The sequence below is a fragment of the Carex rostrata genome, chromosome 6 (genome assembly GCF_964058835.1).
Source record: "Carex rostrata chromosome 6, lpCarRost1.2, whole genome shotgun sequence".
NCBI classification, from domain to species: domain Eukaryota; kingdom Viridiplantae; phylum Streptophyta; class Magnoliopsida; order Poales; family Cyperaceae; genus Carex; species Carex rostrata.
This window is the reverse complement of record NC_135923.1, coordinates 7,126,510-7,270,688: the sequence shown is the minus strand read 5'-3', so window position 1 is coordinate 7,270,688 and position 144,179 is coordinate 7,126,510. Positions and strand designations below refer to the sequence as shown.

General features: G+C 33.5%; 11 protein-coding genes and 1 long non-coding RNA gene across 19 annotated transcripts; 8 read left to right on the top strand and 4 right to left on the bottom strand.

Annotated features, from left to right (window-relative positions):
* The first annotated feature begins 25,771 nt into the window (after window positions 1–25,771).
* Window positions 25,772–27,919, top strand: LOC144555715 (WUSCHEL-related homeobox 11-like). The gene is made up of 3 exons (XM_078304119.1): window positions 25,772–26,525; window positions 27,381–27,556; window positions 27,655–27,919. The coding sequence occupies exons 1-3, from the start codon at window positions 25,919–25,921 to the stop codon at window positions 27,670–27,672; spliced, it is 801 nt and encodes a 266-aa protein (XP_078160245.1). The 5' UTR covers window positions 25,772–25,918; the 3' UTR covers window positions 27,673–27,919.
* A 1,898-nt stretch (window positions 27,920–29,817) lies between these two features.
* On the top strand, window positions 29,818–31,196 carry LOC144556111 (uncharacterized). The gene is made up of 2 exons (XM_078304602.1): window positions 29,818–30,656; window positions 30,947–31,196. The coding sequence occupies exons 1-2, from the start codon at window positions 29,846–29,848 to the stop codon at window positions 30,985–30,987; spliced, it is 852 nt and encodes a 283-aa protein (XP_078160728.1). The 5' UTR covers window positions 29,818–29,845; the 3' UTR covers window positions 30,988–31,196.
* Window positions 31,197–50,678: 19,482 nt separating this feature from the next.
* Window positions 50,679–53,386, bottom strand: LOC144555544 (cyclic dof factor 1-like). Its single transcript, XM_078303923.1, has 2 exons — window positions 53,156–53,386; window positions 50,679–52,362 (listed from the first exon to the last, which is right to left on the bottom strand). The coding sequence occupies exons 1-2, from the start codon at window positions 53,276–53,278 to the stop codon at window positions 51,151–51,153; spliced, it is 1,335 nt and encodes a 444-aa protein (XP_078160049.1). The 5' UTR covers window positions 53,279–53,386; the 3' UTR covers window positions 50,679–51,150.
* A 12,136-nt stretch (window positions 53,387–65,522) lies between these two features.
* Window positions 65,523–67,973, top strand: LOC144556002 (RNA-binding (RRM/RBD/RNP motifs) family protein). 3 transcript variants are annotated; one of them, XM_078304469.1, is made up of 9 exons: window positions 65,523–65,664; window positions 65,808–65,925; window positions 66,180–66,303; window positions 66,384–66,439; window positions 66,547–66,594; window positions 66,709–66,806; window positions 66,904–66,973; window positions 67,223–67,333; window positions 67,811–67,973. In XM_078304469.1, the coding sequence occupies exons 2-9, from the start codon at window positions 65,824–65,826 to the stop codon at window positions 67,865–67,867; spliced, it is 666 nt and encodes a 221-aa protein (XP_078160595.1). In that variant the 5' UTR covers window positions 65,523–65,664; window positions 65,808–65,823; the 3' UTR covers window positions 67,868–67,973. The 3 variants fall into 3 exon arrangements, with proteins under 3 accessions (XP_078160595.1, XP_078160597.1, XP_078160596.1); XM_078304471.1 differs by having other exon boundaries at window positions 65,569–65,673; window positions 65,816–65,925; XM_078304470.1 differs by having other exon boundaries at window positions 65,570–65,673.
* A 2,497-nt stretch (window positions 67,974–70,470) lies between these two features.
* On the top strand, window positions 70,471–72,915 carry LOC144556001 (myb-related protein 2-like). 3 transcript variants are annotated; one of them, XM_078304467.1, is made up of 8 exons: window positions 70,545–70,628; window positions 70,663–70,731; window positions 71,000–71,162; window positions 71,248–71,324; window positions 71,415–71,472; window positions 71,567–71,654; window positions 71,740–71,809; window positions 72,177–72,915. In XM_078304467.1, exons 2-8 carry the CDS (start codon window positions 70,729–70,731, stop codon window positions 72,714–72,716), a joined length of 999 nt encoding a protein of 332 aa, XP_078160593.1. In that variant the 5' UTR covers window positions 70,545–70,628; window positions 70,663–70,728; the 3' UTR covers window positions 72,717–72,915. The 3 variants fall into 3 exon arrangements, with proteins under 3 accessions (XP_078160592.1, XP_078160594.1, XP_078160593.1); XM_078304466.1 differs by having other exon boundaries at window positions 70,471–70,731; XM_078304468.1 differs by lacking the exon at window positions 71,000–71,162 and having other exon boundaries at window positions 70,538–70,731.
* A 15,169-nt stretch (window positions 72,916–88,084) lies between these two features.
* Window positions 88,085–91,098, top strand: LOC144556000 (pyruvate kinase, cytosolic isozyme-like). Its single transcript, XM_078304464.1, has 3 exons — window positions 88,085–88,464; window positions 89,041–89,502; window positions 90,052–91,098. The coding sequence occupies exons 1-3, from the start codon at window positions 88,219–88,221 to the stop codon at window positions 90,862–90,864; spliced, it is 1,521 nt and encodes a 506-aa protein (XP_078160590.1). The 5' UTR covers window positions 88,085–88,218; the 3' UTR covers window positions 90,865–91,098.
* A 1,130-nt stretch (window positions 91,099–92,228) lies between these two features.
* LOC144555772 (E3 ubiquitin-protein ligase SIRP1-like) lies at window positions 92,229–94,262 on the bottom strand. 2 transcript variants are annotated; one of them, XM_078304200.1, is made up of 2 exons: window positions 94,203–94,262; window positions 92,229–93,390 (listed from the first exon to the last, which is right to left on the bottom strand). In XM_078304200.1, exon 2 carries the CDS (start codon window positions 93,370–93,372, stop codon window positions 92,440–92,442), a length of 933 nt encoding a protein of 310 aa, XP_078160326.1. In that variant the 5' UTR covers window positions 93,373–93,390; window positions 94,203–94,262; the 3' UTR covers window positions 92,229–92,439. The 2 variants fall into 2 exon arrangements, with proteins under 2 accessions (XP_078160326.1, XP_078160327.1); XM_078304201.1 differs by lacking the exon at window positions 94,203–94,262 and adding an exon at window positions 93,836–94,138.
* A 1,806-nt stretch (window positions 94,263–96,068) lies between these two features.
* Window positions 96,069–98,888, top strand: LOC144555911 (chromosome-associated kinesin). The gene is made up of 8 exons (XM_078304349.1): window positions 96,069–96,250; window positions 96,761–96,827; window positions 96,930–97,007; window positions 97,118–97,170; window positions 97,297–97,433; window positions 97,538–97,602; window positions 97,696–97,754; window positions 98,556–98,888. Exons 1-8 carry the CDS (start codon window positions 96,194–96,196, stop codon window positions 98,643–98,645), a joined length of 606 nt encoding a protein of 201 aa, XP_078160475.1. The 5' UTR covers window positions 96,069–96,193; the 3' UTR covers window positions 98,646–98,888.
* A 1,238-nt stretch (window positions 98,889–100,126) lies between these two features.
* Window positions 100,127–102,722, bottom strand: LOC144555999 (putative folate-biopterin transporter 7). 2 transcript variants are annotated; one of them, XM_078304462.1, is made up of 2 exons: window positions 102,381–102,722; window positions 100,127–101,418 (listed from the first exon to the last, which is right to left on the bottom strand). In XM_078304462.1, exons 1-2 carry the CDS (start codon window positions 102,613–102,615, stop codon window positions 100,352–100,354), a joined length of 1,302 nt encoding a protein of 433 aa, XP_078160588.1. In that variant the 5' UTR covers window positions 102,616–102,722; the 3' UTR covers window positions 100,127–100,351. The 2 variants fall into 2 exon arrangements, with proteins under 2 accessions (XP_078160588.1, XP_078160589.1); XM_078304463.1 differs by having other exon boundaries at window positions 100,127–101,407.
* A 1,594-nt stretch (window positions 102,723–104,316) lies between these two features.
* On the bottom strand, window positions 104,317–117,702 carry LNO1 (Nuclear pore complex protein). 2 transcript variants are annotated; one of them, XM_078303415.1, is made up of 18 exons: window positions 117,344–117,702; window positions 116,909–117,117; window positions 115,994–116,159; window positions 115,651–115,785; window positions 115,149–115,273; window positions 114,886–114,998; window positions 114,651–114,790; window positions 114,400–114,562; window positions 114,190–114,320; window positions 112,504–113,579; window positions 111,326–111,463; window positions 111,177–111,234; window positions 109,989–110,122; window positions 109,758–109,882; window positions 108,793–109,144; window positions 107,816–108,050; window positions 105,491–107,392; window positions 104,317–104,726 (listed from the first exon to the last, which is right to left on the bottom strand). In XM_078303415.1, the coding sequence occupies exons 1-18, from the start codon at window positions 117,546–117,548 to the stop codon at window positions 104,620–104,622; spliced, it is 5,514 nt and encodes a 1,837-aa protein (XP_078159541.1). In that variant the 5' UTR covers window positions 117,549–117,702; the 3' UTR covers window positions 104,317–104,619. The 2 variants fall into 2 exon arrangements, with proteins under 2 accessions (XP_078159541.1, XP_078159540.1); XM_078303414.1 differs by having other exon boundaries at window positions 104,387–104,729.
* Window positions 117,703–119,986: 2,284 nt separating this feature from the next.
* Window positions 119,987–121,347, top strand: LOC144556188 (uncharacterized). The gene is made up of 3 exons (XR_013512222.1): window positions 119,987–120,114; window positions 120,200–120,262; window positions 120,522–121,347. It is a non-coding gene; the product is annotated as an uncharacterized LOC144556188 (long non-coding RNA).
* Window positions 121,348–129,745: 8,398 nt separating this feature from the next.
* Window positions 129,746–132,503, top strand: LOC144556049 (alpha/beta-Hydrolases superfamily protein). The gene is made up of 4 exons (XM_078304532.1): window positions 129,746–130,193; window positions 130,811–131,148; window positions 131,443–131,639; window positions 132,088–132,503. The coding sequence occupies exons 1-4, from the start codon at window positions 129,797–129,799 to the stop codon at window positions 132,413–132,415; spliced, it is 1,260 nt and encodes a 419-aa protein (XP_078160658.1). The 5' UTR covers window positions 129,746–129,796; the 3' UTR covers window positions 132,416–132,503.
* Window positions 132,504–144,179: the final 11,676 nt, after the last annotated feature.

Below are 144,179 nucleotides of genomic sequence, written 5' to 3'. Positions count from 1 at the left end.
TATTAATTATGGTTTATCAAAAAAATTCTTGGAACTTGGGTTGGAGACAGCCCCAAAGAGCAGTGCTGCCTCACAAGGGAACTAGGGTTTGTACGGGCAGCATTACCTGGTCTGGTGTGGACCCAACCTACCAGGTGGTCGATTCCAAAAACTTCTTGTAGGGACAATTTCTTTGTTCTTGGTTAGTTAACATGTACAACTTGTTGTAATATCGCCAGCTTGCTCCGGGACTGATATGAAATGGTCTCGTTTGATGATTGACACGAGCAATATATCCCCTACAACCATGTAGCCTATAAATAATTGAGGTGAAATTTTTGCATGATGCTTTGGATAGCGGATTTGAGAGACATGGTAAAAAATAAACAGTGATTATGTTTTTTGCTGTGAAGAAAAAGTTGAGAATGAACAGTTGTCTGTTCAAAATATATAATGGCACAAATATTATAAGTATTGCAAATTTGCTGTCTACAAAATTGTCATGCAAAAGATTGCACAAGCATCTCTATCGTTTGGAAAAATGTTATGTCAATTCATGATATTCAGCATTGTTGAGAGTTTGTAATATGCTTGCATGACAAATGCAATTTTCAGATTTTAAAATTTGTGGATACTAATGTAGAAATTTAATTTCAGTTTTCACATTCTAATTTTATTAATTATGATATGATCTCACTAATGTTTTAATGGTGGACAAGTCGAAAACATGCACTTTACGATTGCATTATGTAAAATTTTCATACTATACATCAGAATTCATGTCATTTGATTGAGTATGGCTAATATAACATCAGTGTCATTTCAGTCAATATAACACCAACTCCAAAACTTATCAAATCGAGTTCAAATGGTGAATCCAAAGCGTTCAAACCGATCTACTTCATTAGTTGTGCGTTTACATGTAAAATTTACAAGTTTTTGAGTTTATTTGATATAAAGTCAAGCGGTCAAATGTGTGAGTTTTTAAGTTAATTTTAATACATTCATTTTTCAATTTTTTTGCCGCTTGATTTGATACTAAAATAACTCGGAAATATAAAAAGTTTGCATGTAAACGCATCACTCATAAAGTAAATTAGTTTGAATGGTTTGGATTCACCATTTGAACTCGATTTGATAGGTTTTGGAGTTTGTGTTATATAAACTGAAATGACACTGATATTATATTAGCCATACTCCATTTGATTATATCAATATATATAACCACAGTTTATATATTTAAGCAAGATAAATATAACACAAACTATGTTGATCTTACATTGATATGATTGATGGACATAATTGATTTAGAACATTTCAATAATGACAAAATGTTGACCACACAGCAGTTATATGCACAAAAAATAATTATAGGAATTCACAAATGATTCAAGCCGGAAATTATTGGATCATCATCCAACATCTGACTTATTGTAAAATAATTATGTATTTCATACTATAAATTTTATATTAAATTAGAAGTAATCAATAAGATTTAGAATATTTTGGACATTAATGTGTGACGTGGATCTTTGATGTGTAGAATTTATTGTGTAGTTTTCATACTATTGATGGTTAAAATAAAGGAATATTAAAGAGTAAATAGTCCAAAAGAGAAGCTTGGTCATCAAAATACAATGATTTTTAGATTTATCCTTGCTATATCATATTAGACAAGTGTGGCAGAGACTTTTTAGAGGAGCTTTGTTATTTTATATAGGAGAAATCAATTAGATCAAAGTCTATTTCTTTTATTGGAGGAAAAAAAAATATAAGTCGTTTTTTTTTTAATATAAAGTAAGAAGCACAATTTCAAAGAAGAAACAAAGAATCAGAACAAAGCTCAAGAATTTTGAGCAATGAACAAAACAACAAAAAAAAATCAATATAATGAATAACAGATGAAAGTACCAAAAAAATTCAATGAAATATCTTCATACATATTTAACTTTTGAAGTAGAAGTAAGAATAGTCAAGATTTCCATAATTTCTTTAAGATATTTTGGATCAGAAATTGTTACTTTATATAATATTAAAAAATAATTGTCGTCATACTTTCGTGATACTTTTGTTTTACCTTGCTTTGATGTATGATACATTCCCTTTTAAACCTTAATTCCGATTCTATATATCTTTTTTCAGGAAATTAATTTCGTTATAACCAAGGTTCTAAATAGCATTTATCGCGTCATAGCGGGGAGCCTCTAAAAAAAGCTATAGCGAATAGCGACGCTATAGCGAAAGCTATGCCACATAGTATTTTTTTTATTTTTATAAAAATTGTATTATATATTTGTACTAAATATCAACATTATTTAGTCTCATAGAACAATAAATAATACCAAATTGATTAAAAAATTATAATATTCATATTGAACCAATACAAAGTCCAAATTGCGACTCAAAATATCCATAGTAATACTAATATCATAAACTATCGATCTTTTTCTATTCAAAATATCTTCAACATCATAACATAATTTATCTTTTTTCTATTTAAATTTCAAAATAACCTAGAAATTGAAAAGAAAAAAATTTTCATACTTCTAGTAAAATAAACATATGATCCTTGAAGAAATTCTTGTTAGCCCCTAAAATTTCCATAATTTAGCAATTATTTATTTGATTTATCATCAGTTAAAAAAAAAACCAAGAGCAAAATGAAAAAATTATTATAGCGGACCTGAATTTGATATAATGTAATATTCATCAAAATTAAACAATATCTTCACCATTTATTTATTTTAAAGCTCATATAAATTGAAAAAAAAGAAGCTCATGTTGCATAACGCGCGCTATTTGCGCTATACGCTATGCGTTATAGCAGACCGCTATTACCGCTATAGAGTCCGTAGCTCAAATAGCGTGTGTTAATGCTATAGCTTAGCGTTTAGAGTCCAAAAACGCTATAGCGCTATTTAGAACACTGGTTATAATTGATCAAGTCCGGGTTCGTTATTAATTACTCATGTTTTGCTTGATATTTGATTCTAAATCACTTTAATTTTTTTGACAATTTCTAGTTTTTTTAAAAACATAATAGAGAGAGGTGAGAGGAAAGCATTGTAGAGATTGGTGCTAATCAATTTAGACGCGAAGTAGACGATTTTCGCACAAAATATTTTAAGGTCAAGTGTTCTCAAGTTGTAAAATAGTAAAATTAATTCAATACATTATAGTGTATCTGTTGTTGTATAACTCTGTCTAATAAAAATGTCGAAGATTTTGTTATACAAAGTATTGTGGAAGTTTTGAGACACAAGCGGAGTTAAATTTTCAAACTATGGAGATCAAGTTATATAAAAATTTGTAGAGTTAGTAAGGAATGTTGTGTTATGAACAATATAGTTAGTTAGAAACAAACTTTGTTTTTAATGGGTTAGAACTGCACCAAGAAGTGTTGAGCTTCAAATTCTATGTTTGACAAATTTTGGGTTAATTCTAGAAATTATGGCTCTAAACTTAAACCTTCTTTAATATTATCTAGTGATGTTTCAACTTTTTCAATTACCTTTGATGGATTAATGATACAGGAGAGTTTGGAGGTGGCTATTCAGAAGGAAGAGGTCGTGTCTCTTTTAAGTGGAAGAGGTCAAGAGAAGATATAGATCAAGAGTGACACATATCCTAAAAGATGAATGACTTTTATGTTTTTTTGTTAAGTTTCTCTTCTTCCTAGTAGTTGGATTGTGCTATGCTGTTTGTTTTGCATTTTATAGTTGTATTTTGTTGTTAGTTGGCATTGCTTTAGGGAATACTTATATGATGTAATATCATAGATCGATTTTACACTAACTATAATATTTTAATCTACCCTAAATATAGAATATTGTATGAATAATATTTTTTTTGTAAATAAGGGTCAATTAACTCTTATTCTTTAGTTTGAGACATGTGAATGTAAATTGTGTTGTAAAATCAATCAAATATATAATCAACGATAAGTGAGGCTATGATACTATGTATAGCCTATATTGTTATGTACTATGGATTTATATTTTTATTTTCAAAATTCAAGTAGTCGATATGTATCGTTTAATATGGTTTCTATATGAAAATGTTGTACTTGCAAAGTAAATTTTACATTTTTTTATTTCTTTTTACTATTTGTTAGATTGGTAGACAATAATTATATTTGAATGGTCTAGAATCTTTAGATCAATTGATTTTCTATTATTTAAAAATATAGTAAATATATTCTATGACTGGGGGGCTATTCATAGGTCGAAAATTCAAATCTCTTTTACGATTTTGTTATCTCTACGAAGATTTTAAAATATAAAAACATAAATATAGTAAAAAAAAATATAAAAAATATAAAATTTGATCTAGAAGTACATTTTCATACGGATGTTATGTTGAATAGTTTAAATCAATTATTTAAATTTTAAAAATAAAGATATTGATTCTTAATAATAGCCAATATATGATCCAATAGTCGAAATTCAGAAGAATTTTCGTTCCATCAGATGCCTAACTATGATAGACAGAATTTAAACCGTTCGTTACGGATAGCATTACAAATTAATGACATGTATTAAAATAATTACATAAGGGACCAACGATGTAAACATGCGCCGCAGCACCTAGAAATGACATTTGCCAAACACCGTAGAAAAAAGTATTAAAATAAATAAAGTGCTATTTTAAGGAATATGAAAAGGAATATTTATAGATTGTGGAAAAACGCCGACCGACCCACCAACCCTTGCTTTTTGTTTGTCTTTTTCATCACATTCATTGTGTAGAAAACCTTTTTTTAAATATATTTAATTATTTGTGTTTTTCATTGTCAGAAATTTTGGCACTTCACAATTGGCATACATAGCGGCGCCTCAGTGCCAACAGTTCATGGTATCTTTGCGTTCATTTTTTTTAATGCTTGCCAGAGGTGAGAAAATAATATTTTTTTTGTGTTTTTTAAGAAAAAAAATTACCACGCTTTACTTTAAGATGCAAAACATGTATTTATGCAAACTTTTTTAGAAAATCACTTGATCTGAAAATTCTGGACCATCCAAAAACAGTGATTTTCAATAAATCTAAAAAAATAGTAAACAAATTTAAAAAAATGTAAAATTTGGTCTCCAAACACATATTAATATGGAGAACAAGATGAACGGTTCGGATCGACCATTAGAATTTTGAAAACTCGAATATTGAGCCGTAGCACAGACCAACCCATGATATGCATAGTACCATAGACTCACTCATGAGATTTCCTCTAAAATTTGAACCATCTAATAAAGATGCCTTCAATGGGCTGAAGTTAATTTATGTAGGCGTCGGTACTGATACCACTTGGATCAAGTAATGACCTTGTTAAAAAAAAATTAGTATCAATATATTTTTTAGTGGAAAATTTCCACTAACCCTAAAAAAAATGGGCTGAAGTTAGTTTTGCATCTAATAAAGTTTAAACTATGAGGTGAAACTACTGAGATGCAAAACATTTAATTTTGTTAGATGACTCAAAAACTCTACAGGGCTGAAATAACGCTGTTATTATCCTCTCTACTTTCTTCAATGGTGAGAGTATTATAATTTTATATTAGTGTATTCTAATATTGTCAATTTAATTATGGAATGTTTTGGTCACCATTTTTTTTTCAAAATATGATTTTATAAAGGAGTCAAAATAATTGATATTTCACTTTGTTGTGTTCATAATTATATTAAGTTTGATTGCCTAATTACATGGGCTGTACGGTTTTAAATTAACTTATTATTAATTTAATTTTTAATACTAAGGGAATTTTTTTTTATCTAACACAATCCTTTATATTTTGTCTTTCAATAGCTTCTACAGGGTTAATGCTAAATAAGCGTTCCCAACCTTTGTTATTGGATTATTAATAATAATTTATTCATAGAATAATTAAATAATTAGGGGAACATTAAATTTGAGGATATATACTGGGGACAACTTACAAGTGCAAACCTTCATATTATGTTTCAAAGCAACTCATGATACGAAAGTGTGTTCATCTCTTAAATTTGAGGTAAAAATGGAGAGGTTAAGATCAGTTTTTATTTATTTATTTCAGAAATAAAATATTTAATTTGTTAAAATAAGAAGGATTGTTTTTTCCCGATAAATGAATGAGACCGAACTAATAGTGGAAAAAAGACTAATGAGACTAAACCAATTATTCGGTTTCACTAATTTTCACAATTTACAATACCAACAACCAAGCAATGTCAGAAATCAATGAAACCAAAACTCTATCCAATAGAGGTCCAGGTGGAGGAGAAAATAAAAGAGAGAAGAGGGTCCACAGATTTTACAGTCACTACTGGAATCAAATTAAGAGGTTTAGAGGTTCAATCTCATTAGCTTTCGGATTTTCTAAACCGAAGACACTGCAATTTAAGGAAACTACTTAGATCGAACCATTAATTCAATTGGAGTATTTCGAGTAAATACTCTAGTGAAAATAAATTATTGGCTCAATTCCATCTATGAAATGGAAATGATTCGGTTCTCTCTATAGCATAAAAATAAAAGTAATCCAACTTGTTTCCACAATTTTATATTTTATTTATAAATGGGATATGATTACTGAACTACTTTAATTATACATAATGATATTTTCAGGACCTCATTTGACCTGAATACCTGATACAGCTCATATGGGGAGAAAAAGGCTCCTAAAAGAGATACCTGGTATATGAGGTTAATTAAAATATTACTTCTGTACTTGTTGCTATTACCTTGTATTATTAGCATTGAAGATCTTAGTCATCACCCAACCTTTTTGATTAATTGAATGTCATGCATCTAGGAAACATGCATTTGTGAATGATTAATTTAATAAGAACTAATAACATGCCACGTGTCACCATGATACTAATTTTTAAAAATAGTGATTATACTTTGTTAAACCACATGGGGAAAGCTTGAGGCTAGCTTTAAGCATTCCGGAAAGCTACAAATTAAACATATGTTAATTAAAAATTGGATTTAAAAATCCACACCTACTGTGTACTTTTTAAGTTAGGTTCTTGATTTTATTTCACACCGTTGATGTCCGATGGAACTATTATACTTTATTCATTCAAGATCCTCATATATATATATTTTTGTAATTTTCGAAACTAATTGATCATGAAAAAATTTCAATCACAAACTAATAAAAGAAAAAATTTAGCATGAAAATTAGAAAACAATTTGTTTGACTTGTAAATTGTAAATGTCTCATGTTTTTCATGCTTCGGCCACATATCTTATATCTTATATAATTGTAAATTAAATTTTATATTATTTTGAAAAAAGTTTATTATTTTTTTAAATAGATACACAATAACTGTTTTTGGATGGTCCAGAAACAATGATTTTGTATTTGTCTTTAAAAATAATAATTATATGAGACTCCACACTCTCATCCTCCATCATCCCCCCATCTCTTAAACAGATTTTAACTTTCATAAACTAACTTAACTAATTAGTTTAATTAAATTTATTCAAAACACTGTGGTCTTCCAAGTTTAATTAAATTCATAGATATAAATACTTGAAAGATAATAAATTAATACTTGCAAACTAAGATATTAATACTTGCATGTCTAACTTGATATGACTATATAGGAGACTGCTCAAACTACACAGGGAGAAGAAATTCGTACACGTTTTTAGAGGTATTTTTTTTTTCAATGTCGTCCACATTTCTCACGATTTATGAGAAATTTTGCGAATCTAAAACTACGAACGTGTTCTACATGGTTTTATCTTTCAAATGAGATCCATAATGACATACTTTTGGGCTCATTATCACACAAGTATTTATACCTCATCGTGCAAGTATTTATCCCCAATCATGGACCCCGCATCTCCGCAGCAACCTTCCACAATCGTCCCTACACCAACCTGTCTCTAACAAAAATAGTTGACCACATAGGTATAAATTAGGGGTGTAAACGGTCGGATACGGATCGGATAGTGGTCTTACCGTATCCGTATCTGTTATAATTTTTCGGATACGGATACGGATCAGATATTAAATGTAACAGATACGGATCGGATATCGGATGGATACGGATATTTTTCATAATTAACTTGTAAGTTATGAAACATCTATTATATTATTAAAATATTAGTCACTAATTATGTCATAGTGTTATATTGTTCATCAAAATATATATCTATATGCAATTTAATAAATTATTTGTCCAATATGCAATTTAAAAAATCAATTTAAGAACATATATCATATTTGTTGTAGTTTAAAAGTGTAAACGGTCGGATACGGATAGTTAAAGGTCTTACCGTATCCATTATAATTTTTCGAATACGGATACAGATACGGATCGGATAATTTTAGTACTTTTTCGGATTCGGATTCGGATGAAATCGGATATTATCCGATCCGTTTACACCCCTAGTATAAATACTTCAGTGCATAGGTATAAATACTTGTAATACTGGATATTAATACTTTTAAATGTCAACAGTGTCATATGTGAAAAATACTAGGTATAAATACTTAAATGAAGAGGTATAAATACTTGTGTGACGACGAACTCGAAAGTATGTCATCATGGATCTCATTTGAAAGATAAAATTACGTAGGAGACGTTCGTGGTTTTAAATTTGCAAAATTTCTTATAGATCGTAAGAAATGTGGACGGAATTGAACAAATAAAATTTGGGGATAATGGAGGGATGAGAATGGGGGGACAATTATCAGGCCCCTTTAAAAATAGTAAAAAAAATTCAAAAATTTAAAATGGTCTTCAAACATATTTTAATATAGATATCATGTTGAGTGATTTGAATCCACAATTTAAAGTTTAAAATAAAAATATTAGAATATGAAGTATAATGAGACATGAAGTATTGGAATCCTGCTCTCTCTCTCCTGTTGATTCATATAATGTTTCACTGATTGTGTATGTTTTGCGTAATTTAAAGTTGAAATTAATATTTGACAAAATGCCTGAATTGTAAAGTATAGACAAATAAAAAACTGCAATGGCCACACACACAAGAAAAAAATACTGATATTTGTGATGTCTAAAGGCACAGAATTGTGATTAACAACACTCAAATTTATTAAAACTGAAAAAGTCCAAATTATAGATATATTGCTAAAGATGATGGTTTAAATACCCTATTTTTAATTTTATTAACTAAAAATTTAAAATTAAGAGTCAAAATAAAACCATTAGATGATCTACATCATTTTATCTATGCACGTGAAAATTTTTTATGACATTTCAACTTTGTTTTGATTGTCAACAAGAGCCTGTAAAAACATACTAATTCGGATAATTTCTAGACATTAATTTATTAATTTATTGATTCATATAAAACAAAACTGAAATATGATAATTTTATATGAGCACGTACAGAAAATAACATAGATCACATAATGGTTTAATTTTGACATTTATGATTAAAATTTTGAGTTATTAACGTTTTAAAAATAGAGACATAGAGAAGATACAAAAAATAAAGGCATTTGAAAAATCAATTGTTTTGACGGTTTTATTTGAAAAATTAATTGTTTTGACTGTTTTAATTGAAAAAATGTGATAATTTTTAATAAAGACATAGAAAAATAACATAAATCACATCTACCGATTTTATTTTAACATTTATAGACTTGATATCAATCTTGCTTTATGTAATTAAAAAATCAATTGTTTATTGATAATGCCAATTTAGATAGTAAAAATCACTACTTTTAAGTACGGAAAATGACAAAAAAGCGTATGCAAAGTAGTTATTTTTCTGAATTATTTACCACAAACATGTTTTTAAGGTATTTTAGGCCAAAAACGGAGCAAAAATGTCATATTTAGGTTACTTCTGAAGGCAGCGTCAAAATAGGCCATCACGTGGAATATGCAACACCTCACACAAAGTGCACAACATGCAACATAGTGAAAAACACAGAAAAATCGGCTAAGTCAGGTGCCAAGCGGACTGGAGCATACCTCATGGCGTCTAGGCCGCAGAGCACACGGATTCAATTCGTGGACTATTTTGGTTGGATTACATCTTAGTCATTGGTGTGAATTTTGAGCAACAGCCTTCTAGAAGAACGAGCTTACTTCAATGACAAGTTTTGCTAAGATTGAAAGTTTATTCATGGCGGATTATTTATGGCATGAAAGGCTAAAAATAGCCATGAAAAGCTAAAAATAGCCTCCATAGCTACACCCTTTAGGAATACTATATAAACCCCACTTGTAATAGAATTTAGTGTGCATGTTTTTGTTGTGTAAGTTCTGAAATTATAGTGGAATAAAAATTAGTTTAGGAATATCAACAAATAAATTTCTAGATTATTTGGTGAAAGTTAACCATAAAATAAAATAATATATATGTTATTCGACTTGTTTGTAATAAAAATAAATTTAAGAATACTGACGAATAAAGTTCCAGAGTATTCCGTGAAAATTATTCATAAAATAAAATAATATAATTTATATTAAAATCAATTCGTTCGTATCCTTGAGATTCATATCAGTTCATAAAATAATGTATTGTATATGTCAATCAAGTCATATCAATTCGTACTCTGAGATTCTCCGAAACTTTCAAATAAATAAAAAAAAATGGGGCTGCATCTAAATGCCCTACTCAAGGAATCCGTATCCTCTCAGGTATTGCACAGATATTGCAGAGGATTACTTACTTTACGGTTTGAGATTAAATCTCAACCGGCTTGGGATTCGGGTCATTGTAGGGGGCTGTATTTTTGGGCTTTGAGATTCTTTCCAAGTTAAAAAGTACGGTTCAGATCTAGTAATTGTAAAAGATTCCCTTATCAAGTATTGGAGATGATGTGAATTCCTACTTCAAGGGGGTGCGTATCCTCTGAGATATCTCAACTTTTGCGTGACCGACGTGTCCGGAGCCTATTTAGGGGTGGTGTGGGGATCAATATTATGTTTTGCTTTGAGATTCGTGCAGAATGTATTTAAACGGTTGAGATTTTCCATAAAGCACGCAAAGTTTGAGATATCTCAGAGGATACGAATTCCTACTCAAGGGCCTCATTCCTTAGATGCGGTCCTCATTAATTGAGTCCACATTCTATAGATGCGACCTTTGTGGATTTATAATTATACATAAACTGTGATTTATTTTTTTATTTTTTTAGAGAAATAGTAACTTTAAAAATTTCGGAACATTTTAATATATAAATAATGCAGACCGGTTCAAACTAATTTGAAAGTAAAAACTAAAAAGTAAATTAACTGATACACACAAAAAAATCATAGACTTATAAATTTTGGTACACAATAACATATTTTACACAAAGATACATGACAATAAAAGCCGAAATTTTTATTTATACCATATTCTAAAACAAAAAAAACAAAATAAAATATGCTTTGAGGAGTCACAGATTGGCTTGGTGGCTTCCCAAAAATCCAAATAATGATTATAATATTAAATATATTTAGGTTTTTGAGAGGCCTCCAAGCTAATCCGCGCCCCTCCATTCTTGGGGCCGTGGATTGATTTAGAGGCCTGGTATTTTTCAAATTATCCATAATTTGAGGTATTTTGGAAAAAAAAATTTAGAGTATAAATAAAAATTTCGGCATTAAAAGTACCAATTTTAGCTCACTATAATTTTTTTTTTGTTAATAAAGATTGGAAATCAAGTCATCCAACTATTTACTATCCACAAAAAGTTATCTTTTTAGATTTCCAATCTACTTGTAAAATCTACTTTTCATGGGATTAATTAGCAAAAAGGAATATTTAATTAAGCTTGTAGTTTAAAGTTCGTCAATTCTAGTAGTTCTATGATAGCTAGTTGTTAGTTATATATAATAACACTAATTCTACACTAATGAAAATTGATAGTGACCATATATAAGATGGGGTTTAAAATTCAGCTGAACCATTTCTCGTGAATATTTAAAATTTAAGAAAATTAATTTTATCTGACTGATTTTTAATATGTGCCTCTTATATAGTAAAGAGGTCAAATCCATCAACCATAATCAAGGTTCTAAATAGCGTTTATCGCGTCATAGCGGGGAGCCTCCAAAAAAAGCTATAGCGAATAGCGACGCTATAGCGAAAGCTATTCCAAATAGCGTTTTTAATTTTTATAAAAATTATATTATATATTTGTACTAAATATCAACATTATTTAGTCTCATAGAACAATAAATAATATCAAATTGATTAAAAAATTATAATATTCATATAGAACCAATACAAAGTCCAAATTGCGACTCAAAATATCTATAGTAATACTAATATCATAAACTATCGATTTTTTTCTATTTAAAATATCTTCAACATCATAACATAATTTATCTTTTTTTTCTATTTAAATTTCAAAATAACCTAGAAATTGAAAAGAAAAAAAAATCATACTTCTAGTAAAATAAACAGATGATCATTGAAGAAATTATTGTTAGTCCCTAAAATTTCCATAATTTAGCAATTATTTATTTGATTTATCATCAATTAAAAAAAAACCAAGAGAAAAATGAAAAAATTATTATAGCGGACTTGAATTTGATATAATGTAATATTCATCAAAATTAAACAATATCTTCACCATTTATTTATTTTAAAGCTCATATAAATTGAAAAAAAAAAACAACAAATGTTGCATAGCGCGTGCTATTTGCGCTACACGCTATACGCTATAGCGGACCGCTATTACCGCTATAGCGCGCTATTTAGAACACTGACCATAATTAATTTGAAAAAAGAAAAATGGTTTTAAAAAATTTGTGATTTAAAGTTCGTCACTTCTACCATAGCTAGTTGTTAATTACTTTTAATTAAACTAATTCAACACTAATGAAAGTTGTGAAAATGATTTTCTTTTTTCGTACCTGCATCATGCCTGTATTTTATTTTAATCCGCATAACAAAATTGATTCTAATATTCAAGTACAAAACAAAACCAATAATCTGATCTATATTAATTTCTTAACACACACAAAAAATGGCTTTACATTTTATTTTCATAAGAATCAAGAACTACAAATATAAGCATCCGGAATTAGAAAATGTTTACAAGTCCTTATGCTAATGCCAAAATATCGTCCATTTTTAATGTATAATATAATAATAAAAAATAATATAAATCACATATGACGATACTATTTTATATATTTTAATTTTAGATTTAAGTTATAGTTTTAATGTAATAATGAAGAGAGTTGATACTTGTGAATTTTTTTTTTTTGGTTCTTGTAAATTTTCTTTTGTGTCAACTAAGTACAAGCATATTATAAACCAAAGTCCGACATGCAGCCAAAAGCTTGTGTACTTAATTTGTCACGCATTAATTCTCTCATATGTGATGTGACGAACTTTATCCCCTTTCATGTCAAAATTTACCTTCGGTATTATTATATGGATGAAAAAGTTTGCATTACCTTTGCTAAAGTTAAAGCTAGAAGAGGAAAATCATTATTAATTCTTGCTAAAGATAACTCTTCTCCGCAAGATGACTCAAAAGATCCTTAAATGGCGAATAAATAAATTAAGGTACAATGCTTCTAATCCAATCTTTTGTAGAAACATGAAAAGTAAGTGAAAAGAGAATAGTTTTTTTTTTTTTTTTTTTTTGCTGGATTGGTTTCCACTTTCCACCACTGAAAAGCAAATAAGGACCCATTTCTGAAATTGTACAAACTCTTTGGATGCATTCTAATTTTGAGTGCTGAATGAAGAGTTGTAGATGTAGACATAAAGTGGTGCACAAAGTTGTATATTTGTTTAATTTTGGTCCTTAAAAAAGCTTAGGCCTCTAAGAGCCTGCTTCAGTTGGGACTTGGGAGTACGCGGAGAAATTCACTATGCGGAATGGAGATTCTCATCAGACCGTATCTGAACAGACGGTTCACCTGCTTCAAAAGAGGTGAAATTAGAGAGGGTCAGAGGGAGCGGAGAGAGAGTAAGGCTATCATGCATTGCTCTGTGTAGCAGTATAAAATTAAAAATAATTGAACGAGAAGTACCAGAATGAGATGGGAGGGGAGAGCTATGCTCTGTGTAGTAGTATAAAACCAGGCCTAAAGAAAAAAAGATGCCGCAAATGAGCAAGCTACCAAAGAGGTAGACTTGTTTTTTTATTGGATTCCAAAAGAAGGTTCTCGCTGGGATTAAAGAATTGAAGCAATTCTTCCTGAATAGATTTCATTTTTCCATCAAAAATTTCTTGAAAAGTTCATCCAAAACTCTTTCGAGTTAATATAATAAAGCATTAAAGCTTATAAAATAAGCAGCTACTATAAATTTTCCCGATCCATCCTATGGATTGATAAAAATAATTCGATTCAAAGGTTTTTTTTTAATCTTGTTGTTTTGGATCCTTCATGATCAGACAAACTTTGGGCCTTAAAATAAATTAACTTTAAAACTCCTTGTCTTGATTGCCACATAAAATCTCAAACAGTTTTATTAAAAAAAAAATACTTCAGATAGCTAAGGGAAAAAGGTGAAAACGGAGCGGGTAGTTGTAAAATTATATTCATATTATTTTTAATTTTTCGAATACGGATACGAATACGGATTAGATCGGATATTTATTAAAAAATATTAAAAAAATACTAAAATTCATAATATTTATCTAATTATAATGGTGAATAACATATTTTTTTTTTAATATATATTAAAATATATAGTATATATCTACTATTCGGATACAGATAATTGAAACGTAAAATCATATCAGTATCCATATTCACACTGATATTCAGATATCAGGTATTCACATTTAATTTTGAAATATGAATCGAATACGGATAGTAATGGATCGATTCGAACTTTAGATTTATAAAAATTTTACCGATTCAAACTTGATTTTGTAGAATTTTTACTGATTTTTATCGATCCTTCTATTACATCAAAACAAAAGTACTTTTTATTTTTCTCTTTGTTATTTTATAATTTTTTCTATGAATAAAATAGTTTTTACAGGATAGCCCAATAAAATAGGCATTACATCACTAACTGCACATCATACCAGATTTGAAAAGTTAGCAATTTTCGGCAAATTGTGCTTCGTTTTTAGCACAGGCAAGTTTAAATGTACCATTTTATTCGGTGGGAGCAGAGATCCAGACTTTCCACAAACTTCTCGAGGTGCAAATTTCTAGGCTTTGAACGAACTAAATAATTGTTCAACCTGAGAAACTCATAATTTATATTTTTCAATTTCTTTATTCCACAAACTTGCCGGTTCTCTTAGGAGCAGAAGTCGGTAGCTCTTTATCAGCCTGACACGTAGTACTGGACATTTGATGATTTTGATCTAGTAGTAGAAATGATACCAGGCACCAACTCTAGGTACACCCAACTTTGGCCGAAATTTTTAGTTAAACCATATTCTCAAAAAAAAAAAAAAATTTTTTTGAGAGATTTCAAAAAACATCCAAGCTGCGAAGCTAATATGTGGCCCAAAAACAAAAGACCGTCAAATAGTCCTGCGGACCCTGACAAACTCCAAAAAATAAACTGAATTTATTTTTCAGAAATAGAATTATTTATAATAAATTTGGTGTTTACAAACTAAATGGCCCTGCGGACCCTGCCAAATGACCCTACTTTGTTAAATAGACACCAAATTTATTTTGATTCGACTAAAAGTATTTTACCTTCATTTTTACCAAATTATGGTCATTTTCATTTTTCATTACACTATATCACAGGATCTAAAATCTTAGGCTGCAGTTTTAGAATTTTAGTTTACATCTCAAAAATTGAATTACATCACACTTTATGAAAATTTACATTTTTTTTTAATAAAGATTGGAGGTCAAGCCACCTAACTATTTAATATCCTTGTTATTATAACAAAGAATTTCTCCCATCTAAATTTCAAACCCATAATCTCTCACATAGAGACAGTGTACCTTTGCCACTAGACCAAAGAAAATTTACATTTTAAAAACCATCCTTACAAATATAGGACATGAATCCACCCTAAAAAATTTCATCGCAGCAAAGGAAACGCACTTTCATAAAAATTACTTTATGTCAAAATTGCGCAGATGTATAACATCAAAACAATACTACACGTAGACATGTAGTTCGTAAGTTGCATGAAACCAAAATTACTTTGTTAAAATCTTTGTCCTAAATAATTATAGTGTTTAGTTATCGTTAACAACAATATAACCAATACAACTAATAATTTCAGAAATTATTGTACGAGTAAGGCTCGGGTGCTATGAATAACATAAAGCTTTCCGTACTACTAAAACGTATTATATGAACTTCAAATTTCGATCTAAGTAACTCAATAAATTAATTATATAATGGACTTGTAGAAAATCAATTTTTTTACTATTTGTTATGATTTATAAAAGATGGCAAAAAATTACTTTAAAATAAAAGAAAATTACCAATGTTTTAAATCATCTTTCATAAATCATAAAAACTAGTAAAAATTGATATTTTACAAGTTTAATATATAACCAATTTATTAAGCTACTTAGATCGAAGTTTTAAATTTATACAATACGTTTTTGAAACAGTAGCACGGAAGACTTTATGCTATCTATAGCACCTAAACCTTACGTACTCATTGTATAGCACTATATATGCATCATGCACATCGGTATATAATATGAATTCATATTTCTATTTACAAAATCTAAACCGTCGATTTAAATCACTGATAAGCCTTAATTATACACATTTTGGATAGAGTTTTGCATGTAAAACTGAACCAATTTCCTTGATTTTCGAGTAATTTAGGTTAAATTTGTACCCAAATTCAATATTGTCGTGGCTTAGGTTTAATTGCAGGAATACAGGAAATTGGAAGCAAATTGAACACAAGCGAAAACAAGACATTGCGGATCACAATCTTCTCAGATTTCAATTTTTTTTAAGGTAACAAATTACAAGAAAACAATAATTCTCTGTGGACCACAAAAACGTGAAGAAAATAAGAGATTGGTGTACTATTTTCTTTACTTTATTCTTTGTTTTAACTGTCTTTCTTTACATTTTTCATTGATTATTGTGCACTCATGAGAGAGACTAATTTCCTCTCTAGGAGCCATGGCTGTGTATAACTTGCTTAAGTTAATTTTAATTGGATTGTTTCTTTTTGGTATATCTGAGTTGAAATTTTATTTCTTGTGCATGATTTTATTTGTGTAATTGCTTGGTATAAATCAAAGTTCTAAATAACGTTTATCGCGTTATAGCAGGAAGCCTAAAAAAAGTTATAGCGAATAGCGTCGCTATAGCGAAAGTTATATATGCTACATAGTGTTTTCTTATTTTTATAAAAATTATATCATATATTTGTACTAAATATCAACATTATCTAAGTCTCATAGAACAATAAATAATATCAAATTGATTAAAAAATTATAATATTCATATTGAACCAATACAAAGTCCAAATTGCGATTCAAAATATCCATAGTAATACTAATATCATAAACTATCAATCTTTTTCTATTCAAAATATATTCAGCATCATGACATAATCTATCTTTTTTCTATTTAAATTTCAAAATAACCTAGACATCATAGCATAATTAACTATCTTAATATATTCAAAATATTTAAACTACTATATAGTAAGTATCATTTTGTTACTTCAAGAAATATCTTAATGTATTCAATCTAAGCCTTTATTTAAAACCCATATAAATTGAAAAAAAAAAAAAAAAAGCTCATGTTGCATAGCGCGTTGTAGCTTCCTTATTTTGATTTCGTTTGATGGATCTCTCATTAAATATTTAATAGTTTAATATAAAGCTTAGTACGTCAATTGCAAAAAAAAAATTTACGGTTAAAATCCAATCTGAGCCTTTATTTAAAGCTCATATAAATTGAAAAAAAATAGCAAATGTTGCATAGCGGGCGCTATTACCGCTATAGCGTCCGTAGCTCAAATAATGCGTTATTATGTCATAGTTTAGCGTTTAGGGTCCAAAAACGCTATAGCGCGGTATTTAGAACACTGGTATAAATTGCTTGATAAATTGGTTGGTATCCTGTTTAGGTTACGATACTTGAGTAAATTGGTCCTAAAGTAGATAGTCACAAACCACTAAATTTTTTAAATATATCTTCAAAAAAAAGACCATTGTTTCTGTAAAATTCAAAATTTATTCGGATCATAATGAACAAACGTCGGTCTTCCAAAACTAGAGCCGCCATTTGTAGTTGCGGCCCCGCAAAAACTAAAAAAAAACCCAACAAAATTCATCTGATTCCATTGAGTTTATAATATTTGTTTAATAATTTTCAAATATAAAAAAATAATTAATAATTTAAATATGTTATAAATAATATCAAACAAAAGGATAAAACATCTTATAATTTAGATGTACTAGAAGGACTCCGAAATATTTTTAGGCATGATTTTTTCCGACTGTAAAAAAAAATTATACTATTTCTTGTTGTGTTACTGGGAAAAAAAACTTTGGATCTAAATTATTGATCTTGGTTCAAAAGTCAATTCTAGTAAATGAAAAAATTATCGTGGTACTTCTACTACATACAAATTGCAAGATACTCCATTTATTTTTTAAAAATAAATTTGAATGCACTAGAACTACCACAATAATTTTCTTTATTTACTAGAAGTGACTTTTAAACCGGGATCAATAATTTAGATTCAAAATATTTTTATTTTTTTCTAGTAACACTAAGAAATAGCTTAATTTTTTTTACAACCGGAAAAAATCATGCCTGAAAAATAGTTTGGAGTTCTTCTAGTGTATCTAAATTATAAGTTATTTTATTTATTTTATTTGATATTTTTCTAATATATTGAAATTATTAATTGTTCTTTTTTTAATTATTAAAAAATATTTTAAACTCAACAGATCAGATGATTTTTTTTTGCGGGGCTGCAACAACAAATGGTGGCCCCCAGAAATTAGGCCGCCATTTGTCGTTGTGATCCAGATAAATTTTGAATTCTTCAAAATTTGTTGTTTTTTTTGTTTTTTTTTTTAAGGGAGGTTATTAATAAAAAGTTAGGCCCAAACCACGCTTGTATGAACTGTTGGCAATCTAGGTTAAAATTAAATGGTATAGCATGAATTCGGAATTACAAGAAATACTAAGATTTTAGACCAAGTATCACGGTTAGGATTTTTTTTTTAAAGAATGTGAAACCTAGGATTTAAGTGGAAATCAAAACTGACTTAGATATTTGTTGAAATACCGATTGGAGAAACACTTATACTTGGGTAATTTAGGTTGACTAGCTAGCTAGAACTTGGTGGTCTAGACTTGTAAGCCATGAGGTGTACTTTTTCTCAATTGATTATTAGAAACCTCTCACATTTAAGAAATGTCTAAACAAACGGTCTAGATGATTTAACTTATTAAGGAAAACAAAAGCCCTTGTAATTCATTTAATTATCTGATTTGAACTCTAATCAACTATTATCTTATTTGTTTAATTTAGCTTTAATCAGCAAACCATCAAATATTGCTCGTCTAGCTTATTGAAATTGTGAGAACCGGTACTTAAACCTTTATATACTCCAATTTTTACATTAATAGATTGTGCGCATATAGCAATTTTTCTATTAAGCGTTGTTCCTAACATCACTTAGAGAGTGTGAATATGGGGTTTTTTGAAATTTTAACCCTATCCAGTTTGAGTAAATCATGTGTGTACGTGTGTGTACATATGTAGTTTTTGGTGGAATCAAGAACTTGTAAAATAAAGTGTAATAAAGTAAATAGATAGAGTTGAGAAAGTTGACATAGGAGATGTTAACGGAGTTCGACAGCTAAATGCCTACGTCTTCGCGACACCACGACTGGCGAACCTTTCTATTACCCAACAAAAAAGGATTACAAGTTGGAACCAAAGAGACAACACTCCAACGGTCCAAAGAAAAAGGAGCACAAACGGCTCAAACAAAGAGGGAGCACAATAGCTCAAGATCGAGCACAACAACTTGAAGTAGACAAGCACAATACAGCTCTAAGTCCAACAAACACTCTCTAACTTTCACTCTAATCTCAACACTGATCAATTTAGGTAAAGTGGATTTGAGGTTGTTGCAAGGATATAGATGGTTACGCATAAGCAATAATGGACTGGCTAAACCTCTCAAAGGATTTCAAAAATGAGGGCTCAAAGGCTGCAAGGTTTCTATTTTTAGTCAGTTTGAGGGAAATGACCAAACCCTCTATTTATAATGAGATTATTAAATCTCATGAAATGAAAACAAATATAGGGTTGATCCACACTTGTAGTGATAATCAAATGACCATCACAATGGCTAGGGCAGATCTCAAGATCCGTAAAATTAAGGTTTGCTAGTTTTGCTTGTGCTTTGTTTTCAGTTTTGACCTGCCTGGTTAATTTGAATTTTGAATTTGGTTTTCTGCCTTGCAACGGTTAGACTAAGACAGTCACAACTTAGATCGTATTTTTCATACTTTGGGATATAAATTAAATTTGTAAAAATTAAAATGGTAAAGTTTTCATAATCTTCATGATCTTCATGATCTAGTATCCAATCAATATCCGACCATTCCATATAGCTCGTGTCAATCATGTATCCGATCATCAAGTATCCAATCATTTCATATAGCTCATGTATCCAATCTTTAACTTTCTTTGACCTTAGAATATAGCAATTAAACATGTACACATTTCAAACAAAGAAACTATGTACAATTCAATATTTATATGTTTTGCAAATTAGTTAAACAACATAAAAAATTGCTTACAACAACATTAATTATTTAGGATAATTATGAATATTGAAAACATAAAAGTATACCAAATTAAGCATCAAATTTATATACCCAAAATTCACATCAATAGTAGTGATTTTTTTATATGTACTTGGATGCCAAATTTATATGATTTTCATATATGTACTCAGCATGATTTTCATATAAAAATTTATATGTACTTAGATGTCAAATTTTACCTTTTTTTTTTAAAAGAAATTACTATTGTTTAGATCGAAAAAACATCAGTTAATCTATTGTAGTGATTTTTTTTTACATATCTAAACATAAATAAAAGATTTAAAAAATATAAAATTTTGTGTTCAAGTATACTTTAATATGACAATCATGCTTAGTTGTTCAGATCCACTACTTGGAATTTAAAAATAGAGAAATATATTCACAGGACGAGCGATCTACGTTATGGATAGTAGCGTAGCCTCACTCCATTTAATTTAATAAATTATTGAGTATATAGTATAATGTTCCGAGCCTACACGATACATGTTGCAGTACCCTGCATAGGAAACATCACAGGAATCAGTCCCAAGATATCTAACGTGGTCCTGAAGAATTAACAGCAGTAATTCCTCGTTAAAAAATATGTACTTTTCATCCAATGAGGTGAGACTTAAGAAAGAGACAAACAAAGACCGGTAACTCTCTTGTTATTCAAAAGTGAAACTTTTGTGACCCCTTGATGCCAATTGGAGGAGACAACGGTGGTACCCAATTTGAAGGTTTCTTAGGATATTCTGTGGCGATACATCCTTTTGTAATAGTGTTCTCTCTTATTATTTTGCACTCCACGAGATCTCGCAACTCAAGTCATAATTATCAAAGGTATATTTAGTATTTGAAGCTTTACTGGACCACATGTCGAATTTCGGCTTATAAAATTGTGTTGACATTTAATTAATTGAATTTTTTTTTTCTTTTAGTCTCTTTCAAACAATACGTTCCGTAATTATCTCTTGTTGCACCACATTTCAACCAAACAAATTGTGCCGCAGAGGATCCAGACAGCTCCGGAGAAGTCCGGGTTCTGTTGCTCTCATTTAATGGTACAACACCAACCCTACTAACTACCAAAAAAACCCTACTGCCGCTGGCTCCATCTATAGCAAATATACGTATTAATCCTCCTAAAATAAGTTTTCAGCTGATAAGAAACTTCTTCAAAATCAGGTGCCAAAATAACCTCCATGGTCCATCATTAAGGGTTTTATAAATTACACCCAGTATTTTATTTAGGTGTTTTTTATAATATTGAAATGAGTTTATACATGTTGTTGCCACCTTACTCTCAAAAAAAAAAAAGGAAATAAGTTTATGTTATCTGATCAATTAAGAAATAATGAAATATACAAAGCTCAACTACACAATAGTATACATCTTTGCAGTTCAACAGTTGCTCATTACATAAATTGAAATTTAATATCATTATTTCAGTATTTGTAGGCAGTAATTAAGGCATAAGGTTGGAAACTCAAATCACCTAAGGTAATTAAAATTTTGAGTTTGAATTCAGGCTGTCAGATCTGCTTTGGCATGAATATTAAAATAACCCTATACATTACACTTCAAACCGGATTGGTCTAAATACTGATTGAATGGTCCGGATCCAGATTTAAATTAAATTTGAGTTACCATAGGATCATAACTTTGCTCAGAGTGAAGTTTACTGTTCACCGTGGGAAAAAAAATTTGTTCAGAGTGAAGTTTTTATTCCCACGGTGAACAGTAAAATCCAGTTCAAAATTTTCAAAACCCATGCCCATTCCTATTCCCTACTGGACTGCCGAACGGGCCCTAAGGTTGGAGAGGTTAATTTGGCATGTAGTTTCGAGGGATTGCTATTTGTCACTAAAATTTAATTACTTGAGAGGGCTATGTTATAAATTTGCCACCCTCTCTCCGTAATCTGACTTTAAAATATGACGAAATTGTCAGCTTCCTTCGCTCAAAATTTTGTGCCTAGGGTTTGTCCATGCGTTGCCCTCATGTCCATACTACGTCATCACTGTAAAATTGGGGTTTAAATAGCTCTGCCAAGAGCGGTTCCTGGCAAACTTTGTGATTTTTCTGTTTTGTTAATGCAATGCTATAGAATTCCAAGTTGCATCATGTTTCGTATTGTACAACGTGGCATCATGATAATCTCAAAGGATGTTGATAATATAAAAATGTTTACTTGTACAGTTGTACGTATAAAATATTCTGTATTTGTTTTTTATTATTTGAGTTGAAATGTTGCTTTTAAAAATATCCTTAAGTACAAAAGTGTTTCCCCTCAAGTAAGGTTGTTCAAAAACCACTATCAATTAGAAATATTTTATAGTATGTAAGACTTAATTCTATCTCAAACGGTAGAAAGATAAACTAGTCCATTTTAATAAAAATATTCTTTCTGGATATAAATATTATACTTTAGTGATCATTTAGCTTACGCATATATATATATATATATATATATATAGTAGAATTCGTATCTTGTGCCTTAACTCAAAATGGAATCTTTTGAATTAATAAATCTCAATCATTCGATCTGTCTTAAGATTCGTATAGACTAGATATGCACTAATATTGAAAGGCCTCCTATATTATAAGTAGGTACCGGATTAACTTCGTTTTAAATCAGATTCAGAGGATACACATATAATAGCTACACATATTGTCCATTTGGAGTAGATGCACATTGGATGTTCCTTTTGGGGGTATAATAGCATGTTTACTTAGAAAATGGCTTAGACAGGTAGGACCCATTTCCCAATGCACCTCCCTAAGACCTGATCAAAGCCAAACATTTTTGGCACTTCCCTTTTCACATGAAGTGCTGGTGCTACTAACCCAAACCCAAATTCAACCCAACGTACCAAGATATATACCTTAGCAAAAGCACCCGTTATAAGGCCCCACCATACCAGTCAGGGTTTCCTTCCATGGTCAATCTTGCCGAACACTGGGCCCCACATGTCCCTATTCTCTCTTATTTGCATGTGATTCAGACCCTGGACTCACTATTCAGGATCGTCTGTATCGGGTAGACTTTAAACATGCATGTGGTTAAATTTGTCATAAAAGACAAACCTAACAAAATTGAGAACTCTCCAAGGGGAACAAGGAAAAGTTATGATGTTCATAAAAAACAAAACAAAAATTGCATCATGAAACCATATTTATTTGAGAACAAAATTGTGATGTACATCTTCCGTAGACTTCAGTAAATAGCTCGTTAGAGTGGGTACTGATCGTAGTTGCCACATAAAATCTGACGTATGACTGGCCAGCTTGGGTATGTAGAAGGTGCAAATCCATCCGCCTTGTTAACCTTTTGGAATTCTGTGCAGCTCAACTCAAACGTCATGCATTCAACAACAACAAAAAATTAAGGTAAAAACTATTTTAATGATGCATAAATCACATATTGTAGGAATCATGAAGGTATTTGTACAAAATGTTAATTATGCTGTTATGCATTCGTGAGTATTTATGATCCATGTGTTTAATTATAATTCATTTCTTTGACCTTAATATGTTTGCTCGTCTTTCCGTTTATATATGTTCTTCAAACTTGAGAATTAATATAATCATGTGTATGTGCTTTATTGTTGAAATGAGTATGTGCTTTAGCTAGTGTGTAATGTGTGTGTGATCATTTTGAACTACCTATCATCTTTTGCACACAAAGTAATTTTCTTTCTATGTTGACAAAATGATTTCTGAAATGGGATTAGTTAATTTAAATAAAAATGGTTTGTGATTAACTAGTTATCATAAATTAATTCTAGTCAAAAGTAAAATTATTTTTCCAAATAAAATCTGCAGTTTGTAACTCCTACTAGTAATATAAATACTTGAGGAGGGTTCAAATGCCTCCATTTTTTGTGCCTCCACCATGCCTCTATTTTTTAAAACTTTAATAATTCAAAATTTAAAACTTAAAAGTCAAAATAAAACCGTTGGATATGATATACATCATTTTATCTATGCACATGTAAAAAATTATGACATTTCAATTTTATTTTGATTGTCATCAAGAGCTTGTTAAAAAAACACTAATTTAGATGATTTCTAGACGTTGATTTTTGAACTTATTGATTCACATAAAAACAAAATTAAAATGTGATAATTTTTTATGAGCACATAGAGAAAATAACATAGATCACATCTAACGGTTTTATTTTGACTTTTAAGTTTTAAATCTTGAGTTATTAAAGTTTTAAAAAAATGAAGGCATGGTGGAGACACAAAAAATGGAGGCATTTGAACCCTCCTCTAAATACTTACATAAATATGTTTTTTTTTTATATATTCATCAATAAGTATTGCTGATAAGTCATACTTGATTTATGTGTTATTGTAAACTCCATTTGGAATTTTGTCATCAATTTCATGCACGTGAACCAACAACTTAACTAGTGTAGCAAATATAGAAATCCAAAGATATATAAGAGAGATCGAAGATGTAGATAAAATAAAGCAACTTTAGCTAGCTAGCTAGAAGGGAATTGGATGTTGCTTTCATGAATGAGCTAAGACATAAGGAAAGTTTAATGAAAATAATATACGGTCTTAGTTCTATGCCTTGATAATGACATAAAGGAAAGGTCTCGCTTGATGTTGATGTATTTAATACAAAATTTTGACTGAAGTCAACATCCCTCATCATGTGTACAATTTGTTCTCTTTAACAATATATTATATGCAACTATGCATGTATCCATTCATCTCATTAGCTAGTACGTAGATGTAATGTTATAAAATGAAAACATGATTGGAGGCCAACATTTTTTCCAATGAAAGCATAGTCATTTAATTAAGAAGATAAGTGATGAAGAGTAGTTCACATTTACAATCCTATAGGTAATCATTAAGCAGCACTAGACTATATATGTCTTTCATACACAGTTTTGTTATAGTTCACATCCAACACTCTAGAATTAATAAATAATATCAAGAACAAGATTAAGAGGGTATAATAGTCATTTGTCCAGACAATAACTAGACCACTACTACACTTTTTTGACATCAAAAACCCACAATAAGACATTCTTCCAAGGCCTATAAATACCTCACTTAGCACTTAAGGGTGAGCACTGAACTTGCTCTCAAATCCAACCAAACCCTATTATATATTTCACTGCAATACTACTTGACTTTGCTTACCCAACCCCCCAAAAAACAGATAACTCAGAAGTCAGAACAAACCTTCCTCTTCCTCAGAGAAAGACAAAGAGAGATAGAGAGAGAGGGACCTCATATTCTATGGATGATCAAAACCAGGACCAAAACCATGAAACCGCACCGGAGCCGGTACGGTCAAGGTGGACCCCGAAGCCAGAACAAATACTCATACTTGAGTCGATCTTCAATAGCGGCATGGTGAACCCACCAAAAGAAGAAACAGTACGAATCCGCAAATTACTTGAGAAATTCGGTACAGTAGGGGATGCAAACGTGTTCTATTGGTTCCAGAATCGACGATCAAGATCACGTAGGCGTCAGCGCCAGATGCAAGCCGGGCTAGCCAACAGTGAATCTAGGGTTTCTTCAGGTGCCAATTTCCAATTTGGTAGTGGGATAACTACTGGTGGTGGCAGTGCAGGAGGCGGTGCAAGTCTCTACGAGTGCAATTCTTCGGGCTCATGGAGTGGAGCGTTATCACACAGTCCCTATTCCAGCTCTTATTCTGGCTGTTATTCGAGCGGCGCGAGTTCTTCTTCTTCACCTGGATTTGTAGGAGAGGAGCTGAGCAGTGGTGGCGGGGGAGAAGATTTATTTGCGATTTCGCGACAAATGGGGTTTATGGAGAATAATCAAAGCCAATATGGATGTGTCTCTGGTACTCCGTCTCAGTGGCAGTACCAATCAGGTAAGAGTATATTTGATGCAATTGAATTGGTGATCATAGGCACTCTCTTCCTAAGTTTTTGTACAGCTAGAAAAAAATTTCAAGCGATATATGCAGCTTCATTTATAATTTACAATGACAGAAATATATAGCTTTTGCTGTTAGGTTTTTGAATTTTAATCAAGCATATATTCTCATGTTTTCTTCTTATAAACATGGATTTAAATCAAAGGAGCTGCATGAATTAATTTTCTGAATTTGTTTTCCTTTTTAATTGAAAAGCAGAAATGTACTTGTTACATTTAAAATAAATTTTATGATCCCTAAGTTACGTGTCAACATAGATTTATCTTTTTACTTTCTTTTTGAAGAACACAAGTACCGAAGAACATCTGTCCTTTAATTTATATATCTAGTAAATATTTATTACACCTGGAACCAGTTCATCTTGTTTTCTTCCTATTCCATCAAATGCTTCAAGTACCATGCATATATATTATATAGTGTGATTGATATTTATTTTATTTTTTCGAAATATAACATCAAAAGTAACATAACTCGACTTCTTAAAAGATGGCTATTATTATGATCTCGTTCTCTCGTGCATATTTCTTTTTAGTGACTAATAGAGTGCTCGTTCTGTGTAGATTTCTAAATGCAAATTTTAAGTTCTTTGAATTGCCCTAATTGGAATATCGCACTCAAAACATCATCCTATGTGATGTAATATACCAAAAGATTTAGTTGAATAACGAAATTCATTTTAGTGTTACATTAGAAATTTCAAATTTCGATCCCATTATAAAAATCCCTCGCATGTAATTTCAGAATTATCTCACAAATAGATCACATAATTAAAACTACCTCTTTATGCAGGAACTATTAGTGTGTTTATAAATGGCGTACCGATGGAGGTGCCCCGGGGTCCGATTGACTTGCGAACAACATTCGATCAAGATGTGATGCTCGTAAATTCGTCGGGGGAGCCACTTCCAATTAATGAATATGGAATTCTCATTCAAAGCTTGCAAATGGGTGGAAGTTATTTTGCGGTAAACAAATTGAAATCCAACTAATTTTGTATGTTCTTATGTTATTACATGTCGCTCCATAGAGACAAAATTTGATGATTTTTTTTTTTTCCCAACAGGTTCCAAGATCAACATAAGTCAAGTCTCATGCACTGAGATGTAGATGCCACGAGACAATGCTAATTGAGGTGTTAGCATTTGCATGCGTAGTGTACAACTGCGCATGCTAAATTAATTTCTTTGATAAATTAATATATGCTAGAATATTTCTTGCAATGGAATTCTGATGTAGGCATCGGATTAAAGTTAATTAATGTTGATTCATGTAATAAGGTTTGGGACCTGAGTGTAAAATTTGCTATATATAGGCTTCTTGCATGTTTGTCATGATTGGTAATTTCTAGTAATTGCTTATGATATTAGATTTAATGTAATTGCAATTTTAAAATTATTTTATTCAAAACTCTCTCCTGCATATGAGAAATAAATATTCATGGATTTGCTTAATTTCTTTCCAAAGAAAATGTAGATAGAGATTTTTTTTTTTCACGATATTGTTCCACATATCACATATGTTTGAGAATTTTTTTAAAATTAGCTGATCATACATGTATGTATTAATTTGCGCTTCTTTTAAGATAATGATATAGAACTGACTATACAAAAATATATTCAATATCAAAAAGTAAGAACGAAAAATAAGCATGTAATGAAGCAGAAAAACAAAAAAACAAGAGAGAGACAATTCATAATTATATACTAAAAATCATAATAAGAAATGATTCAGACATAAGTAACCAGCGTTAATTAATTACACAAGTCATAGTGCATGTCATAGATAATAATGCAAACTGTGTTGAGACATAAACACAATATAATAGAATTTCATAATTAATTGTTTTATGGATGTCACGTCGTTCTTAAACAAAATGTTAAGCACTGTTAATCTAAGAGAATCAAATGGATCTAGGTGTAGTAAAAGGAAGCTGACATGTTCAACTGGTAAAAGAAATTACATGTAGTACAATTCTTTTTGCCGAGGAGCATTAATACAAAAACAAAAGTAACATTATTTACTGATCATCATTTCTTTGGCAATTAGTGTCTCACAAGCGTACACACAAACACACATACAAAACCGCAATGTTTAGACGTCCCTCAAATTTGAAACATGTATCACCTTTTTGTTGCTTTAACAACAGACCAACTTTATCTAGCAATTACATGCTTATTTTGTCGTGTTTGGACTACAATTTGTAATAATTCACAATATTATTTCTTGATCTCTCTAATTTAATCATTACTAAATGAGTACATTGCAATATCAGATGTAAAGAAAAAGGAAAATGGAAATATATATATAATTGCAATAGGTTTTTTGCAAGGACTAAGGAGTGGAGGTGGTCTGATACCCGATTAAAGCCGTCAGATTCTTGTTAACTTGATCAACACGGATCTTTAAGTTATTTGTGCGAATCTTAATGTGAATCAGACAATACTTCTAATAGAACATTAGATCAAATATGATCTAATACCCATCAAACCGCTCCCAATTTTTTTGTGCATATAATTAATACATCCTTAGAGCTAGAAACAAATCTGCTGAAATTCTCATTCGTGAACAGTGTTCCTATTGCGATATCTACACAAAGGGAATGTCCTATGTGTTTGGAATATTGACAGCCTCAATTCCCTGGATGGATTTTACTTTATTGTATTTCCTTAATTGTATTATTTGCTATCGTTTGTTTCTATGTTTAGACTACAGCCTCTATTATTTGTACTGCTCATCTTAGGTTTTATTTTTCATGACAAAATATGTACTCTAAAAATTCTATGCAATAAACTAAGGGAGGGAAGGGAAGATTTCTGGGAGCGCTGTGTCACTTCTTATTCTTTTATTTTTCTTTATGGTATCAGAGCAGGAATTGATTAGGGTACCAGATTGCTGATGGCCATGCCGAAGGTGATCTGAATATCTTGAGTTTTCCTGGTTCTTTTACTCGTGTAGTTTCTTTTTCCCTGTTTTTTCTTTGGAACCTTCTCAACCTCGTCCCTCCATTTTTGTTTGTTATCTGTTATCAAATTCTAAACCACTAAACAATTTTCTCTAAACTCCAAAATCTCATGGCTGACACAAACTCAAGAAACTCCACAAGTCCTAACCTCACCAATTTCTTGTTAAATGACACAAATTATCTGACCTGGGCTCAAGCCGTGAAACTGGCGCTAGGAGGAAAATCCAGACTTGGGCACGTTACTGGAACAACGAAAAAGCCAACTGAAAAAGGCAGTGAGTACGATGAATGGATGGCCAATGATCTGCACGTTATGTCATTGCTTTGCAATGCAATGGAACCCAAAGTCTATGAGATATTTGCCTTTGCTAATTCAGCCAAGGAAATGTGGGATTCACTATACGAAATGTATGGGAATTCAAATAATTCATCCCGTATATTCGAAATTCAGCAGAAACTGGTTACTCTCAATCAAGAACCAGAACAGCCAGTGATGGAACATTTCGGAAAAATGAAACAGTTGTGGGAGGAGCTGCGACTTCATCGACCACCTGCTGCAACAGTAAACGAATATCTCAAGAGAGAAGAACAGGACCGAGTTTTTCGGTTCTTGGCAAGTCTCACACCAGAATTTGAGGAGACAAGGAGAGATATACTGATGCGGCCAGAACTCCCGTCACTTAACACAGTGTATGCTATTCTACAAAGTGAAGAGACACGAAAGAAAGTCATGGGTAGAGATCGAAAGGTAAACAACTCCTTAAACAATTCTGAAAACTTTGCTCATTTCTCATCTAGAACAGGAGATAACACTAAATGGAACAAAGGAAAGGATAAAAAGGGAAATCGACCATACTGTGATCATTGCAATCGTAGCGGTCATACCAAGGACAAATGCTGGCTACTCTACCCACATTTAAAGCCTACCAGAAACATGCCCAATGAAGCTAATCTGACAACAAAATCTGAAGACAGCCATGTACAACTTAGGCTTGAGCAGATGACAAAACAACTCGAGTTTCTAATGAAGACATGTGCTACTAATGCTGAACCTTCCTTTGCTGGTCCAGGTGGTGAAACTTCTAATGCCGTAAAGCATATTGGTAATCACTTAGCTTTATCTATTGTTTCCTGTTCAAAGATTATTGTAGATTCAGGTGCTACCGATAATATGTTCACCACAAATAAAGTTTTAACCAAATGGCAACCAAAAAATGCATATTCCCATGTTACTGTGGCAAATGGTCTTTCAATACCTACCAATGGATCAGGCAAAGCCCGAATCTTCTCAAAGGAAATTGATGTTACAATTGTTCCTGAATTGAAGGCTAACTTACTATCCATTAGCAAATGCACTAACCAATGGAATTGTAATGTCATCTTCACTCCCCAGAAAGTAGTGTTTCAGGACCGAACTTCCGAGAAGAAGATTGATGAAGGGAGAATGGTTGATGGATTGTACCTGATTGAGCCGGATATCTCATCTTTAGCCGTAACACAAACTAGTGTCTCTTCAGCCGAGCTTTGGCACAGGAGACTGGGGCACCCCTCTAACAAGATTCTCCAGTTTTTAAATTTGTCTTTGCTTAATAATGTTAAGACTTGTGATCCTTGTCAATTTGCAAAACTTCATATATTACCATTTCCAGAATATTTTAATAAAAATAATGAGTTATTTGGGTTAATTCATTCTGATGTCTGGGGTAATGCACCAATTGATTCTAAAGAAGGTTTCAAGTACTTTGTTACATTTATTGAAGACAAATCACGTGCCACGTGGTTATACTTGCTTAAGTCAAAAAGAGAAGTATGCTCAATTTTTCAGAATTTTTGCAGCATGATTGAAAATCAATTCAACACTACAATTAAGGTCCTTAGAACTGATAATGGTACGGAGTACATGAATCATGACTTTCAAACTTTTCTTCGTAGCAAAGGTATAATGCATCAAACCTCTTGTGTTGGTACTTGTTCACACAAAAGTATGCACAAAGTTTCAGTACAGCAAGCTGTACCTTTTAACCTTGAATACACCTTCGGTTCAGACTGCAAGTGCACAGTCCTGTCGAGTAGTATATTGTCGGGTATCGATCCACAGGGACGGTTGAAACTTAACTGGACTTTTTACTTAAATTAAATAAACTTTAGAAGTTGCAAATGTGATTTTGGTGTTTTAAAAAGATAAATAATGATATTCAAAACAATAAATATTTTTGGGGTTTTGTTTAATAAGAATAAAAAGGCATTTCCAGGGTTCAGATTTCATTTCTGTCCAGCCCCGAGGCATACGGCCCGTAGGGGACCCCGAGTTGATGTTGCAGCTACTGTTTTCTGCATTGGTGCTAATGTTTAGGGTTTCTATCGACCAGATCTAGATACCTAACCTCAACTTTCGTATTTTGGCCTAGTACCCGATTACCGGACTCAAATACTTCCCTCTTAGATGCGTTAAACCTCAACTTTCGCATTTTGGCCTAATTTATCCAAGTTACTTGTCGGTTTACTAAAAGTATCCAAGGACTTTCGCCTCAAGGAAAGTTTCACCTTTCGGGTACTCCTTGGTTTCACCCTACTTCATATACTTTATTCGGTTGGATTAAATGTCATAGACTTGGCTCCTAACACTTAGATGTGTGCATTCATCTAACGGGATGACTAATCAATTCAAGCAACCACAAATAAAGCAATCAAAATACTACACAACAAGGTAAAAACAAAGCATTCAACACAAAATCCAAGTAGCATGCAAACAAAACCAAACTAGAAACTATATCTTAGCCCTAGAAACTAAAAGAAAAGAAAGCAAATAAAACAAGTAAAGGTAATGATAAGGGAGCTCATGGCAAAGCTCGAGGAACGAAGAAGATCCGTCGCAAAACTCTCGTTTTCCTTCTCTCTACTTGCTCTCCAAGCCAAGCCATCGCTCCCCTTCCCTAGGTTGATTCCCCCATGATGAGGAATGATCTCTCTCTCATGCCCCCTGATCTCTCCAAGAAGGATTTTATTTATTCCATGACCCAATCCCCCTTTTTCTGGTGTGTAATATCTCCTTTAATGACCCAGATTGCGTCTGCAAAGGCTTCCTTTTCGGCCTCCTTAAATTAAGCTAATTTCAGATTCCAGCTGGATTTTCCAATTTAGCGTCGTACGGGCCGTATGGGACCCCGTACGGGCCGTATGCCTGTGCTTTGTCTTGGAGACTTTGTGCTTCTGTTGTGGAACCTTCTGTGTGGTTGGGCAGATCTTGTACGGCCCGTAGGGAATGTCATACGGGCCGTATGAAAAATTGTCAGATCCAGTTTTTCGCCCTTTTTCCTGCAAAATACCAAACAAAGCATAGCAGTACCACATTTCTATTGGGGTTTACCCGGTGCTAATCGGAAACCCGTTTAGGCTTAAGTTGCGGAATGACCGTAAAACAAAAATTTCTACGGCCAACTTAAGCTCAGGATTAAACGGGGTATGTCAGGAAACTTTCCAAGGCGGTCCACCTTCAGTATTCCTTTGGCATCAAAACTCAATTTAATCCTTTTACAGATCTACTCCATGATTGATTTCTAAAACTTTAATCTACTTACCAATTAAATAGATTAATATAACATATTTATACCTTGTTTCCAAATCATAGTTGGAATGCAGACCGAGCGAGTAGAGCCTCACCAGGGAAAGAATCCACTCGGAGTATCACACGTGTGATACCTCTATCGGTTATCCACCAGGACTAACCGGAGAGCGGTTTATTTCTTCTGCCAGAAATACCGTAAACCGCGGAATTCTGCAAAAACACTATTTACGGGAAAAAGACGAAAACCCGTAAACACGAATTTTCGGTTGCTCAGTTTCATCAATATGCAAAACTGACATACCGCTAAATTCGGTAAAATACTATTCATCGATCCCGTAAATATACTCCACAACAACCCGCAAGATTATACGTCAACTACGTATAACTTTCTTTTCTCAATCGAAACACTATTTGGGAGAGAAACCGAGAAAGAGAGAAAATACCGATCCGTTTCGACACGAAACCGGTACGAATGAATTAGCTAATTTCTCTCTACCCCTCCACCCCTATTTATAGGGTTTAGGGTCGGTTGCCAAAAGACCAAAATGCCCTCCAAGTTCGGCCTATTTACAAGATATGCCATCGAATGGATAAGGATGATGACATGTGGATAAGATCGATGACACGTCATGCGGATAAGCACGAATCTGAAAAGACCCGAATGCCCTCGGCCCGAACACAAATAATGTTTGTATAATTATTCTGAACAATTATATATATTTTTCTGCGGTTGTTTGTTTCGGTATTGATGACGTGTCATCTGGATAGGATCGATGACATGTCATGCGGATAAGACGAATTTGAAAAGACCCGAATGCCCTCGGCCCGAACACAAATAATATTCGTATAATTATTCTGAACAATTATATATATATTTTTCTTGCGGTTTGTTGTTTCGGTAATTTATACAACGTGTCCTGCATATTTATAAATTAACCGGTTAACTTTTATACAACGTGTCACACACGTTTATAAATTAACCAATGTTTTTGCTTGTTATTTTTACATAACATTTATAATTTAATTATAACACGTATAATTAATTATAACCATCTTACTATTGATCATAACCAATTTATAATCAATCACAATAAGATTCTCCGATTAACTCCTATATGGTGTGACCCAATAGGATCTGTGTTATGTTGGTAAATAGGGTTAAAACTGTTTTAACTTCTATAATCATGGGTGGCATCTGGCAACACATCATGACCATCCAATTACACAGATGATGCTGTACAGTACAATATCACGATCCAGTAAACAATTTACTTGTGTCTGTTCTTCTGTCTCATAGCTATCATATCAGTTTCAAGGTAGATGTGTGTCATCCTTGCTAACTGAATCTTTTCTTGATCTTGAGCAGATTATCAAATATAATTACTCTTGTAATTATACTGCTAGCAGATAATCTTACTCTATCAAGGGGCCCAGTGATGCTGTAGCTCGTATAGAGATACGAGGGACAAATAGTATTCTTAGTAAACTATCACTTCTTCAGCTAAGCTATACATATGGAAAAGCTACCGTTATGACTGCTTTTTACGGACAGCGGTAGATAACAATCACACATACATATTTCTCAGTGGGAACGATAAATACCTCATACTGTAGAACGTGACACTGAATGAAAACATTAATGACACGAACACAATTCTATTTAATGTTTCATTCGGGGTCTGTCAAATACCATGTTCCTAGAACATGTATCTATGTGATTAAAATGACATCTCGTGTCAGGTGGTTTGTAAAACTTAACCATCTTTTAATCCACATACTAACATTATTGCGGTAATTAGTGTTCCTGCTAATTACCTTGGTCAGTGACTTTTTAAGAGTATATATAATCTATATTATGGAGTTTCACAATTTCAGTCATGAACTCGAAATGATCCATAAATTCAATAATACTCAAGGCAACAAAATGATATTAATCATCCAATTCATGAACAAAGCTTTATGATAAATTATCGTATTATTGACTTCTAGATTATTACACTAACAATCTCCCACTTAAGCTAGGAGCCAATCATCATAGACCCTACTTATATACAAAACTCTATATTCTCTAAGATCTCGTAGATCCTGAGAAAATCTCACAGCCAATCTTCTATGTGTTCCAGACCCATAGAAGCATTAAGCATCTCGTGCTTGGCTTGAGGAAGAGATTTTGTGAGTGGATCAGCTGTGTTGCTGACTGTGTCAACTCTACATATCTTTACATCACCTTTATATTAATTATATCTTTTATAATTAAATTATAAACATCTTATTATGTTTACGATCTCTCGTATTAGGTGATAATGTTGTAGACGGGAAACATATCCTTAGTTCTCCTCAAGAACTTAAGGATATTCTTTACAGCATTCCAGTGCCTTATGCCTGGATTAGCCTGATATCTACTCGTCACACTCAAAGCGTACGAGACATCAGGGCGAGTGCACAACATGGCGTTTATGATAGAGCCAATAGCCGAAGCGTATGGTACTCTACTCATAGTGCTTTGCTCATCAGTTGTCGAAAGACACTGAGTCTTGCTAAGCTGTGTACCATGATTCATTGGCAGGAATCCTCTCTTAGAATCCTGCATGCTGAACCGATTCAGCACTTTGTCAATGTACGTGCTTTGACTTAATCCTATAAGTCTCTTTGATCTACCTCGGTAGATCTTTATGCCTAGTATATAGACATCCTCGCCCAAGTCCTTCATCGAGAAAACTTTTCTTTAATGAAGACTTGGCTAATTGCAAATAGAGGAATATCGTTTCCTATTAAGAGTATGTCATCTACATATAAGATTAAGAAAGGCGATGGCACTCCCACTAGTTTTTTTGTACACATAAGATTCTTTTTTGCATCTGACGAAGTCAAGCTTTTTTACTTCTTCGCCAAATCGAAGATTCCAACTCTGTGATGCATGCTTCAATCCATAAATGGATTCAAGAAGCTTGCATACCTTCCCAGCATTCTCTGGATCTTCAAAACCCGTAGGCTGTGTCATGTACACATCCTCTTCTTAAATTTTCATTTAAGAATGCGGTTTTGACATCCATTTGCCATATTTCATCATCATGAAATGCGGCAATTGCTAGGAGTATCCGAATTGACTTAAACATAGCCACGGGTGAAAAAGTTTCATCAATTCCCATAATTTGTTTGAAACATTTTCGCTACTAGCCGTGCTTTGTAAATAGTCATATTGTCATCCATGTCTGTTTTCCTTTTGAAAACCCACTTGTTAGCTATGGGTTTCACCTCATCAAGTGGTACAACTAGGTTCCAGACCGTGTTGTCATACATGGACTATATTTCGGATCTCATGGCCTCCAGCCATTTATCAGAGTCAGACCTATCCATTGCTTCCGCATAGGTCAGAGGATCTTCAGTGTCAAAAACTGAGACCTCGTGCAGTCCTAAGTACCTCTCGGGTGCATGGACTGTTCTCGTTGACCTACGTAGCACTTGTTCTTCAGGCTGTCGAACTTGATCCACAACTGTCTGCGGATCCAGTTCTACTTCAACTTGCGTTGAAGCACTTGAGCTCGAGACTAGAACCTCATCCACAACTACTTGTGGATTTGGTTCTTCCAGATGCTCATCAGCCAAAAAATCAAGAGGTGGGTTAATCTGATCTAGTTCAGATATTGTATTGTGTGATGTATCTTGAATTTCTTCAAGTATTACATTACTCCCACTACTTCCTTTTGCAAGAAACTCGTTCTCCAAAAGTATACCATGACGAGCAACAACTAATTTGTTCTCGGACTGGTAATAGAAGTAATATCCTTTCGTTTCCTTAGGATACTCTACGAAAAAGCACTTGTCAGATTTGGGACCAAGTTTGTCAGACGTCAGGCGTTTGACAAATACTTCGCAACCCTATTTTTAAGATAAGACATATTTGGGATTTCCCAAACCATAACTCGTATGGAGTCTTTTCAACTGACTTGGATGGAACCATATTTATCGTTAGTGCGGCAGTATCTAGTGCGTGTCCCCAAAATGATTTTGGAAGGGTGGTGTTACTCATCATGGAACGAATCATGTCCAGCATGGTTTGTTTCATTTTCTTGGCAACACCGTAACATAGCGGTGTCCCTAGAGGTGTGAGTTGTGAGACTATCTCATATTCCTTTAAGTACGTTTTGAAAACCATAACTCAAGTATTCGCCTCCACGGTCCTACCGTAATGCCTTAATACTTTTGTTCAGTTGATTTTCTACTTTAGTCTTAAATTCCTTGAACTCGTCAAAGGATTCAGACTTATGTCTCATGTAAGTCAATACTTTCATGAAACGTTTTGAGTCTTTTGTTATTGATGTTAAACACGGGGTTTTCCATTTCTAGCATATAAAGACCATTTAACAAGTAAGATGATCCATAATATGTCTCATTTTTATAAATAGAACATCTATTGTCCTTTATAACAAACGAGAAACCATTCATCTCTAAACACGAGATTGATATGATATTTCTAGAAATGGTAGGAACAAAATAGACATTTTCTAGTTCCAGAATAAACCCGCTAGGCAAGTACAATTCTATCCTACCGACTGTAACGGCTGCAACTTATGCTCCGTTTCCAACTCGGAGTTGTACTTCCTTATTGCGTAACTTCCTCTTAGTGCGTGCATATTCGTGCAAATATGAGCACATGATCCGGTATCCAGTACCCAATCATTAAGAGAGTTCGCAACATTAATTTCAATAACATAAATACTTGAGACTGAGACTTTTGAGACATTCTCAAACTTCATATCTCCAAGATACTCCGGGCAGTTTCTCTTCCAGTGACCTTTGCTATTGCTAAAATAGCAGTCAAAGTTAGTAGAAACATTTATCTTGGGAGAGTTCGTTCCTGGAACCAACTTCCCTTTGCCTTTGTACTTAATAGCCATTTTTCCCTTTTGCTTTCTTGATCTTCCTCCCACCTTCTTGGATCATGAGGACATGAGAGCTTTTCTCGATGTCTTTATCAGTGATCCTCAACATCCCTTGGGGCTCCTACAAGCTCTTATCCAACTCTTGCTTATGGGAGTTCACAATGAACTCTGAATAGCTGAGAGGAAATGAGTTCAGGATAACTTTCGTGGCCAACTCGTGGCTCCACGGACAGTTAAGCTTTTACAGTTTCTCATCATCGCTTGTCATACGAAGCGTGTGAGTACTGACAAAGCTGCTCTCTACTATTTCAGCAGGGACCGGTGTATTTAGGATATATTCCTGTTTCTCACGTATGTCTACCTTTTGAGTAGGGAGCGTAAAGAGAAAGACGTTTATTTAGCCATATTTCTACAACGTTTAATGTAAAGATTTTAGCTTTGTTCATGTAATGTTTTATTCCAATAATAAAACTCCCACTGCAAATTTGTTCTATTCCCATTTTGCAGTAGGACCAAGATCCATGTTTTCACCAATAACCAAGGCAGTGTATGCATATCATGGCTATCAGTTATCTTAGGTAAGCAAACTTGCTAATAACATCTCTTTGTGATTCTTAGTTTCGTTAAAACATCACGTGTATTTAACGAAGACTTTGCCCCGAGCCTAAAACTCTTTTAGAAATCATCGGTAAGTAACCTCACTCTATTTTGTTTTGTTATGTCTCACATAACCCTCGACCACCAAAGGTAAAAGGCGATGCCTACTGAGTAGGTTTCAATCATCAACCAATGAACAACGATGTGAGGAGGATAGAGTAGGAAGGGCATACTACTTAATATTTAATGGGTTGGTGTTTATGCTTAATAGTGTCAGCAATCTCCAAAGGGGTATGTGAGAAAGAACGACTAATGTGATTCTATTCGTATCTTTATAGCGACTTCTTTCATATGCTTCATTAAGCAATTATGGAAAGGAAGTCTTGAATACTGAATGTGATCTCCATTTCTTTTCTTATTTTATGTCAGAAAGAACGATTAATGTGATTCTATTTGTATCTTTATAGCGACCTCTTTCATATGCTTCATTAAGCAGTCGTGGAAAGGAAGTCTAAAATATCGAATGTGATCCCCATTACTTTCTTTTCTTAGCATATGTAAGAATGACTAAATGTGATTCTATTCGTATCTTTATAACGACCTCTTTCATATGCTTCATTAAGCAGTTGTGGAAAGGAAGTCTTGAATACGAAATGTGATCTCCATTAGTTTATGTTCTTATCAGTACCTCTTTGATACGCTTATCTTTGTTAAGCAGTCAGTTCTTGTAACTGACTCTAGCTACCGTCTATCTTGTAGAGGTAGTTTTTCTTATAAAAACGGTAAATCTAATCTATACGTTTTTATATTATAGCAGTAAATCTGATTTACCTATATATGTGACCGAGTCACGTATATTTCTTTCAATTCGTAATGTTGACCTTGGTCAGCGTTACGGACACGTGAAAGTTGCTTGTCAGAAAAATACTGATTGTGATTCAATTCCTATCTTCCTGAAAGACCTCTTTCATATGCTTCAGTAAGCAGTCGTGGAAAGGAAGTCAGACAGAAATAATAGTGAATATGATCTCATTTACATTTTCCTAAAAGACCTCTTTCATATGCTTCAGCAAGCAGTCGTGGAAAGGAAATCAGAAAGAAACAATGTCAAATGTGATCCCACATTCATATTTTTCTTCATAGAAAGTTTTCTTTCACGGTTCCTTAGAAAGACGGTAAATCTAGTTTTACCCATTTCATCTCAAAGCAGTAAATCTAATTTACTCTAAGCTGTAAATCTAATTTACTTATATACAGGACCAAGTCGGGTATATAATCTATCAGTTACCAATTCTTTATTTTGCAGCTATGCTCAGTTCTTATTTATACCATTTAAAGCACATAAACAATTTATATATTTTAAAATCAGATATTCTTTTCGGTCCATAAAGCAATTTGGTAACGTGACAAAGTTCCTTTTGGGCCAGCCATTAGGACACGTGAAAGGGGCTCCCAGGAAAGATTGGGGTCACGAGGACCGCTTAGACTCAATCTTTCCTAGACAGAACCATCTCTTTCTTGTGTGGAAATGACAGCTCTTACTCAGGTACTTTATTGCTTCATCACATTCTTCGATGAACTTTACTTATCCGAAGGTTTTCGAAAAGGCAAAAACTTACACTAAATTTTGTCATTTGAAAAGCATAGAATAATTTGGTAACGTGACAAAGTCCCCTTTGGGCCAGCTATCAGGACACGTAAACGAGGGTTAGACGAAAAGCCGAGACTTTTCTTGTCATTAACCTTGTCGTTTACGGGTGGAGATTAGCAGTTCTTACTTGGGTACTTTATTGCTTCATCACATTCTTAGATATACTCAAACGCAGTTGAAAGTTTTTGAAAAACGAAAACATAAAGAAAGCATAAAATCCTATTTTATCTTTCTCGGTCGGAAAACCGATCCAAGAAATGTAAAAATTTACATTTCATAAGAAAGCATAAAGAAAGCTTAAATCTAATTTAACTTTCTTAGTCGGTAGAACCGATCCAAGAAAATCTCATTTCTAATCGGTTTTGGACTTAAGCTGCAAATGTAAGAATTAAACTGATATGCAGTATATGCACCTAATTTGCATAAGTTATAACTTTTAGAAAATCAATCAGCGGGAGAGCCTTGTGCTCTGATACCACTGTTGGGGTTTACCCGGTGCTAACCGGAAACCCGTTTAGGCTTAAGTTGCGGAATGACCGTAAAACAAAAATTTCTACGGCCAACTTAAGCTCAGGATTAAACGGGGTATGTCAGGAAACTTTCCAAGGCGGTCCACCTTCAGTATTCCTTTGGCATCAAAACCCAATTTAATCATTTTACAGATCTACTCCATGATTGATTTCTAAAACTTTAATCTACTTACCAATTAAATAGATTAATATAACATATTTATACCTTGTTTCCAAATCATAGTTGGAATGCAGACCGAGCGAGTAGAGCCTCACCAGGGAAGGAATCCACTCGGAGTATCACACGTGTGATACCTCTATCGGTTATCCACCAGGACTAACCGGAGAGCGGTTTATTTCTTCTGCCAGAAATACCATAAACCGCGGAATTCTGCAAAAACACTATTCACGGGAAAAAGACGAAAACCCGTAAACACGAATTTTCGGTTGCTCAGTTTCATCAATATGCAAAACTGACATACCGCTAAATTCGGTAAAACACTATTCATCAATCCCGTAAATATACTCCACAACAACCCGCAAGATTATACGTCAACTACGTATAACTTTCTTTTCTCAACCGAAACACTATTTGGGAGAGAAACCGAGAAAGAGAGAAAATACCGATCCGTTTCGACACGAAACCGGTACGAATGAATTAGCTAATTTCTCTCTACCCCTCCACCCCTATTTATAGGGTTTAGGGTCGGTTGCCAAAAGACCAAAATGCCCTCCAAGTTCAGCCTATTTACAAGATATGCCATCGAATGGATAAGGATGATGACATGTGGATAAGATCGATGACACGTCATGCGGATAAGCACGAATCTGAAAAGACCCGAATGCCCTCGGCCCGAACACAAATAATGTTTGTATAATTATTCTGAACAATTATATATATTTTTCTGCGGTTGTTTGTTTCGGTATTGATGACGTGTCATCTGGATAGGATCGATGACATGTCATGCGGATAAGACGAATCTGAAAAGACCCGAATGCCCTCGGCCCGAACACAAATAATATTCGTATAATTATTCTGAACAATTATATATATATTTTTCTTGCGGTTTGTTGTTTCGGTAATTAATACAACGTGTCCTGCACATTTATAAATTAACCGGTTAACTTTTATACAACGTGTCACACACGTTTATAAATTAACCAATATTTTTGCTTGTTATTTTTACATAACATTTATAATTTAATTATAACACGTATAATTAATTATAACCATCTTACTATTGATCATAATCAATTTATAATCAATCACAATAAGATTCTCCGATTAACTCATATATGGTGTGACCCAATAGGATCTGTGTTATGTTGGTAAATAGAGTTAAAACTGTTTTAACTTCTATAATCATGTGTGGCATCTGGCAACACATCATGACCATCCAATTACACAGATGATGCTGTACAGTACAATATCACGATCCAGTAAACAATTTACTTGTGTCTGTTCTTCTGTCTCATAGCTATCAGATCAGTTTCAAGGTAGATGTGTGTCATCCTTGCTAACTGAATCTTTTCTTGATCTTAAGCAGATTATCAAATATAATTACTCTTGTAATTATACTGCTAGCAGATAATCTTACTCTATCAAGGGGCCCAGTGATGCTGTAGCTCGTATAGAGATACGAGGGACAAATAGTATTCTTAGTAAACTATCACTTCCTCAGCTAAGCTATACATATGGAAAAGCTACCGTTATGACTGCTTTTTACGGACAGCGGTAGATAACAATCACACATACATATTTCTCAGTGGGAACGATAAATACCTCATACTGTAGAACGTGACACTGAATGAAAACATTAATGACACGAACACAATTCTATTTAATGTTTCATTCGGGGTCTGTCAAATACCATGTTCCTAGAACATGTATCTATGTGATTAAAATGACATCTCGTGTCAGGTGGTTTGTAAAACTTAACCATCTTTTAATCCACATACTAACCTTATCGCGGTAATTAGTGTTCCTGCTAATTACCTTGGTCAGTGACTTTTTAAGAGTATATATCATCTATATTATGGAGTTTCACAATTTCAGTCATGAACTCGAAATGATCCATAAATTCAATAATACTCAAGGCAACAAAATGATATTAATCATCCAATTCATGAACAAAGCTTTATGATAAATTATCGTATTATTGACTTCTAGATTATTACACTAACAATTTCATCGAAATATAAGTAAAAAAGCCACATTTATAGGCTTTAAAGCACAGGTTTCAGTGTAAATCAGGGCCGTAATTTAGATATAATATGGAGATATCAGTACTCCCCAACAAAACGGCGTAGCCGAAAGGAAAAATCGTCACTTGTTAGAGGTAACTCGTGTGTTACTTTTCTCCGCAAATTTGCCTAAGGTTTACTGGTCATACGCTGTACTTGCAGGATGCTATCTAATAAACCGACTACCTAGTCGAGTGCTTGATTTCCAAAGTCCTTTTGAGATCCTGTATAATCGAAAGGCTGATATTTCTCACTTATGAGTGTTTGGGTGTATTTGTTTCGTACATTCTCAAAATGCAGGCAAGTTAGATGATCATGCCGAAAAATGCATATTTGTTGGGTATTCCTCAACGCAAAAGGGATATAAGTGCTACAGCCCCAAATTAAGGCGTTTATTTGTATCTCGGGATGTACGGTTTGATGAAGAACAAATGTACTATACATAAGAGAGACAGGGGGAGAAAACTGATTACAAAGATTTCCAAGTCAGCCCAAATCCAGTTAGTATTAGGCTCAAGATTGATCCAGAACGCTGCAATTCAAGCCCAATAGGTGAGCTACAGTTGGAAGGCCCGAATGAAGAAGTTTGGCCGAATGAAGCTGAGGTCGAGCCTGCAAGGGAGGGAGAACTCGAACCTGAATATCAGGAGGTCGAGCCTGCAGGGCCAGCCCAAGTTACGGATAGGAGGAGGTCTAGTCGCATTGTTAGGCCCCCAGCTCGGCTACAGGACTTCATCACGTATCATACCTCTCAATATTCGATTCAAAACTGCATAAGGTATGACAAGTTATCACCAAATTATTGCACCTTTTTAGCTGAGATTGACAAGAATCCAGAACCAAATAATTTTGAAGAGGCAATAAAACAGAGTCAATGGATTAAAGCTATGAATGAGGAACTTGAGGCTTTGAACCGAAATAAAACATGGGAACTGGTAGAATTACCAATTGGAAAGAAAATAGTCGGGTGTCGTTGGGTCTACAAGACCAAATACAAAAGTGACGGTATAGTAGAAAGACACAAAGCAAGATTGGTTGCCAAAGGATACACTCAAACCTATGGCGTAGATTATAAAGAAACCTTCGCACCTGTAACCAAAATGAATATTGTTCGTACTGTCATGTCAATTGCCACAAATTGCAACTGGCCATTATTCCAAATGGATGTGAGAAATGCTTTTCTCCATGGAGAACTGGAGGAGGTGTATATGGACTTGCCACCTGGGATGCTCATATCAAGTGAGAACATACTTGTATGTCGTTTGAAAAAGGCTATATACGGATTGAAACAATCACCTCGCGCATGGTATGGAAAGCTGAGCACCGCACTTAGCAAAATTGGATTCAAGCGTAGTGCAGCGGATTCTTCCATGTTCACTAAGACATCAAGCCAAGGTATTGTGATTATTTTAATATACGTGGATGACCTAGTAATCACTGGTAGTGATCCAACAGGTATAAAAAATGTCAAATTGCATCTTGGAAAGGAGTTTGATATCAAAGATCTCAGAAATTTGAGATATTTCCTTGGCATTGAAATTACTCGCTCTCACAAAGGTCTTTTTTTGTCCCAAAGAAAGTATGTGTTGGATTTGCTTAGGGAAACTAGCAAGATGGGAGCCAAGCCTGCAAGTGTTCCAATGGAGTACAATCACAAGAGTGTTCATGACACTGAGCCACTTGAAGATATTGGTGTTTTTCAACGAATTGTTGGTAAGTTAATCTATCTTACTATTTCTAGACCAGATATATCTTACGCTGTCAGCTATGTGAGCCAGTTTATGCAAAAACCTTTAAAGGGTCACATGGAGTTAGTTAATCAATTATTGAGATACTTGAAGGCCTCACCAGGAAGAGGTGTTCTCATGAAAAATAATGGTCAAACCGACATAGTGGGATATACGGATGCTGACTGGGCAGGCAACCCGATTGACAGAAAATCCACTACAGGCTTCTGCATGTTTGTAGGAGGAAATTTGGTTACATGAAAAAGCAAGAAGCAGACCGTAGTAGCAAGATCCAGTGTGGAGGCTGAATATCGTGCTATGGCAGCTGCAACTAGCGAAATTATTTGGCTAAGGCTGTTACTTCATGAATTAGGGTTCAGTCTCGATGGCAAACCTACACAGCTATTTTGCGACAATCAGGCAGCCATCCAAATAGCATCTAATCCTGTTTTTCACGAAAGGACTAAGCACATCGAAGTGGATTGCCACTTCATAAGGGAGAAAATCTTGGACAAAACCATTGAGACTCCACATATTCGCAGTGCAAGTCAATTGGCTGATATCTTCACCAAGGCGTTGACTAAGGGAATGTTTGAAGGAATAAGATGCAAGCTAACTTCCGATGAACTCTTCGGTGCAGCTTGAGGGGGAGTATTGCGATATCTACACAAAGGGAATGTCCTCTGTGTTTGGAATATTGACAGCCTCAATTCCCTGGATGGATTTTACTTTATTGTATTTCCTTAATTGTATTATTTGCTATCGTTTGTTTCTATGTTTAGACTACAGCCTCTATTATTTGTACTGCTCATCTTAGGTTTTATTTTTCATGACAAAATATGTACTCTAAAAATTCTATGCAATAAACTAAGGGAGGGAAGGGAAGATTTCTGGGAGCGCTGTGTCACTTCTTATTCTTTTATTTTCCTTTAGTTCCTGAAATCTCTGTTTTTCTGAATCCAACCGTCGAGCTGTTTCAAAATGTGTGTGCAAATAAATCAGCTGTTTCGAGATACATACATAGAAAAAGTTGGATAGTTGAATTCGAGATTTCAAAATTTTCAAAAACACTGTTCATGAATGAGGGATTTCACCATATTTCAATTCCTTGGAGCCATAAGCATTAAAGAAGAAAAGAAGAAACATATGTTAACATATCCCGCCTCTTGTGCATGCAGGTACATATTTTCCTTCTAAGAGAGCGAAATATTGTATGTGCACATAACTAAATGCATGCCATGCTGTAGTCATTGTTTTTATTTAATTGCAAATGGGCTTATATAGAATGTATATTTTTTTTCAAGTGAAATCTACTCGAGGTACGTTCAAGAGATTTTCAAGATATATATTGAATTGAATTGAATTTAGTCAGAGTACGTATCTAGTACCTTTAATTCGACGTGAAATACTAAAAATACGAGGTGCAAAAATCTACTCCTTTAATACGTGGTTTGAGATTTGCAAAATCTACTCCTAATCTGATTTCTTGTTTTTTAATTATTAATACGCTACATTGTTACTTTGACTGATTATCACTAAAAAAAAAATAATAAATAAGAAAAATATTCTTGACTGGTGCTGTTTCCAGCTGCGCCGATTTGTATGTAATCAAATTTTAAGGATACTTACAAATTTGAAGGATAATTATCAAATTTTAAGGATACTTACAAATTTGAAGGATAATTACAAATTTTGGCTCCACAAGGTATTTTACAGAATACTCATTTAAAGTTTAAACATCTACATTATATATGTAACAATTAATTGTTTCTTTGTTGTAATTTTTTTTGTATTTCTAAGGCTATCAAGAGTTATAATTATACAAAGTTATATATAACAATAATATTAAGAACTCGTAACTATATATCTGACTTACATATATGAACAGTTAATCAATAAATAAATAAAATTCTTTAGTCTCTGACTGTAGGGGCTTTGGTATATTAATTTGTGAAATGCATAAATCGATCAAGGTGGAATATACTTTTCTGAAATGTGATGAATTCACACCAGCTTAAATGTTCATTTTGGAACAAATTATTTGCTCCTGAATGCATCCGGAACCTAGATTATTTTAACAAATATATTGTATTGAAAATATTTAACTAGGTGTCTTTTACAGTAAATTAGTTATTTTTAAAATATAATAAAAATTATTGGATGCATGACTGTGAATTTCGTAACACTAATTACATCTAACAAAGACATTGTTCTTAATTTTAAACACTTGCAATTGGTTACTTTCTTTATATTGGTTTATATTTTGTTTAACACATATTTACGGTTGTCAAGACATGTATGATGAAGTGTGGAATTACTGTATTAGTGATGGTCAATTATGTGACTTATGTACCATCACTAGACATGTTTTGAGAATTGTAAATATATGTAATAAAAGGACCTAAGAAATGTGAAAAACAACTAGCTAAGTATTTGCAATAATAATATTATTGTTAAAAATAATGTGTTCAATATTTAAAAAAGAAATACACAGTCATACGATCATGCTTTTATCATTAACATATATTAATTATGTTAAAACAACTAGCTTTGTGTTAACATTATTTACATAAATATTTAAAAGTAATGTACCTTAAAATATTTAGAGACAAATTCTGACATTTTTTGTAAAGATAATTAATTTCTTCACTATATTAGTACAAGCTTTAACGCATGCACCACGGATTTAATGTAATTGTATGAGTTTTGTTTATGTATGAAGAGGTTGTAGGGTCAAATTTAAAGATTTAAAATAGCATTTATCGCATCATTGCGGAACGATTAAAAAAACAACACTATTGCCATATTGCTCTGCTATAGCTGTTAATAACGTCATAACTTTTATGGTCCAAAAATGCTATAGCGCGCTATTTAGAACCCTGATCAAATAAAAAAATACTGAGATGTGCTGAAGCCCTTTAATAAGAAAAGAAGTACAAGTTTTGACATAGAAGATCCGAGTAAAAAGAAAGACAATCTAGAGCCACTTGGACGTCTACTCTGATGTCACTTCCCCATCGTGCTTATATATTGTTTTTTTATTTCTTTATTTTATTTTATTTTTTGCGGAAAAATGCCCGTAGGCTCATTGTTATTGTAATTATAGAGTGATTATTAATTCATGACCCCCTCCGTTCCCACCAATCACACAGGTGGTCATGGTTCATTGCCTAAGTCAATACCAATTATATATATATGTAAAAAAATTTCAAAAAATGTAAAATTTGGTCTCCAAGCACATTTTAATATGAAGAATACGTTGGAAGGTTCGAATTGACTATTTGAACTTTAAAAATAAAAATATGAGGAGAGAATAAACGTTAGGAGCACAAAAAATAAGGTGCATTTGAACCCTACTCATATATATATATATATATACCGCCAACTACAGATAATTAATACTGTTTCTTAGCTACACGCCTTCTATGGTCGTGGCTAGCTATCTCACCTAGCATAGTTGGAATAAATCTGCTGCGATTCCAAAGAATCACAGGATCTGCGATTCCAAATTCCACTCTTTATTTGTTTTGAGATTGGTGCATAAAGAATAACTATTATTGAGATCCGTGCATTACAAAGAATGAATGGACTGATATGGAATCGCAGGAAGTGATTCATTTGGAATCGCAGCAGAATTTTTTCCAGCATAGTTGCATGTAGTGCTATGACTTATGAGTGTGCTAAGTGCTAACATATCTTAATCAGCAATAATTATTTTTAATCTAATAAACTTGATTTAATGAGTGAAGACAGCAGGAGCGTTAGAACTTATCAAGATTGCAATTTCGTGAACTTGATCTCAAAAGATTGCATGTATTTATTATATTGTGAGTTTGTCCTTGTATGACTTCAAAATGATGCACCAAAATAATTATTGTTTCTATACCTTGACCTTTATAACAAACTCAAAAATTAAAAATTTGTTCTAATTTGTGAGTTTGTTCTTGTCTCTCTTTTTTTGCGTATTGTATCAGTCTGTGATCGGAATTTGGTACAATAATTACAGCACGTTAGTCGTGTCATAACAAAATATGGCGTAAGCAGACACATTTGATCATATTAGTCATGTGAATCACGTTTAGTTACCTTTTAAAATTTTATTTTTTGTAAGGTGGGAAATCAGAAGAAGAAAAATGTTCAAAATACTGAAAAATTATAGACAATTATAAATAGGAAAATAATATTGAAAAGCTTTTAATAAATAACGCCATAATTTTTTTTATTAATTTGATCACAAGTAGGACTATGTCATATCGTATATCGTGATGTATTATGTTGTGACCAGACTAATTCAAGTACCTTATCATGTTTTTATAATAAATAATTATGATACACAATACACAAGTATTATGGCATGACACGGCACGGCACATTTTTTTTTCCAATCTACCGTTGGGCGTTCCTCTAAAATTGGAATTCGGATCACCTCAGGTGTCTGACTCAAGCAAATCACAAACAGACGGTCCAAATTAGTTATTTTTACTTTTCTGCTTGACTATTAATCTAGTACTGCGTGCTTATTTAGTTATACCAACAATCAGGCACTGAACATCTAATTCACGCGCGACTCAAATAGGCCTGAGGTCAAATTGACCAGAGTTGAAAGAAACAAATTATGGTACTCGGTCAAATATTGGTAGCTTACCAATTTCACTTCAATTCTTCCATTATGTGCCCAGTACCAGAATTGATTAGTTTTATAAAATATGGCTTACATTGAAAGAAGCCCATTTATAAAATATGGGCTTCAATTCTACCCAGCCTTGTAAGATAAAGCAAATATCACTCTGTATTAGTTCAAAAGGTGTTCGGGCCGAGTTTCTCCCTCTTCTTTTCGACTTTCGGATCCTACTTTTCGGGGGTGTTCTGTACATACAACTACATAAGAGGGGGTGTCTAGCGTTAAGTTTTGTGTGCACTTGATCGGTTCGAATCTTAAAGTTGTCCACACAAATAAAACAACTCCGATCGAGTATTGACCGAATAATATAATTATTATGTTTGTTGATTATATATGGTTTAGAAAAAGAAAAAAGAAAGTTTTCTCTTATGTTTGATATTCATCTTGATATCTTTTTTATATATTAATCTTGGATAGATGAGAACTATTCACCTACAGTGAAATCTACAGTGCTCATCAACGGTGAGGTTTACAACCAGGGCCCACTTTTCAGACAGCCACCAATTTCCTTATTTTTTTTATCCTCTAAAGTCTAAAATGTAATATTACTTTTTCGGAGACTAAGAAATTGTCCTGTGTTGATAAAGTGTTGAAGGAAAAATATGATGTGATTTTTTTTTCCTAATATATGAATTTTAGAATAGGAAAAAAATATGGTCAATCTTTTATTGTTGATCAAATCATCCGGTAAAATGTACCAATAAATATGAATTTATATGAATAGTATATTTATAATTATGTTACTAGATATATATAGATAATTTAATAATCAAATTTGGAACAGTTTAGCATTATTTGATTATGCATCACGGTTTAAAGACTTCATGGAACCCGGTACACTAGTATCCTTACATGTGAGAAAAGATGGTCAGCTGACCTACTTTGCAAGGTACCCAGGAAGTTTCGAATTCATATCCTCTGAGATATCTCAAACTTTGCGTGACTTTATGGAAAATTCCAACCGTTTAAATACGTTCTGCACGAATCTCAAAGCACACATAATACTGACCCCTACATCACCCCCGAATAGGCACCGGACACGTCGGTCACGTAAAAGTTGAGATATCTCAGAGGATACGCACTCGGAAGTTTCAAGGTACCCAGTGGAGCTTTTTGCCAAAAAAGACAAAAGTTACGGTACCATATTTTTCTTTTATTTATTAAAAGTTACGGTACCATCCTAAAAGTGACACCAAATTGGAACCTGAGGTAAGTTACACACGGTAGCATACCAAAACAGCAATTTTCAAAGTAATGGGGGACTGAAATTGACAAAATTCAAATGTATTACAAGTTTTGGTCCCATTAGCTTCTGAAAAAAAAAAAAAAAAAAAAGGGAAAAAGTCATATACTACAACAAAATTAGAGAACACTAGCTACTTAAATATAGCCAGAGATCGTGTTTTGCCGTGATGGCATCTCTGCTCTTTATTTTCAACATTACGTACTTTACCGATCGTGAGTCAAATTAGGCTTCACTTTCATGCTTCTCCCGCCCAAAGAAATATAGCAACCATCACCAATCTTAATTTTTCAGACTGGTCCTTGTATGACAGCCTCATTTTTACCCAGCCAATCTGCCTCAGGATTTTTGTTGCTCCAAAATCTATTGGCTGAGACTCACAAAAGGGTCCCATGTATATACATTTCTTGCTTTGAAGCAATTGGTTCTCAAATATTCAACAACCTATATATTAGCTTCCATGAAACTTCTCAATTATACCTAAATATACTCCGCAATTACGAGCTTTCCTGGAATGACTGGGACCTAGAAAATGCAGCTGGGTTGGCATGCAACACTTGAGAGCTTTCCCCTGGTACCTGACCTCTGCCATCACTTTTAGGCCCGAAAGGCCTAAACATACGCCCTTCCTCTGGTTTGAACCCTAGTGTGTCCCAAATTGAGCTCTTGGCTGCTTCTTCCGGGTCGTCAATTCTTAGGGTTTTCGGGACCCACAATGATTTCTCGCTTTTTTCTTCCACTTGAGAGGTTCCATCATCTCTCGAATGTTTTCCTAGTTTTGCTGACCCTGTACTGGTACCTGAGCACGTACTTGTGCTGGAGGAAGGTGATCCAACCCATTGGGGTGCGCCCCACCCAGGCATAAATGCCCAGAAGGGAGCCGGTACAAAGGGAAATGGCATTGGTGGAGGACAAAACCCATTACCAGATGCCATCACCACCGGTGGTTGCATAGGCGGTACAGGTACAGGTAAAGGCGAGGGAGTCCATGGTACCGGAGTGGGCCCCCCATTCCAAGGATACATAAATGTTGGCCCAGGGTAATATGGTACATGTGGTATGGGTGTAAACCCGTTACACCCATTCTTTTCAATTGCCAACCCGTTCGGTATACAATTAGAAGTTGTTGTAGAAGATCCACACGACACCATCGGTGCAGGATTACAGCCACTGTTTTCCTTGTCTTGTTCCCCGATATTCAAAACAGACGCCATCGATTCACAGAGGGGAACCTCAGACCCAAATTTCACGACACTGCCATTGGGTGCCTTCATTTGTACCGGTTCAGAGCCGTTGGCTAGTATGGCACCAGTAACCTGGCGTATCAGATTCTTGTTCTTGCGCCGACCAGCACCCACTGGTACATTGCGCATGGTACCGCCAGCTGTCCAGTACCTCTGGCAGTTCTTACAAAAATGTCTTGGCTGGTTAATATTGTAATTATTGTAATAACAGAATTTGGTGTCCATGCTGTTGCACCGAGGGCATGGTAAAATTTTGTCTGGTTTCTTCAGGGTAGGTTTTTCTTGGAGTTGTGTATCAGCCTCTGACGTCAATTTCTCAGGTCTGGACTCTTCTTGTTCTTGAGCTGTCTGCTCATCAGTATCAAGAATTTGGTTGCTCATCTCAGAGTTGTTCGGATCTGAGTCTACTAATGGATCTGGATTTGATTTAGTTGCTACTGAGGAATCAGCTTCTGTGCATGTACCCTGAAAGTTAAAAGAAAAAAATTGAGTACTTGCTGTCTGGGTTACATCTCAGTAAATTTGTAACCGCAGTGGAATCCCCAAAATATTGGATTTGAAATTTTAGTAGTAAAGTAAAAAATTTAGCTTCTCCGGGTCAAAAAAGTCGTTTCATACAAAACATAAATGAAAAAAAAATAGTAAAATTCCCATATATGAACTGAATATTGGTGAAATTAAAAGTTCCCGAAAGCAAGAGATAAAGTTAGTTTGACTGTGGATTACAGAAACTAAAGCTTCAACAGCACAGATTACAAATTAGGGTTTAGTTATTTTAATACTCAAGGAGAACGAAAAGTTCATAATTATTTTTTTATAGGCTCAAAAGAAGTATACCGATCCTCTTTTTGGTCCTTGAATAGAAATGTAGAATAAAACCAAAAGGCGAGTCTAGGTTTGCAAAATACTTTCCAAACATTGACATATTCAATCGGCTAACTAATTGAACTTGATCCAATAGATATTCTCCAAATTAAAATTAAGCAATATTAGTTCAAAAGAACAAAAAAAATATTGGAATCCAGAACTTAAATTAAAACAAACTATAACTAATTTAATTGAGCTAGTAATCCGAGAATCACACAAGCAACAAGCTAATAAGCTATAAAACCCTCCAGTAACTTAGTCAATTAAAGCACAAAATTTATCCCAGTTGAACAAATCTAGAACCCCCATCTGATTGATAATTGCATCACAAAGACATGAAGCTCCCAGAGGGAAAAAAGAAAGAAAGGAGGAATAATATGGGTTTCCTCACCTTATCGAGTTCTTCAATTGGTAAATCGGGTGGAGAGTCGGAACCCGACCCACTAACTTCGTCAGCCGCCAGAGGGATAGTCCGCCCGAAGAGCTTGATCGCCGGATCCCTTAAATCAGACATCTCTCAACCGTCGGATCAAATCCGACAAAAACACATGTCTAGTTCTGTCTGAGAGAGGAGAGGATAGAGATAGAGAGAGAGAGAGAGAGAGAATCGTTTAACAAAGAATAAATGGGGGGGCGACCTGGAATTGCCGGTGAGAGCTGACAGCTGGCGTCCTAGTCAGCACTAAGAACGCTTGTCAGCCACGAGTTCTGAACTTCTGAGTTCTGATTAGGCAATTTTTTATGATTGCCCTCTGTAGTTAAACATTTTATAGTATAGTCCTTTGCAGATATAACATTTGACTATCAAAGTTCTTATACAAGTTTCTTTTTTTACCAAAATCCAGCTGAAGTTGAACATCAAACTCATTTTTCTAATAAATACACTTATTTATGACTAATATTATAATTCACTCACTGTTTCTCCTTTTTTTAATATATTCTGCTAATTAAGAATTATATTGTGATTTATGGTTATTGGATCTTAATCACTTTTCATTTCAAATAGATTAGATTAAATATTTAGTAGTTGAGTTTTATTGTTCAATAACTTATCCGAAACTTAAATTCATCGTGATTTATTCAGCTTGCTAAATTTTTGTTTACTTATGTTATCAAAGTATTTTGATTTTTTTATAAACAACATTGATGGTATAATTGTTTAAGAAAATTATTTAGCATAAATTATAAAGTAACGAAAATATGAGTTTATGAATTATCATATCAATGAATTCGTATTTATATTTTAAATGACAATTTTTCTAAACCTAAAAGACTGAAAAAATTTAGCAGTTTAAAATACAAGACTGAAAATTTTGAATCAAACAGTATTGTTACAACGTTAAAAATATAAAACATCAAATATTTTGAAATTTGTTAGGCCATATGGCAAGTTGGCAACTGAATTTTTGTAGCCAAGTATTCTCGTAAAAATAAATTTACGCTTCTTGGTGGGCTAAATGGTAAGAAATCTTGTTTTAGTGGCTAGAGTTGGCTCTGATGACGTCAACTGTGGGCCCTGGAAAAAGGAAAAGAAGAAGTGTTTTGCGTTGCGTGCAGCTCAAAAAGGCATGCGAAAAGGTCGTACTGGACGCGCCAGTTAGCTTTTCTTTCGGCATAGTCTCGGAAGCTTATTTTTTCAATGCTTTTCTACTTTCTTTTACGTACTTGTTGACTTGGTGACATGGCAGAGCATAGGTGGCATGAGCTTTTAAAGGAAATAAATCTGCTACAATCCTCATGAGTAAATAGCTATGTTACTCCGATACTTCACTTAGGGTCCCGTACCCGTATCCGATACGTATCGGATACGGATACGCACCCGATACGTATCCGATACGCCAGATGGCGTATCGGCTTACGTGGCGTATCTGTTGATACCCGATACTTCTCTGATACGGACTAATATTGTCCTGATACGGCTGTCTGTACAGCGAGCCGATACGTTAATTATTTTCTCCGCTCTGTCTGGCTTCCCTGGTCCGATACCCAACATATATAATTTTTTTGGTCTTGGACGGATACAGTGTCCCTGGCCCACCAAGAGGGCCCAAAGATTATATTTTATTATTCTTGTTTTACCTTTTGAAATAATTGATAATTTTGTTTGCCCCCGTGATTCGAACCCATGCCATCTTAATTGGACGTCAAAACTGTAACCACTGCAATAGACAATATCATGTTGTAACGTCTAGTAATTATATTCTTTATTGTATATTTGGATTAAACCTTCAGTTTTTTTTTTTACAAATTTGATTTAAATTATGATTAATCCAAATATTATAATTAAAATAATAAAAAATAATATATATAATAGACGTATCGTATCCGAGCTTTTTGAAAATTGCAGTATCGCCGTATCCGTATCGTATCCGATACGATACCCGTATCCGTATCCGTATCCATGCAACATAGGTAAATAGTAATCCTACATTCCTCCTTTTTCGAATCTAACTGTTTATTTTTTTTGGAGAACGAATCTCAAAGTAATTTTTTTCAAAACTTTTATGTACACACCTCGAAACAATTCAATGGTTGAATTCGAAAAGGGAGGGATTGTAGGGTTACTATTCACTAATGAAGGATTGTAGCAGATTTATTTCCGCTTTTAAACGCTGTGAAGATAACTTACTCATTTTTCAACTAAGCTGCTCTCTGCTACTGGGACTCAATATTGCTGACAAGATTGAGATTATGGTGAGTCCTACGAATTTATATTTTAATTTTTAAAATCTAAATAGTCAATTAAAATCAATTAATATGTTTTAAATTTCAATACTTGAAATCATTTTTTTTTATTTTGTAGAATTTTTAACTATAACATATAGGTAGAAAATCACTACTTCAGATGTTACAAAAAAATTAGATCAAGTGATTTTTTTTATCCATCTAAAACAAGTAAAAAAAATGAAAATTTTGGTGTTTAGAAGTATTTTCATTTGAAATTCTTATTGATCGTACAAATCAACTGTTTCGAACTTTTAAAAAATAGAGATATGAATTCACGTCACAAACATCTTTTTAATTTCGAACTTTTAAAAAATAGAGATATGAATTCACGTCACAAACATCTTTTTAATGTACATATCACTGTATCATCACTCTTGCTGAAACCCTATCCTCTGCGGAGTTTTTCCGTGCGGAGCTGTGCGGCGTTTTTAATCTAGTCCGTTTGTTTCGGATCGGACGGACTGGATTAAGGATTCACCAAATTTTGAGTTTTTTAAAATTCGGGCAAGATCTGATCTGATCCGTCCGATTCGAAACGAACGGACCAGATTAAAAGCGCCACACAGCTCCGCACGGAAAAACTCCGCAGAGGATACTTCCCCCACTCTTGCTGACCACTGACAAATATATTGTCTCGAGTGAATCACACAATTTAGCGAATTCATGCAAAATATGACAAAATTTCCAATATAAGTGGGTACAAAATATTTAAGTTTGGTGATTCATTGAAAACGAATTAATTTAATGTTTTTAGAAATTATAAAAAATAATCTATAGCTTTAAAAACGACAAATACAATGTAACCTATACTTATTTACTAAATATGCCGGCGAAGTTATTTATTGTTATTGTTGGGTATGTTTGGCACCGATGGAATAGGGGAATTGAATGGAATTGCATATTTATTCCTGTCGAACAGCAAAGAGGTGGGCTGGAATAGAGTACTCTTCCTCTTTTCTCAATTCTAAGAGATAGCTGGAATTGAAGAATTGGGCTTAAAAGGGACGGAAGAATAGAGCATTTTTCCACTTTTTACCCTTATTTCGCTGATGTGGCACCTTGGTTCTCATTTAATATTGTTTCACCCTTCTTCTTCCTGCACGTTTTCAGAGGAGAAAAAACTTCTTTCTCCATCTACTCCAATCAAAATATCCAACGTTTTACTAAGAGATTTGCAAAACTAAAACTAGCATTGAAATGGACGCGAATTCCTCTTTCAGACGAGATATGTCTTGTTAAAGTGATTTTGGAAGGAGAAAGGGCTTTAGGATGAGACCTTCAACTGACATCAAAGACAGTTGAAGAAGGAGACGAAAAGACAAGCTAGAGTTATATGTTACTTGGCATCATCTTTGATTTTTTTTTTTTTTTATATCTGAGTATTTTACTCAACTTCATGATATACAGAATTACAGAGTATGCCGAGAAATGGTGGGGATACAACCATGAATGAAATCCCCCATCTTGTACTCTCTAGGCGTCAACCACCTACAAACATGAATTTTGTGCAATGTAGGACTGGTGTGGATACAGTGTGTCCAAAGAGACTTCACCAAACCACCAATCCAACCAGAATTGAATGTGAACCACATTATACAGCCATGGTACCAGCATACCAGGTGGCAGAGACCATAGAAAGAGAGGTTTCCATGTGGTTCAAATTTAGTTAAAATTTAGGGTCTTTTCTGAATAATGCAATTTATAGATTGAATGGGCATCTGGTACCAGTATTGGATCCTTAACAGGTTGGGGAATGGGACTGGGACAGTGAGACCTTGCAAGCAGTGATCAATTTTTTGTTAAAATGACATTCTATTATACTAAAAATTACATAAAGTAGGTTGCAATTAAGGTCTACCATAAAAAAACTACATTTTCAATTGTACTGTCTTTTATGTTACTGGTATTCATTAATGCAAATTGCCTATAAATTTTTGGACTTGTTTTTCTCTATTAAACACTTGTTTTATTAATGTGTAAAATGACGACTCTTTAATGAAAATTGCATAGTTATATTGTTATTTATTTTTATTGTATAAAATTGCATAACTATATTGTTATTTTTTTTTTACAGAAATTTATTTGCCACTATTTTCATTTAATATTTTATTGAATATGTAATTCATGTGTTAACATTCATCACCAAGAAGTGTATTAATCAAAACTCAATAGTCAATATGGCTATAAGAGTCATTTCTTATGATTTTTATATTTTAATGAATGTTCTCTTCCACTATTCCAATTGTTGAGGTTATCGAACACAATCGGAATAGAGAAGAAGAGAGATCAATTCCTAATTCCACAATTTTTCTATTCTCTTCTATTCTTTTGCTATTCCCTACCTTGCCGAACAGGCGTATTATTCTTGTTGTTATCAGAGGTGGGTCAAGAACTGTCCATTTTTGGATTTTGATAAACAACCTTAAATCACTATATATTTGAGTTTTTGTCTACTCAAAATTGTAAATTTTGCTCACCCTTGCAGTGAAATGGTGCAGATGTATTCTTCTTAACTCCCTCTTCCTTTGACCGCAAGTAATTAGGTTGAAATTTTCGTTTCATTTTTCATTTTCGTGTTTTTTTTCAGATCTAGTTTTGTATATTGAATATTCAAACACTTCCTATAGAAATTATGTGACCACATGAGCCATCAAAGCGATTGTAATGAAATTATGTGAGTTATGTCTATACAATGAGTTATGTTTATTGAGAGAAGAGCGGGCTCCATCATTTTCTCCTCCACTCCATTTTAAAATTAATAAGATGTCTCAATTTCCATTAATTTACTCTCATTTCTTTCTCTTTTCTCTTCTTTCTCTCCATTTAGGAATCCTCCGTTTCTCTTAATTTTGTGTTTTTTTTTTTGTGTTTGAATTTGTTTTATATTTTTTTTTCTTATCTTCATTTTTCCTTCTACATTTTTATTTTCCTATTTTTTTGAATTGAATAAAGATATGGAAGAAAAATACGATTAAAATTAAAAAAAAATTGGATGAAATTTGTAGTTTTTTCAAAAAATTTTGTCTACTTCTAATTAAAATTCTGGCTGCGTCACCGGTTATTATATATTAGAGGAGGGTTCAAATGCCTCCATATTTTTGTGCCTCCATCATGCCTCCATCTCTCTCCATTATTTTCAAAGTTTAAACAGTCGATCCGAACCGCTCAATCTAACCTCCATACTAAAATATGTTTGGAGACCAAATTTTATATTTTTAGGAATTTTTTTACTATTTTTTTAGATAGGTACAAAAATACTGTTTTTAGATGGTTCAGATTTACTTATTTTGTACCTATCTAAAAAAATAGTAAAAAAATTCCTAAAAATATAAAATTTGGTCTCCAAACATATTTTAGTATGGAGGTTAGGTTGAGCGGTTCGGATCGACTGTTTGAACTTTGAAAATGATGGAGAGAGATGAAGGCATGATGGAGGCACAAAAACATGGAGGCATTTGAACCCTCCTCTCTATATTATTAATTATTGTAAAATTATTGCTGTTTGTAAAACTAAGCATATTAGATGAATGCATTTCAAAAACTGAAAAGGCATCTGGAGCGATAATATAATACATTCAAGAATTTTCATTTACATAATAGGATAACCCGAGACAATCAAATATTTCTATTATCATATTTTTTTTTTTAGAAGACAAATGAATGAAAGGAGTACGTAAAAACTAATCCAAAAAAATATTTGATTTTTCTAAAAAAAATGATGAGGTCTATAAAAAAAAAACATAATCTTGGATTGAGAGGCATGTACATCTACACATCAAATCATATGCAACGAGTCGCTGGCGGAGAGACAGCCATCAGAAGTTCATATTATAGTCAATTCGCAAATTAAACTCAACTTGAATCCGAATAATTTATTTTTGTGTGATGTTAAACTGAACGTCGAATTATTCGGTTGACCATACTTTGACCGAATTAAATCCGAATAATTCGTAAATTTTACAATTTTTTTTTCTGAACTTTACGAATTATTCGCGAATTTTTCCCAGAACATTTGTTTTTTTTGTTTTTGCTCTCTTGCAGGACTGAGATCTTTAATCCGGATAATTCCCAATCATTCCCGAATTATTTCCGAATCACTAATTTTTGACCTCGCCAAACCGAATCCGAATAATTCATTTGTCGGTATACTAGTTCATAACAACTAAAAAGTACAGAAACCCCATTGTTGTACTCTTCCCATGTGCACTAGAGGATCCTGGATGGGATTGATCAATCAGACTGAATTGGAGTGCGTATCCTCTGAGATATCTCAACTTTTGCGTGACCTACGTGTCCGGTTCCTATTCGGGGGTGATGTAGGAGTTCAGAATTATGTGTGTTTTGTGATTCGCGCAAACGTATTTAAACGGTTGGGATTTTCCATAAAGTCATGCAAAGTTTGAGATATCTCAGAGGATACGAATTCACTGAATTGGGTAGTTGATTGCCAGATGGCGAAACAGCAGCATATCTGATCAGGCAAATTCACGTGGGTTTGCCTGTGCCGATGTGGCAAGCAAGATCTAAATAGGCAAAGCATTTGCTCCACAACTTATTTGCCCCTATCCACCATTGCCACATGGGGAGATCTTTTGAGAGCAGCTGGCAGCAAAAGGTCCCTCTCGTGCAATTGGTTTTGGGTCCCATTTGATGCCATTTATATGCCTTTGTATTGTACTTCTCCAATTTATAAAAATGGATACGTCTTGTTCAAGTTTCACCCCTTGGTAAAGTCCCCTTCCTCCGTTGCTTCCGGTAACCCGACCGGAATGCACGGTAAGAGTAAAATAAAATTAGAGATCGGAATAAGTTTTCATTAAATTTTGATATTTTACTATCATGTTAGCAATTTGGTATCTATAAGATGTTAAAATATAAATGTGATTATTTATGGGTAGGGTTGAAAATGCACTATTATTTTTTGTGTTTTAATCATGCTCTCATATTTATATTTTAATTTTTAAATTCTAAACAATCGATTTGAACTACTCAATATGGTTTCCGTACTAAAATGTATTTCGAGACTGAATTTAAATTTTTTTTTAAAATATTTTACTATTTTAAATAGGTACAAAATCGAATTTTTTTCATAAACCATAATTAATAAAACGTTTTTTAGGGAACCAATATGATTGATTTTTTTTTTTCAAAAACCATAAGGACCGTGGGGTTCCCATGGTCTCAAATATTTTTTTTTTTTTTTTTTAACAACAGATTTTTTTTTTTAGACCGTGGGGTTCCCACGGTCTCCATTTTTTTTTTTTATAAAACAGAATTTTTTTTAATATTTTAATTTTTTGTATTAAAATATTAGAAATGTTGAATATATTTCTTTGAAAATAGATGAAATACAATATAATTTGATTTATTAGAAATACTGCAATAAATAACCCGGATCAATATTTTTCAGGTTGGATTTTTCGCGGCTGTAAGAAAAATTAATATATTTCTTTATGTGTTATTAGAAAAAAAATAAAAATGCTTAGATTCTGAGTTATTGATCCCGGTTCAAAAGTCACTTCTAGGTAATCCAGAAAATATTGTGATCCTTCTAGGACATTTAATTTATAAAAAGTTATATCTATTTTGAGAATTCTTTTTGAATAATAATTATTAAATAACTTAAAAGTTATTGTTTTTTTCAAAAATAGATACAACTTTTCATAAATTAAATTTACTAGAAAGATCACAATATTTTATGGATTACCTAGAAGTGACTTTTGAACCGGGATCAATAACTCAGAATCTAAGCATTTTTATTTTTTTCTAATAACACATAAAGAAATATATTAATTTTTCTTACAGCCATGAAAAACCCAACCTGAAAAATATTGATCCGGGTTATTTATTGCAGTATTTCTAATAAATCAAATTATATTGTATTTCATCTATTTTCAAATAAATATATTCAACATTTCTAATATTTTAATACAAAAAATTAAAAAAAATTCTGTTTTATAAAATTTTTTTGAGACCGTGGGAACCCCACGGTCTGAAAAGAAAATCTGTTTAAAAAAAAAAAAAAAAAAAAAAAAAAAACAATTTGAGACCGTGGGAACCCCACGGTCCTTATGGTTTTTGAAAAAAAAAAATCAATCATACTGGTTCCCTAAAAAATGTTTTATTAATTATGGTTTATGAAAAAATTCCTACAAAATCACTGTATTTTCAGAAGTTTCCAGACCATTCAAAAATAGTGATTTTGTACCTATCTAAAAAATTATTAAAAATATTCTATAAATATAAATTTTGGTCTCCCAACATATTTTAATATGACAATCATATTGAGTAGTTCGAATCAACTGTTTAAATTTTGAAATGTAATAAATTATGTGAAATGTGATTTGGCCACGAAAATAATAGAAATTTTAGTCCTACTCATTATTTATTTAATTTCTAACGTGGTGTGCTATAAACACTGTGCACCAACATGATGCATAAATAAGTTGTGACAATTTGTATGGAATGATAATAATAAGATTTTTATGCAAAGAAACGATAAAATTTCTTCATTAAACTTATTTTGTGCCACAAAATATATAGAATATGTAACATGGTACAATGCAGTTTAGAAAAAAAATTTAGAAACTAATATGACCCAGTTTGTATCAAATAGCAATAATTTGTTGCTGTGCGCTTTTCAAGCAATTCTATCAGAGTATGTTTGATTGTGAATGATGCATGTACATATAAAAATTTTAAAATTTTAAATTCATTCAGTACACGATCAAGCGATCAAAAAGAAGATAAAAAATTAATACATAAAACAATTAAAAAAATAACTTATAAAATATTTATTATTTTGACCACTTGATCATGTGCTAAATAAATTCAAAACTTTAAATTTTTTGCATACACATGCATTACTCACGAAGTATTTGAATTCGTAATTCGAAATCAATTTGATAGTTTTTTGAAAGTGTGCTCACACTTTAGTTTTGCTCTAAATTATTAATTGTTACGAAATCAATCCGATAGTTTTTTTAAAAGTGTAGTCACACCTTAGTTTTGCTCTAAATTATTAATTGTCATATCTCTTTTTTGCAAATTCTAAGATTGCTCCTAATAAAGTTCTTTAATTACAAATGTGCTCTGACAAAAAATACACAACTGAAGAAATTGAAGAAGGTAGAGGTGCATTTTGTAAAAATTATACAATTGGGAAACGGGATAAGGATGATCCATTGGTAGAGAAAGATCTATCGTCCATACAGATACCTCGGAGAAGAACGCTAAAGCAACTTTTTACCTAATGTTCTTCTCATCTCGGCAATATAAATCCTCTGTGACGTACAATGGTCAGACTATGGTGCAGTGAGTCGAATTCGGATGGGCCTATTTTAGAGCATCTCCATCTTAAAATTAATTTAAAATTAATTACATCCGTATAGAAATAACGGACCTTAAAATTTCTTAATCTTTCTATTTCAAAAATTACGTCTTAATTTCTTCTCAACTTCATTTTTTTATTTTTCTTTAATAATAAATCTTTTTTAATTTAAAACACTTTGTACATCTCTACAGTTAAATTATCAATTGTCACATTAGATTAAAAATACATATGATTTTGAAATGAAGATGCTTAGAAAATTTTCTTAATAAGAAATATTTTCAATACAAGAAATTCTATACATCCCTGCAATTAAATTAACAATTGTCACATCCATAAAACTTCTAAGATGAAGATGATTTAGTTTTAATTCTTGCAGGGACCACGTGTCAGTAATGTCCTGTGCTTTGACTCGCTACAGGAAATTGGGAGTAAGGATTCTGCCGTTTCTATTTCACCGTCTCTCCATGTGAAGTGGGCCCTTGTATTGAAAAGCAAAGCACATATCCAGAGTAATTATTAAGCTTGTTTGTTCTCTATCGTTAAATGCTGGGATAATACCAGCACGCACTGAGCTTCTGTTAATTAATATATAAACAAGGATAAACAACCACATCAATTTGTAGATCTGAATTATAAACATTCTTTTGCATATCCTTATAAAGAAGGACGAGTGAGATATGACTCGTATTATAAATTCATATTTTTCATTTTTAAAATTTAAATATATGATCTGATTGTTATACATGATCATTATATGAAATGTTCCTGGAGATCAAATTTTATATTTTTTTGGTTTAATATTCTTATTGTTTTTTTTAGATAGTAAGAAAATCACTAGATCTAAAAAAATGGACCATTCAAAAGTTATAATTTTCTAGCTATCTAAAAATAATAAAAGAAAATTCTAAATAATATAAAATTTGATATTTAAATATATATTTATATGAATATCATATTTAACAATTCAGATTAACTATTTGAACTTCAAAACAAAATAGATTTATAATACGGGTTGATCCGTAATTTTTATATATTATATCTATAACAAATAAAAGGCAACATTATCACGTCACCATTGATAGTATTGGATCTTTATAAAAAGAAAAAGTAAAAATGGGTGTTTAATACTAGAGTTGCATCTTGTTCTTCTTTTGAAAGCAAGAGAAAAGAGAAAAAAAGATGACACACAAAGGGAATGAAAAGGCATATAAAAATAAAGCTTGCTATATTCGACCTTTGTATTATAGTTCTTGAATTCATGTGGTGTTTGTTTGTCTCTTTTATGCAAAGCGATTTCTGTGGTGCAAGAGTTCTTGGCACGTGGCACAGAATGAAGAAAGAAATAGGAAGCACATGAAAAGAGAAATGCTCAATTGTCTTCGCCTTTTCTTTTTTTTCTCAACCTCAAAATATCATGTCGTCTGAATATATATACGATTATCGATATTTTAATAATAAGACTAAGAGAGTAAATATTATGACAATACGAAAGAAATCAAGTATTATGGATCAGGTATCTCATGAAAAAGTGGGACATTAAACCATTACTTGAAAAGATAATATGAAACTTAATATTCAGAGGCGGAGCCAAACCTTCAAACTATGAGGTCATACTCATACATAAATGAGAATTAAACATATAAAAATAATAATGTTGTGAATGAGAATTAATTTAACAGTTCCATAAAATTTATACTAAATTATCTAGAAATTTATCAATAAATATAAAATTTTGAAAATAAATAGGTCAATTGACCCCATTTATAATGAGTGCCTCCGCTTATGCTAATATTTGTTAATGTTTTTACAGTTTTACTAGGATTGTTTTTCGTACCTCATTCTGAAAAAAATTATGTCAAAATTAAGACAATTTATATAGAAAAAAATATATTTTACATTCAGGAATTTGAAAATATATTTTTCCGAGGCATTGAGAAAATGTATAATGATAAACAACACAATTGGTTACTCAATAATTCAACAGAGGACCACAGAATAATTATATTACACCTTGCGAACATCACAAAAGCAGACCTTCTAAATGAGGAGAGAGAAACATGATATAAGAATTTTCTAATTAAAAACTCAGGAGAGAAAACTAAATTAAATGGATGAAAATATAAATGATATGACATAGCTAAAAAAATTGAATCTTAATATATTTCAGGAGTGAAGCTGAGGCTGTGGTATTTTGCAATGTGCAGATCAACTCGTACTATGATTTTTTTTTCTTATATATTTTATAGTCCAAATAGTCAATTTGAACCATTCAAATATGATCATAATATGAAAATATATTTTGGAACTGAATTATACATTTATAAAATTTCTTTACTATTTTTTTATGGATAGAAAATCACATGATGTGAAGATGACCATTCAAAAATAGTGAATTCTTATCTATTAAAAGTTAGTAAAATAATATAAAACAATGTAAAATTTAGTCTCCAAATGAATAAATGCATATTCATATGATGATTGTGTTGAATAATTCAAATTGATTGTTTGAATTTTAAAAACAATGATATAATTCAGAGTACGACTTGATCGGTGCATTTAAATGTACCATAGCGGCATAGCCATACAGCATTTTTCTTTTTCTACAAAAAAACAATAGAGAGTTCTCAAGCCAAGGGCCGTGCTTATCAAATACGGCTCTCAAAATATGTATCTAAGCCCATTTGTGAAATAGAACAAAATCAGTTGGACATAAGCCCAATACCGAGCTAATCAACGCACCTATCAGAAACCCTAATCCCACAGAGGAGAAACCCTTGTGCGAGCTTCTCCCTCCTCTCCTCGCTATCTCGCTTCTCTCCTCTTGTAGATCGTCCTTCCTGGTTTGAATCGTTTTCTTTTCAATTTTTGCTTTTGTGTTTACTAGATTTGTAGCTTTCCGATGCTAACTCCAGATGGTTGTACCAGAATATTGTGTTTCCTAAGTTAAATCAGATTTAAGTATTTTATTTGTTTTGGGATTCAGTTGATAAGAAACAAATATGGGAGCAAAGGAGAAGAAGGCTGCGAAGAAAAGCCTGAAAAAAGCTTCTGCACAGAAAGCTATTGTTGTTAGTCGTGAAGACAAGGACGTAGATTTTTTGGTACGCTTAGCAACTTCTTATCCAGTTCTTTTAGTAAATCTCAAATTTTAATTCAATGATGCTCCAAAAAAGATTAGCTCATTGCTTTTTGTAGAATATTTCATTTGCATCCACTTTAGACAGTTGCTCTGGTTCAGTCTGTCCTGACTTTTTATAATGTTTAATTATTTATCCTGCATGGCTTGAACATGATTAAATTGCTACTTATATCCTTTAATTTTGACAAATCTTAGTGATTTTTCATATCATTACAGCCTTTGGAAGGAGGCCCAGGGAAGAAAATTGTTGAATCTGTCAAACCTGTGGAACCAGTTAATAAATCCACTGTTTTATATATTGGTCATATTCCTCATGGTTTTTATGAGGAACAAATGGAAGGTTAGCTTATAATTTCTTTTCACTATAAGGGTAGTTCCATCCTTTCAGAATTTTCTCAAACAGTATTTCTGATGTTTCAGGGTTTTTCAAGCAGTTTGGTACAATTAAGAGGCTGAGGATTGCCAGGAATAGGAAGGTAATTTGCTTGTCACACCCTCGAGTTATTTTTGTAGGCTGAGGATTCATACATTCATGAGTTTGTTTCTTCTTAAAGATCTAACAATTTTGTTATTGGAATTTCAGACTGGAAAATCAAAACATTATGCATTTCTCGAGTTTACAAACCCTGAGGTACATCAGTTTGCGAAATTATCTTTTTGTGCTTTTCTTCCTTGAATTTAACTCTGCAAAATAAAAAATAAAATTGTAAAGAAGTTGTCTGAAATATTTTGTATAATTTTGTAGGTGGCAAAGGTTGTGGCTGATGAGATGAACAATTACTTGCTTTTTGAGCACAATCTTCAGATTCAACTTGTACCACCTGAGAAAGTCCATCCCAAGCTGTAAGTATTATGAAAATAACTCCCAGGTTTTGTTGAATGTCATTATAATTTGTCAATTTTATATTAATTTTTTGTTTGCTTGAATATTTTTTTGTAGATGGAATAGGGTTAACAGGACTTTGAAGCCAGTGAATTTTGCTGAAGTCGCAAGGAAGCGACATAACAAGGCATATTTTCATATGAGATGCTTATCACCTTAGTTTGTAGTTATTTGTAGCGTGTTATCACTTGCATGCATATATATAATAAATCGAGATCATGTGCTTTATTTTTAAGTTCTTATATGTCGAAAGACTACACCCAATTTAATTTTCCGATAAATCTAACTTGTTATTGTTTTTGTTTTATTTCTTCTTCTCGGATTTAGTTAATGAGCAGCAAAGTGTTTATGATAATATTATGATGTTTTTATACAGGAGAGGACATTACAAGAGCACCAAAAAATGGTGGAAGGTATTTTGAAACGGGATGAGAAGCGTCGTAAGAGGATAAAGGAAGCTGGAATTGAGTATGAGTGCCCAGAATTGGTAAGTCAAACTAATTCCAGTTGTGACTTAATTTGTCATGATCTTGATAAAATGCTACGAATGTTCTATGACACTTTGCACAACTTTCCTATTGTACCTTGAGCTTTCAAAAATCACCAATTTGTTTTATTACGGTCCTTGTGATAAATTTTCAACTAATAGATGGGTGGCAATTGTTATACATGGAATCATTTTTAGAGGTGGGTTGCAATTGTTATACCAGTCACTCACTAGGCTTTTTAGCTGTGCATTTTTTAATAATTAATTTGTCTTTTACTGAGATATGATGGAATCAACTGCTAGATGTTGTTAGGAAACCAAATGGGAACTCTGGAACTGTAGGGATGGAAACAGGAAAATGCTTTATTTTTCTTTTATTTTTTTAAGATTGTTACTAGTCTGCTCAACTATCTTATAAATCTTTGTTTTTGAACCTTCAGTGTTTTGATAATGATTTGTTGTAATATTGATGTGCAGGTTGGTAAAATTCAGCCTAAGGCAAAGAAAATCAAGTTTACTTATGATCAGGAATGAAGGGCTGACATATGATAACTAGATGAGGAGAGGTTCTAGTATAATCTTGATTATTTGTTATTGTACTGTAGTAACTTTCAGTAGTAATGAATTTGATTTTTACAAACCTGTTTTCCTTAGCTCTGTGAGTGTCTATGATATCAACTAGATTTAGAGTAAGAGAGAAATTTTGAAGTTCAATTATCAAAACTTAGCGAAACCTTAATCTAAATCTGTAACCCGACTGATGTAAGAAACAGGCAACCAAGTTGAGTCCAAAACCTACAAAAACCCTTTCCGAGTGACCTATAAGCAGAGCAAACCTGAATATCAAATCACATAATGGACCAGATGCCAGATTAAGAACCATATCATTTCAAGTCGCCAATTGACCTGCCTACGGGCTACGGTTATTGATGGTTGCTTACAAGTCACTATTATAGCATATCTCTCCAATATATTTATTTTGCTATTATATTGGGACATACACAAGTGGTTAAGTGCTATTAAATTATATGATCAATTTGTCGCATTGTGTCATATCGCCTTGAAATGTGGTTGTTGATATGGCTTACTTAATTCCCTTCAAAGGGTACACTATTTATGATAATAAGAGCATTTAGAATATGTGCTTTATTTGTTGAAATCCATCTCTTCAACCCTCTTGTCTAAAGATTATCTTGGGTTATTTAAATAACACCACTTATCCTGTAACAGTACTACGTTTATCTTTTGATGGTTCCGTATCTTGTTATATTTAGCCTTAAAAATCCATCTCTTTGAAACCTTTAATCTGAAGATTATCTTGGATTATTTTAATAACAGCATTTGTCCTGTAACAGCATTACAATTATCTTTTGATGGTTCTGTACCTGTTATAGTTAGCCTTAAGCCTTGTTTGCCTTGGAAAGTTGTAATTCCCTTTCTGCCCTTGAAAACCATACATCTATCTTTTGCATCTTATTCTAAAAACGACGGATGAAGCATAATTTTAGAGTTTTCTTACTATGTGCAGTACTATTAAATTATCAGGAATCCTGCTCTCTGAAAAGGAGTGGAAAATGAAGTATACTAAAATGAAATTCGCCAAATTTTATAGATGTTGATGGATATATTTTGTGATGCTTGCGTTGCGCCTAAGGTTTTTTCTTAGGGTATATGCTACTAGCCTAACCTTGCTATCCAAACAAAGGTAAATTGGTGCTTACATAGGTACCCTTAATAGGCCGTGGTAATTACCTACTGATTCTGAGCTGTCTTTAGTTCTTACGTAGGGGAGTCTTCATTTCAAATAGGCATTGATCAAATAATAGAGATTTAACAGTTGCTAGTAAAAAAGAGAGATGCTGCATGTTAAACATTTGATTTCATCGTCTCAGAAATCATGACTACATTAAAATGCTAAGCACTTCTGCTCCTTGCTTTACTGTACCATGTGGTGCAGCAGATCACGACACAGCAGCTATAATTAAATTGTTATGATGTGCATTGCATGATTTTGATCAACGGCTGTGATTCAATTCAAAGATGCCATGTGGTGCCAGTAATGTAATACTTTGAAAAGGAAAAAAAGAAATAATAAAGTTGTTCTAATAGCGGGGTCACATAGATGCCATAATGCCAAGCCTAAGCTATGGTTATTTCGTCTCCTTTCCTTTTCTGAAAGTTTGAATAAGTACCAAACTTGACACAGGAGACAAAAGCGAATTATATGCTTATTCCTCCATCCCCTTATTCTTATTCTTATACCTTGCTTTTAAGCATTCCCATCCCATCTCCCAAGAAGGCATCTTTCATTTGTAGAACAGATTCCATCCCCTTTTCTTTAACAAATAACTGCCACACTTTATCTAATTCCCCTTCTGGATGCATCTCCAGTCAAAAGATGGCATTTTCAAACCTTATTCTGTCTTCATATTTATACTATAATATCACTTATCAACTATACTAATGTAGCATACATAGTACATACCATTTGCAATATCTTGTGCATTGCTTGAACTCATGGGGAATATCTGTATATCATTTTCACAATCAAGTTATCTCTCCATCAACTTTTTCTTCTAATTGTTGGTCATCAAGAACTCTGCTATATATATTTAACCTATGTATATTGTAAAAACTAATAAGTATATAGTGTATAAGATATATTATGTTAAATGGGCCCCACTTGTTAATTACTTCTCAAAGAGGCTTAAGAATCAATCTCCCAATAAAAAGAAGTTTTCGGCAAACAAGTTCATAAGAGAACTAGGTTTAAAATATATCAAAGTAGGAGGTATGGAGTTCAAATTTATCTCTTTATATGTTATCTTCATATTAAATAAATCATTTGCTATTATCTCAAAGCAGGAGGTTTTGCTATTATCCTTGGCAAAACTTGGAGGGAAAAAAAGTTGACATGAGAATAAGATTCCTGCTTTACAATTCACTAATCAATGATATACAAGGAATAAATCTCTTTCTGTTCCTCATATGAGAAAAAGGTAAAGCATAGACCAGTTTCAAACTAAACAAGTGCATACAGAATCAGAATTGAAAGTGTGTTCTTCTCCTTTTCAAAATATTATTTGACAAATAAATAAATAAATAAATATACTAAGTAAACAATGTTACATGAAAAGGGTCCCACTGCAGCACCTAAAGCAAGAGAGACAATATCTCTTTTCGAGTTTTCGTATTCTCTCTCTATACGCATTTCTTTATAAGGTGAGTCCTTGCTTCACCATCTCAACCAACAAGAGAGCATTTGTAGTTGGTGCAATATATCGATCCTAAAGAATTCCATAAGTAGTAGATTTAGATAGACATAAGAAAAGGTCAATCAAATCCCTATTTTGTCAGAGATTTCAGACCCATAAAGGACTACAGGGTCCAAGCAAATGGTATATGAACTATCTATCAGCCTTTTATTTAGGTCCTTCCATTGTTGCTTTTGAATTATCATCTTTCTTGCTATATTTTTGAAGTGTAATAATGCATAATGCCTATAATTTCTGAGTAAATAGAAGTTTATAGTACACCTCTACTAGCCTTTTTGTTTGATATTATCAAGTATTGCATATTGTTGTTGTTTGCCTATATTTTTTTTCATGAATAATGTATTCATTGTAGAACATGTTAATTTTGACTCCGATTTCTGTTTAAATGTAGATGTATCAAGGTCACAGCAATATTATTTCCTCAAGATCAGTGTATTCTAGCGAGAAAGAATCAGGCCTAATTCTCTCAACAGATGCTAAACCTAGGTTAAAATGGACACCTGAGTTACACGAGCGGTTCACAGAAGCCGTTGCCCAGCTTGGTGGACCTGATAGTAATATATATTTTTAAGTCCAAAAAAAATAAAAAAAATAAAAATTGACTGTAATGTGCTAACACATTTTTTTTTTTATTTGTAGAGGCCACACCTAAAACCATTATGAGGCTCATGGGGATTCCTGGTTTAACCTTGTACCATCTGAAAAGCCATCTTCAGGTAATTATTAACTAATTTCTAATTAATTATTATCGGATTATGTGCTTAAGCTTGAATAGTATACTAAGTTAATATTTTTTGTGCTCCCAGAAATACAGGCTAAGCAAGAATCTTCAAGCTCAAGCTCAGGCTAATAATGTGAAAAATGGTATTATGCTGTTATCATGATATTTAAATAAGAATTTAATAACCTGCTAGATTTTATACATGAATATTAACATGTTATTTCTTTCATCTGACAGTTGCAAGTTCTCATGTGCCAATGGAAAGTAGAACGCCTGAAGGATATGTACCAGTTAATCATTTAGTTGCCGGTGCACATCCAAATAAGTATGATCTGATTAAAATATTTCAAAAATAAAATATATTTTTCTTTTTTGTACAAAACTCAAATTTTCTGAGTTTTTTTTTCCAGGCCTATACAGATAAGTGAGGCTCTTCAAATGCAAATTGAAGTACAGCGACGACTACATGAACAACTAGAGGTAGGTTAGACATCTTAATTTAAATTAGCCTCTCTCTCTCTCACACACACACACCCCTCCCAATAAAATTGGATTATGTATACCAGTAAAATTACATGATTTTTTTTTTTTTTAGTAAAGGTTGGAAGTCAAGCCACCCAACTATCCACAAAGGATTTCTCCATCCGGGTTTTGAACCTGCGACCTCCCACATGGAGGAGGGCATTGAAAATTACATGAATTCTGTAAAGGAATTGTATTTTCCAAATAATTTCACTGATAAAGAAATGATCCTTTTTAGTGTCCTTCACACAACTAGAATTTTATACATTTTTCATGAGTTTCACAAATTTACAAAAGCAAGTTCTCATATATTTTGTGAAAACAGGTACAAAGATCTCTTCAACTAAGAATTGAAGCACAGGGCAAGTACCTCCAAACAGTTCTAGAAAAGGCGCAAGAAACTCTTACCAAACAAAATCCAGGTCAAACTGGTCAGACGGGTATAGAATCCACTAAGCTCCAACTTTCTGAGTTCATGTCAAAGGTCTCAACTGAGTACCTCCAAACATCATTCCAAGCATATCAAGAATTCAATTCCCAAAATACCCTCCAACAAGGATCAGCTGACAGCTGTCTGACAGCATCTGAAGGGCCTCAGAAAGAAAATCAAAAGAAGAGTCAGATTAAAAACGAATACAATTCTAACTTGCTATCCATTGGTCTTAGAACGGAGATCGAAGCAACGGGTAAAGAAATGGATGGTCGAGAAATGTTTCTCGACCGACAATGTAGAACACAACATCTTAACCAACAAGAGAGAAGAAAGGATTGTGTGAGCACGCAATTGGATTTGAATTCGAAGGAGGGAATTGATGGGGGTAAAAGTTGCAAATTGTTTGACTTGAATGGATTTGGCTGGAACTAGGTACAGGTGCATGGGGTCAAACTAGGATAAGTTATTTTTCTTTTTTAATTTTTGGATCGGCAAATTTGTTATCTTGTTTATTTAGAAAAGATGGATGATTTTTATTTAAGTAAACTAAGTTGGTCAAGACAAATGACTTAGTTATGATTTAGAGAAGTTCATGTATCACGGCAACTGGTATGATGGTCGTTTCATATTATTATAGGTCTATTATTGCAAAGTTGGTATTAGAGATGTATATCTATTTTCATGGAAATATTCATAAAATGCGTGTAGAACTCCATAAGTCTTGCATAAAGTGCATGATATATTTTACTTTCTAATGTTTTGAAGGAAATTAACCAAAATCAATACTTCCTTTTTTGTATGATTGAAACACACATTCCTCGGTCAATATCCGATTTATAACAGAGCTCATAAACCAATAACTAAGATGAAACTTTCATACAGAAACATTTTAGCCAAAAAGAACAAGAAAAAAAGAATGCTACGGTACCAATCAGGTTGTGAAGCTGTATCTGAGCTCCTTTTCTACCAATCAGGTTGAGAAGCTGCTCATATGGTGTCACCCATGTGTGACATAGCAAGACTCTGTACTGGAATTATCTAAGTACCAAGGCATGTTAGATGCTGGTACAGTAATTGGTAATGTCTCTGAACCAATTACAGTACCGGTGCAGGACTGGCATGGAACGTCTTTGGACTTTTGCCTTCTATATCATTTTCTTTCTTCCTCTCATTTCCTTCTACATATTTGGATTGGTACCATGCAGTATGCTATAGCTTTTTTCCACTTTTTATATCCATTTTTTTTGGCTGCATACCAGTATTAGGTACCATCCCTTTCTGTTTCCGTGTTTTCTTTCTCTGTGAAATCCTTTGTGCTGTTTTATGTTCTATCAATAAAATTGGTTCTCAGGGAAACAATAAAATAGAAATTTTAGTGACATGCAGCCAGGAGTGGAGCCAGACTTTCCGACTATGGAGGCAAATATGAATGGGGGTCAGGCAAATACGAATGAGGATCAATTTCGAACTATTCATAATATTTTACTTTAAACTATATTAAAAATAAGGTATAAATATATTGAAAATGAATTGACCCCCATTCATATAATGTAGATTCGTCTCTAAATGCCGCGTATAAAGCCCTACAAACATTTATTGTTTAGAAGAAATTTTGGTCTTCATTACAATGAGACTAAACTATATCTGTGTATTCTAGGTAGAACAAATCTATATCATATAGGAACAGTATATAGTTTATTCTCGTACTCTATATGGCAAAACCTATATAGTATATGAAAATTATATGTTGGTGTAGAAAGTATGATTCCTATGAAATATTGTTCTGTATACGCAAAACTTTCTTATGCAGCACAATTATGTAGTATAAAGCACGGACAATGGGAGGGGTTAATTAATATGATTCCTCATATTTTGTAGCATAGATTACTACAATATTAAAATACATGGAAATATCATGTTGTCCTGTGGGCTTTTCCTATTATCAAAAGAACATTGTCAATACTTCTTTGTGCTTTTCCTATTATCAAAAGATTCTATCTTTGATGGTTTACAACTTTACATATATTATTCTTCTACTCTCTCTGTCTCATCACTAATCATAGTTCTCACAGAAAAATATAGAACATCCATTTTTTCACTTGGACCTCTTTTTTGTTTTTATGAAACATATATTTCTGCTTTGTTTAGATAATTTTAGTCTTGCGCTTTTTACAAGTAAAATCTTACAAAGTGCTATTATGACGTTAGTGGTGAAGAGTGAGGTTATGGTATGCGCACATAGGTCTGTACTATGAATCCATGTTTCCGTTTTTAAAGTTCAAACAATCGACCCAAAACAGCCAACGTGATTTTAATATGAAAATGTACGTCGAGACTAAATTTTGTACTTTTTAGAACAAAAATTTATATAAATAGAAAATCATCGGATCTAAAGTGTATGCACCAAAAGTACTGATTTCTACATATCTAAAAAAAATTCTAAATAAATATATAATTTGCTCTTTAATTACATATTTATATGAATATCATGTTGAGCGAGGGAACAATTGTTTGAATTAAAAAAAAACAAAGATACGAATCCATAGTATGGACCAATTAGCGCATTGCACAACTTGTGGTAATTATTTTCATCCTAAAAGGACTTATTAAATTAAACTAGATTGAGTCATTTGAGAATCCCTTGTCAATGAAAGATTTGCCATATCTTTTTGGAAGATTAGTTCCAATTTGTTTAACAGTCTATCAAGATTAGTTCCAATTTTCAGCGGTTTGTTTTCTTGTGTTGACACGATCGAGTACTTAAAAGAAAAGAAGAGAGAATCCACCAATTCATGAGAAAAAGAGGATGGATGGAAGAAGAGAAAAGAATTAAAGGACATGTCACCTCCACCATTCTTTTCAAATTCTCGTCTTATATGATATGATATTCTCTCTTCCTCTCACATCCTCTTTAGCTTTAGCTTGAGAGAGAGAGTTTTTGACTCAGCATCTCAGTTGAAGATACCAATACCGATACGTGTTGTTTCAGAATGATGCAGACCGCAGACGTAATGAAATATGGGCCGATACCAGGCCCATGTTTTTTTGGGGAGTTGCATGTACCTGGTTCAGATCTACCCGGGCCTGAAAAAACAACTGGTAAATGTCTGGCCCAGTGGGATTTTATCAAAAGATAATAAGAAGTCTGGTGTCTACTTAACATTTTTTTTTTTAAGGAAAGCCCTTGGGCATGTTTGTTGTTTTTTCACAACAGATGCTTGGATTATTTGCTCGAACAACAGAGCACTTGCCTTTATGAATTATGGTATCTGTCATAGAAATTTTCGAGTTGCATCATCGATCGGTTTCAGTTGCATTATCAGTTAATATAATTTGAAAATTTGAAAAGTGGATTATACCGTACATTTCAGTTTTTTGTGAGTTCCTGTATTGTTTTAGTAAGGAAGAAGAGAGATAATTGATATTGTAGCATAGTATAAATCTTCCAACAGAATGAATTAGGCTGCTGTACAAACAATGCATTCGAATAAAAAAAATGTACATGGTTCAAATTATATTTTTTTCATATGCATATAGTCGAGTCGTTCAATATATATGTATACAAATCTAATAGGTTACCAAGTTTTTTTAAATTTACTAATTTTCGTTTTTTTGAAAAAGAAAAAACTTCTTGTCATATATTTTAGGCCCGTCTCTTAAAATCTGAAAAATAGTAAATAACATTAAAAATAGTACAAAAAATGATATTCTATAAGATTTTAATGAGCCCGGCTAGTATGGCATCGGTGTCATATGAGACCAGTTATAAAAATTTATTGGATAAACTTCAAACAACTAATCCAAAATGTTAAAATCAATTTATTGTACGAGTGATCCGTTTACATGTAAACTTTTTTTTTCGAATTATGTTAGTATCAAGTCAAGCAGTCAAAAATATTAAAAAAAATGAATGCATTAAAATTAACTTAAAACTCTCACATCTGACAACTTAATTTGATACTGAATGAATTCGAAAAATTATAAATTTTGTCTATAATCGCAGAACTAATGAAGTTGATCGGTTTAAATAGTTTAGACACCGTTTCAAATCAATTTGATAGATTTTGAAGTTGGGGCTATATAAACCGAAATGACACTAATATCATACTAGCCAGACTCGATTTTAATATGTATAGCATATACACTGCTTGGATCGATCGTATGGATATGAAAAGGGCATAATTTGGAAGTTTAATAGCCAAACCTTTTTAGTGAATATGCTCACAAACTAACAATGTATAAAGACAGAGCATTTAAAAAGATTATCTCTTTTTTAGCACTTAATATCTAGTGTGTATCACTTAATATGCTCACAATGGATATGAAGGAAATAACGGCTATCTAACATGATTAACTTAATTTCTGTTTCATTTAAAAAAAAAACAGTTCCTGCATTTGTGGGACAAATCCTTAATGAGTCCGTGATTAATTAATTGTTCTCTTTTCGGATTCCATTTAGATATTCATTTTGTATTTTGGGCATTGCAACTTGCAAATCCTAATATTTAATTGCTATCATTTAAATTGTTTCAAGACCTCAAGAGGCGTCAATCAAACAAATCTGATACTTAAATAAACCTGTCATGACCTCAAGGGTCATTTCAATTTTGTAAGGTATACATTGCTTTTAATTTTTTTTTCATTTTCAATCAATTAACCAGTGAGAATTAAATAGGAATTGGGTGACTCAATGAGGACTTAAATTTTGTTTGAAGATAGATCACAAGCCCCATCTAACCAAGAAATATGGACCGTTCAATATTTGTTACGCTGGCATGTTCTAGAAGCTGAACATCTGTATAAAATTATATGAACTGCCCAATTTAAATCTGTTCATTATTTGTACATTTCTAGTCATTTTATTTTATTGTACTTTTCAGAAAGAACAAATACCCAATCTTTACACCAATCATTTAATAAATAAAACAGGGCTCAAAATGCAAATAGCGATAATAATTCAAAAATCAAAGGTGAGTAGAGAAGTAGTTTCTTTTCTTTTATTCTTTTAACCAGACTGTGCCGACCTAGGTTTAATGCCCATTGGACCGCGTTGGACTCGTTCTCCCATTGCCATTCATTCTTAGTCCTCTCCGTACATCCCATTTATATCTTTTAATCACGGGGGTAATATTATACTATATTGAATAAAAAACTCAATGCTTCTGTCGTCAGTCTCCGTATGTCCCCGAATTCTTCAGACTTTTTTTGACATAACTATTAACTGGATGGATCGGGTGAGAATCATACACGTTGAGATGCGTGTGGACGAGATGTTGATGTGCAAAAGCGGAGCCAGTATGGTTCAAGGAGAATAGGAGATACATGCACCTAACCCATCCCTTTTTTAAATACCTTTTTTGTGTTTTTCATAGAATATTCTACTTTGAGAATTTTACACCCTATCACACATCTTGGTTTCGCTTTTGTAGACGAGTTTCTTTTAATTTCTAGTATAAGAGAAATATTTATCGTTGTAAACAACATATCGATATATTATTAGGTCTTTTTTTTTTTTGATAATTTTAATAAAAATAACAAAAACATTTATTTGAATTCTGAAATATGATAGATCATGCTTGTACACAATCATCCGAGTACGAGTAGTAACTTTAAATAAATTAGTATATTATTATTATTACTATTACTATAGAGGCACAAACTCCGACTCTTTATAAAGATATCGCAGGTTTAATTTTTTAAAATAGTATCTGCAAATGTTAGAGTGTACCGAAATCTTTTAATAAAATAAAAGATTGCTCTCAAATTTCATAAATTTATTGTTTGATTAATTTAAAAATTATTTTAGAATATCAATAATTAAATTGAAAACCACGTCTAACATAATGACTAAGGAGAAAATCTCCATACGATAGAATGATAGATACATAATTTAAATTTTTAAAATTATTAAAAAGAATGTCAAACATCGTAATTTTAGACCATAGGCTTAGGTTCCGATTTCCCATAGGCAACGTCTCGTCAACTGAACTGTCAAAAGTCGACAACGCTTCTTTTTTTTGATGGTTGACAACGCTTCTTTTCATATTGTAAAAATATTTTATTTTGGTTTACCCAATGTTTCGGAACAACGGTTCAAATCAGCAGGCTGTGAGGTAATAGTTTTCTTTATTTCAGGCCGTGAGGTAATATGTTTTCTTTATTGGAACAGAGAAATAGTGATAAAAGTTGAAATTTAAAATAACTTTTAATTTTTCATTATTTCAATCAAAAAATGATTTTGTTCCATTTTTCTCATGTAATATATAATTGACTCGTAGAAGAATAGAAAAGGGACCAAAATGCGAAAAACAGGATTTAACTACAAAAGTTCAAACTCAATTTCACTATTCTCAATTCTTCAATTCTTCAATTCCATTAACTTCTTCTCTTATTCAGCGGAAATAGAACATCTTTGTCACTCTATTCCGCTATTCCACTCTTGTTGAAACGATCATTTCTAATTTTGATGCGGTCTTAAAAACCTACGCACTGTTAAGCCGTACTATTGGTATAGTTTCGCCTATTTTCGGAAGAAGACAACAATCGTTTCTATGCTTGAAGAATTAATTTCTAAAATTACTGTTCTCCCGTGGCATCTCTAAAATATTTTTTTATTTCAATTTGTTTCTGTTTTTAAAGAATATACGAGAGTGATTATTTACAGATTTTTTTTTTTTTTTATCATGATATGTGAAAAATCTACTATTTATGTTTTAATTTCTCCGTTGTATCATTGTTTCATCCAATAAGATTTATAAGAATGATATAAAGTACCTTTGATGCCTAAGCATCAAACATTTGCATTAAATTCCCACTCAACCAAAACATCAACTGCAATTCATCAGATTTTATTTATCCAAAAATAATATATAAATTATTCGGAAACCTTCTTATGTGCTGTTAGATTTTCCATATGTATTTTTAAATTTATGCAGAACATGCGGTGATATTGTAATGGTTAATGAGGAGAGGTACTCCAACAAGCAAAGAGAATAATATTTTTCTCCTAAATGTCAACCTAGAAGAAAAGTTGTTTAAAACTTTTCATGTTCTAAATTATGCTATTTTTTATTTAAAGTAATGGCCAAGAAAAAATGGGTCCCATAAATTTTCCTAATTGTTTGTACTTTGTAACTGTTTCTTGTTTTATTAATTCCAGCTTTATTCCTTTCTCTCAAGAGTGGAAAAGGACCAATTTTAAATTTTTATTTGTTAAATGTTTATTTTTATATACTGGATGAGGGTCATTTATATATATACAGGTGACGTGAGATATAATTAAAATACGAAATCGTTCTCCATTTTTATATTAGGCACGCAAATATAAATTTCAGATTTAATATTAATCTTCAGATCAAATATTATGATTCTATGCATTATTTTGATATTTTTTTTACATGTAGAAGTCTATATTTATTTAGCCACGTACTTGTCACATGCAAAAAATATCATATTTTTTATTGTTTCTCATTTCTTTTTATTTTTTAAATGTTATTTAAGAAACTTTTGAATTGATTGATAATTAATTGACCGTGTCTTCATTTCTTTCTATTTTTTTATAACATTTAAAGAATGTTATTTATTATTTACTACGTTTTTTTTATTTATGAAAATATGTCAAAAAGATCAAAACAATATATCATTTAAAGAATGTTATTTATCTGTAGATGTCATTTTATACATTATTTAAGAAATATCATGTATTATTTAGTTTAATTTTTTTATAAAAATATGTTATTTTGTATGATTTTTTTTCTCTTATAAAATGCTTCCGTTATAACACACAATACCGTCAGAAAGCTGTTCGAGGGAAAACGTGAATTAGGATTTTTATCGAAAAGTAATCCTATTTAATCGGACTAGTCGAGAATGCCACCGAGGACAAACGGCTGGTATTGTTTTTTAATGACGTGTTGTCCGACTGGAAATTGAATTTAGTACGTTTTACAAGCTTTCTAAAATTAAAATTTAATACCTAAGTCGACCTCCGAATTTTACCTTAAGACATAGTAATTAAGGCATAATTATATGCAATATCGCAGCTAAAAGCAAAGTTTCCAGTATTTAATTGAATGCATCCAGCCGTGATCTTAGCAGAGGAAAAGAGGGCCTTCTTATAAAGTAAAAATTCATAATATTATATTGTATATTTGTATGTATCAATATTTTTCAGTTTCTTATAAAATAAAATTACAATGTATTAAAATTTTCATCCTCTTTAATTTCAATTTTCTAGTTCTATTCCGATATGTTACATATGTATCATTGTAAATAATTCAGATTTTTTATTTGGGAGATTTTACGTATACCCCTCAAAAGCTTCAAAATTACGTATTTTTCTCTCTAAAGTTTAAAATTACATATTTCATCTTTAAACTTAAAAAACTCGTTTACCCATTTTATTGTCTTTTATATTAAAATTCATTCCAAAATATCAAAATACCCATTTTATCCTTTATAAAAAGCATATAAAGTCCATCAAGCTCAAATTTAAATCTAAATGGTTCATTTACCGTTCAATCCGCGTGCATCACATTAAGAGTTTAAGACATGTGCATAGCGCTTCAATATTCGTGTTGATTTAGCATGCACAGATCTTAAAGCAATACCGATCCACACACATCGCGTCAAGATCTGTGCATATTACTTCAATATGCGTGTGTGTTCGCATGAAGATCTGTGCTGATAGCAGTTTGGATGATAGAGGAACTGTTTAGATTCAAATTTGAGTCCGATGGGCTTTGTATGTTTTTAATAAAGGGTAAAATAGATATTTTTTAAATTTAGAATGAGTATTTGAAATTTAGAGGGGGACATACCCCCCCCCCCCCCCCCCCTTTTTAGTCTCGTTTGGTACATTTAGTTAAGATATTAATTTTGAGTTAAAATTATATGTCTAATTTTAGCATTTATTTCTGAAGGAAACTTGAACATTTTTAATCCCCACTAAAAAAAATTTATATCCTCTATCCAGAGTCCAGACTGTAATTAAAGCAAAAGGATGACTTCTAGCGCAAGAATATTATGGCCATAAATTCACAACACATAACGTCAAGCTTCTTTTTATAATCCCTCACAAGTCACACGAGAAATGGAGAACTGCAGCTTGAAGGAGAAAGGTGATGGAACTATTTAGCCACTTGTCACCTTCTCCAGTTAAATTAAACTGGAGATCATTTGACACGACCGAGAATGCGAACATTGCGAATCTGAGACTCGTCGGCGCAATGGAAGATTCTTTCGTCTTTATGCTGCTCCATTCGGGATTTCGGGATTTCGGGAAGTCGCTTACGATATACCGCAGGTACAATATATGGAGTAAAATAAATAGATGATCTATCCACCGTCTAAACCCACAGCTTTATCGATCCAACGGTGTTTTTCTAACCCTTTCTACTAGTTATTAGGGCGAGACAGCGGTGTTTTTGTTTATTCAGTTTTTTTTTTCCTGTGTCAGAATTTCACTGTCCTTTTTTATTCTGAATAAATATTTTAATTGTGAAAATAATTTATCAAACTTGTATACTATTGGCAGCCTGAGCTGTTTAAAATTACCATTTTGACTTAAATTTTAAATTCCACGTACTATAATTAATTCTAACAGGAGTAAGAATTGCATGCTGTTCATATATATTTTGATTTATATTGAGAGAAAAATAATAATGAATGAAGAAGAAATGACACTTACAGGTTATTATTGGAAAAATAAATTATTATTGTCGTATGATGAAATATTGATATGAACTGATAGCAAGTTGAATGGAGTACTTAATATTATTTGATTCCTAAATTGTAACTTCATTTTTTTATTCTTCTAAAATATAAATCATATAAAATAAAATTTATATATAATTTTTATTTGTCAAAAAAAATATAAATTATTCGTGACAAAAAATGATGGAAAATATCAGACAATATTTATCTGAATGAACAAAATGATTTCCTCTTAATAATCTGTATACTTTGTCCAGACCCTGGTCAAGGAAAACCGAAAGAACATCATCATCATGACAAAAAGTTCATAATGTAACGTAAAGCTTCTTCTCTCCATTCCATCTAGAAATGCAGTCTTAGGGGCAGGTACTTTATTAACCGATTCTGTCACCTTATTCTGTTTAAACTGGACACAGAGAAAACGAACAGACATGCGAAATTGTGAATCTGATACTCGTCGGCGCAATGGAAGATATTTTCGTCTTTATGCTGCCCCATTTGGAAAGTCGCTTGCGATACACCGCAAGAACAATACACGATGTAAAATATACCTCGTATATTTTATGTACCCAACACTGTACCTAACCCCTTCTCCAGTTCTCCTAGTAATTACTAATTAGACCCCCGTTTATTAACCCCGTGATCGGAACCAACTCTACCTCTCTTAAACGAGAGAAGAATTCCAGTTTTCACGAATTACCGTGATCAGAAAACAGGTACGAAGAAGAAACGATTCGATTCGACGCGATTTGAACAGCCCGAATTGATGCTGGGAAATCGCATGAAAATAGGTGAGATTCGGCGAGAATTGTTTTATCGAAACAAAAAGGACAAAAATAACCTCGTTTTTTCTGTGTTCTTCTCCGTGCTTTCGGGCTTCTCTCTCAAATGAAGAATGTTTCTCCGTGCTTTCTTCGTTCTTGCTGTGCTTCGTCGCTCTTCTCTATGTTTTATTTCTGCTTAATTTTTTAGTGATTTGCTTTATTTTTGTTGTCGCAGAGAACTTCCTTTTGTTATTTACAGTCAAACCCAACTATTAGGTAAATGGCATCTCTTGTAAATTAAGTTAACTTTAAGGCCTTTTCTTCATTGTTTGATACGAATTGAAATTCTCTTCCTTCGTTGTTTCGATCAGAAAAATTCAATTCACAATCATATCTTTTCTTTTCTTTTCTATTGAAATGAACTGAATTTCTTACTCATTATTGTTCCGATCATAGTGTAAATTCGGGTGTGGTTATTGTTTATTAGGCAGCGGTATTTTGACGCATGCAGCACGATGTCCAGTTTTGTATAAAAGGCAGCCCTATAAAGAAAAATAATACTTATTTCGCTGTTGTGCCCTCTCTTTCAAGGCTCATAGAAATCAAAAAAGACAACCTACCTCAGCCAAGCATAATAGTATGTAATTTTGAATTAGTATTTTTGTCCCTCAAATAATTTTATTTATAATGCAGTATATTTATTTGTTTGAGAAGTGGGAACTTGGTGTACTGTAAGGTTCCAATAGATCTATATTTTAATTTCCAAATTGCAATCAATGTATGGATTGATCGTCACCTTGATTAGCGCTATAGTACAACTCATTATTAACTCGTGCCTCGTGATGGTCTAAGATGTCAAGCATTTTTACTTTTAACTTTTGTACACCGCGATTAGTTCTAAAATATTTATTTTCAGCCAAATCCGTATTTTAAATTATTATTTCATTCTTTCGAGATCTTGACGAGCACGGTAAATAATTCAAATTGTCATTTTAATTTGTGAAAAAGTAATATAATCTATAAATGTCAAATCTTATTATTGGTAATGCTTTTTTGATATATCAATCTTATTGTTATGTTAGATCGGTTAGATCGGTAGAGTTGTTTTAATATTTCTCCTTCTTCTATTTCTTTACGTTGTTAATTTTGCCAACTAGCAATTTAACAGTTATTTTAATTGTTGGGTGATATCTGGACTCAATAGCTTACCTATGATAATGATACTTCCAATATTAATTTATTTTCTCGTTAACGATAAAATATCACGTAAGAGCTATGCGCTACCAGTCTCTCTCTTAGAGGTTTTCTTACTTGCCGTTATTTTTGAGTTTTTTTTTATTTTTAATTCCCAATTAATGAGCATATTATCAAGATATATAGGGAAAATTTTAATTAAAATTACTGAGTGATTTATACACGAGAATTTTAAATTCAATTTGTTAAATTTTACATAGTATTCTTCTCTATTTTAGTCTTAAAATTATTATTCTTCCACCTCATATGCACTTCAAAAATATATGTATTTTATATTTAAATCGTACATATCTGAATCAGTAAGTGTTTAAATACTACATCGAATAATTTCAAAAATATAAATTTTAGAAATTTTATCTTCTGTAACGTAAGATTTAAATATTTCTTTTCATCAAATATAAATATTTTCTTGAAAAAAATATAAACAAGATATGAGCTTCTCTTAGTCTTAATATGAGGACTCCGAGCCTCCGATCCTTGTAAAGAAAAGCCGTCGATTTTTTTAAAAATATCCAAAAAAGAAATTATTTTATTAAAAATAACCAGGTTCAAACTGGAATTTTAAAAATACCCCCGCAAAAAATATTCGTGCTCGGAAATTTTTAAAAATACCCCCCGCAGAAATTATTTTTTTTTGGAGCATTTTTTTGTTATAAATAGGGATTTATTTCATCAGATCAGAGAGAGTCAGAGAGAGAAGGAGACGTATGTTCAGCTGCTAAATCAGGTATTTTTTTTTGCAACTGTTTATATACGTATGCACTGTTCATATACGTATACGTTTGCGACTATGATGCCGAGAACTAATTGTTGTCTCTAGCATTTGCAATTGTGCATAAGGTTAAAGCTTGCCGTATTGTTATTCTTAATTTTATTGAGTTCTTTATTTATTATTTTTAAGGCTTGTCGTATTGCTGTTCTTGATTTTATAACATAGCACAACCCAAAGTATAATAAAACATAACGAAAATAAACTACACTAAAACAAAAACTACAAAACTAAAACCAAAGCATAATAAAACATAACGAAAATGAACTACATTAAAACAAAAACTACAAAACTAAAACCAAAGCATAATAAAACAAAATGAAACTAAACTACACTAAAACGAAAACTAAACTAAACCCAAAACACAATAAAACATAACGAAACTAAACTCAAACTAAACTCAAACTAAACTCAAACTAAAACAAAAACTATAAAACAAAACTCAAACATAATAAAACATAACATAGCTAAACTAAACTAAAACTATAAATAAATAAACTCTATCTCAATTGAAATCCGAAGGGCTATATCGTCGAGGTGCGTGACTCCTATTTTCCCTACTGAAATTCCATTCACGCAAGTCATTCCACTGTAGTTCGCCATCCTGTGCTCTGAGAGCTGGTGTCACCTGCTCCTCGGGCTCGGCCCGTGCACTCATCGCGAGTGCTGTACTCCATGGATCCGTGGGCTCGGTCGCATAAGTAGCTGGCGGTGGCGGGGGGTATGGAAAAAGGAATCTGCAAGCTGGGTCGCATAGCCCGGCTGCGTCCCGCTACCAGAGGCCTCCCAATCGTGAACCCTCGGTGGATACGGCTGACACAGTGGCGGAGAGGCGGCTGTATCCCACTGATCAGCTCGAGCAAAATCTGCAAGGCTGAAAGTCAAGCTCTCATCCTGCACAGACTGGATCTCTGGAGACTCATGTTGCTCAGGCGGTGGCGGCATGTATGCAGGACCCTGCACGGATACCAATAATTTAGTAAATTTTAACTATCTTTACCTAAAATAAAGGAATAAATAAAATAAAGAATCACATACCGGGGGAAGAAATGGACGTCCGTGCTCGTCACGGTAGGCATGCCAACTGGTCATGCGCAGTACCCAACGATGATAGTCCCACTCTGGCGCTCTGTATGGTCGGTGGCATCTCACTGTTCAGAACAGGCGGCGCGTCAGGCTCGTCCCCCTTTATTTTGTGCCAATCAATATCCTCTCCGACGTCTCACAGCATGGTGACTAGCTTTGCCTCGTGGCTGTAGTCCTCAATGCAGGGGGCAACCAAGTTCAACATCACATTAATGGCCTTAGTCTCTGTCTCCATAATATCGACCAAATGGTACAATCCAAAATTCTGCAGATACTGGTCCATCAACGGGTAGTACTGTATACCAGGATGCCGACTCTTGGCATCTACAGTGTCCTCACTCTGTACCTCAACAGATGCCAGTGAGACTCGGTGCTCTGTGTGAGTCATGCATATTAGAGGACTGAAATGTTCGGTGCTGTCCTCGGGAATTGGCTCAAAGATCAGGGTCGGGTGGTGGTGTTCTCCTAGGCCGTCCCCGTCCCCTATCCGCCATCCTACGTTAAAAAAAAAATTAGACATGCTAAAATATGCTAAATTAGGCTAAATTGCAGTAAAAATATGCTAAATTAGGCTAATATGCCAAAAAAAGGGTTATTCGGGCAAAATATGCTAAAACATGCCAAAATATACTCAAATATGCTAAAATACGCTAATTGCAGTAAAATATGCTAAATTAGGCTAATATGCAAAAAAAAAAGAGTTATTCGGGTAAAATATGCTAAAACATGTCAAAATATACTCAAATACGCTAAAATATGCCAATTGCGGTAAAAATATGCTAAAATAGGTTAATATGCAAAAAAAAAAATGTGTTACTTGAGTAAAATATGCTAAAACAAGCAAAAATATACTTAAATCTGCAAAAATACGCTAATTGCGGTAAAAATATTCTCAATTAGACCAATATGCGAAAAAAAAGTTACTCGGGTAAAATATGCTAAAACAAGCTAAAATATACTCAAATATGCTAAAATACGGTAATTACGGAAAAATTTTGGACTAAAAAATTAAAAAAAAAATTAAAACTAATTGCTACCTTAATTATCACAACTTCCAACTAATTTGGTACCTATATTAGCACTAATTTTGATACCTTAATTAATTTACCCTAATTACAACTAATTAACAATAATTACGATAAAATTTTGGCCTAAACAATTCAAAATAAAATTATAACTAACTTTAGTACCTTAATTATCACTAATTACAAATAATTTTGGTACCGACATCAACACTAATTACCATTATTCGGTACCGTAATTAATTAACTCTAATTACAACTAATTAACACTAATTAACTCGTAACATATCTAAACTAAACATCTGTTTAAGCAATTATCAATTTGATCGAGTCGGAAAAATCAACAACCCGACTCGATAACTAATCATTTCGATCAACACACAAGAAATTTCGAGAGAAGGGTTACCTTTACCCGAGAGAGGAAAATCACAATGAAGGCAGCCCAAATGTGCGGGGAAGAGAGAGCTCGGGTGCTTTCTTCCTTCTCCAAGAAGAGACGAGAGAGACGGGTTTTTCGGTGGGGGCTGCAGGTCAATGAGCTAGGGCAAGTTAGGGTTTTGGAATGGAGGAGAAGGAGGCGGAGCAAGAGAAAGGGAGGAGGCTGGGGTTTCGGTCGGGGCTGCGGATCAGTGAGCAAGAGAGAGGGCGGGTTTGCACTTGGAACGGAGGGGAAGGCGGAGCAATGGCGCCTCAGAAGGGTGCGTTTCACGGACAGAGAAGGCAGAGCGGACGGGTGAGGAAGAAGAAGGGATCACTTCAAGATCCGTGCTGGGCGTGACTCTTGGCCGTGGATTTAATTTAAATCCCGGGGTGCATAAAAAATCTGCGGGACGGAATTTTAATTTCGGAGCGCAGATATTATCTGCGGGGGAATAAAAATTCCCGAGCGCGAATATTTTCTGCGGGGGTATTTTTAAAATTCCGGAATATGATTATTTTTAATAAAATAATTTCTTTGTTGAGTAATTTAAAAAAAAATCGGGAAAAGCCGCAGCTGGACAATATTGAAATCCTATTTCCAAAGCGAACTTTAAAACACGCAAGTCGCGAATTATTTTAATAAAAAAAAAGTCACGAATTATGATCCTCCGCGAGGACAACTTAACGCAAACCCTGTTGCCTGTTGGGGCGGCTGGTGGGACACACAAAACCAAACACTGCTTATTAATAGGCTCCCTCTCTCGCTTTTCTATTTTCTTCTTGTGCAAGCTTAAAACTCACGAGTCACGAGCATTCAATTCGTCTATTTCCCCCACGACCGTCTCTTTCCCCAAATCTCTCTTTTCCCTTTTTAAACGTTCGTCGAACCCAAACCTAGCGTAGCAATGGGGGTGCTAATGGGAGACGATGGAGCAGAGTTCATGCAGACGCCGAAGACGAAGATCGTTTGCACTCTCGGTCCTGCATCGAGATCCGTGCCGATGATCGAGAAGCTTCTCAGAGCTGGGATGAATGTCGCTAGGTTCAACTTCTCGCATGGCTCCCACGAATACCACCAGAAAACCCTAGACAACCTCCACCAAGCCATGGAGAACACTGGGATTCTCTGCGCCGTCATGCTTGATACAAAGGTATCACCTTTTCGTTTTATTTTTCTTTGCTGTTTTTATAATTTCCACGTGTCATTTTTGAATGGAGGTTTTATGCTCGAACTGTTTTTATAATTAGATGTTGTTTGAGAGCGTGAGCTGTTATTTGCGAGTTTAATTTTGTCTTTTCCGGCGCTGTTTGGTATGCAACTTAATATGATTTTGCTCTTTATTTTGTTGAAATCTCGTATAACATTTTTTTCTTCCATATACACAGTATATTACTTGTTTGAATTAATTTAATGATGTAATTAGAAATATTTTTTTTTTCTCCTAAGGTTTTGGAGTTGGTCTAGAATTTAGAAAGGGTAATAGCCAACCCAGGATATCTATTCTACTTCGCTGGCGTGTTCGGACCCAGATATAGAAAATTTGCAACTTCATAATTAGTCAACGAAACATTTTTTTTAACCTGCCTATAGTCACATTTCTGATTTGGTACAAATTAAAATTATCAATCTGAGAAGTTGGTTGTTATTTCAAATACTAAAACATGTATTACTCGGCGAAAATATCAAAGCAAATTTGATCCCTACTAAACTCAATATTATATCACAGGGGCCTGAGATCCGTACCGGCTTTTTAAAGGATGAGAAGCCAATTAAACTCACAGAAGGAAATGAGATAACCATCAGCACTGATTATAGCATAAAGGGTGATGAGTCTATGATCTCCATGAGCTACAAAAAGCTTGCTCAAGATGTGACACCCGGCATGGTGATTCTCTGTGCTGATGGTACCATCTCTCTCAAGGTTCTCTCTTGTGACCATGAGAAGGGGTTGGTACGGTGCCGGTGTGAAAACTCATCCATGTTAGGAGAGAGAAAGAATGTGAATTTACCGGGGGTTATTGTCGACTTACCTACTCTGACTGAGAAGGATAGGGTTGATATACTCGAATGGGGTGTGCCAAATAAAATTGACATGATTGCTTTGTCTTTTGTGAGAAAGGGTTCTGATCTTGTGGAGGTCAGAAAGGTGCTTGGTAAGCATGCCAAGAACATCAAGCTCATGTCTAAGGTTAGTTTTAAGTATTTAATATTTTAATTTTAAATTTAGTCTTCGTATTTAGGGATCATAATGGAATTATTGGCTGGTTCTGACTTCTGACCATGGCTTTGCCGGTTTTAGTGTTTTACTAAGTTGAAGATAAATCAAACAAAGAATATGTAAGGAGCGACTCATATTTCACTCTAATTTAGGTAAATAGTAATATTTGCAGGTATTGGATTTCTATAAATGGTAATTAGACACTTGCTGGAAAGGGGAACAGACCCACTTGCTCATAGTTAAATTGGATTTTCTACTTTGTATTATTGTATATTGTTAGAATTGCATACCATGTGGTCCTTAAAGAAGAAAGCTCTACCAAATTGTATTGTTCCATAAAGAGCAGCTTTAAACATTTAAATTGTGATACATTTTCATTTAATTTACTTACAAAAATTATCTTTGTGGTTGCACATCTTAATTTACTGGCTGAAATAGTGTGGTTGTTAACATTGTTCTTATAAAAAAAATTCACCCGTGGAATTAACTTACATGCATTTGAAATAACTGGGTAATCAGGTCGAGAACCAAGAAGGTGTGGCCAACTTTGATGACATTCTCGCCAACTCCGATGCTTTCATGGTTGCAAGAGGTGACCTTGGCATGGAGATCCCAATCGAGAAGATCTTCTTTGCACAAAAAGTAATGATTTTCAAGTGCAATGTTGTCGGCAAGCCTGTGGTAACAGCCACTCAGATGCTTGAGTCCATGATCAAGTCTCCTCGCCCCACCCGTGCCGAGGCAACTGACGTGGCCAATGCTGTCCTTGATGGCACAGACTGTGTCATGCTCTCTGGTGAAACTGCCGCTGGGGCCTACCCTGAGCTTGCTGTTCAGACCATGGCCAAGATCTGCATCAAGGCAGAGTCAACTGTTGACTATGGCAATGTGTTCAAAACCATCACCAAAGGGACCCCGCTCCCTTTAAGCCCGATAGAAAGCCTGGCTTCCTCAGCAGTTCGTACTGCAAATTCTTGTAAGGCAACATTGATTTTGGTTCTGACTAGAGGTGGGACCACTGCGAGCTTGGTGGCCAAGTACAGACCATCTATGCCGATTCTCTCAGTTATTGTCCCTGAGCTAAGGACTGAGAATTTCGACTGGACATGCTCTGACGAGGCACCGGCCAGGCATAGCTTGATTGTCAGAGGTGTGGTTCCTCTGCTTAGTGCAGCCACACCAAAGGCATCTGATACGGAGTCAACTGACGAGGTGCTCTCTGTGGCCATAACAAGTGCAAAGGATATGAGCCTCTGTAAAGTTGGCGATTCGATTGTTGTGTTGCACCGTGTCGGCACTGCCACTGTTATCAAGATATTGACTGTTAAGTGAGTGATCAATGGTTTAGATGGTAGTTTGTTAGGGTTTTTGTGGCTTCTTGTTTTGGGAATTTTTTTGAGGAAAATTTTGGAATTACCACGATGGGTATGGTTGGGGAAATTGGTTTGATATTTAGGTTATATCGTGTGTTGCTTTTGAAAGCTATAGAGGCGGCAGCATTTTGTTTTGCATTTTGCTATAATTATGCTATACACTTAATATTGGTATTATTAACTAGCTGTCAAATTTTTTGTTTTTTTTGTTTTTTGCTTCAAACACACCCGTAGGCAATTTCCATTGATCACAAAACAAACAGTTGTTACAGAGTTTGACTCATTACATCTTAAAAAGAGGAAAAGTAAAAACCCCTGTAGTCTAATGTCCTTGTTCTTCCCACCTTTGCTAATTGATCTGCCAATTCGTTATGGCTTCTAGGAACATGGAAGCAATCAAAGAATGATGGGAGGTAAAACTGTTCTATTTCCAAATGCTTATTTGCCCATGTTTAACTCTATCCTGTTATTTAGTATGGCCCAGAAGAACTATGGGCTGCTTTCTAAAAAGACAGTACGGTTTTATTATTGTTGACTCTGGACCGTTATTTGAAAGAACGGGTGCTAGTGATTTTGATTATTTTTTTGAATTTGATTTTTTATTTGCTAATTTTCTATGTTGAAAAGTAGCACTTCCCCAACACAAACTTGAATAAACTGCAGGAAGTGCAGCAATTTGGTAGGCAGTTATTTTCCATTGACATTCCACTTATTGTAAATTAAATGGGCCAAGTCTGGTGTTTGCTTTATGAAGTTACTATATACTTGGGTTGATATACTATTAATAACTAATGTATACGTCGCATCAAAGAAGCTGGAAATTTAATTTTAATAAAAATAATGGAAGAAGTTAATGTCTGAATTGACCTTCTTTCCTCTTATAATAATTTTTAAGGGAAATAGAGAAACATAATTTGTCAAATCTAAGGGTGTGTCTGGCATAAAAAAATTGTCCTCAATTTCATGAAAATGAGAACAAATTTCTGAATTGTACCAGTATATTATTATGTTTATATACGTGTTACAAACAAGCTAGATACAAAACAAAACATTCTGAGTTTACATACAAATGAAAGAGAGTAGGTTACCAAAAATCAACGCACCTGTTCATTGAATTCATCAACAAAACAACAAATTTCCCCAAAAATTAACAAATACAAAAGGAAATTTAGCACACCTAGGAACCAATTCTATGACCGAAGTCTGATAAATACTGCCACAGACCACAGTAAACACCTCCACGAATGTGGCCAAGCTGTTAAAACCATATTAACATAAAAACCTGATATGGCCGATGCTCATGTTCTCGCAAAAAAAAAAAAAAAAAAAAAAAAAAAGATTTACGAAGTATTTTGGCACAAATCACATCATGGGAACTTCCCGCAGTCAGAATCAGAGCTCAAAATTTATTTACAGAACAAACTAAAAGCTTATACACCTTATTATGATACACAATTCACCGAATAACCAAATTTTAACATAACCAAGCCAGCACCAAACAGCACCAAATTTCACCAAACCATCAATCTAACAATTATCTGCTGGAACGATTTGAAGAACTACTACTACCACGATGAGTGAACCAGTGAAAAAGTTGCCCCCAACGAAACCTCCTTCCATTATGCCCAGTTCCCCTACTGGTACCAGTACTGGTTCCCCAACCAAAAACCCTATTTCTTGGGCTGTCTACTCCTCGATTCCTCTCCATTTGTGGGTTACCAAGGCCCCCCTCCTCTCTCTGTGCAACACCTATACTGCCTCCCTCCTCTTTTGGCTCATCAGCTGGCATTTCGTACCGGCATACTGGACATGAGCTGTGCATCTCAAGCCACGGTACGATACAACCGTGGTGAAATTGGTGCTTACATGGCATCTCTCTGGCCTCGTCTCCTATCTCAAAATCTTCTAAACAAACTGGACAGCTAACAATCTCTTCAATTTTAACCCTGGGCATGGCCTCCACGGCTTCTTTCTGAGCTGGCGGAGTGCCATGCCTGGTCAGATCACCATCCAATAGGTGTTGTAATAACATTTCCAAGCCCGGCCCAAGAATGTCATCTCTTATAGAGACACCATACAAACGGTTACTGTCTCCTCCTTGCAACACAATTGTCATGGCATCAGTTTCATTACTATTTAACAGTGGTACAAGAGAGGGTGGCAGGGCCCATGCCTGGCGGTTGCTCCGGTAAGAGTCACGAATCATACTGAGGACAATTGGGGCCCAAAAATTGGCCGCGACATTGGTACTGGTGTGAACAGCGTGGGGCATCCCTGCCTCATTAGACAACCCAGGTCCATCCATCTCTTCAATGAAGCCGGTTTGGCAGTTGGGGCACTTGATCTGGGATCCATCCAACAGGGGTTGTATGACTCTGGTACAGCTGTGACACCAATATTGGGTGGTGGTGGCGGTACTGGTACTGGTAGAGGCCATGTTGCTATAAGACGTTCCTTCATCTACCATGCTTTTCTTCCTTAATTTCTGTTTAAACAAAAAGACAGCCTGATTGAGTTTATGCTTAGGTGAGAAAATATTTACAGGAAATAAGAAAACCGGAGGAGTGGATATATAATATATAATTAAAGACACCACTATGTATTGGTGCCAGGCCTGATTGGGATCATAGTCTATTTGTTATCTGGCACCATAGTCCTTGTTCTTTGGTATTCTAAAATCCAGATTTGTTCTCTGGTAAAGGCCAATTAAAGAAAAAGACAAAACTATAAATATATATGCCAGAAACAGTATTCATATAATTAAATCGAAACAGAAACTTTGCCCAAAAGGACTAAACCTTTGCCCCCAGATATTACCAACAAAACTAAAAGAAAATTGGGAAAAAAAAATTGAGAGCTAAACATATACCACACACCACCGAAAAGAGGTTAAACTTTTTCACAAACTCAGTTCGTTTCAGATCAATTACCTACGAGAATGCAACCGAAAGAAGCTAATTTTCGCCTGATTCGAATGGTTTCTCTCTTTTTTTTTTCCTTTTACTTTTCCTCCCCTATCTTCAAAAATAAAGGTCTTCGGAGACCACCGCTTTCTAATCGGATAACAGCTAAGACCGATATTGATATATAATATAATATAAAAGGAGCCAATAAAGAGCGAATTATTTAGAAAAATTCAGAGAAAATCCTTGTCGATTATGCACGCAAATACCTAACAAAATGCGTGCGCTGCTGAAAAAAAAAAAATAGTATGACTTGTACATCCCGGATTTGAATTTATGACTAATTAATTTAATTTCGACGTTGACGTGAACATTTAAAAAGAAGGAAAATTACCTTTGGTTGCGCTCTGAATAATTCAATCTGTCCTTCGTTTGAAATTTGGAAATGTACTGTTTATTTCTTTTAAAAAAGAAGGGAAGATGCATTTATAAGTATTGACCAAAAAAGAGAGTTAATTAAAAACTCTAGGAGCATTGAATTGTCGACCGTCGTTATCACTGGATGTGGGTCCCGGTCGCATTGTTTTGTTCTTTGTTATGTATTCGGCCTTGCTTGATACGGTGCACCTGGTGTAATGGAAAGAGGATAGCGCTGACAAAGTCTGAACCGTACAGTAAATATTAACAGGTGCACAATTACACATTCAGCGTTCCCATCACTTATCTTGCGGGGCCCACATTGAGTCATATATTGGGCTTTTGAATAAAATATTCATTTTTATCATGATATATTGATAGCTTGATTATATCCACAAGTGATTCATTAGACATGACATTTTCTTTTGCTACAATTCAGCATTTCAGCCTCGGTTTGCTCTCATTATTGCGTACAATGATTTAGTTACAAAAATTAAACAAGAATTATTAACAAAAAAATAACTCTAGTAAACTATAAAGTCAAATGTACAAGTTTACACAATATCTCCCTCTTTCAGTTTGGAATCAATGAACAAATATATCATCACCAGTATGTCAGATATTTGACAAAGACAACACAAAAAAATAATATAAAGTTATTTAGAGCTGTCATACTGCCCTTTTTATATTGATGTCTTAAATAAGACGGCACCTACTTAATTGTCAGCTCCAGCTAATAAAATTGAGAAGTTTTATTTTCTATAGTGGAAATGTATATGTTCTTCAAAATATGTACAAGCTTCTCATATTATAAAAATAATTAAATGGGTATAAATGTTTTATTTTTCACCTCATTATACTTTCACTATTTAATTTTTTAGTAATAAAAATTCTAAAACTTATATGTCAATATAAAATAGTTAGACATATTCTATAATATTTATCCACTCACGAATAAAAATTTTCATATTTTGATTTTGTTTTTATATTAATCAATGAGTTGAAAAATCAATATTCATAAACTGTTTATATCTATGTATTTTTTTAAGCTTTATTTACTAATCAAAACAAAATTAGAATATCGTAATATTTTACATGTATATAGAAACAAATGATATAGATCATATCTAAAGATTTTTATTATGAGATTTGACTTTCGAATTATAAATTATTAAAATTGTAAAACTGTAAGCATAACAAAGACATCTTTTAAATTTTTTAAGTTACTAAAATTTTAAAATAAAAATATAAGAAAAACATTAACAAATTAAAAAATTAGAACCCACCTAAAAATTATTGTTGGTTTGTAACATCAAGAGGTGTAGGGTTTGAATATATTTCTTATAACAATTATAGAAGGGGTGCTTAGTGCCTTTCCAATTCTGAACAGATTTAAGTTGTATAAATATAATACATGAAATGACTCGAAAACAAGTCAGTGTACGCAGAGCTAAACTAATCCTTCTAAACATTAATCAATGCATGGCATATTTAATTGATATATGCTACACATCTACAGAAAAAAAAGAAAAGAAAAAAGATGGTTTAATACGGCGTCGTTAATCTCCATTTGGTTTGAACCGGCCCATATCAACCTTTTAAATTAAATGGAATATGGGCCGAACATGAATTAAATCCACAAACTGTAGTAAGAATGGAAAAAAGAAGTCCTGATCCTCTGAAGTAACTCAAATTTTGGATTTAGATAGGAATCGTCCGATCAGATTCCGGGCCAATCCGGCCCGAGGTGGAATCTTTAATATTCGTGCTATAACGGATCGGATGGTCCGGATCAAAACTCAAAATTTGTGCAGATGTGAATTCTGAAAAAAAAGGCTTCCACAGTTCGCATAGTAATTTCATCAAACAGCTTGTGCTCTTCTTTTCTTTGATCTCTGATCTCTCTTTCAGTTGGCTTTCAATTTATATTTTTTCCACCGCGCGAATTTACGAGAGAGAACCCAATCGATGGCGTCGGACGGACCCGCTCGATCGTCGCAACCATGGCCTCTTAACAAGATCGAGGTTCGTTTTACTGTTCCCCTAAATCAATTAGTTTTACATCCAATCGCCTTTTAGATTCAATTTTGATTCTAGATTGTTGCATGACCAATATCAGTAATTTGTTTTATTGCTTTATGTGCGGTTTTAGTGATCAATAATCCAGTCAGAAACAAATTAGAGTTAATTAAGGTCGAATTACAAATTGATAAGCTTCAGTGTAGTTTAGTAGCATATATAATCTACATTTTCTTACTGTGACCTTTTTCCAAAGCATTTGCCTCATATAAGTTCTGAATTGATTTAACTTCAGTATATCTCAGGAACATTTAAAAAATTAGGGTTTGTTAATGGTTGCTTTCGTTCCAGCATTTTTGCCACCCACAAATTCTTAACTTGATATTGTGTAAATTTTATGTGTGCGGGACTGTTTAACTGGTTGTTAAATTTGGATGGTATGTGCAATATCAGAATGTAAATTAATCAAATGATCCCAAATTTCTTATGTTCTTATGTCTGTAATATATTTTTTAGGAGTTGATACCATCTGTTAGGTCACAATGTGATGCATATGTGGATCAATTTGTCAGCACAGTCAAAGGTGATAAATATAAGAATTTAAATTTTCTTCTTTTTTGGGTTAAGTTAAAAACAGAAAAGTTCAATTTTGTTTTGCTTTCATTTCTTTCCCAAATATTCTCAGGGAACATAAAGCTTGTAGAAGAACACCCAGTTGAAGCAGCTGGAGTTACCACAGTTGCTGGCTTAGTTCTTATGCGAGGTACTGATAATTAATACCCTACTATTCCAATTCATAGTCATTTCTGTTCTTTCTTTTATTTATTTTTAAATTTGCATCTTGACACTGACTTTAAATTCTTTTCCTTTTAGCTCCCCGTCGTTTCCTAATTCGCAATACTTTTGGCCGTTTTAAAACTGAAAAGGTAATACTGCAGTTAAAAAGCAAATGGATCGGGTTATGTCTGTCATATTTTCTGTAAAACTTAGCAGAGGCTGCCAAGGTGGGTTATGTCTGTCAGTTAACTAAACTTTGAATTTTCATCTTACAGGATTTGCTTAATGAAGCAGAATCACGAATGAAGCAATTGCAAAATTCATTGGAGGGTTTGAAAAAAACTAACAGTGGAATTCTTAAAAAGACCGAGTTCGGTGAGGAAGACATACTTCGTGGAATTGCTAATATGAGGTGGTTATGAACTTGATGTAGTTCCTTTTTGGTAGATTTTTGTGCTTAATTATTGTTTATTTGATTTCTGGAGTGTGAAATATGTATTTTTCTCACTTGTATAGGTCCTCCGGAAAGCAAATTCAAAGTCTTGTTAATTCTATACACAAAGCAGAATCTTCCGCTGCTGGTAAGTAGCTTAATTTCAAACTTCTTTTATTACATTGTTATTGTTTTTTTGAAAGATTTCAATCATTAAGCTCAAAATATACTTGAATTCCAGATTTGATGCATCGATTACGATCACTGCCTGGAAGGGAATCCATTGAGCTTCGAGCTGAGGTAGGGGTATTTCTGATTTTTCTTCGAAATTTTGAGAAATCAAACGTTGTCACTGTAATTGCAGAGAAATTGCTTATTTGCATAAGTTCTAGTTCTATTGCTATCACCATGTGAAAAAACAATGAAAGGAGAATAATTTAGTCAATATAATGAAATAAGAGTGTCCGGATGGCATACCTGTCTTTTCATCACAAAGAAGAAAATAACTTTTTCCCTCAAATATGGATAGTTATGGACAAAATTACAACTGGCTAAATATTGAAGTACTAAATGTTAAATGTGGTGTGTTATTTTTCTATATTTTAATTCATGCAGCATTACTATGCTATTAGTGCCACCAGTAACATGTATTCAAAACCTGATACATTGAACTGAATTATATCTGACTGTTCTCAATCCTTTTATATATTATTGGGTGATTTGTCTTATGCTATCTTTGCTGTTGTTCTTATATTAAGTAAATAGTGTTAGAAGGGCTTAAATCTTATTTTTTTGTTTAAATTTCGTAGAAGTCAACGGGCATGCACACCCAGGATTGTTAAATTATCACATCCATACGGATTTTTGAACGAGTTGAATCATTCTTTTATTGAACTAATTCATTGGGGTCATTTTGGTCTTTGCGCACTTATAATACCACCTATATCTTGACATTTGTCTTATGCACATGTACACTTTATGAACATAATTTTGCAACATACATTGCATAAGGATAACATCGCATCCACCAAACAAAAGCAAAGCATGAAAGATCTTTAAAGGTATGCTTTAACTGATTCTTTGTTTCTTTTTTGGTGCAAGGTGGCTTCTATGGTGTCGGATTTGAAAAACCAGAGACGTGAATTGGAGCAAAGGATCTTTAATATATCAGAACTTGGTGTCCGTGTTTGATTTAAAAGAACTTTAATCAATTCGAGAACTGTGTAATGAGCGGGCATTATTGGCACTGGAATTTGTTTTCTCCAGCTTGTCCTCATTTTTGACAATTGCTTTGGAATGAAAAGAGTCGGTAGATTTGTCATCCCTGCAAAAGGAAACTAATGTGCTATGTTTAGATTTGTAACAACTGATAATCTGCAAATTATGTGAAAATCTTTCGGATCCAATTTTAAAAATTTCAGGTAGAAAAGAAAACTAAGTTGTTTAACTCAGTTCTACAATGTTCGTAAACATATAACCTCCCAATATTTGCTATCTTTTCAAGTTGGAAGCCTAAAAATAGTCACTTATTCAAAAGCTGCTGCTTCTCCATCTCACGTTTTGATCAGTTCTCATGTGTTCTCCATTGATCTTATTGTCCAATTGGATTAACATCATAGCTATTCAACGTTAATAGCTCTGCCAAAACACGTCTCTTTTCTTCCAATATACAGTTGGTTGCTGTATTTATCGTCCTTCGGAGAAAAAGATGCTATCGAAACACTACACATGATGCTATTGAAACATTACACGTGTGCGCACCTTCCACTGAGCTAATTGTGCGGCTGTTAGCTGATTTGTAATTCCTTCCTTTTGTTATTGCTTTTTCTTGTTTTCCTTTTCAGAACTAATATAATGTCACTTTTTTCTGATTTTTTTTTTCCCCGAGCTTTTAGTTTGCATCATTTAGTTTTCCCCTTGTAACTTAAGACTTTGTATCTTACCTAGGGGTGTCAATGGTACCTTTTTAGCCGTTTACCCGACCCGTATCGTATTCGATAAGGCGGGTATGGGTAAGATTTTTTTTTCGTTAGCTTATTGGGTATGGGTATGGGTAAGAATTTTTTTTCGTTAAATAAATGGGTAAGGGTATGGGTAATGACTATTTCGTACCCGTTACCCTATATGGTAATTATAAAATTCAAATATATATTCAATTCAATTTTCAACTCACTTAAATGTATATTTAATTCAATTTCTAATCCACTTAAATGTATATTTGTGTTTTTAAATTTTTATTCTTTATAAAAAATAATTTAGTTGAAATTAATTGCACATTTATTTTATTTTTTTATTAGAAATGCAATTATATATGTGTTAAAATGAATGAGTTTTTGATGTTTAATTTGTAAAATATAATAAAACTAATTATTATACTAGTATTATTCGTTATTCACCCGTTACCATTTTGTTACCCGATAATATTAACGGGTAAGGGTAGGGTAAGATCAATTTTTAATGGGTATGAGTAAGGTATGGATAAGATCAATTTTAATGGGTATGGGTATGAAAATGTCTCCACCCGACCCGTACCGTACCCATTGACACCCCTAATCTTACCTTTTAAAATAGAGGAACTAATATATCTTTACCTTTTTTATAAAAAAGGAAAATATTACGTACAAATGGATTTATACAATTACAGAGGCAACGATAACAACAACTTCGGTGCATGCAGTCAACTATAACTTTCTAGGTACAATATTTTAATCAACAATAGTAATATCCCCAAATCCAACAAATTTATTTGCTTAAATTATACACTTTATTAATCGCTCTCAGAAACAAGCAGGATTCTGAACAACTAATAAAAAGAATTTAAGTAAATTAAAGAAATAAAAAAAAAACAATGCGTAGAAATCTATCTAACAACCTCATCTAACTTGTCTAAAATATAATCACTTTTTCTTCTTCTCAGCTACTTTGCCCTCAGAAATCCAAGAGGAACCGAGAAGGGGCAACATTGTACAACCAGCTTCTATCAAAATACAAAGAGGGAGGTTCGAGAAGTCGTTTCCAGACACCCCGAGAAATGAGGCAAGAGCCACGCCAAAGTAGCCACTGACAATGGTAGCAAGAGCAAGTGCTGACATGACAAAGGCCATGACCGATCCCTCACATCCAGGTGGACACAATTTTGCCACCAGAACACTAAACGGGAGCACCTTGACGAATACAGCTGCCTCTGAGAGCCCGGAAAATATCAGAACATACACCCAATCAGGAATTCCAAAACCTCTGTATATTCCTTTAACAAAGAGCACATCTGAAAGCATTAGTATAACCATGGCCAATTGCAGCACTGACAGGACTTTCCGTGGAGACACCCTTTTGAAGTACTTTTCGTAAACTATGCTCCAAATCAACAAAGATGCTTGTCCAATAACCTTAGAAAGGCCAATGATAGAAGAGTCGAGATTTAGATACTCTGTCTGGTAGAAAAACGTTGTTCCCAGAAGGAGAGGAGTCATGGCATATGATGCAGAAAACCATACGAGTGATCGGAATATATCCGGCTGCCTTAAGGCAAAGGACATCTCTGACAACTGCTTCCGAAAACCCCCACCGCTTGAAGAAGATTTGGGTTTGTTATTTGGATTTGGCAAGTTGAGGGATTTCTCTGAGACACATATGGTAATGAAGAATTGGAAAATTAAAATGATGCCATAAAAAATGAACATGAGTTTAGGGGAGAGGTTTGAGCTGATGGCGATTCCCCCGAGTAAATTTCCAAGAGCACCAGCCGAAGAACCAAACATCCATGCGAACGATTGGAGCTTACCAGAGGAGGTGCTTGGCTTTTGTTTTTGAGGTTTATCGGCCTCAGCCACAATGGCATCATTTGCCACCTCAGCAATGGATGCTCCTAGATTGCTGAGCAGAAGGAAAACAGTCAGAGCCGAGACAGAGATCGCTGACCCGGGCCATAAGCCTATTGCTAGCCATGCAATTGCCTGCAAGAGAGCTGCACCATAGTTTAATAAATTTTTTACTGCAGAATATTTATTTAAAAAATTTAAGTGCTGAATTATAATAACAATCATATAAATCAAGGACAATAATGTGCCAGTTCTGGTATCAGTATAACTGTATAATAATGATAAAGTAGAATAAAATTATAATTGGAGGTCATAATACAACAATTCTTAAATATTTGTAACAATAATTACTACATATAGTGTGCAACCAATCGATGAGACTTAGAAACTAAGGGTTCGATTCGGCCCACAAACAAAACAAAAGTATGGTGTGAATTCAAGGTGACTGCCCCTTTAGGGCTTTTGGAGATTCGATCCAAAATCCAAAAGTACGGTATGGCTTGGACTGCAAAGTGACATTATCTAATTCTCTCTTGATCCTTTGTTTCATAAAAAAGCTCAATCAACTTTACACGTCTATTACAAACAAAAGAAGTAGCTAAAATAAAAAGATAAATAAAGCTCAACACAGCTAGCTAAACGCGTCCTTCGGATCCAAAAAAAATAATAAAAAAAGAACTGTAAGAAAAGGACATGTCAACTTTCACCAAACTTTACAAGGTTGCTCCGCAAGAACAACATAACACTCACTGGATCGGATCCCAAAAAAGAGGGAGGAACAGTACCAGGTCAGCATCCTGCATGAGCTGCATCCTCTGCAGACTGCATAACCTCACCGTTTGATTTTGAATCCGGACCAATTCAATACGTATCCCTTTAAGATTCGTGCTATAATATATAAATAACGAACCGGATTCAAACTCAAACGGGGATGTGCGGTGCCTTAGGTGATATGAATTCGGAAGAGGAACAGGTCCAGACTAGACGTCTTAGTGGCCCGGTCAGTATTATCCAGATCCCAAATCAAATGACGAACAATGCAACAAATCAAATAAAGTTAAAGTAGGAGAACGAAAGAGAAATCAAACAAAGCAACGAAAACAAGTACCTCCGATTGCGACATAGGGGAGGCGGCGTTGGCCGTGGATGGGGACGGAGTCGGAGAGGAGGCCATAGAGGGGCTTGGCGACCATTGGCAGATTGGCGGAGTTTTGAAGGAGCTGGAGGAAGGAAGGAGGCACGGCGAGAGTGTCTTTGAGGAAGAAATTGACGCCCAACCATGGGAAACACCGGAAACCTTGTAACCAGAATCCAATCCCCACCATCCATTTCACCGGATCCATGAATATCCGCCACAGCTGTATAATGTTGTGTTTTAATGTTACGGATGAATAAAATTGAATTCATATAACGTGCTCTACATCACCACCATGCACGGGAAGGATTTCGGCCTTTCGGGCTATAGAATACATGGAGAAAAGGAGGAGGAGATGATATATATATACACACTACCAAGTATACGGTACACTTAACTTTATGATTGTCAGATTCTTTAAAAGTCGTGCTACCACGATTTTAAAAAAAATCTGACGGTGATAAAGTTAAGTATACGGTACACTTAAGTGTGTGTATATATATATCTTCCTAATAACTAGTGCTCACTAACATGCATGTTTCATGTTTGGGTCCTTATCCTCCGCATTAACTCTATCTTGTGTTTAGCCCAAGGCATTTCGCCAAAAAAAAAAAAAAAAAACTCTATCTTGGGTTTAGAATTTCAACCGTTGGTATCAGAATCCGATCAACCTGGTCCACGTCTGTGACGCAGGGTCCCTTTAATTTCGTGCCAATACGGATCGAACGGTCCAGATTCATTTTGCAAGAATTCAAAATTTTAGTTGCGTGATATAAACTTTGTGAAATGAGAGTAATTAACAAGTAACAGACATAAATCATACCAAGATATTATGCTCATTTATGGAACCCGGCATTTTCCACTATAAAGATGCGTGCAGTAATTAAAAAAGAAGTGGGCATAATAAAAATCAGAGCACAAGCCCACTAAACCGACATTTTTAAAAATACCCAAAAAGAAAAACAAATTATTAATAATAACCAGATTTTTGGAAAAATTTTAAAAATGCCCAAACCGCCTCAAAATTCGGCGGTCCGGAATTTTTATTCCAAACCGCCTATTTTCCGGGCGGTCCGAGATTTTTTTTTTTTTTATTATTCAAAATTCGGCAGTCCGCCTATATTCCAAATTTGATTATTATTAATAATTTGTTTTTCTTTTTGATATTTTTAAAAATGTCGGCCCACTAAAGGTTGCTTATGTTCGTTTCAATATAAAATACTTGCAATTGTTTAATATACAAGATAACTCGGACACTTCACTAAAAAAAGAAAAAGAAAAAGAAAAACAAATAACTTGAACACGACATTTGGCGAACGCAAAGCTGAAATAATTCCGCTAAAGGATTAATTAATGCGTGAAATCCTTACTTTTATATAAGAATTAATTCTTTAAAATTCAGCGAGTCTTATTTCTCATCTATAACCAAATCAATTATTAAATGCAACACGATCCCTCGTTCTCTTTTTAAAACCTTTTAAGCTTCAAACTCTCACTCTTTAATCAATAAACACTCTTATAAGTTCGGAATGGGATTAGCTGCTCTTCAAATCCCCTTCAAATCCCTGCCATTCTATGCTCTTCTCTCTATCTCTCTTCCGTCTCTCTCCTCTTTTTCTCTCTCCTTCTCTTTGAAGTAAAAGATCAAATCCCTGCCATTCTATGCTCTTCTCTCTATCTCTCTTCCGTCTCTCTCCTCTTTTTCTCTCTCCTTCTCTTTGAAGTAAAAGATAGAGAGTAAAAAGGATAGCAGGTTCCTGCTTTTCCTTTGAGAAAAGCAAAACCTCCAAACATCCGGGTTCGGCTGCGCTAGGTTCATTTACAACGCTAATTACAACAAATCAAAATCTGATAATAGACTTTTAGAAAACATTACTAAAGCTGCACTTTAGATCTGATCAGAAAGGGCACAAGAATGCTCGACTTTCCTAATATTTTCTGAGCAAGTATTCAAGCGTTTCAGAAAAAGAAGTTGCTAGTTGAGCTCCCAAGTCCCTCATATTTTTATCAACAAAAAAAAAAACATTCTTTCCAAGATACTACTACCTGATATATGAATTATGCATGTGCGAGTGGGTGCTAACGGACCATAACAATTTAGAGTGAAAAGATGTATTTGCTACACCAAAAGATAGGAGGGAGGGGGCCACAAAAGAGGCAAATAAGAGCAAAACAATAAAATTATACGCTCCATTTGTCCTTGTTTTTTACACTATTTTCTCATTTGTGATAAAAGCTCAGCTGGGGGTCTTCCAGGACCACTTCCACTAAATGCTGAGAAACTGCTGCTTTGAGTGCCACCAAAGGCACCAAATGCACCTGCTATAATTCATACCAAAAAATTATTTAGTCTTTTTCTTCATGCTAAACTTTGATGAAAAGGTTTTTTTTTTTAATCATCAATGAAGAGTGGCTAATTTGCTACCGGAAGCACTTCGACCGAGGTGCTTCCGGGGCTATATTAGCATATGTGATGTTCAAACAACAAATCCAAACCGTTAGATGTTTAATCTATATTAAAATCTACTTGGAGACCAAATTTTATATTTTTTTGAATTTTTTTACTATTTATTAAGATGGTTTTAAAATCGCTGTTTTTATTAAAATTCTGCACCATAAAAAACAGCGACTTTCAAACCATCTTAATAAATAGTAAAAAAATTCCAAAAAATATAAAATTTGGTCTAAGTAGATTTTAATATAGATTAAACATTTAACGTTTTGGATTTGTTGTTTGAACATCACATATGCTAATATAGCCCCGGAAGCACCTCGGTCGAAGTGCTTCCAGTAGCAAATTAGCCACACTCCATCAATGAAACACAAATATAATTGAAAAGCAAATACTAGAGCTCGACTTAAAGGGAATATACTATCTCATTCTTATCATGCCTTACATTTGACAATATTGACACAACTTTCTGAAATAGTATAAATTTTAAATTTTGCAGTATGGTGTGGGTGAATAATCCAAAACTCAAACAAAGGCCACTGTAATGCGAAGAAGTTTGTAAAAATGAACATATAAACAGAAGTTGTAAAATTAAATTTGTAAAAATAAGCAGAGAACTGCCAAGGCATACCTCCACCAAAACCACTGCCTTGACCGGCCCCACCAAAACCACCACCGCCACCTACAGCTGCAGCACCTGCAAATCCACCTACACTCTGTAAAGTAGGAGCTGCAAACCCGCCACCTGAACCTGCACCCGCAAATCCTCCACCAGTAGCAGCTGCTGCAAACCCACCCCCTGCAAATCCTCCACCAGTAGCAGCTGATGCAAATCCACCTCCTGTAGCTGCACTTGCGAATCCACCAAAGCCCCCACTTGACGGTGCTACAGAAGAAAAACCACCACTACCAAAACCACTCGGCGAAGAACCAGTATTACCAAAGCCGGCACCAAACTGACGAGACTGCCCGAAAGAGCCCAAAACAGACCCAAGGGCTTGCTGACCTGATCCAATTGGGGCAGGTTTGCCAAAGCCACTTTGGCCCACCCCAACTTGGGCAGGTTGGCCAAACCCGCTAAATCCACTGCCTGCAAACAGGTTCGTATTGGCTGGAGGAGATGGCTGCGGCACTGGTTGAGATGAAGGGAAGCTGAGAGATGGAGGCCTAAATACAGAACCGGGGCTTGGTGTAAGGCTGGGTGGAGGGGTTGGGTTGTTACTCGTACCGAACAAGCTGGTACCAAATGGGTTTGCTTTGGGTTGGTTTTGTGGCGTGGATCCGGATCCAGATCCAGATCCAAATCCAAACCCACCAAGGGCTCCCAAATTAAGGTCTATGGAGTTGTTAGGTGCCTCTTCTTCCATCTCATCTTCGTCCTTTTGGGGAGAGGCATCAACAGTTGTTTCATCTGCAGTTGCTGGCATAGACACTGGCACAGATGATGATAGCAGAGTAGGCCCACTTGCCAGAGGTGGTGCTTGTGCAATTGGTGCCTCAGTAGCAACAGGTTTTGATGAAGTTAGGGATGAAGAAAATGTAGCTGGTCCTGATGACGGCAATGGTACTGGTCCAAATTTTGGGGAAGAAATGTCCTTGGTTGGTTCTGAAACTGATTCCGGTGCCAGTTTTGGAGGTGAAGAAACTGTATCCGGTACTGAAACTGATTCTGCTACTTGCTTTTGTGGTGTGGACACTGAAGTTGGTACAGATACTGATTCTTGTACAGGTTTTGGTGGTGAAAAAGCTGAGGATGGTACTGAAGCTGACTGTTGTACAGCTTTCGGTGGTGAAAATCCCAAGCTTGATACAGAAAATGAATCTTGCACTGGTTTTGACAGTGAAGCAGCAGCAGTTGTTGCTGATACTTGCACCTCTGTGAGGGATCCAGCACCTGCTTTTGATCCCCCAAAGGTGGCACTAGCTGAAGACATAGGCAAACTTGACTGAAAAATTGAAGAAACTGGTTTAGGTGCAAATGTTGGTGCAATTTCAGAAGAACTTCTGTCCTTGGCAGACTGATCTTTTTCAGCCGCCTTTCCAAAACTGGGCAGTACTGATTTAGGTGCAAAAGTAGATATCATTTCAGATTGAGTAGAAAACTTCCCACTGCTATCAGTAGACTGCGTAGGTGCAGTAAAAAGAGAAAAAGACGGCGTGCTACTCTCTCTTATTAGCCCGGGGAAAGAGAAGCCTGTAGGCTGGCCTTTTGCTTTTAAATTGGTGCTTGTATTTGATGATACTGAGGTTGCATTAGGAAAAGATTTTGGCATTGGATGGGCATTTTGAACACTTCTTGATTCAGAAGAAACAAAGCTCTCTCTCATGGCATCGTTTGTACCGGTGTTTAAAGCCTGTGAGGAGATGGTAAACTTAGGTTGTTCTATAACAACCCCTGTTGCTTTCTTCTCTTGAGAGGTTTGAGCTTTTGGATCCAGATTTGGGAATGGACTTGAGACCTCTCTTGCCCACCTAAACGCAACACCTTGCTGAGGCATAGCTGCCTGCTTGGGAGCCTCTTCTGCAGTACCTGCTGAAATTCAAAAGCAAGTAGGAATAAGATTTGACACCACTATTACATATCAAATTAAAAGTACTCATGGTGTTACTAGGTCTGGTTCAGATCATAATCAGTTATCTTTCATATCCTTTTTCCCAAACCCATTACTTCCCATAGGCAGGCAACATCTTAAAAAACAAATTCAATAGGAATTAGCTTTACCTCCTTATTCCTACTAAACAGTAACTAATTTATTCCCCCATTATTCTAAAACATGGGGTGGGCTAATCAACTTTATTCCAGAACATCCAGTAGTTACATATATCACTTGGAATTGGTATTATTTCTCAAAATAAAAAAGAACTAAGAAATGAGAAAATTACGTTTTGGATTAAAATATATTGCCTATTTGATCATTCCCGACTAAACACTTGACAAAGAAAGGAGTTCAGATACCTTGAGTCAGAGTGGGGGCATTTAACTTGGTATTGGACGGCTCTAGGAGTAACGAAATAGGACTACCATAGCTGCTTGTTTGATGGATGATAGCTGCCTCCGTATCTTTTCTAAATATTTCTTTGTTTGACTTGAACTTCTTATCACTGCCTATACTGAACCTTTTCTGCTGTACCTGAAGCTGCTTTTCAACTCTCTTCACAGTGGTTTTCTGTGGCTTGACAGATGCCCAGCTCTGCACCAATTTTCAAAATATTATTTTGAGGCTTTCACACCAGCACCAGTACTTAATTGTATTTGAAAATAATGCCTCATATTTGCAATCAATGCTCAACATTATGTGGTCTGTATTTTTTTCCAAATAAGCCTTGTATTTACAACAAGCTTGAAGTCAAGGAAGATATAACTCACCAATTAAAGCAACTCAACAACCTACTGGTAACAAGTTCATCCGAGTTGGAAGTCCAATAAAGAAATTCTTTTCGCCTGGTTTTGGTACAATCTGGCCTTGGTAATTTTTGTTAAGTGCAGATGGGTTCATAACAGAATGTACCTATATCACGCTAAAAGGATTGGTGCTTGACAATATATCAGAAAGGTTGGGTACCAGATGCAAATTTAATCTAAGTGCTGGGACTCATTTGTACATACAATAATATATTGCATATATTAATAACCTTTTAGGCCCCCCCCCCCCCCCCCCCCTATATCCCCACTTCAATATTAGTTTCAATCAGTCCAAGTTTATCTTCTCTCTCTCCTTCTCATTTCTGGTGTTTAATAGGAATTTTTCTAAGAACTCAAATTAACCCTTAATTGCTTGGTTACAATTCCATATATTGAAGTCATTCCCTTGCAGGTAATATCTACTAACAATACCCAGAATATAGGACGAGGGTAAATCCATGGGACTTAATATTTGACAAACTAAGTTAATAATAGAAATCAACAAATACAGATGGAGAAAGAAGAAATACTTTATCCAACGACTCTCTTCTCCTCCTTGCCGTCTCCAATTCAACCCCTTTTGCAAGTCCAACAGAGCTTCTCCTCCGGTAATCTTTCACTGATGTAGAAACCCTTTTAACAGAGCTTGAATCAATAACTGGCCGTGGTACATCAGGAGATGTATAGGATTCAGGCTCATAAGTAAGGCCGATGGATTCAAAGAGTTGCATTTTCATCGATCGGGCGGGCTTAGAAGGGGAAGGAGAGGGAGGGCCTAAGTTAAGCATAGATATCTGTTTGGTGAGGCACTCTGACAGTTGCTCTGCTGCAGCCAACTGTGAGTTTAATGTGTTGTAAACACTGTGCAAGGATTGTGTTTGCCTGAAAAGTAATACAATAATTGGTTTACCTCCAGATGTATACTGGATTTCATTTTTTTTTTTTCCTTTCCAAATGTTGTCATTTTTTTACGGTCAGGCCGTCAGGGTGACATAGGTTCAGATTTGGCTCGGTCCAGGTCAGGCCCACATTATCAAGCAGGTCTGATAACCCAGAACCAAAATAATGGAATTTCCAAATTGGACATATAGACTATATGTCCAATTTGGAAATTCCATTATTTTGGTACTGAGCTAGATATTGTTCTTTTTTATAGTTCTTAACAGAAAATATGGTGTTTGGTAGTCACAGGAGTAAAGTTTTTTTTTTTATTAAATATTAATTAAGAACATATCTGACCGAACCATCAATGGGCAGGTAAAAAAACCCCGATATGAACATGAACAATTAATCCAACAGTTTGTGTCGGTACTGCACTGGCCAAGTCCATGAGAGGTTTTATCAAGTTCCTTCCTCTTATTGTCCTTGTTGATTTGGGACTTCATGGTTATACTGACATTCCAAATTTTCAGTTTTGGCCAGTAGCTCTAAAAAACCCAACAGAGGTGACTAGCTGAGTAATATTGTGCACGATACTGAATAGAAAGTGGTATACTTTGAGCTCCCGGGATGATTGTAGACATTTCTTCTGTTGAAGCCTGCACGTCCCACTTCACCAAATCGGTTTATCTCAAGAGTGTTGAAGTGCCTCTCTAGCTCTACAAGTTGAGTTGTCAAATTCTGGATAAAAAGGAAACAAAGTTACTAGATATAAGCAAATTACAAGGGTTACAAATACTCAACAAAAACACATCAAATGCGCACTCAAATGGTAAAAAGATTAAACCTGATTTGCCTTCAAAATATTCTGCCTTTTCTGTTCATATTCAGGAGCCAACTTCTGACAATTCCAAACATCCCAATACCTGCTGTCAGAAGATTGATTTACAATGCCTTCCATGTAAACTAGTCTGGAAGAAACTGAAAAATAATGGAAGGGGTTGATGGATTAGATTAAGGTCTGATTTCTCAATTTGCTAAAGGTGCAAGGCAATTCTAGCCTTTCATTCTTTGGGAATAAGGTCAAAAACCAATGTTTAATTTCATGTGTATCCAGCAAAATCTAAAAGTTGCCATGTATAACAGTATAACACCAACAAAGTACAAAAAAAGAAAGATACATAACCTAATAAGAACCATGCGAAGTGTAAAAATTAGAAAAACAAAGCTACAAAAAAAAGCCGTGTACCCTCTCCCCAATTAGGGGTGTAAACAGATCGGATAACATCCGATTTCGTCCGGATCCGATACCGGAAAAGTACTAAAATTATCCGATCCATATCCGAGACTATCCATATCCGTATCCGTATCCAAAAAATTATAATGAATACGGATACGGTAAGACCTTGAACTATCCGTATCGACCTTTTACACTTTTAAACCACAACAAATGTGATATATGTTCTTAAATTGATTTTTTAAATTGCATATTGGACGAATAATTTATTAAATTGCATATAGATATATATTTTGATGAATAATATAACACCATGACATAATTAGTGACTAATATTTTAATAATATAATAGATATTTTGTAACTTACAAGCTAATTATGAAAAATATCCGTATCCGTCCGATATCCGATCCGTATCCGTGACATTTAATATCCGATCCGTATACGTATCCGTATCCGAAAAATTATAACGGATACGGTAAGACCACTATTCCGATCCGTATCCAACCGTTTACACCCCTATCCCCAATTAATTCAAACCATATCCATCCCTCCCTCAATATCACGATCCGTATATGAATACAGAAGAACAGAGTATATGGCACTGCTTCACATAATACTAGCAGAGGGTAAAAGTCAAATTATGATGCTTTACAGGGAAAGTGCTGTATTCTAACTTTTAAAGGGTGTAAGCAATATTTGATTTGTAGGAGAGCAGATAAATTTATTTTCAGGAAAAAAAGTATTTATATAACTAATTCAAACTCGCAGAATTAGGAAAAGAAAGAAAAACAAATACCTTGTGACATCTTATCCCGAAGTTCTTGTATCATTTGAAGTTGCTCCTCCGCATTATTCTAAAGTTCAATGTAAAGGCCATAGTCTGTCAAAACTATAGTTGAAAGTATGATAAAATAGATGAACGACCAAAGAAAGAAAGTATGATACCTTGCATATAAGGGATGATTCAGAAAGACTCTTGAGGTGCTTATCCAACGCCAGAAGGGAAAATTGTTGAGAGGTTATTTCAACTTCTTTCCCAATAGATAATAAGAGTTTATCAAGTTCCTTTGTCATATCCTCTACCTGGCCACCAAACAGATTTCTCAGTGATAAATATTTCCCTTATACACTTTATCATAATGGTCATGTTCGGCAATGAAGCTTAGAGTGTTGCAACTTAACACCTTGTTTGGATGGAGAGTAGAGGAAGGGAAGGAATGGAAAGAAAAGAAAATTTTCCGTTAAATCGTGTTTGGTTGACAAAATTATGTCGGAGGTGAAAGGTTTAACCTTGTATCATTATAATTAATAGAATCGGCTTTCCTCCCAATTTGGAGTGTAACGGATGAAAAGAAATTTTGTTGCAAATATTTTTAGAAAAAATAACACAAATGCCAACCCTATATCTTACCTATATAATTCTTACACAAGTTTTTTATCACGATCCTACAACAGTCACCGATTTTTTCATTGACCTTCTAAATTTTGATCAACCAAACAAGAAATAAAACGGAAAGGAAAGTTAAATTTATTTTCCCTCATTAATCATCCAAACACAAAGAGGATCTTCCTTTCTATTCCATTCCATTCCTTTTTATTCTTCACCTCCCCTTCCTTCTTGTACTCTCCATCCAAACAGGGTGTAAGAGTTTAAGCTGTGCTAAGGAGGAGTTGTTCGGTTAACAAAGGTTTAGAGCAATGAAGCTTAGAGTGTATAAAGGTGCTAAGGAGGAGCTCTAAGGAGGCATTGTGCCCTAAGCCTGGGTTTTTATTGCCTTAAGAATTTGCTCTAAGGAAGCTTAAGAAAGGTGCTCTAAGCTTGTCTAAGGCATTGTTGTTCTGCCAACTTAAGTAGCTAAGGAGGCTAAAGCTTGTCTAAGGAGGCTAAAGCCTCGTTGCTGAACATGACCAATAAGATAATAAAACCAACAGATCCCTGAATTTTATCTGAATACTTCTGTGGTTCCTCTTCTAGATAACGGTAACAGCATTTTACATACCAGAAATACTTTTTAGGTTTTGCAGCAAAATTATGGGATATTGCCCTAAAAGCAATAACATTTCATGACTTTAGTATGATGAACATACGTAAATCATAACTTGAATGTCATGTGAAAGCTTACACTATAAAAATCATTTGATAATTCCTGCTCAGATTCCACTTCACCCTTTGTTGTGGTTGCAGAACTATCGGAGGTAGTCTTCACCTGAGCTTGCTCAGATCTTGCCGCAGAAAATCCTTCCTTAGCCGCTGCGAAAGAACCACGGCTTGCAGGGGTTGCCTCAATATTTCTGATTGGTTTATTTTGAATCCCAATAGACAAAGAAGGTGACTTTTCACCAAATTTACTCAAAGCAGATCCATCAGAACCAGGTTCTGTTGATCCTAATTTCAGACCAGTGCCACTGAAAGGTTTGAATGAGGGCTGTGAACCAGCAAAAAACCCTTCATTCTGAGCTGTACCACTAACACTACTAAATGGTTTCATGGACTGCTGTGGTGCGGTTGCTGATCCCTCTTTTTGGGTTGAACCACTGATAGAACCAAATGCACCACCAAAAGCTCCTTTGAAAGGAGATGCTGTCTGGTTAGGTGTTTTGCTCTCTGCGGCTGTGGTTGTTGGAATGGCACCTGTAGAGAATGTACTGAGAGGCTGTGTTGCAAATGCATTTCGGTTTCCAAGAGCAAAAGCTCCTCCAAAAGAAGGTGTTTTCTGGCTTGTTGTCATACTCCCAGTAGCTGAAGTCCCTGGAGCTGTAGTGGCAGATAAGTTGCCCAAAGGCTGCATTGCGGGTGCATTATGGGTACCAAAACCGAAAGGTCCCTTCAAGGAAGAACTCATTTGGTGAGCAGTGTTAGGAGCAGCATTGGTAGAGAGATTAAATGGCAGTGGTGCAGTGATATTCTGGGTACCCAAACTCGAAGTCCCTCTGAATGGAGATGCAGTTTCACTTGCTGTCTTGCTTTCTGCAACTGAGGAATTGGAAGCAGGACCAGTAGAGAACATTGGACTCGGAGCACTGAAACCACCAAAGCCTCCTTTGAAAGGAGAATCGGTTTTGTTTGGTACCTTACTTTCTGTGACTGTTGTAGTGAGGGTAGCACCTGTAGACACAGCAACAGTAGGCTGTATCGTGGATCCCACCGAAGAAGAAGCCATCTTGGATTGATTATCTTCTCTTGTTTTTGGTTCTTCACCTGAATATTTGAACTTTCCTATCAAAGTCTAGAATAACAATGCAATACACAGTGTATACATAAAAGGACAATACAGATGCCCACCAATTAGAACCCAAATAGGACTTGCAGTACAAGTTAATAGTCTGGTCTCAGCGGGCCCAAGTGTATTGAGTATGCTGGCAAGATCAAGGTGACCCAATGTTGATGGGTCAGGCTTAAGGTCTAACCTGCTGACACTTTTGGTCCAATTTTATATTTCCTGATTAAATACACGCTACTACTTAGTGCAACTCTGCAATATATTTCATCTTGAAAAGAATTTGACAGTGCCAACCAACAAAATACAGTATTTGACAGTGCCAGCCTGACAAATGAATTTAAATGGCCAGCATCTGTATTATGGCAGCTAGATCACTCACTCCTGATCTTTGTTTTTTCCCAAAAAGGAAAAAAAAGAATAAAGCCAAATAAATTCATTTCGACCTCTACGAGGGATTTGTTAAGGAGACACAGGTAACAAGCATTATGAACATTTTTGTTTCTGAAACATGCTTTGTACGACAAAACAACGCTCCAGTGAAAGTTCATGCTAGATACTTAATAACACGAGGACTTCATATGATTTTACCTTTGTCTGAGAGTAAACTCAATGGTTCCTTAGTAGGTACTTCAGACACAGTCGCTGATTTGTTTTCTTCAATACCATTAAGATCAAAATCTGCTATGTTAGACTGCGGCAGCTCTGAGGGATCCGATGCTCTGGAAAAAAGAGACTCCTGTCAAAAAAGGGAAAAAACAGGAGGAACTCCTTGCAAAATCCATTACATGAAAATATTACCTAGCAATATGGTACATGATGAGCTTCCCTTCACATGTCAAACAAACCATGATGTATTGAGGTGCAAGTTCTTCCGTCTCTGCCCCAGCTTGTATTGTTATTTTCTCAAACAAAGAAACCTTCTCAACCCCAAATCCAACTATAGTGTTATCCTCTCCATTCTCTGAAATTAGGAAAAAAAAATTAATTAAAAAATGCAATTGCTGTGCATGTCCAAAATTAAACTAGTTAGTAATACTCAATTTACACACCTTGTAAATCAATTCTCGGAGTGTACTTGTCACTTTGGAATTCTAGGGAAACAACATGTTTATCATCTTCATTGGAACACCATTTCAGTAGGACAACATGCTGATCAACATTCTTCTTGCTAGAAGATAGTAGAAGCTCCCTATAAAAACAAAAAAGTCATGATTATGGAACATACCAAAAGATAGGAAATATTTAAGGAAAAATAAAATATTACAAAACATGGTATGTACATACCAGCGATCCAGATAGCTTGTAAGGAGGTTAGGCCCAAACCCAGAGGGTAAAATGCTATCCAAAATACCTTCAAATAGATAAGGAAACGAAAAAACCACTGGCTTGCAAGAGCTCTGAAAGATTTAGCCACCACGAAATGAAGAAGAAAGCTTTAATAAATTTGTTCAATAACAGTACCAAAATCAATAGACAAAATTCAGACTTGAAGCAACTAAGCATGTAAATTATAATTTCATATTGAAACAAGAAAGTCAAATTTGTACCTCAAAAAAGTTTCTGGCTCCACTGATTATCACCTGGACAAGAAAACCTTCTTCATCTCCATTGTCATTCAACTGAGTAGCAGCGACAACAATGCCGTCATCACGCACCCATCTAATTGAATCCACTGATTAATCAAAAGGATATTAAAAAGCAAATCTGTCAGACTAATTAATTGTGATCAATATAACTGGGTATGCGTCAAACATGATATCAAATTTCTAATATACCTTCTTTTACTTGTTTGACTTTTATTATAACAACAGTTATATAACAGAAGCAATTGTATCTTAAAGAATTAAAGAAAAACTAGAAACAGCAGTTACTGCTTAGAAATTGTAATGTTAAACATTAATGAATATGAAAGAACAATTAGCCTCTAATCTTATTTTTTTTTCTTTGCTATTTATTTATTTGTGCTATATAATATTTGCTTTAAAACCCACTCATTTTTTTAACAAAACAATTCCAGTCAAAATAAATTGATTTGATTCAAGGTTTTACCGTTGGTGTTGTCCGAATCAGACCATGATTCAAATGAAAGAGGCATGCAAACTTGTTCCTCTATGTTCAGCGAAAAGATACTCAGGTTGTTATTCCTCACAACAGCAAATGATTTGCTATCAGGTGAACAATCAACTGCAAAAAATCAATAAAGATAAATATAAATAACTAGAGACACCAAAGAGCAAGAAAACAACCTACATCAGTTCCCTTCATCAATTTTTCTTGTGTTCAAATCCGTGTAGTTTGTATAGACTCAATACAAAAATGATTATATAACAATAACAAATCATAGAAAAGTAAACCAAAGAAGTATCAAAAGAAAAAGATAAAGAATACAGACCGGCATCAACATTGTCCAATATATCCTTCATCTCTCCATTAAAATCACCATGACATAGTGAGCCAGTGTCAGAGAGAGTTATGTAAGATTTGGCATTTTCCAGCCACTTGAAGTCTTTAACAATGCCAGACGTGCTAAGAGCGCAAGAGAAAGACGGCTTTTGCTCCTATACCATAATTACATGAAGAATATAACAGAAATAACATAATAAGTAATAAATTAAAATTTTCTGTAAGATAAAATAGGATGTTGCTAAAGCCTAACAAATCCTGGTTGGTGTGATTAGATGGTTAAAGGAAGAATGTAAAAGTAAACACTTAATAAAATAAGAAAGCAAGAGGCCTTTTAGGTGGAAGTTAATTGTTGTAACAATCTAAAAAACTCTAGTTGGCGCAGTTAAATAAAGGGATTTTCACAAAATGGAATGTACCAAAATGAGAATGGCTAAGTCTCTATTGCAGCACCAAATTATTCATGCCTTGTGTATTATAATAGATACAAAATGGATGCTTTTGCACAAGCTTGATTTAAAGTCCATCTTATCCCCGGTTGAATTTGGAATCAGTATACACTAGGTCTGGCTCCTATCTTTTACAAAGTTCTACCAAGGCACCCAGGAAACACAACTTTAAGCTGAGTAACAGACGGAACAGCAAAAGATAAAGAAAAAGGAAAACGGTTGCAGCCACTATTTCCTACTTTCATATATAGCAGTGATTTTTATTGGCTCAATATGAAGTTCAAATGGGCAGGGCAATGTTGTCACTATTAAGTGCAAAGTATCCACTCCTTGTTTTTCTTCAACTACCCATTTACATTAGTTGTGAAACTTCTGCATGTACGCATATCATGGGTCAATTCTGTAAACACTGAAACATCCAGGATCTCTTGCAAAATTGACATAAGAACTCAAACCTTTTTGAAAAGTAAAGAAACAGAGAAGAAGTGAATATCTGCACCACTGGCCACACCAAGCATAGAAGAATTGCTAGATATTTCCAGAAGGGACACCCTTCCAATTGGGACATCTACTAAACTCAACTCCTTCAAACAAGGTCCCTTTCCTTTCTCCTTAAACTCCTTGGCCGCATCAATTGCATCTTTTGTTTTAACAACCAAAAACCCTAATAAACAAAACCAAATCTTAGTTGAGCTCAGGTACAATAATTTTCCAGGTGTTGCCTACAATTAACCTTATTCAAACTATAATTATACTTAAAGTGCATCAACAATGTTACTATATTCCAATACGAAACCAAAAAAACGAACCATTCAGTAATTGCATTGAAATGTGGCTCAAATGTGCTTATTTATATACAAACATGGGAGAAGAGCTGTAAGTGCACTGACCTTGGGAGTGTGCGAGAAAGAGAGCTCCAAACCGATCAGAGATGGCGAGAGGCTTGCGAGGAGGCGATTCGAGATCAAATGGGGATAGAGTGGAGAAAAGAGGCACTGATTCACCAACCCGACGGAAGATGAAATCAGCGGAGCCTTCTTGGTCACCTTCTCTCTCTTCCTCTAGAAGTACCAGCCGCAGTGGCTCATCCGCCATTGGAGACTTCTCCGATGAGAAATGGAGAGGAGAAAATGGTTTAGATTGGGGTTTAGGTTAGGTTTAGGCGGGAACACTGGAGATATCACGCCATGGGAGCTGCGTTGGATGCACGCACGGAACTGGAGACGAGCGGGGTCAGTTGTAGTCGAGGAGGCCTGTTATATTTGGGCCTGGAGGCTGGAGTCTGGAGGGTCTACTGTTGTCTAACTCCAACCCGGCCCAAAATAAAAGCTGCTCTACCTGTAGTATTTTGAACCCGCAACCCGTATATCCCTCAAATGAGCTAATCGGCTAATCGTGATCAGCTACATCTCCATTCTATTATTAAGCATGTTGGGTGTCCGATCCACCAACGGCTACGATTAAAAGATGAAACTTCAGATTTGATCTCAGTCCTCCAATTACATAATTTATCTTCTTTTGATTAAATGCATCTGTTTTATGTATAAAAGTCTAAATTTAGCTAGAAACATACTCACCATATGTGCTGTCACACGATATGTTACAATTAAAATTGAACAAACTCTGACATTTAGCAATACATTTATTTGTTTTCTTATTTATTTGTTTTCATATTTCTCATCTTCAATTTAGAAGACTCCACCTTCCATTTTTTTTATTTCTTTGTTTCCTTACTTCTTATTCGTTTCTATTCGGATCACAATGTAAATCAATTTTTTTTTTATTTTCTTATTTCTTTTTCTTTGTTTCTATACATATTGTTGTGGGCAATTTAGAATATATTTTCAATATAAAATATATCAATGTGTGTGTGTTAATATATATTTCTCTTATAATATGTGTGTGTGTGTATCCTATACATACACACGATAACACTTTCTATTTATATTTTTTGATATCACATTATATGTCATATTAAATTGTTGTACGATATTTGACATTAGATTCGAATCGAGTCATTATTTGATATCATTGATACTTAAAAATAAAGAATCATCACATCATCAAATTGTTATCAGATATCACGATTAAAGTTAATTAAAAATACATAATCATATAAATTTTCTATTAACATGTGTCTTCATTTTTGGATAATTATTATTATTTTCATTGATATTTTTTTCTTATAGTATGTCACGTTGTAACGCACAGTTATGATACTAGTAAACATAAATTAAGGAGTCCAGCTAGTATAACATCGGTGTCATATGACACTAACTTCAAAATCAATTAAATAGACTTCAAACGACTAATCCAAACCGTTTAAACTGATTTACTTTATGAGTTATTTTAGTATCAAATCAAGCGGTAAAAATGTTAGAAAATGAATGTAATAAAATTAACTTAAAAACTCACACTTTTGACCGCTTGACTTGATACTAAATAAATTCGAAAAATTATAAATTTTGATGTAAACGCAGAATTAATGAAATAGATCGGTTTGAACAGTTTGGATTCATCGTTTTAAGTTGATTCGATAGGTTTTGGAGTTGGTGTTATATAGGCTGAAATGACACTGATGTTATATTAGCCATACTCTAAATTAAGATGGTCAAAGTTACACCCCCAATAATTGCTCTTAATTGATGTTTATAAAACTGATCAGGTTTATACTATTGCTCAAAGTCATAATTAAGAATGTGTAAAGCCAGCCCACAAGGCTATGGTAATATTGCATATTACAAAATTGTCTTGTGTTATTGATCAATAATAATTGATTTGAATCATTAAACACGTTTTCCATATAAAATTATCCTCGCATACTAAATTTATTCAAACAATTGATTTGAACCATTAAACACGTTTTTCATATGAAATTATACTTGCATACTAAATTTTACATTTTTTTAAAATATTTTACTATCTTGAAAATTAATTAACTCGAATATTCTAAACCATCCGAAAATTATGATTTTCTTTCTATCTAAAAAAAGAATAAACAAATTAAAAAAAAATGTAAATTTAATTTTCAAATACATTTTCATATGAAGATTGTGTTTAATAGTTCGGATTGTTTTTTTCAAACAAATTTATATCCATGCCACGGATGGATACGTATATTACCTATTCACATCCTCTCCAATACCCGATAAGGAAATCTTTACAATTACTAGATCTGGATTGTTCTTTTTAACTTGGCACAAATCTCAAAGCCTAGAAATACTGCCCATATAGCGGCCCAAATTCCAAACTGGTCGAAACTTAATCTCAAACCGTAAAATAAAGATGATCCTCTACAATACCTGAGAGGATACAGATTCTATTACCATAACCTCACCCTATGTCTAAAGACAAATGTACATATATATATATGTTGTATTAAGCAGTGTTATCAGAACCGGACCGGACCGGCCGGTTGGATCGGAAAAAACTGGAACCGGTCACCTGTGCGGTTCGGTCCAGTTAAGTTATCGTCTAAGTTAAAGAATCGGTTAAAACCGATATAATCGGCCGGTCTTTATTAAAAATTCGCTGAAGAAAACCGCATAAAACCCCGGTTCAAATCAGATTACATCTTTCTCTCGCTGATTTCTGATTTCCCGTATTTTCTAATTTTTTGGATTCTCCATTTCTTACTTTTTCTCCCACACATAGATGGAAGGTAATGTGAACTTGGCTCCCCTTTCTCCTTCAATTTGGCTCTTTCCTTCAAGTTTCTTCTGTTCATTTTTGTGTATTGCCCACAGGAACAATCTCATTTTGAAGGCTAGATTTGAAACGAAATCACCAATGAATCGGCATCAAATATTGTAAGTAATATCCTCTAATCATTAAATTCGAATTTGTAAAACATGCACTTGAAAAGGATGAATCTTTAAGTTGATTGTATTAAATAGATTAATGCATTAAAGTTGTTTGATGAAATGCTAAAACCAAAATAAGATTTAGATGAAAATAGTGGAGTTGCCAATGATTCGATTAACAATTTTAATTCTTTCTCTTTAGTATTATTCGGATTTTTCTTCTAATTTCTTCTTTTCTTTTGGTCTTGATTTTTTACTCAACTAGTTAAGCATCCATGATGTGCGTGTGGAAACTGAAAACTATTAATGAGGTAAGGAGTGACTGTGTCGCTTGGATAGATCAACTTCTAATCTAAAGTTATTATGAAGTTCATAGATGAATTAAATATGCAAGTCATGGCACAGATCATTGTTTGGATTATTTTATTTTAGTTAAAAAACAATGAACACTGATGCACACGAGCAATATGATAATTACTGTCAAAATATCAGATCAGTGGATAGCAGTTCCATACATAAACCACATAGAAAAGATTAGTAATACATTTTCTAAGATACATCAGTCAAGGCATAATCATGATCGAATTGGGGCAGCCGAGACCAGGTGTCTAGTGGATGGATCGTGGGGATCAGGATGGAATGGTGGGATTGGATTTGTCATGCTTACGAAGGGGAAATTACTTGCTTACCACTCGGCTAGCTATGTCGCATGCTCCCCCCTTCAGTCTGAGACTGCCGCTTTTCTGAAAGTGGTAAGATATGTCATATCTAAGGGACTATCCACTTGCACTTTCTTGATTGATTGCCAACAGCTGGCAAACGCATGTCAGGGATAGCAGCCGCCAATTGGGGGTAGACTGAACAGCTTTTCAGGAGGTGCTAGAGGTGGGGAAATTGTTCAGGGAAGTATCGATGTTTGAGTGTTTCTACATTCCGCGATGCCAAAACTCTTTGGCAGATCTCTTAGCGAGGAAGGGTAGAACTGAGAAGTTAAACCACACAGGGTACACATACCCTATTTTTAGAGAATGGAGTTGAAAATAGAAGGGGAAACAGGGCATTGGAATGTAATACTAGTGTTTTAATTTTTGCATTTCATTAACCTTGTAACATTGTCTGATTGAAATGAAAGCCTATGGGCGCGTTTTCTGCCCAAAAAAAAAACCTTTTCTAAGAGGAACCAAGGAAAATAATTCAAAGAACCACGCCTAGTTTGTACAAATTGTTTTTTTTACCATGTTTGTGTTATGTGTACCAGTCTGGTAAACGAGGCATGTCTTCTTGCATCATGGATAGGGTTGAATGTAGTGCATTTTGGGCAATAGAGGCCTTGTGTACACATATAAAGGATTGACCAGCAATGTCAAAGTGAATCGTACGTATCTGCAGGAATTGTAGTTGCATATAAGATTGTACTGATATATGATTGTTGCATATAATAACACCGAACTAATACCATCTTACCTGCTGTTTGAGAACCCCAAAAAATACCATCCAGAACTATAAAATCTTTGTTAAAGTTTGTTAGAGCTGTATGTTTGATTTAACCATACACACGTATTCTCATTATTATTTGTTAGAAGACATAAAAGTAAATAAATAATTTGGCTTTCATATAATAGGTAACATATGTTTTAGAAAACCAGCAATTGAACCTGTTGAACCATCGGTCTAACCAGTGAACCGTTGAACCAAAACTTTAGCGGTTCGATGTCCGGTCTGGTTCTGATAACATTGGTATTAAGGAACAAAATTCGAAGAAGCAAACCCGGTAACTGAAGCGCTGAAAAAGAAGGGTTTTGTAATGGGTGAAGATTCATGATAAAACAACGGTAGAAAATGCTGAGGATAAGGTAAGTGCTATTAATTTGATGGGTGTAACTCAAAATTGATTTTCAACTGGTGATTTGAATTGAAGTTTCCAATGGCAAGCAGGTAGTGGTGTAAATAGCCCGATACAGATCAGATAGTGGTTAAATTGTATTTTTATCCGTTATAATTTTTTGGATACGGATACAAATGCAGATAGTCTCGGATACGAATACAGATAGGATATGAATATAATTCAGACAATTAAAAATAAATTACTAATATACATTCTAGTAAAAAATAACATCTAAATATAATTTTTTCATTCATAAATTAGATTTAATATTTTTCATTATAAGTTTGTTGGTTACAAAATATATATCATATTATCACAATATTAGTCATTAATTATGTTATAGTGTTATATTACTAATCAAAATATATATGTATATGCAGTTTAATAAATTATTAGTATGAATATGCAATTCATTAAATTGAATATATAGTTTAATAAATTATTAGCATGAATATGCAATTTAATAAATAAATTTAAGAACATAGAGTACATCTGTTGTGGTTTAAGAGTGTAAACAGTCGGATACGGATAGTTAAAAATCTTATCGTATCCTTATCCGTTATTATTTTTCGGATACTGATTGGATAATTTAAGTAATTTTTCGGATTTGGATCCGGACGAAATTGGATAATATCCGATCCGTTTACATCCCTATAGGCAGGGGTGTTCAAATAGTTCAGTTTATTTGGTTTTCAATCGAACTGAAAAATTTCGGTTGAAATAGTTAGGTTTTTCAGTTTAAATAGTTGGTTCGATTTTTGGGTTTAAATAGTCGATTTGGTTTAGATTTTTCAAAATCGACTAAACCAAATTAGCCAAATTATAATTATTCAAGTATGGTTTATAGAGTAGAACTAGGGTGTTCTTAAGCTTATCAAAGTTTTGGTGAGCTTAACTCTAAAACTCATCAAATCGATTTCAAATAACGAATCCGAACCGTTGAAACCCACCTACCTTACGCGTGATGCATCTACATGTGAAATTTTTAAACATTCAAATTAATTTAGTATAAAGTCAAGTGGTCAAAAAACGTTCAAAAAATGAATGCACTGAAATTAATTTATTAACCTTCTAATTTTGACCACTTGACTTTATACTAAATTAATTCGAATGTTTAAAAATTTCACATGTAGATGCATCACACGTAAGGTAGGTGGGTTTCAACGGTTCGGATTCGTCATTTAAAATCGATTTGATGAGTTTTAGAGTTAAGCTCACCAAAACTTTGGTGAGCTTAAGAGCACCCTAGTTCTACTCATGGTTTATATTTTGTTTGATTTAACATCGTTTTCTTTCTTTCATTTTGGTTTGTATATTTTAGAACATCCACATATTGTGTATAAAATTGAATAGTGTATGTAATATGAGAAAGGATCAAGTTACAACAATTTTTGAGTTACAACAAGTTACCACAATCATTTTCTATATTTTTAAAGTCCAAATCGTTGATCCAAACCGTTAGATGTGATCTTCACAATAAAATGTACTTGGAGACCAAATTTTACATTTTTTGGATTTTTTTTTACTATTTATTAAGATGAGTACAAAAACTAGTCAAATTCAGACCATTGAATTTTGTACCCATCTTAATAAATAGTAAAATAAATTCCAAAAAATGTAAAATTTGGTCTCCAAGCACATTTTATTGTGGAGATCACATCTAACGGTTTGGATCGACGATTTGGACTTTGAAAATGTAGAAAATGGTTGTGGTAACTTGTTGTAACTCAAAAATTGTTGTAACTTGATCCCTCCTCATGTAATATTATTTTGATATTTATTTCTATGAAATTACTAATGTATTGAATTTTGATCTTTTAAAATTTAACTTCTTTTATTCGATTCAACTGAATAAAACAAAATTTAATTCGGATTAAACGGTTCGGTTCTTATTCGATTGGTTCGGTTTGGTTTTCAAAGACTTGAAAAAAGTTTAGTTTGCCTATTTTATTTCGGTTTCAATCGAACCAACCATTTGAACACCACTAACGGCAAGTGCTAAGTAGTCCAGCATTTGATATCTTTATTTAACTTTGCTTGATAAAGAAGAGGATAAGGCGTGGTGATATCATTGATCGGATGTGCTAGACATTTGTTATCATCAATTTGATGCCTTTACAAAAAAAAATTGTGGAATAATTTCTTTAAATTGAAGCAAATTAAATTACAATGATAAATGAGATGCATCATTCAAGTGATACAAATATTAGTTAGCGGCAGAAAGACATAATATTATTAAACGATCTCACTGAATACATTATAGAGTATTGTTCCTGATTAAGCAACTCATCATTGACTTAATTAGTTAATTTGGTGTCTAGGACTCTAGAGAAAATAATTTTCTATAATCAAAGACTTGGATGCTGATTTCAACATTCACATGGTGCATGCACACCACAAATAGCTGTGGAATTGGGGTGCCTTGTCCTTCACTGTAAAACTGAATCGAAATAAATCAAAATAAATCGGAATTGGGGTGCCTTGTTGTTCTTCACAAATATATTTCGGTTTGAACTGAATAAATCGAAATAAAACTTCGATTTGGTTCGGTTTGATTCGGTTAAAACTGAATCGAACTAGGTAAATTAATTTTGTTTCAAAAATAAAACCGAACCAAACCGATTTAGTATTGCAACCGTACCGGACCAAATAAAAGTTTTATTTCGATTTATTCGGTTCAAACCGAAATATATTAAATTTTTTATTTAAAGCAATTGATTTATAATAAACTGAAATATATTAAAAAATAATCCAGGGTATGAAGAAATAAACTGGGGTAGTCCGGACCAAATTCATAATATATAAAAGTTTGGTCGGTTCGGTTATTTCTGTTTTGAAAATTTTCAAATAAAACCGAACCGAAGTTATAATTTGATTTTAAAAAACAAACCAAACCGAACCATTAAACCAAAAAAACCAAACCAATTCATCCAAACTAATTCGGTTGACCCAATGAACACCCTATTCATAGTCCATAGCATCATGAGAGAGACGCATTATTTTAATGTAACATTTTTCTTATTCACAGTCCATACTCCATAGCATCTTAATTATTTTTGCACCGTTCGTTTTTTTTTTTTTTTTTCCGTTGGTTTTTGCACCGCCCAAAACATATTTTTGTCGACATTGAAATTTTCCCACGATACCAGGTCACCGTTAGACATTAAAATAATGCGTTTATGTTAAATGACTAGTCGAAATGAAATTTCCTCGACAAGTCAACTCATTTTTCAGGGAAATTCAATCATCTCACTTTCCTGGGCAGATCACCTGCATATTGCAGAAAATTAAAATATGCTTCACTTTCCTAGGCAGATCACCTACGCGTTTCAATTTCCTGGACAGATCACCTACGGGTTTTTCTCAAAAATAAAATAAAATAAATAAAAACAGGGGAAATTTTATGTATATCAATAAAAATATTACATATTTTCTTTTTTAAAATCTATAATATCATATTATTTTTTTAATTTCAAAAGATCATAAATTTATCCATATTTTTAATTAAACTCATTAAAACGAGGAGGGTTAAAATGCACCCTCCTTTTTGTGCTCCTAACGTGCATTTTCTCCTCATATATTTATTTTCAAAATTCAAATAGTTGATTCAAACCTTCCAACGTGTTCTTCATATTAAAATGTGCTTGGAGACCAAATTTTACATTTTTTGAAAAATTTTTACTATTTTTTCAGAATTTTTGATTAAACTAAACAATAATAAAAAATTCAACAAGGTGATGATTTTCAAATATTCTGAAAAAATAGTAAAAAATTTCCAAAAAATATAAAATTTGGTCTCCAAGCACATTTTAATATGAAGAACACGTTGGAAGGTTCGAATCGACTATTTGAACTTTAAAAATGAAGATATAAGAGGAGGGTGCACGTTAGAAGCACAAAAGAGAGGATGCATTTTAACCCCCTCCATTAAAATTTATAAAGTATTTATTTTACCCATTATTAAAAAAATTAAAAATGCGTAATGTATTTAAGAGAAATGTTTAGTTTCTTAATTGGTTGTGAAGACAAATTATTTATTTTTTTATTTATGAGTTGTGACATATACATAAGCGTACGCGTATGCCTAAATGCCATTGTGCATGTGTTATAAGCAGTGTTTTAATATCCAGTTTATATGCGGTATGCGGAAAACCACCGTATACCGCATATGTAGTATGCGGCCGCATATGCAGATTTTTATACGGACTTATATATGCGGATTTTAAATGAGAATTCATATATATATATATATATATATATATATATTATTAATAATAATAATAATAATAATAATAATAATTATTATTATTATTATTATATGAATCCCTCTATCATTCCCCCATCTCTTAAATGGATTTTAGAGGTGATTTTTTTTTTTCTTTTTTCAATGTCGTCTACATTTCTCACAATCTATCAGGAATTTTGCGAATCTAAAATCACGAACGTATTCTACGCAATTTTATCTTTCAAATGAGATCCATGATGACATACTTTCGGGCTCACCATCACACAAGTATTTATACCTCATCGTGCAAATATTTATACCTATACTTGTAAGTATTTATCCCCAATCGCGGACCCCGCACCTCCGCATCATCTCCCCATCTCTTAAATATATTTTAACTTCCATAAACTAACTTAACTAACTAATTTAATTAAATTTATTCAAAACACTGTGATAAGCCTAAATTTTATATACATTTTTGGTAGGATTTGGTCTCTAAAACTATCATCTTTTATTAGTTTAAAGCCATTTTGTTTAGATATCGCACCAAGTTTGAGATACTGCTATATTTTGATGTGTTTTCAGGTATTAGAAGCAAATGAGAACAATTTGGAGCAAGTCCAAACGCGAACAGCTCACTGCCATTTTTTTGCACCATTATTGCGACCCGTAATTTCCATGATTGCGACTCGCAATTTCTTCACAGTTTCTGATTTTTGGGTTGCTAGAGGCCCAGAACGATAGGTATAGATGGGGGCTCTTGGAGAGAAGGGAGGGGGCTGCCATTTTCACACTTCACCACAGCTGGGAACGATCTCAAGAGCTAGGGTTTCAGATCTAGGGTGATTTGGAGAAGGAGAGGGATTTGTGCTTGGATTTGTATTCTCTACTCTATTTTTCTTTCTCTAGACTTTGGTAACCAATTGTTTATCTCATTTGTAACTATTTGCGCCCATATGAGAGGCTAATCTCCTTTCTAGGGGCGATGGCAAGTAAAACTCGAAACTAGGTGCACTCTATCTTACTCGATTTGTGGTTTTTATTGACTATTAGCGATTTACTCTTTTAATGCTTGATTTATACATGGATTGGGTGGTTTAACCTTACTCCTCCGATACATGGATTTAGGGATTTATCCAATGAGTAAAGAATAGGTAATTAGGACGAAGTACTTAACCAAGAAGTCCGAAGTAACCTAAATGTACGATATTAGCCCGCGAAGTACTTAACCGTGAAGTGTACACTATTATCAATGACTAAAAATCACTTGTGTTAACTCCCTGAACAAAAAGAGTAACTAATAGGTTATTAGGACGAAGTACTTAACCAAGAAGTCTGAAGTAACCTAAAAGTAAGATAATAGCCCGCGAAGTACTTAGCCGTGAAGTGTACACTATTATCACCTTAGACAGGACGCCCACGTATGCTTTAGAAACACCAATCGAGTAGATTGAGACCTTAGTGGATAGGAATGCCAAAGCCCCTGGAACTCCTACACTTGAATCAGACCCAAGACATTTATTATTTGCTCATTTCAATTTAATTAGATTTAGAAACCAACCCAAACTCTAGTAGTCTAGCTTAGTGAATTGGCGAGAACCAATAATTTACGAGTTGTCCCTGTGGATTCGACACCCGAACTACTACTAGACAAGGTTGTATGCTTGCAACCAAGTTAGGTGTATTAGGGTTCATAATTAGCTATAGAAAAACACGAACAAGCTTTTGTGTGGTCTCCCAAGTTTAATTAAATTCATAGGTATAAATACTTGGAAGATAATAAATTAATATTTGCAAACTAAGATATTAATACTTGCATGTCTAACTTGATATGACTATGTGGGGGGGATCACTCAAACTACATGGGGAGAAGAATCATAAACGTTCTTAGAGGTGGTTTTTTTTTTTTTTTTCAATGTTGTCCACATTTCTCATGATTTATGAAGAATTTTGCGAATCTAAAATCACGACCGTATTTTATGCAATTTTATCTTTCAAATGAGATCCATGATGACATACTTTCGGGCTCATCGTCACACAAGTATTTATACCTCATCGTGCAAGTATTTATACCTATACTTGTAAGTATTTATCCCCAATCGCAGATCCCGCATCTCCGCATCAACCTTTCTCAATCGTCCCTGCGTCAATCTTTCTCTAACAAAAATAGTTGATCACATAGGTATAAATACTTCAGTACATAGGTATAAATACTTGATATTAATACTTTTAAATATTAGCAGTGTCATATGTGAAAATATTAGATATAAATACTTAGATGACGAGGTATAAATACTTGTGTGACGATGAACTCGAAAGTATGTCATCATGGATCTCATTTGAAAGATAAAATTACGTAGAAGACGTTCGTGATTTTAGATTCGCAAAATTCCTTATAGATCGTGAGAAATGTGGATGAGATTGAACAAATAAAATTGGGAGAATAATGGAGGATGAGAGTGGGGGGACAATTATCAGGGCCCATATATATATACTAGTAATCGTACCCGTGCACAGCAACGGGAGCAAATTATGTAGTAGAAAACATTAAGCTCCTTAATAAGGATGAGAGATAATTTAAATCAAATTTGTAGAGAAAAATAGTTAAATACTATATTTATCTACAAGATAACACATGTGAACTCTAGTGTAGTGGTAACAATTTTGGCACCAACAGAACCCAACCGGGTTCGAATCCCGCCTTCAACAGAAGAAAAGAAAAATGGTGCGCGGTGCACAGGCTCAATTCGCAGGTGCCGTGCGTGGTTCAGAGGCGTGGTCCACAGGTGCGGCGCGCGGTCTACGGGCACTGGGATCATATGCGGCGTGACCAATGCATACTTAAGTGTTGAAGCTCATAATTTAAAAATTCATCTATGTGCGATCTGGAAATTCAACGGCTGAGCATCATTCCAAAAAAAAACCCAGTAAATCAGGACCCTTGCAGGATCTAGACATTAACCTCCTTAATAAGGAAGAGAGATATAAGTATACGATAATAGGTGGTATAAACCAAATATAGATTTTCTATTCGAATTGCAACTGAATAAAATTGTTCAACCTGATATTCGGTCGAATAGACCGAATATTACTGCTTTGGTTATAAGTAGAGATAAATTACATACTTTCAAAAACTGACTATGATTAAATATTTTTTTTTACACAATTTATATATTTTATTTTCATTGAATGATAAAATGAATAATTTATAAATTAAAAATAAAATTTAATAAAAATAGAAAATGTAAATTTGTGAGTTTTAAAATCAGAAGAAATAAGGTAACGTGGCTAAACCACAACCTCTTCTAATATAATTCAACGGTCGAAGCGCACACAAATACACATTTGCGCCTTTTCAGCCACAAACCTCTCATCACTCTGAATCTCTCGTCCCTTCCCCCCATAAAACAAACAATTATAAAACCACAAAATGCTTACACCTCTGACATTTCCAAAAAATTCACTCAATACTCTAATCTCAGCAATCAGCCTAGTTGTCTTCACCTTCTTAGATTTGTTAGATTTTCTTCTGTGTTATGTGTACAGATTTTTGGATGAATTTCTCGAGGAGAACCCGATTCGGTGCTATTGCTGTGAGAAAAGTGGTAAAGAGGGAAGCTCAGATCGAGAAGTATCAGACACTTTGCATGAGCGAAAGAATATTTTCAGGGAAAAGTTTTTTCTTAATTTGAGAAGAGATTATAAGGTCAAAGGAGGAGGTCAATTGAGGCATGCAAGGTGGTCTGATTGCTGTTGCAAATCATGCATTTCTTGGCAGGGAAAAGAAGAGAGAAAGCTTCATTTGGTTACGAATTTACCAAATCAAGGTTTAGAATTTGCACGCCTTTCTTAATCAAATTTTTTATTAGATTTATGTACTTTTGAAGAAGGGTTGATATGAAGTTAAGAATGGATAGAGAGGTTGCCAACCACAGGCCAAAACTAAATTATCTCAGAACAGACATATAACAAAAAGGTATACCATATTAAAAAATGTACCAAGTTAAGGTTATTTCTTTCTCTTTTTTTGTCTTTTTTTTCTTTGCGTTGTCGATACAAAAGGCAAAGCACCAGTTGTTACAATTTTTTTTTTTTTTTCATTTTAGGCCTTGTGGGGCCAAAGCGTTTTGCTTATATGAAAAAAAAGCTAATTTCTCGGTTTCTGGTTTTTGTTTGATAATTAAACAGTTTTGATCAATGTTTTATTTGTGCAAGCTGATTATTCATCCAATCAAAATCTCTTCGCCATGAGTCAGTTTATCAGCTTAATTTAATTAAAAGTTCCTAATTGTAAGTCCTTGTATAAAAAGCTCACGACTTATTTAGGAACCATGACGTGAGTGTTAATTTTTTTTATTCTTTGAAATACAATCGAATAATTATGCTATGTCCCAATTTGACAAAAATGAAAGATTTCTTACGGAGTTGCGTAATTTGTATGTAGGTAGAAATGGTTACGAGAATGAAACCTCAGAGAATGTGATATTTATCCATGGATTTCTCTCTTCTTCATCCTTCTGGGCACAAACAGTTTTTCCTCAAACAACACGACCGAATTTGAAGTTGTTTGCTGTTGATCTGTTGGGATTTGGCTGCAGCCCAAAACCGGCTGATTGTCTTTACCAGTTGAAAGATCATATAAGTATGATAGAGAAGTCGGTTATCGAGCCATACCAGCTCGAATCATTCCACTTAGTTGCACACTCTATGGGATGCATGATTGCATTGGACTTGGCTGCGAGATACCCAAATCAAGTCAAATCTATCACTCTTCTTGCCCCTGTAAGTACTATTTTCATTTCAATAGTTGACATGTTTGGTTGTTATACCATACTTCCTGGTACATACCAAGATGGCCCATCTAGCTCAGCAATCTTTAATCAGAAGATTAACAATGTTTTCAAATCTTTAAACCATTGATAAACTGTAAATTAGCTACAAATTATACATTAACTGTGCATTTTCTTGGGAAATTAAGTATGATATCCTATAGCTTGTTCATGCCTTCCAAGTCTTGTTCCCCACTTTGGCTTCAGATTTGTAATTTGAAGTCATTTTTTTTTTTTTCAATTATAGCCATATTTCCCTTCAAGTGGGGAGAAAGCGAGCCATAATGCCTTAAAGAAGCTAGCAGAAAAAAAGATTTGGCCACCTATGGCATTTGGATCGGCAGTCATGTCATGGTATGAGCATGTTGGGAGGACTGTATGCTTGGTTTTCTGCCGAAATCACTTGATATGGGAGAGAATTATAAAGCTACTTACAGCGAAGAGGTAATTATATAATTTGTCATAAACTATTTTCATCATGGAAACATGTCCTTTATTCATAGTAGTCTATCTAAAATATTTTAGCTAGCTGACCAAAAAAGTTACATTTTAGCACCTTTTCTGCATGTGAGATTGTGTTTCTAAAACAATTGGTAAAAAAAAAAAATCAACTCGGATTCAGTTTAATAAGGCTGTGAAATTATAAGATATGTGTGCAATTATGCTAAGAATTGTCATATTGGTTAGTTGCTTACTGGTACGGGTACCAAACTTTAGCTTTCATCTGGTTCTTGTATTCTTTCTTCTTTTTGTCATATCTTGAAATAAGATATTCTCCTAGTATTCGGTGAGTTGATCTTTGCTAGTCCAATTATCTATAAGATAGAAATCCTTAATTTCATTGATTCCACATTTACCTTTTATATTTGACAATTACATGCATTTCTTGTAGGGAACTATATTTTTTAGTCACCGACATGACAAAGCATACTCATCATTCGGCTTGGCACACTATGCATAATGTGATTTGTGGCGGGGCCAAAACTCAAGACAACAACTTGCAAATTATTAAAAGGGCGGGGATCTCAGTGAAAATAATCCATGGTGAGAAGGATCAGGTGGTTCCGATTGAGTGTAGCTATGACCTGAGATCAAGGATTCCACATGCCGAGCTCCGAATTATAAATGGCCAAGATCACAATTCAACAATTGTTGGTAGAGAGAAGGAATTTACAAAAGAACTAGATGAGTTTTGGTTTTCAGCTCCAAAGACTAATTAACTCATGTGACAGATAAATCAGTGACCTCATTTTAGAGGCAATGTGCAAGACAAGGTAAAAAAAATTTGGCATTACATTCATTAGTTTATTCCCGATCAGTTTCTTTTGGTACGTTTGGACGAAACAAGGAATAGAGCAAGAATAGAGCTAATTTCGTCTCTGCTAGAAGAAAGAAAAAAACCCTAGTCGCCTCTGCCATCTTCTTTCTTCCATCTCGCGCCGCAAGCCTTCTCAGTTCTGTTCATCTCCTTCCTCTCATCTCTCTGCCAGCAAGCCTCCTCAGCCCCATCCTCGCCTTCTGCTTCCCCTTGAGGGGAGTGGGAGATCCGCACTAATAATCTTCTCCTCTTCCTCCTCTTTTTCTTTGCCTTCTTCATTACCTCGTCCGCCCTCTTCTACTCTCGTCCATCCCGTTTTCTCTTCAAAAAATTCTAGCCGCTAGCAAGCGCTACTCGTTCCTGCCCCCTACCCCAGCACCTATCCGTCGGGAAAAGAGAAAGTTGACGATAATAGCCTTAGTCGTCATCTCTCTTGTCTATTGGCACTTTCTATTTCTTCACCATCGTTGGGAGAACTAAGGACAGTTGGCGGTAATAGCCCTAGTCGTCGGCTCTCCTCTCTCTTTGCACTTTCACCATCGCGCAACATGCCTTCTCTGCCCGTAACCCAAATAGAAAAAAAGAAGAAAAAAAAAAGATGTCTCATTTCCTTTGGTCACTAGCCAGCCAATACTGAAGGTTATCGGTGTCTACCACTAAAGGATATTATTTATTTCTTTTGTTGTTTTAGTTGTTTGTGTTGTTAGATGTGATGTTTAGATGTGAATGTTTTTTTAGATGTTGATGTAGTTTGGATGGTGTTTTGGATGTAGAACGATGGATGTATTTTACGTTTTAATTAATAAAAATTATACTTGACAGTTACTGTCAAGGTTTCAAAAAAAAAAAGAGCTAATCTCAAGTTTAAAAATAGTAGCTAACTCAACCAAAACAAAGAATAGTGGGTTAGTAGAATAGTGAGCTAATTCATGTAAGACAAATAGAGAATAGTGGATTAGTGCTATTGTTGCTCCATTCAAATATTAAATAGCTCAAAAAATATATATATTATTCTTGAGTTAGTGCTATTCTTGCTCCATCCAAACGCAACAAATAGCAACAGAGAAACCGGAAAACTACGAAAGTATCTCTAATACATATCATTCATGAAAAACTCGGTAGAATGTTATAAAGCAACTGGAATTAAAATCTACTGCTGGCCAATTTCAGTTTTCCTCTTTTGCCAGAGCCTATCTAGATCGACATCACCTTGTTTAACAATCTAATATGTGAAGTCTTATTAGCCTTTTCTAGATTACTAGTATAATAAGTTCCTAGTGAGTCTGGCAAGTATAACATCAGTGTTATTTCAGTCTATATAACACCAACTCCAAATCCTATCGAATTGACTTCAAACGGTGAATTCAAATCGTTCAAACCAATCTACTTCATTAGTTGTGCGTTTACATGTACAATTTATAATTTTTTTAATTTATTTGGTATCAAGTCAAGTGGTCAAATGTGTGAGTTTTAAGTTAATTTTAATACATTCATTTTTAAATATTTTTATCGCTTGATTTGATACTAAAATAACTCAAAAATATAAAAAGTTTACATGTAAATGCATCACTCATAAAATAAATTAGTTTGAACAGTTTTGATTAGTTGTTTGAAGTCTATTTAATCAATTTTGAAGTTAGTGTCATGTGACACCGATCGATGTCATACTAGCCGGACTTGTTCCTACTTCCTACTATTGCCATTTCAAAATTTACTCGCACTATACAATGCAATTTTGTAAATACGGTGTACTTGCTTCAATCCTCATCAGAGTCCCAACTAAATAGACAGGTGTGCAGAAAGAATTACCCTTAGAAAAGGCAGAATAAAATAATATCCTTAAATATAGAAAAGAAGCACACTTATGACAGCTTCCCATTTTATAGGAAAGATTTCTAAATGCAAAAAATGTGATGCAAGCTCCCCTTCAAACATGAGAGGGTGAAAAAAAAATGAAGCATCGATTTTTTCTGCTTCAAATGGAGAAGCATTGTATCATTGAAAGATATTGCACACTTCCATACTTGCAGGACATACAATGACTAATGATATAATCAACCCAGACCAATTACTACAGTATGTTAAATTTTCTTAATATAAGGGAGGAGACACTTTGAATCAGGGTAGAATTGTCATTCACTCATTCTATTTTTTTTTTCTTAATACAATTTGTACAGTATGTTAAATCTTCAGGTGGAAATCAGAGGCAGGGTTGAAATTCTATATACCATGACCGCTATGCCATGTACAATCGATTCCTTTACATGCATGCACTATTTCAATTAGAAGTTGGATACATGCAGAGCATGCATGAAAAAATAAAAACAAAATTAAATGTAAGATAAGACCGAGGAACGTGAAATTATTTTTGAATTCAAGTACAATTTCATATGAAAATCATGTACAAATTGATATGCTCTTTGCAAATTACCCATAGCCTCTTTTATTTTAAATTAAATTATATTTGCAAAAGCTTCACGCAAACATCCGAGTTTTTTAAAAATACCCAAATTTATTAATATTTTATTATAAATAACCAGATGTTTGGCAAAATTATATTTTTACCCAAACCGTAAGGAAATTTTACGGTTTGAATTAAGATTTCCTTACGGTTTGGAAATTTTTTTTTCAAACCGTAAGATTTTCTTACGATTTGAATTTTTTTTTTGCTTTTTTTTTTTAGCCCAACTTTGCACCTCTGGTTAACATATCAAAACACCTTCAAAAATCATAAAAATTTACCGACATGCATTTTTGACTTCATAGAATAAGACTGTGAAGTTTCATGCAAAATCTCAAAACAGATCGTGAGATATCGACTCTCAAAAATTGCCCGAACTGCTGAAAGAGTGTTTTTGAGCCCAAATTTGCACATCTGGTTAACATATCCATTCAAAAATCATGAAAATTTACCGACATGCATTCTTGACTTTATCGAATAATACTGTGAAGTTTCATACAAAATCTCAAAACAGATCGTGAGATATCGGCTCTCAAAAATTGCCCGAACTGCTGAAAGAGTGCTTCTGAGTCCAAATTTGCATCTCTGATTAACATATCAAAACACCTTCAAAAATCATGAAAATTTACCGACATACATTCTTGACTTCATAGAACAAGACTGTGAAGTTTCATATAAAATCACAGAACAGATCGTCAGATATCGGCTCTCAAAAATTGCCGGAACTACTGAAGGAGTGCTTCTGAGCCCAAATTTGCACCTCTGATTAACATATCAAAACACCTTCAAAAATCATGAAAATTTACTGACATAAATTTTTGAAGTCAAGAATGCATGTCGGTAAAATTTCATGATTTTTGAAGGTGTTTTGATATGTTAATCAGAGGTGCAAATTTGGACTCAGAAGCACTCTTTCAGCAGTTCGGGCAATTTTTGAGAGCCGATATCTCACGATCTGTTTTGAGATTTTGTATGAAACTTCACAGCCTTATTCTATGAAGTCAAGAATATATGTAGGTAAATTTTTATGATTTTTGAAGGTGTTTTGATATGTTAATCAGAGGTGCAAATTTGGGCTCAGAAACACTCTTTCAGCAGTTCGGGCAATTTTTGAGAGCCGATATCTCACGATCTGTTTTGAGATTTTGTATAAAACTTCACAGTATTATTCTATGAAGTCAAGAATGCATGTTGGTAAATTTTCATGATTTTTTAAGGTGTTTTGATATGTTAATCAGAGGTGCAAATTTGGGCTCAGAAACACTCTTTCAGCAGTTCGGGCAATTTTTGAGAGCCGATATCTCACGATCTGTTTTGAGATTTTGTATGAAACTTCATAGTCTTATTCTATGAAGTCAACAATGAATGTTGGTAAATTTTCATGATTTTTGAAGGTGTTTTGATATGTTAACCAGAGATGCAAAGTTGGGCTAAAAAAAAAAAAATTCAACAAGAGAATTTGTTTACTTGCGCAGTTTAAATATTTTTTATTTTATTTTATTTTTTTGAAAAATCTGGTAGGAGCTACCAGGGTTAAAGAAATTTTAAACGAGGGACGGAACACATTGAATAATTGGTAGAATTGTCATTTACAATTGATTCTTTTATATACATGCACTATTTCAATTAAAAGTAATATACATGCGGAGCATGCACGAAGAAATAAAAACAAAACTAAATGTAAGGTAAGACCAAGGAGCGTGAAATTATTTTGGAATCCAAATCAATCTGTTCTAGCGAACTAATTATGAACATAAATCAAGTTCGGATAATATTCAAAAGAAAAAAAAAATAAAGAAAGATATAGAGGAAAGAAAATCAAAATAATTGAGTAATGACAAAAACAAAACAAAAAAAAAATACAAATTCAAACACTACCTAATTCAACCTACAGTTTCTCCTACTATCAAATTAACCTCATTTTAGTTTCTTCTGTTACCAAACTAGCTTCCTTTTAGATTGAGTACACGGGTACACGAAATATATTCAAATTAGGAAAGTTCTCTCTTTCAAATTTATCATGTAAATTCCCGTGAATTACTAATACTAGCAAGTTCGGACAATTAACAATATCGGACACTTATATAGATTTTCAATAGAACTGTTATGTTAAGAATGAGATAAATAGAGACTCAATTTTTAGTTTATTTATAATAACCTCCTTTTTATTTTTAAACCGAAATTATTATTTTTTTATATATAACCAGAGACTCAATTTTGATCATATCATTGTATTTATAATCTATTACATCTAATCAAGTTTCGGATATAATTAGGATCAAATAACCTAGACTTCTTAATTGACAAAACAACATCTAAAATGTATAAATATTAATTTGGGAACCGTATTACATGGTTTAGGTCTGAGTTCTGAAGTAAAGAGTGACGAAGAAGCGGTAGCGTACTACACCACAATAGCAGGTACGGGTTTCCTGGACATTGTCGAATTGTTACTTACCATTTTGTTTGCATCTATTTATTTATGAAATTATGCATGTTGAATCGAACAATCCTTTTGGCTTTGTTTAGATTACTAGGATAGGATTGTTCGTTTGATCAAGAGACTTATAGGATGTGTTGTGTTGAGTGTGACGCTAGTGTGATTAATGAAACGAATATGGAATTTAATGGATAAGTTAAAGAACAGGGGCCAATATGCGTTGAACGTGTGTTGGAATGTATACATTGGGTCTAGTGTCCGACTGGATCCCTCGTTAACGTGGCGTTGGTTGGACTTCCCGTCACGGATCAATATCTTGCGGTGGTTCGAGTCCCCGTTGAGTGAACAGCATCTCATAAAGTTGCTACTTTATGAGATTGTCAGCTATGAAACAAACTGATCAGATTGTCATGTCTTCACAAATATTGGCACATGCATATTTTTCCATAAATAAATCAGCCATCAACGTTTTGTTTGTTTGCTAATTCATTCAGGTCTGCATCAGATGCATATTTCGTCTCTTTGGGATTCACGACCTTGTTTGCTACATTTCACCACGATCGCTTACTCTGTTTGGGTGTGTTGTGCTATGTCTGCTGCTTACAAGAAAAACTGGAGCAGCTTCCAAGGAGATAAGTTATGTTAATGATTTTTTTTTGTTCATATCTGACATGATAAAGAGGGAGTACCAGATTGATGGATTCTCTTTAGAAGTCTCAGTAACCCCTGTTATTACTGCCAACAAACGTGCTAAGGTTTTCAAATTTGTATTTTTATTTTCTTTTATCAAAGTTTTCAGCACAAGTATGTAACTTTTATAAAATGGATCCTTCATTATTATTTTTTTTTTTAAGTAGGATCCTTCATTATTCTTTTTTTTTTTAAGTAGGATCCTTCATTATTCTTAGTTCTGGTTATTTTCACATTACATTGTACTTAGTGTCTTTAGTAAAAAAAAATGGCCTAACAGTGTTAGAAAGGGTTTGTAATGTGATACTTCATGCCTCATGGATTTTCAATTGTATCTCTCAGTTTTGCAACAAGTACCTTGTGCCAAAAAATATTTCAAGGATATCACTCCGCATGACATTGTTTGCTCGGGATCACTGAAATGGGAAAGTGGGAAGTGCTATGCATACACCAGCTTAGATTATTTCTCATTGTCTACTTCAGCTAGGATTAGCATATTTAATTAAATGAGTTGAATAATTTATTAAATAAACTTTCTTTTTTGTGAAAAGAATGGTAGTTTTTTATTTGTAATATTTTTTATGTATGTTTGTTAATACATTGAACGGAGGTGCAACTATTCTTTTATGTTAATTTTACAATGCAGTATTCATGTTTTATTAGTTGTTTTTTTATTTATTATACTTTCAAATAATTCAATGTTTAGGTTTTAGGGTTTAGGGTTTAGGATTTATGAAAAAAAAAAACTTATATAAATTAGGTTTTCTACTACATAATTTTAATTTGCTCCCGTTGCTGTGCACGGCACGATTACTAGTAATATAATATATCATTAGTTTGCAACTAGTTGTGAACTTATCAATACAAGCAATGCTGCATGCATTAATTGTTCTTATGCAAGAGACGACGGTGAACTCAACTACTCTAAGTTCGTATTATTATTGAAAAAAAAATGGAATTTGAGTATTCTAAAAATTGTGTCATTATCATATTCAACAATTTTTAATAGCATATTCGTTGTCATATACACTATATAAATTTGAATTGTTTGCTATTGTAAAACTAAAGTAATCGATATGTTGTTTTCAAATGTCTCTCCTCTGCAATTTTTTTTACAGCATGTTAAAACAAAACTGAATCAAATAAGAATTCATGAAGCAACACACATAATTGTACAAGATATGCCGCAGAAAAGTGAAAAAAGAAAGTAAGAAAGTGAATATCATACATTTTACAATGACTTTCTGTGTCTACTATTCATAAGTTGTATATCAGATAATATAGGTTGAACTTAATTAAAAATCATGAAGTAACATAAATTATCTCATGGGTTGAGTCACTGAAAAGCTGGAAACAAATTGAACCGAAATTTTTATTAATATCCAAAAAAATAATAATAAATTTTAGATTCTACCCACTTTTGTGCCGGATTTCAAAAATTGTTCAAACCGGTCAAAATCTCACCGGTTTCTCAACTTCTTTCCGGTTATTTTCTCAACGGTTCAAGAATTGAGACCGGTGAGATTTTGACCGGTTTCAAAAAAAGAAACCGGTGATATTCTCATCGTTTTGTGTTTTTTTTACAAAATAGAATTTTTTAATTAATTTATTTATTTGTATTGAAATATTATAAATATTTAATGTATTTCTTTAAAAATAGATGAAATACAATATAATTTGATTTATCAGAAAGACTGTGACAAATAACCCAGATCAACATTTTTCAGGTCAGATTTTTCGCGCTGTAAGAAAATTAATATATTTCTTTATGTGTTATTGGAAAAAAAAATAAAAAATGCTTGGATTATGAGTTATTGATCCCGGTTCAAAAGTCACTTCTAAGTAATTACAAAAAATATTGTTATCCTTCTAGTACATTTAATTTATAAAAAGTTGTATTTATTTTTGAAAAAAAACTTTAAATTATTTAATAATTGTTATTCAAAAAGAATTTTAAAATAGATACAACTTTTTAGAAATTAAATTTACTAGAAGGATCACAATATTTTCTGTATTATCTAGAAGTGACTTTTAAAATGCGATCAAGAACTCAAATTCAAAGCATATTTATTTTTTTCCAATAACATATAAAGAAATATATTAATTTTTCTTACAGCCGCAAAAATTCTAGTCTAAAAAATATTGATCCGGGTTATTTGTCGCAGTCTTTCTAATAAACCAAATTATACTATATTCCATCTATTTTCAAAGAAATATATTAAACATTTCTAGTATTTCAATACAAAAAAAAATAAAAAAAAATTCTGTTTTGTAAAAAGAAAAAACACACAAAACTGGTGAGAATCTCACTGATTTCTTTTTTTGAAACCGATCAAAATATCACCAGTCCCAATTTGAAAAACTGCTGAGATTTTGACTGGTTTGGATAATTTTCAAAAGCCTACACAAAAGTGGATAAAATTTGAAATTTATTAATTTTTTTGAATATTAATAAAAATTTCGACAAATTGAAGCAATTGGGTAGACGCCAACGTGTACTCCCCGCAATTTCCTAAATTGGACAAAATATGTGGATAATTTTTTTTCTATAGAAATTAATATAAAAGAAGAGAGATATAGAAATTAGGAAGCAGCTAACAGTCCCCCAACTCCAGTCCCCTAAAAATTCTTGGATATTTTCAACTAATTCTATAAACATCAATACTAAATCCTGTAAACATCAATACTAAATCCTGTAAACTAATTCAACAAATATTGTCAACATAAAACTTTCAATTCTGTGTGGTTCCCAATAACTTCCACTTTAACCACCACTTTAACTACTTTGACTGGGACCACTTTTAAACCTTTGACGAGGACCACATCTAGAAGATCTTTAGCAGCTTTTCAAAATTAAAAACTAACCATGACTACATTAAAACTTTGTAACCAAAAATATATAAAAAATATTCGAGTTTTTTTTTTCAAAACTTTATTTTCGAAATTTTTATTCGGAATTTTTTTTCAAAATTTTTTTTCAAATTTTTTTTTTCAAAATTCTTTTTTGAAATTTTTCTTCAAAATTTTTTTGTCTCCTTCTAAATACTACTTTTAATTATTTTGAATTCTATAAATCTTACTACATAACTCTGTAAATAGTTTCGTTTAATCCTATAAACCGGTAAAAAAAAAATTCAATTAAATTTTTTTTTTAAAAAAGTAAAAAAGAATTCAATTTTTTTTTTCAATTTTGTTTTCAAATCTCCTTCTAGATACACATATTATCCTGTGAACATACACATATTATCCTGTGAACATACACATAGTATCATGTAAACATACACATATTATCCTGTGAACATACACATAGTATCCTGTAAACATACACATATTATCCTGTGAACATACATATTGTACTTGAAATTATGGCAGTTGAAAGCGCGTCAGAACTAAGCTAAAAAAGGAAGGCTTTTATACACGGGAATTTTCGGGGGACTGTAGCCCGGGGGACGTTACCTTTCAAAGATCCCCCAACTCCAATCCCCCAAATATTTTCAAAGATCCTGTAAACTAATGGAGCAAATTCGGTAAACTTCAATACTAAATCCTGTAAACTAATTCAACGAATCCTCTAAACTAATGGAGCAATTATTTTGAATTCTGTAAATCTTATCACATAACTCTGTAAATTTAAGTGTTGAATTATGTAAACCTAAATTGTAATTTGTGAATTTTTATCTTGTTTGATGTTCTGCATCCAAAAACTAAAATTTTATGTTTTGAATTATGTAAATCTTATTGTAAAACTTTATAAAACGGTACTCTAAATACTATAAACATAACAACTAATCTCAAAAAACACATACTATTATGTCTAACAATGAGACATGATTCTTACACAAAACAAAATAAATTACCAATAAATAACATAAATGGTTTCCACCAAATATAACATTTCATACAAATCAAAACAAACATGAAAAACAAAAAAAAAATCTAACATAACACTACTTATAAAAGTATAGCATAACACTGCTTATCATTGGATAAAATTCGAATGATGTTTGTAGCATGCCTCCATTTACTCAAATTCACCTATGAAAATAAAATAAATCAGATATTTTCTAGTTCACCTAAGAAAGTATAGCATAACACTACTTATATGATGCTGAATATTACATATAAAATAAAATAAATCAGATATTTACTCAAGGTCAAATTATCTAAGAAAATTATATAATAAATTCGAGTTTTATTTTGCAAATATCCTTCTAGATGCTACTTTCAATTATTTTAAATTCTGTAAATCTTATTACATAACTCTGTAGATAGTTTCGTTGAATCCTGTAAACCAATAAACAAAAAATTCAAATTTTTAATTTTTTTTCAAAATTTTATTTTATTTTTCAAATTTGATTTTTTTAAAATGTAAATTCAAATTTTTTTTCCAATTTTTTTTTCTAATCTTCTTCTAGATACTACTTTTAATTATTTTGAATTATGTAAACCTTATCACATAACTCTGTAAATAGTTTCATTTAATCCTGTAAATCGGTAAAAAAAATCACATTTTAATTTTTTTCAAAATTTTATTTTTTAAAATTTGCATCTAAATGATACTTTCAATTGTTTTGAATTCTGTAAACCTGATCACATAATTATGTAGACATTTTCCTTGAATACTGCAAACTAGTAAAAAAAATTCAATTATATATTGTTTGAATTCTATAAACCTTATCACATGACTCTGTAGACAACTTCATTGAATACTATAAACACGTAAAAAAAAAATTCAATTTGTTTTTACAATTTTTTTTATTTTACTGAACTACAAAATATTCCTGCTATTCGAGCTGACTAAATAGCATGAATTCAGGCCTCAAATGCAAATAAAAAACTTTGATGCAAAGTGTATTTCACCAGTGGCCTATTTTCCAAAAATACCCTCCAATCAATACTAGTAAGGAGATGCCCACAACGAAGATCAGCGTACTAAGATCAACGTATCCAGTCTTGATTCTTGATAGGTGCAACCGTGCAAGACGAGCCACACTGCACACCAAAATTAAATTAATAACTCTGACGATGATCATGATGAAGATGAGGATAATTACATATAAAAGAAAAAAAATTCAGAATGATGAGAAAACGACATGTTAAACATGCAAAATGAAAACATTGAAAAGCAAATCGAGGCCGCAAATAATTGAATTTAAAACCCTAAAATGGTCACATTTTTATGAAAAAATAAATAAATTAAGTATAATATTCAATCATGAGGTGTTCAGTACTGCAATCCTTTGTACATACAAAACAATGAAAAATTACAAAACTAACCTTCTCTACTCACTAGGTGAGGTATCTTAGAAGAAGGTATGAAGGCCAAATTGCGTTGACCATCTCAATGATTTTGTTGAAAAAATGGATTGCCGTATTATTTCAAACGTTGACCATCAAAATGAATTCGTTGAACACACAAGGATTGCCGTATTGTTTCGCTGTATTGTTTTGTTGTATTATTGAATCGTTTTCTAATATTTTAACATTTATTATATTAAAATATTATAATTCAACCTTTCAAACAAGTTAACAGTTCTGTGAAAAAAACAAAATGTCATGATGAAATTTTATGTTAAAATATTGATTCAACGTCTCAAACCATAAACTTTATATTATTTTAATATAAAAAAGTAAAAATGACAAACGATTCCGTTCTTATTTGGCAATTAAATTGTGGAGTCGCGGAATAAAACAAAAAATAATCTCAATGATTTCACATACCGTTAGAATTCTGTTAAATAATGGATAAGATAGTGGATAAAATAGTTGCGGGGATTTTACGGGGACTGGAAGGAGGGAGACATTACCTTTTCTCTAGAAATTAATATAAAGAAAAAGAGAGAAATAAAAAGAGTACATAATTAAAAGAAAAATTGGTAGGAATTTTACCGATTCTAATAATTCAAAAGTTTGAATTGTTAAAATTTCTACCGATCCAGATCAGTTATTTATTTATTTATATTTTTTAATAAAAAATAAAAAAAATAGATAAAGTATCTTAAAATTTAGTTGTAATAGAAAAATACATCTATTTTTTTTAAAATAACCGAATTAATCTAGGTCAGTTCACTAAAA

What these genes read in the sequence shown, in the direction of transcription:
- LOC144555715 (XM_078304119.1), top strand. Translation starts at nt 25,919, where the DNA reads ATGGATGATCAAAACCAGGACCAAAACCATGAAACCGCACCGGAGCCG. An exon ending in TCAGTGGCAGTACCAATCAG is followed by an intron (nt 26,526 to 27,380) that starts GTAAGAGTATAT and finishes CTCTTTATGCAG; the next exon opens with GAACTATTAGTGTGTTTATA.
- LOC144556111 (XM_078304602.1), top strand. Translation starts at nt 29,846, where the DNA reads ATGGCCAATGATCTGCACGTTATGTCATTGCTTTGCAATGCAATGGAA. An exon ending in TAATGCCGTAAAGCATATTG is followed by an intron (nt 30,657 to 30,946) that starts GTAATCACTTAG and finishes TTCACTCCCCAG; the next exon opens with AAAGTAGTGTTTCAGGACCG.
- LOC144555544 (XM_078303923.1), bottom strand. Translation starts at nt 53,278, where the DNA reads ATGTCTGATTTAAGGGATCCGGCGATCAAGCTCTTCGGGCGGACTATC. An exon ending in CAATTGAAGAACTCGATAAG is followed by an intron (nt 52,363 to 53,155) that starts GTGAGGAAACCC and finishes TTTAACTTTCAG; the next exon opens with GGTACATGCACAGAAGCTGA.
- LOC144556002 (XM_078304469.1), top strand. Translation starts at nt 65,824, where the DNA reads ATGGGAGCAAAGGAGAAGAAGGCTGCGAAGAAAAGCCTGAAAAAAGCT. An exon ending in TTATGAGGAACAAATGGAAG is followed by an intron (nt 66,304 to 66,383) that starts GTTAGCTTATAA and finishes CTGATGTTTCAG; the next exon opens with GGTTTTTCAAGCAGTTTGGT. An exon ending in CAAGGAAGCGACATAACAAG is followed by an intron (nt 66,974 to 67,222) that starts GCATATTTTCAT and finishes GTTTTTATACAG; the next exon opens with GAGAGGACATTACAAGAGCA.
- LOC144556001 (XM_078304466.1), top strand. An exon ending in CCAGCTTGGTGGACCTGATA is followed by an intron (nt 71,163 to 71,247) that starts GTAATATATATT and finishes TTTTATTTGTAG; the next exon opens with AGGCCACACCTAAAACCATT. An exon ending in GCCGGTGCACATCCAAATAA is followed by an intron (nt 71,655 to 71,739) that starts GTATGATCTGAT and finishes TTTTTTTTCCAG; the next exon opens with GCCTATACAGATAAGTGAGG.
- LOC144556000 (XM_078304464.1), top strand. Translation starts at nt 88,219, where the DNA reads ATGGGGGTGCTAATGGGAGACGATGGAGCAGAGTTCATGCAGACGCCG. An exon ending in CCGTCATGCTTGATACAAAG is followed by an intron (nt 88,465 to 89,040) that starts GTATCACCTTTT and finishes ATTATATCACAG; the next exon opens with GGGCCTGAGATCCGTACCGG. An exon ending in ACATCAAGCTCATGTCTAAG is followed by an intron (nt 89,503 to 90,051) that starts GTTAGTTTTAAG and finishes CTGGGTAATCAG; the next exon opens with GTCGAGAACCAAGAAGGTGT.
- LOC144555772 (XM_078304200.1), bottom strand. Translation starts at nt 93,372, where the DNA reads ATGGTAGATGAAGGAACGTCTTATAGCAACATGGCCTCTACCAGTACC.
- LOC144555911 (XM_078304349.1), top strand. Translation starts at nt 96,194, where the DNA reads ATGGCGTCGGACGGACCCGCTCGATCGTCGCAACCATGGCCTCTTAAC. An exon ending in GCCGTTTTAAAACTGAAAAG is followed by an intron (nt 97,171 to 97,296) that starts GTAATACTGCAG and finishes TTCATCTTACAG; the next exon opens with GATTTGCTTAATGAAGCAGA. An exon ending in CGTGGAATTGCTAATATGAG is followed by an intron (nt 97,434 to 97,537) that starts GTGGTTATGAAC and finishes TCACTTGTATAG; the next exon opens with GTCCTCCGGAAAGCAAATTC.
- LOC144555999 (XM_078304462.1), bottom strand. Translation starts at nt 102,615, where the DNA reads ATGGATCCGGTGAAATGGATGGTGGGGATTGGATTCTGGTTACAAGGT. An exon ending in CCCCTATGTCGCAATCGGAG is followed by an intron (nt 101,419 to 102,380) that starts GTACTTGTTTTC and finishes ACTATGGTGCAG; the next exon opens with CTCTCTTGCAGGCAATTGCA.
- LNO1 (XM_078303414.1), bottom strand. Translation starts at nt 117,548, where the DNA reads ATGGCGGATGAGCCACTGCGGCTGGTACTTCTAGAGGAAGAGAGAGAA. An exon ending in TATCAAATGATTTTTATAGT is followed by an intron (nt 111,464 to 112,503) that starts GTAAGCTTTCAC and finishes TTTGGTGGCCAG; the next exon opens with GTAGAGGATATGACAAAGGA. An exon ending in TGCCCCCACTCTGACTCAAG is followed by an intron (nt 107,393 to 107,815) that starts GTATCTGAACTC and finishes TTTGAATTTCAG; the next exon opens with CAGGTACTGCAGAAGAGGCT.
- LOC144556049 (XM_078304532.1), top strand. Translation starts at nt 129,797, where the DNA reads ATGCTTACACCTCTGACATTTCCAAAAAATTCACTCAATACTCTAATC. An exon ending in TACGAATTTACCAAATCAAG is followed by an intron (nt 130,194 to 130,810) that starts GTTTAGAATTTG and finishes ATTTGTATGTAG; the next exon opens with GTAGAAATGGTTACGAGAAT. An exon ending in AAGCTACTTACAGCGAAGAG is followed by an intron (nt 131,640 to 132,087) that starts GTAATTATATAA and finishes CATTTCTTGTAG; the next exon opens with GGAACTATATTTTTTAGTCA.